At 53.8% G+C, this 141,674-nt stretch overlaps 2 protein-coding genes across 4 annotated transcripts; both read right to left on the reverse strand.

Moving 5' to 3' along the window:
• Window positions 1–1,201: 1,201 nt before the first annotated feature.
• Window positions 1,202–22,384, reverse strand: PCMTD2 (protein-L-isoaspartate (D-aspartate) O-methyltransferase domain containing 2). Of its 3 annotated transcripts, none has more exons than XM_058562219.1 (6): window positions 22,276–22,384; window positions 16,888–17,216; window positions 12,975–13,077; window positions 12,061–12,232; window positions 6,802–6,925; window positions 1,202–3,567 (listed from the first exon to the last, which is right to left on the reverse strand). In XM_058562219.1, exons 2-6 carry the CDS (start codon window positions 17,192–17,194, stop codon window positions 3,188–3,190), a joined length of 1,086 nt encoding a protein of 361 aa, XP_058418202.1. In that variant the 5' UTR covers window positions 17,195–17,216; window positions 22,276–22,384; the 3' UTR covers window positions 1,202–3,187. The 3 variants fall into 3 exon arrangements, with proteins under 3 accessions (XP_058418202.1, XP_058418203.1, XP_058418204.1); XM_058562220.1 differs by lacking the exon at window positions 22,276–22,384 and adding an exon at window positions 21,421–21,642; XM_058562221.1 differs by lacking the exon at window positions 22,276–22,384 and adding an exon at window positions 19,275–21,410.
• A 17,678-nt stretch (window positions 22,385–40,062) lies between these two features.
• On the reverse strand, window positions 40,063–109,240 carry MYT1 (myelin transcription factor 1). Its single transcript, XM_058562222.1, has 23 exons — window positions 109,201–109,240; window positions 86,885–86,985; window positions 79,004–79,055; window positions 77,933–77,963; window positions 72,118–72,180; window positions 71,203–71,444; window positions 69,111–69,914; window positions 66,922–67,056; window positions 66,279–66,369; window positions 65,119–65,232; window positions 61,966–62,180; window positions 60,466–60,590; window positions 59,294–59,563; window positions 56,311–56,465; window positions 55,281–55,343; window positions 55,097–55,165; window positions 50,212–50,274; window positions 49,783–49,866; window positions 45,750–45,971; window positions 44,199–44,290; window positions 43,451–43,554; window positions 40,986–41,129; window positions 40,063–40,623 (listed from the first exon to the last, which is right to left on the reverse strand). The coding sequence occupies exons 1-23, from the start codon at window positions 109,223–109,225 to the stop codon at window positions 40,483–40,485; spliced, it is 3,405 nt and encodes a 1,134-aa protein (XP_058418205.1). The 5' UTR covers window positions 109,226–109,240; the 3' UTR covers window positions 40,063–40,482.
• Window positions 109,241–141,674: the final 32,434 nt, after the last annotated feature.

Here is a 141,674-nt window from a genome sequence, read left to right on the forward strand (position 1 = left end):
TAGTCAGAGAAAGCCACTCTTCTATTTGGGTACTCTAATCTCAGGTGCCTTCCATAACTGTACTAGAACGGTACAGAAATAAGCAATAATACAAATACAGAAAACACGTGCCTATTAATAAAGGTGAAAAGTTTATTTTTCAAGACTTTTATGAAAAAACATAGTCAAGAATTTCAATCCCACACAGGAAACAGAAGCAATGCTAAGAAGGCTAAGGGCCGGCCCCGTGGCTTAGCAGTTAAGTGCTCGTACACCACTACTGGCAGCCCCGGTTCAGATCCTGGGCGCGCACCGACGCACCCCTCGTCCAGCCATGCTGAGGCGGCGTCCCACATACAGCAACTAGAACAGTGTGCAACTACGACATACAACTATCTACTGGAGCTTTGGGGAGAAAAAGAGAAAAAAAAGGAGGAATGCGGTCAGCCCCGGGGCTTAGCAGTTGGGCTCCCGCTCCGCTGCTGGCGGTCCGGGTTCGGATCTCGGGTGCGCACCAACGCACTGCTTGTCCTGCCATGCTGAGGCCGTGTCCCACATACAGCAAATAGAAGGATGTGCAACTATGACAAACAACTATCTACTGGGGCTTTGGGGGAAAAAAAAAAAGGAGGAGGATTGGCAATAGATGTTAGGTCAGAGCCAGTCTTCCTCAGCAAAAAGAGGAGGATTAGCATGCAGGTTAGCTTAGGGCTGATCTTCCTCACAAAAACAAAAAAAAAAAGAGGAGGATTGGCAATAGATGCTAACTCAGGGCCGGTCTTCCTCAGCTAAAAGAGGATTGGCATGGATGTTAGCTCACGGCTGATGTTCCTCAAAAAAAAAAAAAAAAAAAAATCAATAAAAAAAAATATTTACCCATTTACATCAGCTCATTAAAATCTTTGTTTCAAATTTCTTGCTTTAATCCCCTGAAAGTTCCAGACTGGCAAAAGTATTTTTACATACACAGTTGACTTTTACACTACATACTTAATATTTATAAATTTGATATTTGTTTTGCACAGGTCTATGGCTTCACTACTTTCAAGACAAAGTCACATAAAAATACAGTCTACTCAAAACGTACGAGTCAACAGTGGTCTCGCATGTGGTTTACAACACAGAGCTTCAGACAACAGACTATACACATCTCCTCTGTCTGAAAACAGAAAGTAGTGTACCATACTGAACTCTGGTACAAGGTGCTCAAGCACAGGAAAACTCAGTTGCAATTCTCCTTTATTTTTAACAAACACCAAACTATTTCACATATATTATACCTATATATATTTTTAACCAAATTCTGGTTTAAAAATCACAAACTGAGAACAGGTAAATACAAAATGTTAGGAAAGGTTTAACATATATAGGGAACAACACGTCCTATGCATTATAACAAGTTTTTACAATCTAGCATAAAGGCAAATGTGGTTTAAAAAAACATGAAGTCCATATACAATATATATATAGGGAAAAAAAAATTTAGTCAAGCCACCTAATATAACAGATTTCACAGATATCATTTAATATTATATCCAAAAACGTCCATGTATTGCAGAGGTCTCTACATACCAATTAGAATAATGTCAAAAAGGATCTGCAAACTATGAAATGTTAGCAAGGACATAAATCATGCGTTTCTCTCTGAAAGAATGATGCTGAACTTTGAGTTAAAAGGCAGATAAACACAACTATGAAGTAACCTTCTTTACAATATCTTAAATTTACAAATCTAGGGCAATATACGTTTTCCCAGCTATGCATACACACAGCATCCTGTGATAAAAATGATTCAGTTACTAAAAAAAGCAGAAAAGGAAAAAAAAAAAAAAGCAGAACTCAGTTAAGCTGGTAAAACCACAGACAATGAACCCCACAACTCCCAAGAGGCTCATCATGAACTCTGGATGCGTAACCCTACATCTGCCCTCTGAGCTTGGGTTTATTGTTAATATCTTATACTATTCTTTCCTTTGGGTAAAAAAAAAAAAAAGTCTGAAAAGAAGCAACATTTTGGAATAAGAAATGCCATCTCACTGCCAGGATTGCCTTTTCTTCTAGACCCATAACCTGATAAAGACAGAGCTCTCAACACACAACGCCTGGAGAACATCACAGGTCACTGAGAGTTAAATTGTTTTAATGCAATGCAGCTACTAAAATACATATATTTGTTAAGAAAATTACAAAACTAACAAATTTTTTTCTCCAGAATTATAAAAGATAAAATCTATGATTCAGTACTCTAATGTGATTACAGAAAAATAGCCAACTGAAGTAAAAAAAAGCCGAGGCTGTCTATAACATACTCCCAATCTACTTCCTGAGGTCTTAATACTTTCCGCCTGCTCTGAGGACCAAGCATGTCAACACCTTAGACACCCATTACTGCACCCAAGGGTGGGTCAACAATCGCCCCTGTCGTTGTGGTAGAAATCACGTAGCACACAACCCTTGCTTCATTCTTCAGGATATTCTTTTAAGCGATTGGTTCTTTTTGACATTGGTTCTTTTAAAGGTTAACAGAAGGTGTCAGGAAAAGATTCCCCGGAATTCTTTCGTAATTCCAGAAAGACATCTTACTTTCATTCCTCCTCCCTCATCAAAATTTTTCTTTTTAAAATTGCAATTGACAACTCACATAAGATTTAATTAATTTCCTTAAAATAAGAGAGGGCTTCTCAATCACGTTTCCCCTCCTCTAGAAAACTAAAAGGTTTAGTGAAACTCAGGGCCAGTAATTAAGAGGTTGATATGGTAAAATTCAAACTTGGATGTCAGTGTATCACACCCAGAAAAGATTTCATACACCTACAGACTTGTGCTTTGTTTCACACTGCACAAGAAACACAGGTTCACTTCAATTTCAGTGTTCACCTTTAACGCAGACTGTACCCTGTGAGAAACAGCCACAAGCAGTCTCCTTGTGCAGACCTCAGTGTTTCCTGGGAGGTAAAGCAAACACCTTCTCTAGGAGATTCTCTCCCTTCTGAGAAAACTCTCTCCCACACACTTTACATTTGTCAGATTATGTATAAAGAAATCACGGCACTGAAAGAAATTCTAGAGGACGATCGAAAACAAACTAGAAAAAGAAATGTAGAGAGTAGAGGGCTTTCCTTGCCCATCACATCTGCTCCAGGCAACCCTCAAAGGCAGACATCGGGCTCAGCAGTTGGCTCTGCTGCCTTTCCCTGTTCCCACAGACTTATTTTTCTCTGTAATAAAGCAAGTAGTATTTCAGGGGATCTGGCAGAGGGAGGCTCAGGACCTTCTCTCGTAGGAAGTTCACCGGGGGGTCTGGCTTTGTTTCAGGCAGGGTTTTCTCCTCTTCGTCCTGCCGTTCCTCTTCCAAGTCTTCCAAGCTATTGTCATCAGAGGGGTTGGAAATCCGACTGGCAAAGACCTCTTTGTCCAAAAAGACAATCGTTTCCATTCGACGGCGGCGAACTCTCCTCCGTTTAAACCTGGGAGTGTTCTTCAGTCCATTTCCACTTTTGCTCACTGTTTCTTGATGAATGATCTTTTTAATGGTGCCCCGGATGGCGATGCGAGCCAGGTCCTGGAGGCTGCGAACTGCCAGTGGTGCTGCGATGCAAAGAATGAGACATGTCAAACTCGTCTGTGACAACAACACAAAACCTAAACATCTGAAAATCCTAACATCCTCACATTTTCATTCACTGGCATATTTACAAATATACTACAAGAATATGACGTATTCGAGGCAAATGTCAATTAGTGCTCTAACTTGCATTCACATGGTACTTTTCAAAAGATAATACACTAACCTGTAACTTAGATAAGGAAAGGAAGAAACAATGCTTGGCTAATCAATCAGTGGCAGAACAAAAACCTGGATTACTGCTTTCTGCTTCTTTGACAGCCAGTTTCATTACTCTATTTATTGTGTTCATTTATGTATTCTCTCTCATCCAGTAGTAATACAGTGAACATAGGGCTCCAACATTCTTTTATCCATTTTAATATTTTCATAGTACTTTACAAATTGAGTATTTGTTCCTTTTTTATTAATGCAGAGAAAAGCATTTTTAAGAAGAAAACTTCAAACCACACCAAGGAAAAATAAAATCTGGCAAATAAAGTTCAATTTAATGCAAACAATACACACATGGCAATATAACGGCTTTTCTCAAAGGGAAAGGAATTGAGGGTTGTGTGTTTAAAACATTAAACTGAAACTCAGCATCACTTTTTCCCTCTAGTACCTAACTTCTCCAGAAGCCAACCACCTACACTACAGGGAGGGCTCTCAAGTTGGCTGCAGCATTTATTACCCAATCACAGGACTGCACAAAATCTTGGCAGTGTCCATTGTTCATCAGAGCCCTGGAAAGCGCCCACACCCCAGGCTCTCAGCACTTTCTCCGCTTTATTAACACCAACCCTTCCCTCCTCGATGACGGGCTCCAGCACCTACCCTGCTACGGAAGACCACAGTCACGGCTTTCTGCTCGAATGCTGTCATCTTTCCTTCCCTCGCTCTACTGGCTGTTGCCCCTGTGACTGCTGAAACGACTCTTCAGAGGTCATCACACCTCCCGACTGCCAGCTCTAGCCTCTCCAGCTCTCCCTGAGGTGCCACTTGGGGGAACTAATTCGGTTGACTGTCCCCTGCCCAAGTCTCTGACTCTTCTCCCACCCAGCCTGATGGTGTTCCCTAAGGTTGTGATTTCTACCATTTCCCCCTCTCCATTTGCCTATTAATCCTTGGTTTGACATCCATTCCATGGATTCAAATAACAGAGACTGGCCAATGGCTCCCAGCATTATAATCTAGTCCTGTCCAGCATCCTGAGCCATCCACAGACCCACATCTACAACAGATGATGGACACCTCAGGCTCCCACGTCCTTCCTCAGAAAGGCCCTATGTGCCGGCCCCTGAATCCTTTCTACTGTAGAGGCCAGTGTCTTAATTTCAATCTTTATCTCTTGCCTAGAAAATCCCAAGAGCCTCCTAACTGGTTCCTGCCTGCAGTCTGTCACCTGTCCATCCACTTTGAGGCTGACCCCGTCTACCCCACACAGCACATGTCTACACCCACATGACCTCTGGCCCAAAAAGATAGTTACAAATAACTGGACTGTTCACTTCAGGAGCCCTAATAGCATCACATGATTGTTCATCACCCAACATTTGCTTTGAAGCCCTGGCCTCAACACCCACCTCTAAGGGTGTGTTCCACATTGTCACAATTCTTATCCGGCCCTGATCAAGCCTTCACACCAAGAGATTGATCTTCACCCAGACCCTCAAAAAGCCTCACAGATACCCCAACTGTGCCCTCACCTTCCAAAACTCTGCTATGTCTCTGGAAGGTGGTGCCCTCCCCAACCTCAGGAAGTGCTTGCTTACTTTTCAGGTGGCATTTTCAGGGAGCGTGCACTTGACAAACTCACCTCCGCCACCACCAGGGTGATCCAGAACACAGAGGCACCAAAACTTTTATTTTATTTTTGTATGTATGTATGTATGTATGTGTTTATTTTTGTGAGGAAGATCAGCCCTGAGCTAACATCTGCCAATCCTCCCCTTTTTTCTCGAGGAAGATTGGCCCTGGGCTAACATCCGTGCCCATTTTCTTCTACTTTATATGGGACGCCACCACAGCATGGCTTAACAAACGGTGCGTCGGTGCGCGCCCGCGATCCGAACCTGCAAATCCCGGGCTGCCGCAGTGGAGCTTGCACACTTCACCGCCGTGCCACGGGGCCGGCCCCCACAACTTTTATTTAAAGCATCTGATGGCTTCCCACAGCCTACGTGATACACTCAAGTCTGACCTACGTACCACTCTGGTTTCTGCCACACCCTTACTCCAACCACACCAGGGAACATGCCTGTGGAAAGTCTCCTTACCTCTGCTAATGGTTTTCCTCTCTTTCTTCTCTCCTGAGGGTAGGTCTTCTCACCCTTGAAGACCAAGCCCAGATGCCACATCCTCTGTCAGACTCTCCCTGATCCCTCTCAGCCCCTCCGTTACCACCTTTCAAGGACCACGTGTATTTCACGTGACTTGCACTTAGCAGAGACCACGGCAGAACATCACTATTCAATTAATGACTCCTCATAAGTTAGAAAACAATTCTGGAACGAATTCGCCAACATGTATTACCTTTGGGTGGTAGGATTACAGTTAGTTTTTTTCCTTCCTATTTTTTTTTTTTTTTTTGCGTTTTCCAAATTTTCTAAATAATCATGAAGCACAGTGCATGCTGAATGATTTTATTTTAAATAAAATCATTCGCAATTCTCATTACTGAGTGAATTTTTGTTTAAATTATAAAACAACATTTGGATGAATGCTGGCCCTGATGTCAGCTCCTTGCTCGGTCTCCATCCTGAAGGAGTGAGGCCAGGCTGAGCCAGGGAAGGCTGCACAGCAGGCCTCCCCCTCGCACACCAGCAGACCAGCTGGACGTGCGCCCACAAGGCCACCCCAGGGAGCAGAGGGTCCGTCCCATGACTCTGCAGGAGCCCTCTAGCTCGGCGAACATGCTTTCTCTGTAAGATCTCTCCATATGACAGAATTAACTCCCTTTTATGTGTACTTCTGTTTTCAACAGCATGACCAGCAATAGCTCTCTGCAGATTTAAAAGAAGGCTAAAATAACCTAAAATAGGCTAAAAATAGATTATAATTTTTAAAATGCCTAAAAATCACTTGTAGAATTTTAAAGTTTTAGTGGAGGGAAAAATGCTCTTTAATATTAAAAAGTTCCTTACAAATTTAGTTTCCCTTCAGAGTCTAATGAGACTAAAAAGATCTAAAAGATAAGCAAGGATCTTTGTACTTACGTAACTGGACAAGTCTTGATTTTCCTGACTCTGAGTGGCAGGGCTGAATCAGAGGAGCAAAAGAAACAGCCAGGATCTTTTTGGTTTCCCAAGCAGAAGGACCAGTACGCGTTATCTTAGTCAACTATCCCAAAGACAAAATGAGAATATTCAAAAGGTTTAGCTACTGATAGCTTATATTTAAATATAATCATTCCTATAAATAATCTAAAAAAGAACAGATACACTAACAATGAAATAACATGATAATATGAGCTCCTAACGTGCTGTGACATGAAGTACACATAACGTATTAACAATCTTGCAAATACATTTAGCCTGAATATATTTAAGCCTCTAGACCTAACTTCTGTTTACAGGAAATATACATGAGGAAGTTAAAGGATAACAAGAGGAAACAATCAGATAAGGAACAAGGGGACTCTGATGAGACAACTTTCTTGGGCTCTCCAAGAGAGTCCATGTTGGGGGAGAAGTCAGGAGAGCGGCTGTTCTAAAGTAAAAGCTATCAAAGACGTACACAACCACCCTCAATGCTTCAACCCAGACTGAATCCTGGGTGTTGTTTCTGGAGGACGGGAACTATAAAAAGATCTTCCTACAACAACTGGGGACTCATGACCATGCACGGAACAACAGCTACCACTCCAGAATCACTGTGACTTCCTCAAAGATGACCACGCCATCCTGAGCTCATCCTCACTCTTCGGAGATGTACACTGAAGGGTTTCCATGAGTTTCTCAGTGACGTCACCCCCCAACACACGTGGAGTTAGGTGGCTAGCACACTGCGGCGTAGGTCATCCAAACACTTCTCATGAATCACAGTATTAGGGGCACCAGAAGAACCTGATCAGATGACACGGCCCTCCTGTGTGTTCTGTGCCAGTCTCCCAACAGCCTCAACACATCACAGGACTATTTTTGGTCAGCTCTGACATGCTAAGATTATATGCTCTCTCGTCTAAAAATATCCAAGCCAGCAAATCCTCTAAAAACTAAGACTCTATGTCATGAATCTTAGAACTAAAACAACTAAGTAGCCATGTACTAGATAAACATCGACAAGTTACTCACATTCTTATATACCAGCACAAATTTTTTTTTCAAAAACATTTTTTAAAAGAATTTCTAGTTATAATGAGCATCAAATATTTAAATATAATCAATAAATGATGTGTGAAACCTTAAAGAAAACCATAAATCCCTATTTCATGTTCCAAATGAGCAATGAAATATTGAAAAGTAGTCTACAATCCTCAAATTAATCTAGATGTAACACAATTCCAATAAAAAGTCCAACACATTTTTGTGATACAACAAAGATTTCTAAAATCATTTGTATACGTAAAGCCATATTTAAACCAATACTCTGAGTGAGAAAGGAGCACAGATGGGGAGGTCTACCACAGCATACACTTCAACCTACTAAAAGCAGCAGTAATGAAACAGACAGGACTGTCAGCAAGGGCTCCTCGTCCACGCTGCTGAGAGCATGGCCTGTGAAAGGGCAGCTGGCAAAGTGAGAACACAGAATCTCTGACTAAGCACTCCTGCCTCTGAGACTCGCCTGGAGGAGATCACGGATATAGACCAAGGTTGAGACGAAGAATATCCACAAAAAGATATATGCATAGCTTCTTCACAGTAGCACTGTTTGTAATAGCAAAAGGCTGGAAGGAACCCAAATGCCCATCAAAAAATCACATCATTATATACTAATAAAATTTTTTAAACAAACAGAATAGGGACAAAAGACTTTCTAGTTATAATGAACATCAAATACTTAAACAAGAAAAGATGTATACAACTTAAAACCATCAACTCCTATTTCATTCATATCTGGGATGGGTGGAAGGAATGGAAAAAAGTGGGCACATCTCCACTGAAGGAAGGTTATGAAGAGATGTGTTTGCTTATATACTTTTATTTTTTTTTTTTAAGTAGTTGGCAACTTTTATTTATTAATTTATTTTCTTGTGAGGAAGATCAGCCCTGAGCTAACATCCATGCCAATCTTCCTCTTTTTGCTGAGGAAGACTGGCCCTGGGCTAACATCTGTGCCTCTCTTCCTCCACTTTATATGGGACGCCACCACAATGTGGCCTGACAAGCGGTGCCTCAGTGTGCGCCAGGGATCCGACCCCGGGCCGCTAGCAGCTGAGCGCGCACACTTAACCGCTACGCCACGGGGCCAGCCCCGCTTATATACTTTTTTTTTTTTTTTTTTTGTGAGGAGATCAGCCCTGAGCTAACATCCGCCAATCCTCCTCCTTTTTTGCTGAGGAAGACGGCCCTGGGCTAACATGGGTGCCCATCTTCCTCCACTTTATATGGGACGCCGCCACAGCATGGCTTACCAAGCAGTGCGTCGGTGCGCGCCCGGGATCCGAACCAGCGAACCCCGGGCCGCCGCAGCGGAGCGCGCGCACTTAACCGCTTGCGCCACCGGGCCGGCCCCCCGCTTATATACTTTTAAATAAAAAAATAAACTGAAAACAAACAAACAAAAAAAGGTTACCCACAGGCAAAGGAAACAGAGTAGAGGGGACACACATGTAAGAAAATTCTGTGATCCTTATTTAGACTTTGGAATCTTGTAAATATTTTACAAAGTTTATAAAACCTAAAACGGCAGTCCCTAAAAACTGAAAGAAAATTAAACATATGAGCTGTGCGTCAGGCTGGTGGCATAACCTCACAGGGAAGCATTATTTCCCAGTGACTTTAAAACTTAATAATTCGTACATCTCTAGTGGAATATAAGGGCAAAAAAGCCCTCCTCCCCAACAAAAAAATCTTGAACTTTCAGAAATCAGAAATCAGATTGTTAGTGATACTATGTATTGTGGATAAATAATAAGTTGGGTGGTTGGGGACCAGGAACTTTTGCATGAGAGAAAGGTGTTACTAATAAACTGAAGAGGTCAGAAAAATCCTCTGGTCCTGATTTTGAGTTGGAAGTATCAATATGAATTCATTGCGTATTTTATCTACAAAAAACCAAAACAAAACAAAACACACATGGGTGTGTGCGTGCACGTGTGTGTGTGAACTTCCCAGCTCTACAGGTCCAATGAAAAAACCCAGTATCAAAGATTATCCCAAAGGCCCCAACTATGGTCTCTAAACACCCAATTCTCATTGAATTGAAAATGAACAAGGATCCTCAAAAATGGTTAATTCCAAGCTTGTGGTAAAAAAACATATATACAAAATGAGTCTGGAACATCTTTTCATACCAGAAAGCAACAAAGTTATCAAAGACTACTGAGATTCTATCAGAGCCCAAGAGCCAAGCTGGAGAGGCACCCACAGGCCAAGACAGGACAATCTGAACTTCAATAAGGATCACACAAGGGTTAAAATATTAAGTAAGTTTCAATCCACGAATTCATACTGATACTAAAAAACAAACAAAACTTCACTGGTTACCACCTTTGGCAGATTGCTAGAGAACAAGATTATTGAGAAAACTGATAAACAAAGGTTAAGAATCAGAATTTACCCTGCCTCTCCTTATAAAGTATACCTCAGGGCAACCAAGTAACTAACGAGGGTGTTTCTCTTTATCTAAGTACTCCAGCTACTACAGGAAGAGAAATGACGGCATCAGAATGTATGATTCTGCAGCCCCCAATGAAAGAATGGATCAGGACCTAATCCATTCTGATACAATCACACTGCTTGTATCAGAAAACAAGAGACAGGAAATAGGATGCGCTGACATAGGGAAGCACACCGTCACACCTGCCACATAGAGAAGCACACTGCCACATCTAACACATAGGGAAGCAGACTGTAACACCTGGTAAGTACTCTTGCACGCTCTCTCCACCCCCAAAATAAATCAAACTGGAACCTACTCAAGTCTTTAGATCCAACTACCAAGTTATAGGGATACCAATTACAGAGAGAAGAGCATGTAAAGCATTACCCTAGAGACAAGTAATCTCCAAATCCAGGCTGCAGGAAAATCTGTAAGACAATCTGATTTCTTCAACAAATAAATTGCAAGGAAAAGGTAAAGAAGCAGGATAATTTATAGATTAAAAAACAGGAGATATATCAACCAAACACAATACATAAACCTTAAATGGAGTCTCATTCAAACAAACTATTAAAACAAATTTTGAGACAATAAGGAAAATTTGGACCCTAGTTGGACATGTGAAGATATTAAGAAATTACTATTAATTTTTCAGGTTGATAATGGTTTTGTGATTATGTATTAAAAAACAGAGCCCTTATCTTTTCCAGTTACATACTGAAATATTTATGGATAAAAATGTTTTTAATTAGAGATATTCACTGAAGTTTTTATATAATAACAAGTAACTGAAAAACTACACACAGCCTAATGTCCAGTTACAGAAGCTAGATAACAGACTACTACGTAAGCACTAAAAGTGATGATGTGGAACATTAAATAACTTAAAATTACATTCAGGAACTCTTTTAAGCAAAACATTATAAGGGCTAAACCACGTGTACAATAACCTTTTGGAGAAAGTAGTACAAACTAAGAGAAAGTACTCCAGAATCACACACTAACATCATTAGAGTAGGGACTGTGAGCAGTTTTTAATGTTCATATCTTCTGGATTTTCTAAAATAAATGATTACCTTTCTAACAAAACAAATTAAATGCTAACATTTAAAAATTGCAGAAAATTGCACAAAAATACACAATCTCCTAATTTTTATCATTTCTGTTTTTCCTAGTTGTTCATGACTGAGACATCCTTCTTGATGACCAACTCATGTCTGATTAATCTGCTCATTTATTACAATCTGTTTTTCCCAATGAAACACAATATCTAAAACATACAGAAACATGTGTGGCCAAATAAAGACTTGGACAAGATTCCTACTAAGCAAGGAATTCCTGTAAAATACTTGTCATCATGGAATTTGACAATTAGACTAATAATTAGAATACAATTCCTGTAATAATTTTGATATGTTATAATTCTAATAGAACCAGCATAAGAGAATAGCAGTGGAGAAGGGGGAGGAGGAGGAGAGGGAAGGGAGGTCGGTAAGGTGAAGCGCTCTCAGCGCATGCTCCCGGATGCCAGCCTGAGTCAGGACCTGGCCACCAGGCTGGCTTTATGACCTGTCCCTGCCTGTTTCCTCATTTGTGGACTGGAGGGAGGTGTTACGAGGGTTACAAGGGAAAATACATGTAAACTTCCTGGAATAGACCTTGGAAAATAGTTAAGAGTGCAAAAATATCAGTTAAGAAGGGAATCTGACCTTCTCTTCCAGCGGCATGACAAGGATCCCCCCTACTTTGAGAAGATTCTTCATGTACTCTTCATGCTCTTTCTGCACACCAGCCCCACAGTACACCCGATCATACTGAGAACAATCTGGAGAAATTTCCAGGCAATTGCCAGTAACAAAGGAAGGTTCACAGAAGTCAAACCTAAAAGTAAAAAATGTTTTCCATAACTAAATATATCACACTGTAACATGTCTATATAGTAAATCTATGCTAACCACAGGCTGTTTTTCACTGTAAAATCCCACAGCAATGTAATACAATTTACAGAGCCAGAAGCTGGAAGCCAGACTTCCAAAAAGAATTATACTACGAATAAATAGAACCCTAGAAACTCCAAACAAATTATTATAAAAGTGAATATCATAAGCATGATCCAAGCTTAAAATCATCCAAGCTCCCATCATCACTGTCTTCGCTGTTTTTGTAACTCATTATCTTACTCAAGATCTACTAAAAATGAGGTTTTTCTAGAAACGTTAATCCCTTAAATAAGAATGCCTTATTTAAAAACGGCAATAGCTACTTATATATACTGTTTAAAGACAAATGCAACCATTCTCTTTTAGAAATAATTAGGTGATAAAATGTGGTCTCTATTGGAAACAGGAAATTTGAGCAAAACGAACAGTCTATTTCCTTCTCTTATTATATTGGTGAAAAATTACCTTTACTTAGCTATAATAGTTAAAAAAACTTAAAGCCCCTAAAAACACAAGATATTTAAAAAATAATTAGAACAGAAACATATACACCACTGATTCTCCTGCCACAGTTCAACCATGCTTGCTGGTACATGAACACTAATAAGCTGATTTCCTTCCATCTCATCAAAAGCCTAAGTCATAATTCACACCCCGACCCAGTGGACGGTACTGGGCCTCACTTGTCGAAGCTGTCGCTGGTCCTGATGAAGAAGTCCAGCTTCTGCTTCGCGTACTCGATCACATCCGAGTGCAGCTCCACCCCGTGGTTCACACCAAAAGGACCTAAAAGGTTTAAGAAAACCTTTAGAACCAGGGCAACAACTCTTACTCTTTATTTCTATTTTATCAATTGTGATGCGTATGATTTAGCATGTATAATTACAAAATTCACGAGTTTTTGAAATCTTACCACATTACTGGGCCTAAATCACCCAAGCCAATCTTTAAGTATGCAGGGGAGCCTCTGTTAACCACAGCTTAAACACTCATCTCTATGACATTTCCGACTCCACAGCTTTCCAAAGCCTGGCCCTCCCTCTCAAACTTTTAATAGAATCATTTGAAAATATAAAAAAGCCAAGGTCTGAAACCAAGATTTCAAGGTCTTACTAATGAACTGAAGAAGAAACATGTATTTGCAAATGAAACTGGACACAGGCCTGTTTTCCATAAAAAGTCTACCCAAACACTCCGATGTGGGCATTTTAATAATCCTCACAAAATAGGTTATAATCATCATTAAAACTATAATCCCAGTCACAATGAAACATTTTTTATATCAAAGGAAATTTATCAGTAATTGGAAATAAACCTGTGAGAAAAGTTAGGAGCCCACTTGATGAAAGCGCTCCCTCTGTATAAAGCTGCTCTAGGTTAAGTGTGGGTGAGAATTACCAACACAAATGGCTTAGGTGAATCTCCATGTTGTGGGAATCGTCTATACAAAGATCAAAACAGGTGATTCTCATCTGTGCTGACGGAGAATAGAACAGTGCTCACTTTCTGGAGGGGGTGGGTCCTCTTTCTGAGGGCAGGGCAGGAAAGCCTGTGGGGCGCTGATTCTACTCCGCCTCTTATTCTGGGTGGCGCACAGGGAGGTGGACACGTGTAAAAATTAACCAACCTCCACTGAACACCAATGACCAACCACTTGTTCATTTACTATAGGTGAGTTAAACCCCACTTTTTTTATATATGCATGTGAAAATCAACAGGGCATGTAGGACTGTATTTAATAGACATACAAACTAAAGTCACAGTATAACACTCAACCCTACAGTCCAACAGAAATACTGGTAAATAAGCAACCATCTGTGGGGCCACATCTTTGCATTTTGCCACTGAGGTTTATCTGGTCCCTTCCTAACACAATAGCCAGCACCTCAGGCCAAGGCTCCCCTGTCCTCCACTTGGACAACTCACCTGATGCTCTCTTCTCTCAACATCTTTCATACACAGAGCTGCTGCTAAAACATTCTCTCATCAAACCACACCCTACTTAACAAGTCACACTATCACTATTTACAAATTATTCCAATTGGAATAAATAATAATAACTCAAATCCAAATTATTCCAATTTCAAGACCCTCTGCCAAGTCACTAACTTCAATTCCCACTGCTCTCTGGCACAGGAGCACTGTGCCAGAGACCAAGAAAACAGGCTCTTATTTTCCCACTCATCATATTTTCATTAGCCCCTCACTTTCTATCAAATACCTATTAAGCAGTTAATTCTAATACTAGATACAGAACATAGTTCCTATTCCCAAGAAGAGTAATACCAGACAGAGTACTAACAAATAGAGTAGTAAGACAGATCTCCCGACCACCCCAAAGATGTCTAAAGGGGGAGGGAGGACATAGGAGATCAGGACAACAGCACCAAGGACACGGTGCTGAAGGTGGATCCGAGAGGACACCAGGCAAGCAGCTCCCAGAGCACTCACAGAGCACTTCAACTGGGTGAGCTTATGAGTCACCATCTCTGAAGCAGGTGTTGTTATCTCCCCCTGCTGATGAGAACGACATAGGAGATCAGGACAACAGCACCAAGGACACGGTGCTGAAGGTGGATCCGAGAGGACACCAGGCAAGCAGCTCCCAGAGCACTCACAGAGCACTTCAACTGGGTGAGCTTATGAGTCACCACCTCTGAAGCAGGTGTTGTTATCTCCCCCTGCTGATGAGAACGACAGAAAGGAGAGCCTTCAGCGGAGGAGGAGAGCCCACACAACGAGCACAGGAATGTGGCCGAAAAGGGATCAAGTTCAGGGCCAGCAGAAAGACAGCCGGGGTCAGAGTAAGGACCTCTGTGTCCGATAAAGGACTTCACACCTCACATCTGCAGACACTGGGAGCCCAACAAGGTTTTCACCTCTGGAGTGATTTGCACGAAGCAGCATTAAGGGTGAATAAACTGGAGCGGGTGGCCCAGGAGATAACGGCATTGAGACAGAGTCCAGCGCGCCACAGCCTTCTCCCTGCAGATCCAAGACATCCATCCGCAGAAGCAAACTCTCAAGTCATCTCCTTCAAATACATCTAAGCAGCATGCAGTGTCCATTACAGCCGGAAACACAGCTCTCCTTCCTTCAGCTCTCTCCTCCCCCGACATCTAAGGAAATTCCCAGTAAACAGGGGCCTCAGAAAAGAGAAGCAACAACATCAGACTGTAAACTGTGTTTTTATAACTGCCAGGGAACGCCAAGCACAACAGGTCACTTCAGGCTTACTGTAAGTCATCTTTTCCAAAGCATCTCGGTTCTTTTTTATAGTATTTCCAATGTAGTCCGTTTGATAATCCATCCCCCTCTCCCCACAAATACCACTTTATCCTTAGCTCCTCCAAACTTTCAGCTCCTATGGGGGGAATTACAAATCACTAATTCCAGATTGACAAATAATCTGGGCTCTCTTTGAAAAGCAGTCTCAATCCAAGACAAGTCAAGTTCAAAAAGCATTTGGCTTAAAAAAAGAAAAAAACCTACACATTTAAAAATTTGAGGGTAGCAATTTATAGCCTGAAGTCAAATGATCAGAGTCTCAAAACTTCACCAAATTCCGAAGTATATGAACTTATAAAGAAACCAAAAATTTCATTCCATATCCACAAAAATCAACTGTTACTGCTAAGACTTTCCAAAGTGGCTGTTAACAACTATAAAGAAACGACGTCGAGATGTACATGCTAACAATTTGTACATGACTTGTAAACCGTTATCACTTGAAATCTCCAACATTCAGAATCATACTCTAACTTAATAACAATGTCAAGATACTTAAGCCAAAAACTTGGGGGGCATTCTTGATATTTAGCAAATCCTGTCAGTTCCGACATCAGAACGTACAGACATGCAGCGCCTGTGCTCTGCCACCACCAACTCAGCAGAGGGCAGACCCCCTGCTTCCTCTTCAGAGCAACCTTACTGCACAGCGCGGCCCCTCACTCCTCCGCAAACCCTTGCACCTCCCTCAGAGGAACAACACAGGCCTTTCCCCCACCACCACATTTTACGCAAAGCAGGAATTAAACAAATCCCCAGTTATCTGATACTGTTGTTTCAACATTAAAAATGGCTGATTCCCATGTACAGTCTCACAACTTATTTGTCTGGGAAAATAGGCTAAAGGGCTTCAAATAAGATAACTTGTGAAATCCCTCCCATCCCTAAAATTTAATAAACAACTTACAGGTATTACTCTTTTAGTATTAAAACAACAAAAACTGCTTGGAAGAACTTTAACTCCCAGAGGACTTAAAAGTTAATTATTCTCAGTTTAGAGACAGAGTGACAGGCAGGCTGAGTGACTGTATTAATCAAGAAATAGCCCAGAAAGCCCAGACTTACACAACTCTCTAAGTCCTCCATTGTCTAGAGGGAGGGTGTGCTGAACAGACAGTGGAGGTGCAGGTGGGAAGGGATGGGGAACAGGAGGGGTCCTTCCAGAAAACTCAGGGCTCTCCCTGTACCAGCCTACCCAGTAACTATGCGTACCACCACCACGTAACTGCTGGGAAGGCCAAGGGCAGGTGGTCCCTACAAAGGAAATACTGCCAGCAGACTCTTCTCCCAAACTCTCTCCAGATTCACCTAGAATGAGCCCCACCATGGAGCTGAGGTAGCCAGTGCCACTGCCCAGGTTCAAGAACGAGAGCCCGGGCTGCAGGTCCAGGGCTTCCATCACCTCGGAGTAGATGCATGGGGCCGAGAGGTGGATGTTGCCATGCTTCCACGCCAAGTCTTTATAAGCATTTTCTTTAAATTCTTCAAGATAATAATCTGCGCGATCGATAGCCCGGAAAGCCTGCTCTACCAATTCCGTGCGGATGTACTGTGCTTCCTTCAGGTTGTCTATCAGCTCATCGTTGTCTTCCCCGGCACTCACGGCACCTCCCATCTTCACGGTCACGCAGGCAACACTGCAATCAGAAATTTGTAAACAGAGCTATCCCTACGAAAGGTAAGAGCAGAACAATAGAAGTTCTACATCCAAACCAATTTCAAATTCTGAATTCTGAAAATACCACAGATGGAATGTATTTTGCCAACACCCACCCACCCCAACTCACCCCCAAGGATGCCAGATTCAGAAGGAAAAGAACTCTAGTTAAATCTGAAATTCAATTATATCCATCCAGAAGTAAATTTGTAATTTATAATATCGACTGAATTCAAAAGAACTTGAGATACCTAAAACATATTTCACAACTTAAAAACATCATTAAAGTATGAATTCAACACTACTAAAAGTCATCAATCTAGAAAGTCAAGTATTTAGGACTAAAATTATCTTGAATACAGATCTGCCTTAACAGGGACATATCCAATGGCAAAATCATTGAATGTAAACACGAAAAAAGAGAGATATGTCTAAAAAATCATTCTAATATCAACTTCTCTTTGAATATTTCAAGTGCTACAGATCTTTTTTTGCAAATAAAACTTTAAAAGCAAAAAAAATGAAATTCAGTAAACAAAAAATACTAAAAAATTGTTCGTTATTTGAAATTCAAATTTAACCGGTGTCCTGTATTTTATCTGGCAACTCGATGCCCCCACATACCTACAAATATCAAGTCAAGCAATCCATTCAATCTCTTGATTTGAATATTCGATATACAAATTTCAAGCAAAAACAGTATGAACAAAACTGTTCCCCAACAAAACATACTACTACAAACACCTTATTGTTACAAAGAGAAACTCTGTTTCAAGGCTAAGGCTTAGGAGTAGGAGGAGCTGCCACTGGAACTCACACACCCTTTCCAAGTGTACCCTAGCAACCCTTCCAGCTCTTTAAGATAAAAAGTACATTTCTTACCTTCTTCCTAACTGCCTTCAAGAAGAAAAAGTAAAAGCATGTGTGCCCCTCTAAGCCAACACCAAAATACAATGTGCCTTCATCTAATTCATAGAGAAAATGCTTTCATCTGTAGAGGTCTTACTCTTTCTAAAACTATAAAAATCTTTTCCAATTTTATACTTACCCCACGTAACTTTTTCAAAATAATGGTTTTATTTCACATAAAATGCTAATGTTTTCCAAAACATCTGATGTAAATTGTTAGGAAAAAAGAAAACACAAAGTCTCACCAACACTGACACATTTTTTCAATCTTAACAACTTCCACAATAACCTATTATAATTTTATTATTACAAAGTTTATACTTGCTTTCCCCCTCACAAACCTCTGGATTTCTAACAGCAGAAGGAAAATCATAAAGAAACACTGGGGGGGATTCCATACACACAACCATGTACACAACTGGCAATTGTGGTGGAAGAGGTTTTCGCAGGAATGAAAATCAACAACCACACGGATTAATCTTCAGATTCTTACAAGTACACAACACATGTGACAGTGTTGTAGGCAGGTAGTAAGTCAGACATGAGCAGGGGAAGGGATAAAAGTTGACAAACCATACAAGAAGCCTCCTCGGAGGGCCCCCCTTCAACACTCACAACATCCTGTTTTGCAGCCCGACAGGCACAGAGCTGGCTTCCACCTGCTGCGCCCTGACCTCATCCTCATTATGCTAAAGTCATAATCAACTTACACTGCGGTTTTGACCCCCCTTGCGGCTGACAGAATCCACGACAGTTCCGCCAAGACCATCTAATGGGAAAAACTCCCCCTCCGGACATGACGGAGGCGGCAACAAGCCAACTGGACAGACTCCCTTCAATCCCCTCCTCCACCCCTCCACAACCTGTATAACCTAAAAATTACTCAAGCCCCAGGGCAGTCGCTCACCTCGGGGCAGTCGCTCACCTCGAGCCAACCGGCTCCCTCTCTTGGAGTGTACTTCCGCTTTGCAAATAAATCCCTTCTTGCTTTGAACTCTACTTCATGTGTTAGCTCACAAATTGTTTTGCGATGCCTAACAAGATGCTGGAAAACACAGCCAGCCCGCCCGGTGACAAAAGGTGGGGCTTAACACAAACGCTCTTTTGTTTTACGGTTGGAACAATTCACCTTCATCATCAAGATCTTAGAGCTGAATAGGCTTTTCAAATCACTAGGATGGTCCAATTATTCGATTTTCACTCCCATTTTAAGTTGTTGTTTCAGAGTCCTTGTGAGATTATGGTCCATGGACAGTTAATTTAGCTGGGTGGGAAAAAGCACTAACGAGGTCAAGTTTAATCTTGGATAAGCCACGTAGTTCTGACGCTCAAGTCTACATCCCTGGTCTAGGACAGTCATCTTAAAATTTGGGTCACTGGTTAAAAGTGGAGTTGTGTTTGGCTGCCTCACCATCTATTTAGGAAAAAGCCGACAACCACGTATCTATACTCCACGGTGGATCTGAAACCCATCTCTTCCCCCAGAAGCCTGTATACAATCTTCTGTCCTTCCGTCTCAATACCATCATTCTATCTTCAGAAGGCAGACACAAACTTGATACTGGACACGTTTCATTTTCTACTGAGTACCTTTCACTTACTTTCCACTTTGCCTCACTTTGAAAGTTTATGACACATGCAAAGGCTAGCTTTTTGCAAAAATAGCTACAACTTTTTTACAGGCACCACCTGCCAGTCACAACTTCATTTTGGCTTCACAACGTTATGAGGCAAATTTGGACAGAGCAGTCATTTTGCTCATGATCACACACCAACGTGTGAGGAGAAGGCTGGAATTCAAACACAGGACTATCTGGCCAAAGGCCTATTTTCTTTACCCAACAGCAAATGCAGCTTTTAAAAATTCTCAAGGGAGCAACATTCTTTACCATATAACACATTGATCATCTTTGTCCCAAATGACAGACTAAATAACTATGGGGTAACCCTATCTGTTGCCACTGCTAGGATGCATGTGACCATCTGCAGGGTCTAACACATATTAACTTTGCCTGGTAATCTAACACTACCTCACACTGGAAATAACCACTGCTTAGTACTGACCACCGATGTGCTCAGTCAAGCCACCAAAAACACCAATAACAGGTTCAAAGTTACCCTCGCCAAACCAAACCTAGATCTATAATCCCATCAAATCCAATTTTTCAAAGCAATGGCAGATCATTGTTTGGACGCTGCACTTGATTGATTATACTTTGCAATCCTTAATATAATTCACTACTCACAGTAACTGATCACAGCCTAACAGGACAACCTCCTTCCAAAACTGACTGCCAGGGTGCAGTGAGGAAGATGGCTGGGCAGCAGCAGCCATGGAAAGGTCTCATGATTGACAGCTAATGAGGCTGTGACTATGGCCGGGTCAAGACAACATGAAGCTGTGATAATGGGGGTCACCATTCCAGTCTACGCTGGGTTTGTCAGATTATACATGGAGGGCCATGCTCCAACCTGAATGTCACTTCTCAAGAATATGGACAAAGTAATTCACGTGGAAGATGAGCTGGGGCGGACCCAAAACCACTCCTTCCGCAGAGTAATGGAAGAAACTGAGACTTCTTGTCTTGAAACCCAGAACTCTTACAAGGAATGCAAAGGGATATTTTCAAAATACTTGAAAGGCTGCCATGTATACACTGTTCACGGGCCTGATAATGCCAGACCAATGGAACACTTGTTGGGTGGAGACAGTTTATACTAAACACACACAAAAGCTTTCTGACAACTGGAGTTGCAAACAGACACGTTCTCAGAACATGGAGTCCCCCAACCCCAGGGATGTCCCCAGACAGGTACAACCAGGGCTTGGTCCAGGAGCTGAACCCCATCACCTCTGAGACTCCCTCTCTCCCCGAGTGTATGTCTCTATTTCCCCCAAGCACTGCCACAAGTTCTGAGCTGTTTATAGGAACCTGACTTCACTAGTTCTTGAATGACAGTCTATTCAACACGCAGTGCGGAGTTCTTTACTTCAGCCACTCCTTTGCCAAAAAGAACAAAGAAAACGCATACAGGCACACGAGTAAAGGGCGGAGGCAGCGAGTGAGACGACTCTTCTGAGGTTTGATGCTGGAGCAAACATCAACTTGAGAGCCACATCCCTTTGCAAAAACAAACAAAACACAGACACCAAGCCCGGGTAAGTTTTCCTTCCCCAACCACTCCTCCAGTCCAGTCCCAGCGCTCTGCACCAATTCTTAGTAGCCCCAAAACTTGGGGGGGGGGGGCAACTGTTTTTAAATAGACTTTGTCACCTTCCATAAAGGTCCAAGGTAGAATCTGTGTTAAATCTCGATGACTCCTGACTTGCCTTAGGACTAACTGCAAACCTTTCCCACTTAGTAAGTTAGAGACTAGGTGCGCATCGGAGAGTTAAGTAGATCCAAGGGTGCAGGCACCAGTGAGGGGGCAGACCTCGGGACCCCCATACCCAAGCGCCGGCGGGCAAACCGCTGGGCGCAGCCCGAGACTCCCCTCCGGGGAAGGGGACAGGGGAGGGGGGGAAGGGAGACAGACTTCCGCGATGGGGGAGATGCCGCGGGGGGGGGGGGCGACAAGGGGACTGGACGCGGTGGGTAGGGGAAAGCTGGGGTGAAGACGCGGAGGGAACACAGGAGTAGGAAGAGATGGAAGGATACGGGGGAGACCGGGGTGGGGGGAGGGGAGGAGGAGGGGGAGGGGGGACGGGAGGGGGAGGGGGGAAGGAGGGGGAGGGGGGACGGGAGGGGGAGGGGGGAAGGAGGGGGAGGGGGAAGGAGGGGGAGGGGACGCCAGTGGAGAAGCGGAGAGGACGGCCCAGGGGGAGAGGATGCCCCCGGGGGAAGGGAGAGGACGGCCCCGGGGGAGGGGACGCCAGCGGAGAGGAGGGGGGGAGGACGGCCCCAGGGGAGGGGACGCCCGCGGGGGAGAGAAGAGAACGGCCCCTGGGGGAGGGTTGAGAACGGCCCAGGGGAGGGGAAGGGAGGACACCCGGGAGGGAGGGGAGAGGACGGCCCCGGAGGAGGGGAGGGGAGGACACCGCGAGGGAGGGGACGGCCCCTGGGGAGGGGGCGCCCGCGGGGTATGGGGGCAGCTGGTGAGGAGCGCGGGGCGGAGGGCGGCGGCTCTACCTAGGGCTTGGCCGGCGCGGGGTCGAGCACTGCCCGGCCTGCAGCTCCTTGCCCCTCGCCCGTCGCCGCCGCTCCGCTCCGACCTCCGCCGCCGTAAACACCCGCCACCCCACTGCGCCTGCGTGCGCGAGGGCTCCCACTACGCGTGCGCCACGGTCCGGAGCTTAAAGCGGCAACGGTGCCGTGGCTGGGCCCCGCCCGCGCTCTCTGCCCAAGTCCTCCGGGCCGGACCGCTGATCGCACTCTGCGGGGAATGGGGGGGCGGGGGGGGCGGTCAAAGGGCAGCCACAGGTGAGAATTGTTACGTCCGGGCCTCACCGCGAACCAGTACTTGGCTGTGAGCCGGCTAAGCAGGGCCCCTTCTCTGGAAATGACATTCCAGGGAGGGGCTGACAGGGGAGGAGGGAGTGAAAACACGGGGTGACTGACGGACTGAACTGCGGTGGTGGCTTGGGGACCACGGAAGAGACATCCGAGCTAAGATCTCGGGATCTCCGGGGAGACAAGAAGGAGGCAGCCCTGTGCAGAGAGCAGAATGGGGGGAACCCCTGCCGGCCGAGGAGGCAGAGCCCGTCGCCACCTCCCACTGTTACTGCCCAAAAAGGGGGTTCGTCTGGCCGCCACAAGACATACCAATAGTCAAGACGCAAGGAGGTAGGAGAAAAAGGACTTTTTATTACAGCTTGCTAGCAAGAGGGAAGGTGGCCGTGTCACGTCTCGAAGAGCCATCTTCAGGAGGCAGAAGATCTTACAGCAGTTATATAGGCCATTGAGTTACAGGGGAGAGGGTTAGGAATGTTGACCCCAGGGTGTTATAGACTGGGAGTGGCCACACCAGATCTTTCAGTTTTCACTGATGATGGCTATCAGCACAGACTCTCTCTTCAGGAGTTATCACATTCCTAAGGAACTCAAAAGAACATAGTTATCCTCTTATGGCAGCTGGGAGGTACATGCACAAGCAGGGGTGGTAAAATCTACAGAGCAGTTAGATCTCCTGGAGGGTGCAGATCGAGCTGGGCTAGTTAGTCGGAGGTCATTCAAAGTTACAACAGGGTTTCTCTTCTACAGTATGGTTTCCCTCATGTCAACCTTGTCTTGAGCCGGTATCACCACCCCTGCGCCTGCACAGACCTTCTCCTCTCCGCGCGGTTGGAGGGACCTGGTCTAAGCTCCCCGCAAAGTGAGCCGAGAACCAGTGTTTCTTCTTGTCTGGCTGGTTTGCATAGGAGTCTCCATGATGGCAACTGGAGACATCCCAGCTGACACAAAGACTGGGAAACCTCTTGGTTCACGGGACACTGGGTGGAGCACACAGAAGGATCTTGCCTTGGTAGTGAAGATAATTAGCCCACACTGGTTACTGCTCAGACCCCACTAAACAAGTCAAAGAAGGACTTGAAACTGCTTCCTAGTAACTGTGTCCCAGAACAAAGCTCAGGAATATTTGTAAGAATACAAAATATAACACTCAATAAGGTAAAATTCACGATGTCTGGCTTCCAATCTAAAATTGTCAGGCATACAAAGAAGGAGGAAAATACAATTCATAATAAGGAGAAAAATCAATCAGTTGAGACTAACTAGCCCCTCCCACACCCATGAAGGTCCCGTTTCAGAAAACCCTGGCGACCAAGATAACTGAGCACTTGAGTGACCCTGCCTCCAGTCTCCATGTCGTAGTTCCTGCCCTTATGATTCAAGTTTGCCAGTAATGAGTGACCCCATGAAACCCAGACATCCCATCCTCAGACCCTAATAAGCGCAGGGCGCCCCCCGCCCAACAACCTCACTGTGTGGCCCTTGGATACGCCAGGGACCCTCCAGGACTTGTGAGTAGTAAGTCTTGTTCCTCAGAGTTCCCTCATGGTTTTTGCTAAAGTGCATCCTGCGATCATAATAAGAACCATGAGGGCCGGCCCAGCCACAACACTGGCCCCAGTAGTGGGGTGGGAGGGAATGTTTGTGGGGCTTACTGCAAGTAGTACAGGCCCTGGAAAGTGCCTCAGGCATTCCTAGCCTAGAGCATCACCATCACTAGGGGGGGGTACCGACACAACAAAGAGCAAATTAAATCCAAAATGAACAGAAGAAAAGAAATAATAAAAATTAGAGCAGAAATCAATGAAACTGAAAACAAGAAATCAATAAGGAAAATTAATGAAACCAACAGCTGGTTCTCTGAAAATAATGGTAAAATTGATAAACCTCCAGCCCTAATACCAAAACCAGACAAAGACATTACAAGAAAGGGAAAGTATAAACCAATATCACTCATAAACATAGATGCAAAAATCCTCAACAAAATATTAACAAATTGAATCCAACAATACATAAAAAGAATTACATACCACAGTCAAGTGGGATTTATTCCAGGTGTGCCAAGCTAGTTCGACATTCAAAAATCAATCAGTGAAATCCATCATCACATCAACAGGCTAAAGAAAAAAATCATATAATCTTATCAATAGATGGAAAAAAAGCATTTGACAACATCCAGCTCCTATTCATGATAAAAACTCTCAGCAAACTAGGAATAGAGGGGAACTTTCTCAACTTGATAAACATCTACAAAAAGCCCACAGCTAACATCATACTTAATGGTGAGAAGCTATATGCTTTCCCACAAGATCAGGAATAAGGCAAGGATGTTCTCTCTCACTACTCCCATTCAAGATTGTACTAGAAGATCTGGCTAATCCAATAAAATATGAAAAGGGAGGGGGGAAGGTATACATATTTGGAAGGAAGAAATAAAACTCTTTGTTCATACAGCAACTAGAGGGATGTGCAACTATGACGTACAACTATCTACTGGGGATTTGGGGGAAAAAAAAAGGAGGAGGATTGGCAATAGATCAGCTCAGAGCCAGTCTTCCTCAGCAAAAAGAGGAGGATTAGCATGGATGTTAGCTCAGGGCTGATCTTCCTCACAAAAAAAAAAAAATTAAAAAAAAAAAAACCTCTTTGTTCACAGATGACAAGATTGTCTATACAGCATATACCCAAGAATCTATAAAAAATAAGTAAATAAACTCCTGGAACTAATAGTCAAGTTTAACAAGGTTGCAGGATACAAAGTTAAAATTCAAAAATCAAAGCTTTCCTATATACCAGCGATGAACAATTGGAATTTGAAATTAAAAACACAACACTGCTTACATCAGTACCAAAAAAATGAAATACTTAGGTATAAATCTAACCAAAAAAGTATAAGATCTATGAGAAAACTACAAACCTCTGATGAAAGAAATCAAAGATCTAAATAAATTGACAGATATTCCCAACTTTATCTGTAGATTCAATGCAATTTCAATTAAATCCTAGCAAGTTATTTGTGGATATCAACAAACTGATTCTAAAGTTTATATGGAGGGGGAAAAGACCCAGAAAAGTCAACACAATGGTGAAGCAGAAGAACAAAGTTGGAGGACTGACACCACCTAATTTCAAGATTTACTATAAAGTTCCAGTAATCAAGACAGCGTGGTATTGGTGAAAGACAGACAAATAGATCAATGGAACAGAATAGAGAGCCCAGAAATAGACCCACATAAATATAAGCAACTGTTCTTTGACAAAGGAGCAAATCAATTCAATGGAGAAAGGGTAGTCTTTTCAACAAATGGTACTGGAACAACTGGAGATCCACATGTACAAAAATGAATCTAGACACAAACCTCTCCATTTTCACACAAAAGTTCTAGAAGATAACATCGAAGAAAATCTAGGTAACCTTGGACTTGGCAATGTTGTTTTACATACAACATCAAACACATGATTCATTAAGGAAAAAATTGGTAAGGTGGATTTCATTAAATTTACATTTTTCCCGTCTGTGAAAGACACTATCGAGAGAATGAAAAGACAAGCCACAGATTGAGAGAAAATATTCACAAAACACTTATCTGATAAAAGACTTGTATTCAAAATATACAAAGAACTCTTAAAACTCAACAATAAAAAAAACAAAACAACTCACAATGCCCTGGACAGGTGTCTCAGCAAGAAGATATACAAATGGCAAGTAAGCATACGAAAAGATGCTCCACATCTCATGTCGTCAGGGAAATGCAAAGAAAACACCAGTGAAATACCGTACACACCTATTAGAATGGCCAAAATCCAGAACACTGAGAACACCAAATGCTGGTGAGGATGTGGAGCAACAGGAACTCTCATTCACTGCCAGTAGGAATGCAAAATAGTACAGTCACTCTGGAAGACAGTTTGGTGGTTTCTTACAAAACTACATAGACTCTTACCATACGATCCAGCAGTTGCACTCCTTGGTATTTACCCAAATGACATGAAAACTACGTCCACACAAAAAACCTGCAGACAGATGTTTATAGCAGCTTTGTTTGTAATTGCCAAAATTTGGAAGCAACTAAGATATCCTTTAATAGGTGAAATGGGCATACAAACTGTGGTATATTCAGACGATGGACTGTAAATCTGATAAAAAGAATTGAGCTATCAAGCCATAAAAAGACACGAAGGAACCTTATATGTTTATTGCTAAAGGAAAGAAACCAGTCTGAAAAGGCTACATACTGTATGATTCCAACAATATGACATTTTGGGAAAGGCAAAACTGTAGAAAGAGTAGATCTAAGATTAGTGGCTGTCAGGGATGAGGGTAGGGGAGAGAGAGGGACAAATAAGTGGAACACAGAGGACTTTCAGGGCAGTGAAACTATTCCGTGTGATACATAATGGTGGATACATGACACATGCATTGTCAAAACCTACAGAATGTACATCAGGAATGAACCCTGGTATAAACTATGGACTTTTTAATTAATAATGTATCAATATTGGTACATCAATTGTAACAACGTACCACACTAATGCAAGATGTTAATAATAGGGGAAACTGTGTGCTGGGGAGAGAGGGGGAACTCTGCACTATCTCCTCAATTTTTCTGTAAACCTAAAACTGCTCTCAAAAATAAAGTCTATTAATTTTTTAAAAATTGAAATAAAGAGTTGTTTCAGACATACAAAAGCTGAAAGCAGCAGTATATCCATACAAGGGAGGTTTTCAGGCAGAAAGCAAATGATACCAAATAGAAATATAGATCTATATAAAAGAATGAAGAGCACTGGAAATGCTAACTATGTGGGTAAATATATAAGATAATTTTCTTAGTGTGCCTCAACCCTGGCTAAGAACACCACTTCTTACTTTATTTACTGCAGTATTGTCTGACTGTTTTTACTATTGGCAAGTATGCTTTTGCAATTACAATAATTAAAATATGTTTCATCCTCTAAGAGTTTTACACAAAGAATCCTGTTTTTAAGGAGGAGCTCCATTTCTAAACACCAGACTGTGGTCAGGGAGGTGAATCAGGGCTACTGATCAAAGGCCTGGCCTGGCGAGAGGAAGCAGAGTCAGGAAAACATGCCCTGATGATGATATGCCGGGGGCTGTCCCCCCATGGCAGGCCAGAAGCGCTGCCCAAGCCCTGCTCAGTCCCTTTTGCAGAAGAAGTGGAAGAACGAGTGGACAGGAGTCCCTATACAGCTGCTCCACACTCTCAGCCCCCTTCCCTGCCAGCCCTTTCTGACATCTCATCCAGTGGAAGGGGGAAAGTCTCATGTCCATTCTTGGTGTCCTGGACCTCTGAGTGAGATTCTTGCCCACAGATGCATCGAACACCACCTGGGGGATGGGGGACAAGGCAGGGGCAGCATCCCCATGAGTGGCTTTACAGCTAGACCTTCTCTCCTGCCTCTGGCCCACCTGTGAAATCAGCCAGGAGGGGTTCACATCCCAGCAGCCGGGGCCACGGCCATGATGAGATGTGAGATTTACCACAAGGTGTCGCCACTGCACAGCTGTTGTGTGGAGAGGATCCAAACTAGGTCCTCCGAAAAGAGAAAAACAAATTAGTCCTTCCTCATTTTAACCCATTTGTAGACAGAGTATGGAATTAACCACAGCTTTCAGACATGCATCAAGGCTTCTCTGCTGTTCGTGCTACACAGGTGACTGCAGTTTGATGTTGATCTGAAAATATTGGCGAATTCAAATATATTCATATACATAAAATTATTTGGAAGGGATTCTTAAAAATAATTTCTCATCTTAAAACAAACTACACTCATAAAAGTTAGCAATGCATGGGCACAGGGAAAGGGTCTGTGATAGTTAATTTTATGTGTCCACTTGGTAGGCTATGGTGCCCAAATGTTTGGTCAAACACCAGTTTAGACGTTGCTGTGAGGGTGTTTTGTAGATACGATGAACATTTAAATCAATAAACTTTGAGTAAAGCAAATTACCCTCCACAATGTGGGTGGGCCTCATCTAGGCAGTTGAGGCCCTAAGAGCAAAGACTGAGATTCCCCAGGAAAAAGGAATTCTCCTCCAGATGGCCTTTGGATGCAAGACTGCAACATCAACCCTTCCAGGTCTCCAGCCTGCCGGCCTTCCTGCAGATTTCAGACTTACCCCCATAATCGCATGAGCCAATTTCTTAAAAAATCAAAATCACCCTCTCTCTCTGTCTCTCTCTGTCTCTCTCTCTCTCTCTCCATACACATATATATGTGTATGGAGAGAAAGATACATATATATATGGAGGCTATAGATATATCCTATTGGTTCTGTTTCTCTGGAGAACCCTAATACAGGGTCCTTACAAAGAAGTGGTGTCAGACCAGGGTCCAAGGGTCTGTCCGCAGGACACTGGGGTGGAAGTACCCCGAGGAGCTGACATCCACGTTTCTTAGGATGTAGGTCCCAGGGTCTCTTCCCCCTTCACCAGCCCCTCAGCCACTCCTCATGACCTCTTGTGACTTGTGACAGGAAAAGCTTGAGGGAAGAACATGAGTGGGTAGCAGCCTAGGAGAAGTGGGGCCAGTCTGAGAAAATTCCAGAACTTCTGACTGCAGCTGTCGGTGGACCAGACCAGTGGCTAGTGGAGGTGGCAGCAGCAGATGTGGTAACTCTACAGGCACCAGGTGGGTGGCAGCCAGACTTGGTGCAGACAGGAGGGGACTGGTGGCACCTCTAAACTCACGGCTGGCTGGCAGCAGTGGTCAGACACCAGGTGGCTGGCAGCCCACCAGGGGCAGATTGCAGAGCTGGGAGTGTGGCTGATACAGACGGGGAGGTGCAGGGAAGGGGAGAGGGGTCAAGGATGTTCTCCATGTGTCAGGGGTGGTGCGTGACCTGGGCCTGCAGTGAGACCCTGCAGACGGCTTTACATGGCCAGCAGGGCGTCAGGCACAGGGAGAGGCCAGCTCAAAGTGGGATCCTCTGGGGTGGCCCAGCACTGGGATGTGGTGTGGAGGCCCCTGCCCTGTCCCAGCACCTGCCCAGACATCCCCAATGACTCCAGGCCAGGCCTGGGCTCCCCGCTCTCTCCCTCTCTCCCCTTGTCAGCAGCGTGTGCTGTGGACCCTTTATAAAGAAGGAAAATGAGACACAGAGGCTGGAAGTGACCTGCTCAAGGTTCCCAGGAGTGAGAAGGGCCCAGAGTCAAACCCAGAGCACTGCCACCTGTGCTACTGCAGAGCCCTCACAAGGGGGAGCTCGCCCAGCATCCCTCACTCCTGTCTGTATGCCATCACTCAGACCTGGCGGCCACCCCATCCGGAAACACTTGCTGAACCCTCCCCCAACCCTACAGATCCCCCTACCCTGCAGAGCATGTGTCCTGTGCTTGGCTGACTCTCCCCATGGGGTCTCCAAGGCTCTGTGCTTGGCTAGCGAGGGGGGAACCAGAGACTATCTGACAGGAACGGTCCATCTAGGCCTGCCCGAAGGTGCTGGGCATCTCCCTGAGGCCACACCAATTCTGACCCTCAACCTCAGCCAGAGCAGTGCAGGGGCTCCACGCAACATTCCATTTAAAGGATTTAAATGCTTGAACAATGTTTGAAGGTCACCAGTCCTGACCTAGGGCTCCAACACACAGGGAAGCAGCATCAGCCCCTCTCCCCACACCACTGGCCACCCAGGGGCACACGAGACTGTTGAAAGCTGCCCCCGGGGGCTGGCCCAGTGGCTTAGCGGTTGGGTGTGCACGCTCCGCTACTGGTGGCCCGGGTTTGGATCCCGGGTGCGCACCGACGCACCGCTTCTCCGGCCATGCTGAGGCCGCGTCCCACATACAGCAACTAGAAGGATGTGCAAGTATGACATGCAACTATCTACTGGGGCTTTGGGGAAAAAAAGGAGGAGGATTGGCAATACATGTTAGCTCAGAGCCGGTCTTCCTCAGCAAAAATAGGAGGATTAGCATGGATGTTAGCGCAGGGCTGATCTTCCTCACCAAAAAAAAAAAAAAGAAAAAGAAAGAAAGAAAGCTGCCCCCAGGCACTTCCAGCACAACTGGGGGTGTGGATGGCACATAGGGCAGAGCTCTGTGGGCAGGGGGTGGGCCTTGAGGCCTGGAGCAGACCACCACCATCATGACCCCCTGCCACTTACAGCTCCAAGGCAGCTTCCCAGGGACCCTGAGCTGGTGGGGGTGGGGGCGTCCGGATGTTTCAGAATGGTGTGGTCCCTACCGCAGTGAATGCACATGTCTCAGTTCTTCTTCACATGCCCGTGTTCTGCTATGCCCTCTGTGTTGCGGCTCAGAGAGTCAACTTACCCAGGGCCTAGTCAGTGCAAACTAGGGTCCTTGGCCCATGGCCACTCTGAGTGTTGTATTCACAGGACACTTGGGGACTGTGAGCTGGGAAGTCTCCCCAGTGTGCTCAAGAACGTGAGGAGGGCTATGGACCAGGATAAAAACCTGCCTCTGCACATACACACGTAATTTCACAAACAATTTCAAAGGGTTCTGGACCCCAAAAAGGCCCCACAGACTCAGCACTGCAAGAAGGAAATGTGCTTGGGGTCTGTCTCGTAGTGATCCCAGACCTGCTTCCAGGCCCTCTGTCAGCTGACCTTGGCGGGAATCACGCAGAACGTGCCCTCCCCACCAGGGTCAGCACATGAGATGGGGCTGGGCAGCAGTCGCATCCTCTGGAAATAGCACAAGTGTGGAGGGCCCTCCAGGGAGGGTACAAGTGTGGTGGTGGCTCCAGAATGATCAGGAACGTTCTGGAGGATGTGGTCCCTTTGCAAGGACCGTGTCTGACTCCTTTCTGCTTCTGACTGAAAATGTGTGCGTCAGAAGAAACTGCCTTTAGGAGTCTAGAAAGGGAATCTTGGAAAAGCCTGGCCACCCTATGGGAAACCTGGCAGGCTCCAGTGACAGTGAATCTGCACCACGCACCACCTGGAGAGGGGCCTGTGGGGGCCAGCTGGTTCACCAGGCTCTCAGGTCCCCCCCCCCCCCCCCCCCGCCCCAAGGCCACTCTGACAGATGATCTGGCCCGCCCAGTGCCTGCCACCACCTTCAGCTCACAGTGAAGTGAAGCCTATCTAGAAAGATCCGGAAAGAAAATAATGTATGGTATGTGGCTGGTCCCTCTTCCTGTCGGAGGGCGTGGAGCAGCATAGACCTGGAAGCCAAACCAAGGAGCAGCAGCCTCAGGCTCCCTGCATGGCGTGGGGCCTCCGGTTGGTTGGTCACGACACCCCCTTTGTCCTGGGCACACAGAAGCCAGCTCCTGCCTGGCTCCTCCCACATTGCTAAGTGGGGCGTCCAGGCACCTCAGGCCACACAGCAGACACTCTGGTCTGTAGTCGGCCTTCTCTTCTCATTCTGAAAAAAAGGGCACAATCTGTATTAGCTCAAGGTGAAAGGAGACAAATACTCTCTCTTTGTAGCCACTTCTTTACATCTTAAATTGATGTTATTTACAAACCAGAAGCCACTGATTGCTTTTCTCTTGAGGGCTCAGCTCCCTAGAAGGAGGGACCATGAGGTGGGTGCTGGGTCCAGTTCACCGTGGAGCCGCCTGTCAGGGAAGGTTAGGCTGAGTCTCTCGCTCAAGGCTCCAAGCAGGTCTGGAGACTTCACAACTCCTGTGGCTCCTGCCAGATGTGGCTCCCACCCGTGGGCTGCACCTGGCCAAGGTGACTTCATTGTCACCAGGGTCCACATATCACTTCGGGCCCACTTCCCAGGCACCTCTATCCCCACCCACACCAGGGTCTCAGCCTGGATGACCTCTGCCCCCACCTAACCACTGCTCTTGGCACAACCTGCCGCTGTTGCTGGGGGGGATGCACACCTGGGTGGCAGTAACGGCCTCGGTAACTGTCCACAGACTGGCCTGCCCCAGGTGAGGCCAGCAGACCATAGAGCTGGCTGCACAGGGTGAATGGACTCATTCTGAAAAGGTTCAAGGCTCCTGTCCCCCACCCACCGGTCAGCAGAGCCCCAAGTGAGCACCCTCTCTGTCACAGGAGCCAAGACCCCAAGCCAGGTCGAGTCCCCCTCCCCAGAAGGCCCCGGGCCTCAGCACTCTGCAGCCAGGTTCTTGGTGTGCTGGGTGGATGGAAGGGTACCAGGCAGCCCAGCCCAGCTGATGGGGGCAAGGAGGGGGCCCTGCAGGGACAGAGTGCACAGGGAAGGCAGAAGCCCCTGGTCAGGAGGGGCAGTGTGGCCCCTTGGCCCACCAGTGTCAGCCTTGGGGACCCCATGCTGATGAACCTCCCCAAGGACTTGTCTCTTATGGGGTCGGGTAGGGGAGCCCTTCCCAAGAGTGCTGTGCTGTGTGCTTTGCCCTGGACACTGCTGTGTTTATAAATGGAGCTTCCCACACCTGTGGTCACTCAGCACCTGCTCCCAGGAGGGGTTCACATTTGGAGCCATCTGCAGTCCCACCCACCTGACCCTAACCCTTTGGCAGAGACACCCACACAGGCCATTCCCACCTCCTACCTACACATCCACAGGCTCCTTTACCCAGAACTCACCGTTGCCTCCTCTCATGCCTCCTGCTACGGCACAGGCTCCAGGCAGTCCAGGAGAGAGCCAGTCACAGGGACCCCTCACATCAAGGACCCAAGCAGCACGTGCCACAGGTCTGGGGACATGCTGCTCAGCCCACAGGCAGGAGGGGGCAGGGGAGTGCTGGAGATTCTGCCTCGGCCTCAAGGAGACTCCAGGGTCTCCCACCTCCCCTGGGGAATGGTCAGAGCACCCCGGGAGACAATGGTGTCTGCTGGCCAACTCTCCCAAGCCTGAGGCAGGACCTGTCTCTCCGTGCTGTGCCCGGGGCGGGGTAGGGGGGGTTCCTCCTGGGGCCTCCTGCCCCTCCCGCTGCCCTGGGGACCACGGCAACTCCTTCTCCTCTGGCTCCTTGATGCCCACTGGGGTCCTGCGGAGCCGGCACCCCCCTTCCTCTTCTGGAGGAAGGCAGACCTCAGGGACCAGAGGCCTGGAGGCAAATCCTGGCTGCATAGCCCACCCTCTGTGTGACCCTGAGCAGCCTCCTGGGCCTCAGCCTCCTCGTCTGTATGATGGGACAATCCTGGTGCCTGCACCACAGTGACTGAGGGGTGCAGGGGCCTGTACAAGTCCAAAGGGCTCAGGGTCACTTAGGAATCACCTGTCATTACCAGTCTCCTGCACCTGTCAGGGCGGAGCCAGGTAGAGCTTTATGTGGGGTGACTCAGCTGTGACTGAGCCCCTCTAGGTTTGGCGCCTGATGGGGTCTCAAATTATTGACGTTTAGTTGGGGGTCTCAGGCAGTGGCCCTGGGGGGTATGGTGTGGGACTTGCAAGCGCTTCTGCTTGGTCTTCACGACACAGCCAGGGGGCCTTGGGTGGACTCCTCACCATCTTTCGTCATAAACAGTACCAGGTTTCTCCTCTGCCGTTTTGACGACCTCTGCAGAGAGAGCCATGACAGAATTAAAGACAAGGAAAACATGTTTGACACCGTGTGAAAAAACAGGTGGAAGTGTGTATGACTTGGCAGAAGGGCCCTATGAGCAGACATGAGTGGGTCCAATGAGGGGTGTTCGCTCGGAGGGTGCTGGGGAAGCGGCTGTGCTTTCCTCCTCAACATCCTGCCCCGGGGGCTCCCCCACCCCTCCCACCAGGCCGTTCATTCTGGAAGTGGGGGGTGCTCAGGGACAGCCTACAGGGCTGAGGCTGTACAAGCTCCTCCAACTCTGTGGGGCTCCAGCTACGACCCCCAAGACCTACACTGGCTCAAGAAGCTGCCAGGCCTGTGGCCAGCCCTCAGGTGCCAAACTAGCCCAAGAAGACACCTCAGTTAGTGTGAAGGGATCCCTTGAAGCTCAGGAGTCACCGTGTCCACACAGTCCCCTGTGGTGTCCCGGGCACGGCTGGTGCCATCATAGGTGCATCCCTGCACAGCTCCACATGTGAACCAAAGAGCCATCTGTTCTTGCTCAACGTCATACTCCCATTGTTGGTGGGCACCCACGGGCAGTCCCCTCTGGGGGCACCCACCACCAGGTTGGTGTGCCACGGTGGCATCCACATTCTCGTGGAATGACAGGCAGTTGTGGCCCCTCTTGTAGCTCGCATGTGGCCAGGAGCCCTTCAGCTGGGTAAGTCAGGATGGGGAGCTGATGAAGGCTGGTGCCTCGCTGGTGCCAGGGAGCATCAGGCTGGGAGCAGCCAGTGGGCTGTTGTGGTCACCTGGGTGCATGTCCTGTGGCCTGTGGGACATTCATGTGGAGACCCAGAAGGTGCTAGAACTGGGAGAGGCAGGCTTAGGGAACGGTGTGGGAATTCTCTGCACGTGGCAGACATGAGCTGTAGGAACAATGGGGAAGGGAAAGAGAGAGGCCAGGATGTGGGCTGGGGCAGCCTTGAGGAGCGCGCAAGGTGACAGTGTCCACAGGGGCAGGTGCAGTGTGGGGCAGAAACTAGGAAGGGGCTGGGGGAGACGACAGGTGGGCACAGGCAGGTGGGAAGAGGGCCCAATGGGGGAGGGGAGGAGGGAGCCATAGAAGGTGCTGGAAGAGGAGAGTCCTGCGCACTGTAGACACTGAGAGGAAAAGGAGAGGCAAGGACAGTGGGGAGCGGGGGAGGTGGGACTGGGGTGCAATGAGGGCAGTGGGTGGCTTTCCCAAGGGCCAGCTGCCCAGCGTTGGCGGGACACCCACAATCATGGATCACCTAGGCCTGTGGTAAGGCCCCCTGTGTGTTCTAACCTGATTGGCATTTGGCAAGGTGGGTACTGGGGCTCTATTGGAGAAGGCAACCTTCCACCTCCTTATTTCAAGGAAGAGCAAAGAGAAAGGCAGAGCCTGTAACACCCGGAGAGTTGCTGACCTGTAGTGCAAGGTCGAAATCAGCTGACAGGAAACCCTTCACACCTGTAGCTGTAACAGCTTGTGTGGAGCCAATAGCTTTAGGGAGCGTGGTGGTTAATGGGAGAAAGTAGCGCCAATCATGGAGGGCGTCAGCGCAGCCCTGAGCCAGCTTCCCATCTTCAGGGGTCAGGTGCTCATCTACTTGGGGCGTTACCTGTGCATCTAGGTAAGGAGGGCAGGTGTACACCCCTATCTACTTTGGCACCCTCTCAAAACCTGGCTAACATGAGAGCTTTTAAGGTGTAAATTGCAAGGGATGGGGAGATGGAAGAGGAGACAACAATGCAATTTAAAAGCCAGAAAACACAGATGTGCAATGAAGGACTCAGCTGACCCAAAACCTGAATTCTAGCCAGAGTGTGGGAAGCTCAGAACCAAGGCAGTCCACACCCCAGAACCTCCCGGAACTGGTAGACTCAGGTTCCGCTGGAAATGGGAGAGGGGCCTGAAACAAGGTAAGAAGTGTGTTTCAGAAGCTGGAAGACCCCCTGAGCCCTGCCCCGACTCTGAGAGCCAGGGAACGCTCCCCTCCCTCTGGATAAAGCCTTGAGTTTTATTCTCTGGAGAGTGTAAAAGAAGGTCTGCAGGCCAGGAGAGAAGGCCTAGCTGCAGCAGGGTTCCCGTGCCAAAAATAAGTCCTAAGAGACCCTATGTCTACAATGCCAGGAGCCTCCTCCCCTAAGCCCCCAGGGGTTGTTGGCCAAGGCAGACCCTCCAAGCAGGGGGTGGGAGCATCTTCCTGGGGGAAAATAGCTAATGTCCTCATCAAACTGCGGGACCATGCAGCCTTCTAACACCGTGGGAATGGCTGCATGCTGCACCTTCTCGAAGCTGGAGGGGCTGCTGCGCCCTCCTCTTCCCACAGCACCTACCCACGGTCACCAGCTAGTGAGCGCAGAGCCACATTCGAGCCCAGGTCTGCTGACCCCACAGTAGACAAACCCTCAGAAGCCCAGGATATCATGGTGGATGGAAGCCAAGTGCTCCTGTTGGAAAGATGCTGAGGACCCAGAACCCCGAGGCCGGGCTCCCTAGTACCTCCCGGAAACCTGGAGTCAGGGAGCAGTTTGGAAAACCCAAAGGTCTTATAGGATGAAAACAGCCTCTTTAGTGCTTGTGGTTCTTCAACATCAGGGGTCCTCCACACCAGTGTTCTGTGTCCATGCTGTTCCCTCTCCAGGAATTCCCTCCCCCTCCATTCCACCATCCACATCCCAAACATTGCCTCCCTGAAAGGTCTTCCGAGACTCCACAGCAGGTCACCCTCTGCAGGGGCCGCTCACACTCTAGGGGCATGCCCTTGGTGCCTTGGGCCTGAGCAGCTGCTGAGGACAAGGCCAAGTCCACCCTGGCTGAAGCCCATGCCCAGGGCCAAGCAGGGACTCTGTTTGGAACCGATCTATGACCCAGGGCTGCTCTCTCCTCCGTCGCCCACCAGTCCCCCGACCAGGAGCAGAGGTCTCTGCTGAGATACAGCTCATGGAGGGATCCCCTCACCCACACCCCCGTCCCCACCTTCCAAAGCCCCTCTGCCTCCCCACACCCCCCCGCCCCCCACCCCCGCCACCACAAACCCACCTGCAGCGTGACGCTGACCTCTGGAGCCCTCTTCCCACCCATGTGGTTTTCGTGGTTCTTCAGACCAACCAGGAGCTCCACAGAGCCCACAGGCAGATGAACATCATCAGTTCCCTGCAGAGCTCACTAACGAAGAAGCAGAACTGAAGACCAGCATCTGCGAGCACCTAACTATTCGCCTTCTCAAGCATCAGTGCTTCTCAACATTGCTGCTCCTTGGAGTTATCTGGAGGCCTTGAAAATAAGTCCTGAGGCCATGCCATGTGGCATTAGGGAGAGGCTCTAGTTTAATCGGTGTGGGTAGACCAGGCTCCCCTGAAGTGCGAAGTTTCAGTGTCAGGAAGGATGACAGGCCAGATGAACCCTCAGAAGGGAGAGAGGCAAAGACCACTGGCCAACGGTGGAGGCAAGACTAACATACCCGGCACTATGGGGACATCTCACATGGGGACGGACATGGCAAGTCACTCCATGGGCGTCTCCTTCCTTCACAGTCCTGGCCTCTGCTGGTCACCTGCCACAAGGCAGCTAGGGCAGGGGCCTCAGGCAGCACCCCCTCCACTCCCAGCCCCCAGCTCCCTAGCCAACTCTCATGCCCCCCGAATGATGTCATCTCAACTAGCAGAGGTGACACTTCAAAATCCATCTTGCCCACACCCCAGCATCTGTGTGCTGATGTGGATGGGTCCCCCATCCCCAGTGGGGCCTCAGCAAAGGGGACCCCTCTCAGCAAATGTTCTGCACAACCCGCTTGTGTGTGCTGCCACCTGTTCTAGGTCCCCACAGCTAGCAGCTGGAGCCCTCTAGACACACCAAAAGCCCCCAGGCATCCTAGACCTTGTCTGACTCAAATGAGAGTTGGAAATCAGGCCCAAAATTTTTAAGAATTTTCCTTTGTTCATGTGTCAGATGGGAGCTCCAGATTGGTCTCCAGGGCCAGATTCCCAGGGAGGTCAAAATGTGTTGACAGTTCAGGTTGAATGTGACTGGAAGCCTCAAGTCTCACCCTGGGAGAGCTAGAGCCCCACCTGACACAACAGTGTGAAATGGTGAGGTGCCACTGCAAGGCAAAAAAGCCAAGCACACAAGCTTAAGCAAAAAACAAAAAAACCCAAGAATTTGTTGTTGTCTCACATAACTGGGAAGTGCAAGGGTGGATTGCCTTCAGATCTAGCTGAATCCAGGAGCTCTGAAAAGGGCATCAGAGAGCTCTCTCTTCCTCCTCCCCCACCTCCACCTTTCTCTCTCCATTTCTCAGCTCTGCCTCCCTCCAGAACATCACCACTCTCTCCTACTGCAGATGGCTTCCTCCCGTGTCCAGGACAGATGGCCTGGGGCAGCCCCCATTCCATAACCCCCAGTCTAACGACCCCAGCAGGGAGACTTCTTCTCCCTGACCCTAAGAGAGAACTGATTTGCACGTGCCTGGTCATGCGGGAAGGGGCGGAGCACAATGACTTAGACTTCTAGAACCATACTTCAGGGGAAGGGTAATTCCACAAAGGAGGTGTGGGTTCCACGTGTGGGATCAGGGAGAGACCTGAGAAGGAAGAGTCCACCCACCCACCTGCTGCCCAGGAAGGTGAGTGAGGTCTGTAACCACAAAGGGGACTCATCAGAGCTCTCAGAACAGACACGGCTCCCACTCACAGTCAGAGTGGACTTTTATTAGGAAATCACCCTGCAAACACCCGGAAGTGCTGTGCTGTGGGTTCAACGCGTTTCCTGAGGAAGGAGGGTCACAGTATCAGAGCTGTCAGAGGAACAGGGAGCCTGTGAGCAGGCGACTGCTCGGTGCCGCCTGCACTCCCTCACAGCGACACGACGCAGCCATCAAGAACGGGCACGCAGACACGACACGAGGGACACGCCAGACCACAAACCTCTGTGCTGCACTTAAATAAACAACAAACACAGAGCTCCACTTGCTGTCGTCCGTGCCTAAAACAGAAGGAACCGAAAGGGATACAGAAAACCAAAAAGTCTCTCTTTCCATTGGACCAAGGCAAAAACACTCCCAAATTACCAAAATGCCTCAGTTACAAAATACTTTTTAAAAACTCCATTATTAAAAGAATAAATAAAATATATAAAAAATAACTCGGTCATGTCAAAATTATAACTAGAAGTTATAGCATGATTTTTTGTGTGTGGCCTATCTCATAGTCAAATACTTCATTTTGCTTTGATTTCATTTATTTCCCTCTCATGGTGTCCTGGTATGGGGTCTAGTTGAAATAGTATAAAATTAATAAATAAAAATGTTAAATAAATAACAAACGTTAACATAAGAGGTTGTGAATATAAATACTTACATCTTGACAAAATTAAATAATTTACAGAATAAACTAACTACTTTTTTATTTCTTCCAGGAAGTGCAATTTCTCTACTTTTAAATACTAACTTGGAATTGCAGTCACAATCGATCTGGACTCTATTTACATGCTAGGAACATTGTGTTTTTAACACATTAAATTAAAATTTACCTTTTTTTGCATCTTGAATGGATCTAAAAAGAAGTAAAACCTTGTTGGTCTCCAATTAGGAATGTATCCCCTGACCTCGCTAACGCTGCCCCCGCCTCGGTCAAGGTCAGCCATGACCCGAGTAATTAGGCAGTGACAGGTCATGGGCCTGGGTAGACACACACAGAGCCAGAGGCCCTGGCCCTGACCCAAACCTGGGTGTAAAGGCCACAGCCCCAGTAGCGAGGGTGACCCCAAGCTGCACGTGTCTATGCAGGTGTGGGGGGCCGGCCGCCCCAGACATGTGGGCTGTGATGTGTAACCGGCGCTGACTCTCGGGGCGTCCCAGGGAGACTCCTGGAGCTGACACTGGGCTGCAGGCCTCTTCCTAACTTAGCCTCCAGAACAGCGCGTTATTCCGTCCTTAACACAAAACTGAATTAAATGGAAACAGAAAACACACTTGCCACATTGGCCTCACGAGCAGACGCACGCCCCTGGGCGCGTGCTCCAGGCTGACACCCTCACACGCACCACCCACCTGTGCCCGCGGCTGCCCTCCCCGCCTGACAGACGAATACTGTGGTTGCAAACTCCAAAACTTCCCTGAGAACCTTGTCCATGAGCTTCCACTGGAGACTTCGAGCTGCTCCTCAGATTTCTTTCAGAAAACAAAAATAAATCACTTTGTAATACTTCATGCCCCGCCCTGCACTCGAGAGGGGTGGTCGAGGCCTCTGGCCTGGCAAGCGCATCGCATCACGGGAGACACTGATTTCCAGGCACCCTATTGGATAAACCACCTGATGCTGCCCCAGCTGCCCGCCAGAAGCCACTGGAGGCTGGGACTCTCCACTGGGAGGGCAGGAGAGGGAGGTAAACAACGGAGCCAAGCTGGGGTGCCCAGGCACCTGGGATCAGCAGGGCAGCTTCTCAAACAAGGAGGCCTAGACCTGGATGTCCCTCACGGCCTGCTTGATGCTCTCCAGGAGGTCCTTGTTCTCGGGGTTCTGGTAGCTCTCCTGGTTGGAGTACATGTCGGTGAGGGTGCTCACGTAGGCATCAAAATTCTGTTCACATATTGGCTCCTGGAGAACAGAACCAGTTTACAAGCCCCGTCTGTGCAGTGGGCCCCATGGTTTTCAGAAGCAAAGGAAATCAATGGGGGAGCATCCAGTGCATCTCCCCACACCCACAACCACCGAGGACAGCGCTGGCTGTTCCACCCTTGGGCTGAAACAACCATGAGCGTTCTGCTGCAGATTCATAAGCTATCCAGGAGAGCTAGAGCTGCAGTGGCCAGCAGCAGAACCCCAGGGTCGGGGCCCTCCCATCAGGACCGCAGAGGCAGAGGGATGCCCTGCCCTCCTTGCTCCCACCAGAGCACTGGGCGGCAGCCACCAGCTCAGCTGCAGGGCCTGCGGGGCCTGTAGGGCCGCATCCTGCTTACCATGTGCGGAAGGCGGATATTGGCGAGACTTTGGATGAGGGCCTGGCTCAGGCCTGACAGCTCCAGAAACAGGGCTTCGTTCTGCTCCTCAATGAGCTTGTTCTCTTCCTCGATGTTCTTCAGGCTCTTCTCCATGGAAGAGATCTGCACCAGACAGAGAAGGGAAATGCCTCCTGAAATGGGGGCCCATCGACCGTGTCCCTCGCGTCCTCCTGGGAGTGCACTGGGCACGTTCACTGGGCCACGTCTCACATCTGTCCAGGAAAGGGTGAAGAGGCAGGGACCCTGTCTCCCTGGGGGTCCCTGCCACAAGTGATGGGCTGGCAGTGCCCTGGTCCCTGGATGGAGGAGGGGACGCGGAGACTGAGCCAGGAGCTGTGTGGGGCCATGGCTTTCTGTGCCACATCTGTCCTACAGGGCTGGGGAGGAGCACAGCTCTGAAGCACCCTGGGCTCAGATCTTGGCCCACCACTGTTCCTCCATGCTTCCTATTCCTCGTCTGTAATGGGAAGACTGCACCCACCTTGTAGGGGGTCGGGCTGCCTTTGGGTTTTCCACCACCAGAAAGACCAACAAAGGGCCTTACTAAAGCTGTGGAAGGCAAGAAGAGCAGGCAACCGCATCCCCCTCTGCAACTCGTGGCTGAGTGGAGCCAGCCCACGACTTCTCCAGCGCACCTGGAGAATGCCCAGGGATTTCCAGCACAAACGCTTCTCCTCCTCCAGACTCAACAGGGCACCAGGAGGGAATCCTGGTCAAAAGCTCAGAAGGTTCTCCCAAGGGGGCTCTCAGGGTTCCACGCTGGAATCCCAACGAACGGTGACAACAGAACTGATGGCCCTGTGCGGCTCAGGCCACAAGGTGAGTCTCAGGGTCAGCGTAACCCTGTGCAGAGGTTCACGGCCAGGGTGGGGAAGGCGGGGCACCTGCCCGGAGCCTGGCCTGGAGAAGAAAGGCCTGGGAGGGCAGCCCCACGCCTGACTCACGTTAAAGGAGACTTGGGGCAGAGGCAAACTGACACACTGTGTGACACACCAAGCCGTCCCCTAGATGCAGGGTGGTGAGCAGCCTTTTAGGAGGCTGTGGACGGAATCGAGTGCTTTCCTCCAACCACGTGGCTCTGTGACCTCTGGCTGGGGAGCATCACAGTTTCGTCACCTGGTGACAAGCCTTTGGCTTTAAAAGGTTTGAGTAGGATCGGGGGCCGGCCTTCTCTTCTCCTGAGCCCTTCTGCAGAGCACACAATTGAAAACTCCCTCCAGGGGAAGGGGGCTCCGAGTCCTTTCAAAAGGATGCTCGTGAATAATCTGTTTTTAAAAAGGTGGGCATTGTCAAATAAAGAGAAATTAGAGGTGCCGCCCCAAGGGTACTGACACTGGCGGGTCCTTGGACTTTGAGAAGCAAAGGAGCAGGGAGGGACAGAGGGAGACAGCCACACAGCGATGTCTCAGTGCCCAGAGACAGCCCCGGCATTCCTTCTCTGCTTCTACTGCCTGTGAACCTAGAGAAGACGCTGCACGGCAGAGGGAAAATCCTTCCTGACGCCGCGTGCTGATGCCGTTTTCACACAGGCTTCTGAGTGACAGGAGGGTAGTGCAGAAGCTTGTTTGCCAGGAGGAAGGAGCAGCCCAAGCCACGTGGGGCTCCAACATGTCACACTGCAGCCTCCAGAAAGGGGCCTCACCATCTTCCCCCCCATCCTCTCTGCACTCATGTCCTGCAGGGCCTGGTCCCGCCTTGTCCCTCTGTCCCTCCAGCCGCAGGGCACACGGCTATGTGTGGCCTCTCCGTCTGCGCCGCCAGCTCTGCTCCAGCCCCTACTCAGCAGCCAAGGGCGAGGCATGGTCTTCTTTTCAAAATAAGACCTTTACTGCTTTTTTTTCTGATTACAAATGTTCATTTGGGGGAAATCAGAGAGCTGTGGTGCATACATTTAGAGTAATTTGTAATCTGTCACTCAGCAACAGCAGCTCTTTCTGGGTCAGACACTCGTACTAATTGCTTTCCTCATAGAAACACACTCATCTTACAACAGCAAGGAGTAGATTCCTATTATTATCTCCGTTCTACCAGTGAAGTGCAGATTGGTTAAGAAGTTCGCCAGGTCACTTAGCCGGTGTGTGGCAGGGCTGGGGTGGAACCTGGCTCCGGCCCAACTCTTAGAACCCACACTCTGGATTCAACTGACTCACACAGTCCTGCTGACAGGACTAGTAACACTAAAGGACCACTCGCCCTGACGGGACCCCCAGCCGCCAGCACTGCAGGACCCCTAACGCTGGTGGAACTACCAACGCTGACGGGCGGAGCATATTCGGAGCGTCCCTGAACACTGCGCCATGGGCTCAGCCCAACAGTGACTTCGATGAGGCTCGGCTCTTCCTACTGCACAGAAGGACTTTCTCGAGTTGGGAGGGCCGGGATATGACACCGGCGAGCCATTGGGTAGGGGCAGCACCACCGACCTGAGACTGCAGCTGCACCATGGCGGCCTCCATCTCCGAGTTGGACTCGTTCAGGTCGCGAATCTCCTGGTTCAGCTGCTTGATCTCCTCATCATTCTCCAGCACTGCCCCAGAGAGAAACTTCAGTCATGGCTCTTGGCCTCAAGCCCAGGCCAGCAAGTGGGGGTGGGGCAGAGGCCTGCTTTCTAGACGGACCTAGGGACCCCTTTCCAAGCGGAGGCACCCAGCCTGGTTCTGAGCTCCCTCAGTGGGCAGCACTGTGAAATGTGAACCACATTTCATGCTGGCAAAATCGGTCTTGGAGACTACTAGCTGTGTGTCTGTTTGCCTCCTGGCCCTGGCCAATAGGTCGGAGAGTGTACACCTCTTTGGCAGGTATTAATTGCTAAGATAAAAATGGAAGTTTTTCCAGATGATGCTGAATTTCCTCAGCTTCCCTCTTCGTTGAGTTTAAGTGAGTTCACAACTCCACAAACCCTGAGAACATGGCTTACTGTTCTGCCGGCAGGTTCTCTGATGCTAACACTCAACAAGGCCCAGGTCAGAGCAGGCATAGCCACTCAAGGGCCTGGAGCCCAGGGGTTCACAGCCAAGGTCAGGACACCCACTGGCTCAGCTCAAGGGGTCTGTCTCCACCATGGCTCACTCCAGGAGGGCCTTTGCCTGCCTCAGCCCCTTGTCACCAGTCCTGCTCACTCACCCAGGTGACCAAGATCCCACGCAGGGACTACAGGAGGGGCATCCTTACCATCACTCGTCTTGAACTTTGTGCTGAGAACCTCGTCCCCTGAGAGCTTTCCCTTCTTTCCAGCAAAGGTCGCTCTGGGACAGCCAGACAAGCTGGAAGCAAAGGTCACACATCAAGATCCAGTCTAAGGTCACACACCACAGGCCATGCCAAGGTCATACACCACAGGCACTCCGAGGTCACAACACAGGCCAGTCCGAGGTCACACGCCACAGGGCAGTCCGAGGTCACACACCACAGGCCAGTCCGAGGTCACACACCACAGGCCAGTCCGAGATCACACGCCACAGGCCAGTCCGAGGTCCCACACCACAGGCCAGTCCGAGGTCACACACCATAGGCCAGTCCGAGGTCACACGCCACAGGCCATCCAAGGTCACACACCACAGGCCATCCAAGGTTACACACCACAGACCATCCAAGGTCACACACCACAGGCCATCCAAGGTCACACACCACAGGCCATCCAAGGTCACACACCAGGGGCCAGTCTGAGGTCACACATCACAGTGAAAGCCAAATCCTTGCCGGCTGCCAGCCTGGTAGGATCCTGGTGTGCAACTTTTTAGCTCATCTCCTTTTGCCCCCTGCTCCCTGGCTCAGCCCCCCGGCTCCCTCACTCCTTGTCCAGCAGCCCAGGCTGTTCCTGGCTCAGGCCGCGGCCCTGAAGGTTTGTCCCCAGACGGTATGGGGAAGCTCCTCACCCTCCTCAGAGAGGCCTTCCTCACCACCCCCTGCTGCTATCTCCTCTGCCATACCAGGGATTTCACTCATTTGTGTGTCTGCAGCCTGTCTCCCCGGCCACCCCGCCCACGTCAACTCCAGGAGGGCCATTGTCTCTCTTGTTCTCACTCTATCTCTAGAGCCCGGTACTTGGCGGACTCTCTGTAGAGGCTTGTGGAATGAATGAGTTAATGAATCGTGTAGATAGAGAGACAAGGGCAAAAAAAAAGGAAGGTTTCTGACGGGATCAGGCGGTGAGCCTGTGCACCTCAGCCATCGCCCTGGCTGCCCAGCACAAAGAGGAGGACTGGCGAGGCAAGGCCCCCCAGCCCTGGGGCAGGTGCTGGGGGGCAGGGGAGAGCCGGTCAGCACTGCCCGGGCCCAATGCCCAGGCAGGGAGGGGTCTTGTGACCAGGTCCCTTGCAAAGTGGGCAGAGGCCTGGGCCCAAGGTTCAAAGAAAAGGCCCCGGAGGAGGGGCAGGGCTTGAGGCGTGGCAGACGAAGCTTTTCGTGAGAAGCCGGCAGCCTGTTACAAGGACGCACACACCAGACACGGGCTCTGCTCACTCACACCGGAGGGCCTCCATCGGGATGGGGAAGGAATTTTTCACAGTAGACACATGGGGCGACACATGTCACAGGTACCATCAGGTACCATCTGGTACCAACAGGCTTTCTATGGCTTCTCAGTCGGCTCCAAGCTGGGCCTCCAGAAGCTACAGGTGGCACCTGAGCCCTAGTCTGGCCCCCTGGGGGGCCTTGCCTACAGCCCCAAAGCTTCGGTCCCTACTGGAGGCACAGGGAGGCAGGGCGTGCAGAGAAGGTTACCTCCGATGGGTGAGGAAGCTCCCGTTGGCGTGGCCAGAGCCATCACAGCCCGGAGTGGGGCAGGTGGGCCCCTCGTTCTTCAGCGACTTCCAGGAAAATGACGAGCCGTTGAGGGAACCCTCTTTCTGTCTCCGGGCGGCCAGCGGGCAGCCAGACGCACTTCTGTGAGAGGCGTATTTTCCACTGATGTGACCGAGCCCCACGCAGCCAGGAACTGGGCACCTGGGCACAGAGGTCAGAGGTGAACACAGGGGTGCCAGAGGTGGGAGGAGAAGCCCCGAGACTCTCCCGAGCCAGATGCTGAGATCCGCTGGGGGCTCCTGGATAAATTTCCACTGGTGGAGCGAGTCCTGGAGCCTCAGAGAAGAACCTGGGCCTTCTTGACCCGAGGTGAAGGCAGCAGGCACCATGTTCCCTCTCCAGCCTCAGCTTCATGTCCCCTGCACAGCTGGAGGGTCAGTAGCTCCTTCTCTCCCTGTCCCTCAGCAGCCATGACCCCCCCGGTCCCCGGGGCTGGACCTCTGGGCCCACACCTAGACCTTGCTGCCAGTGTCACTTCTGCATCACCGCAGCAATGTGGAATTAAGGTATCGGCTGAGACCACCCAGAGGCCACTTGCTGGGTGGGACCTTGCACCAAACACGGGATCCGGGGCACCTGTGGGGTCACAGGGGGTTACAAGTGCACCCTAAGCCAGGCAGCTCAGGGATAGCAGAGGCCCCATCACCCCACAGCTTCCCAGAGGCTGATCATGGCACGATGCCCATGGATGTCCCAGCTTTGCCACATCTGAAACATGTGTTCTGGAAGAAAGAACACGAGGCCCCATAGCTCGTGTGGGAAAGACTGACTCAGACACTCCACAACCATTCCTGCCTGAGGCCGGCTTAGAACAGCATTCTCCTTTGTTCAGGGTGTGAAGGAGAGAGAACCCCTTACGGAAATAATGAACACCCAGGGACAGGTGAGATAACAAGAAAGGTTCAGAGTGATGTCCCCTCACACTGCCGTGGGAATCCATTCCACGGCATAGAAAACAGGACAACGCAGAGGGTTGGGACTTCCTTGGGGGGGACCTGGACCAGGAGCTCCCTGCAGCGCCTTCTGAGCACCGACGTCTCAGGATCCTGGGATCTAAGGTCTAGATCAGCTGGGAACAGACACCTGACCGAGGACAGGATCCTCCATCTGCAAGTTCTTAGTCTTCTCCCTCCAACAAAGGAGACTCCTCTAGCTTGCCATTTGTCACCTGCTTTCTATGTGCTGCAGACCCAGCAAACACACAGGACCCCAAGAGGGGACACATTGCCCCACTTTGCAGAGAGGTCCCTAGGGTTCAGAGAAGTCAGAGGCAGGAAGCCCTCAGGAGGGCAAAGGTCATTCCAGGGTCTCCTGCTGTGGTGGGGGCGTGGGGGGACGGGGCTGCACTGCACAATAGCAAGGCTGACCCAGACTCATTGCCCCCACACTCTGGCCTCATCTCAGAGGCAGCCATTGCGGACACTTTACCAGCCTCCTCAGCCGAGACCGTCCTCACTTGTTCCTCTCCATTGGCTCTCTTTCCTTTCTTACTCGTCCCCCCATGTGGGCCCCAGATGTGTGGGATGTGCACTGAGCCTGTCCAAGGTCATCTCAGCCACCAGCCCAGAGTGGAGACACTGCCGGGGCCCTTGCAGGGCCTGGGGGAGGTTCCATTCTGGGTCTGCCCCCAAAACTGGACACCTCCCAGCTGTGGGGCCCAAGAGACACCTGGGCCGGGCACCCCAAGGTGCCTGTGAGGCCTGACATCACAAGATCAAAAGGACAAACGGGAGGCAGGTCTTCACAGTTACAACACACAGTTGACTCTAAACTCTCTCTTGCCACTTTCTTTGCAAAGCCCTAACCCTCCTCATCAGGAGGGGCTGCTGGTGTTTCCCTGGAATTACATCGTAGTGAGTATTTCAAGCAGGTAACACTGCTTCTCTCCCTCCACACTCAGGCCCAGATCTGCAGAGCTGCCAGGTGACCTCGCGTTAGGGCCTGTGTGGGGCGCCATGTCGGGCAGCTTCTGTGCTCCCCAGGCAAGCTTGTGGTGGGGGGCAGGGGCAACATGCTGCTGGGACCCCAGTCAGAGGCACGTCTTTTTGTCAGATGCCAGCGTGGCTGGGGACAGCTAGGGGCCTCTCCTCGGGCAAGGGGCATTCAGCTCCCGACCCCAGTGCTGGAACCTCTGCAGACTTTTATTGCCAGTTATTTAGTTGTGGCCAAAGGGATTTACCACAAAGTGCTGACATGACTTAATCTCAAGCAGTGCAGACACACGACGTCATAAAAGGAAATACTACTTCCATCAGCCCTTCCAAAATCACAGCTAGTGCATGCTAACAAAATCCCATCACACAGCAGGACCTGACACACCTATTAAAGTTTCTGCTGCAGTCTGCACTTGTTTCAAGACGCTAGTCAATTATAAATATGGTGAAAGTTTATGGCTAGGGAGGAGGGATTATAAAATGGAGCCACTAAGTCGGCAGTCTCCCCTCCTTGCCATGGAGACATTAGGAACTTCACCCGTCCTGTAAATGCTGAACTGTTTCTAAAAGTCACATTCTCCACTTGGCTGCAGAAATCTTGTTCTTTAAAAAGCAGAGTTGACAGCACATTAGGAAGAGGAAAACCATTTTTCCCAGTTACCTTGAAAATTGCTGATCTTGTTTTTAATCATTTGCAAATGCAGCACAATTCACTTATAATATCCCTACCAGCAGGATCCTTACTAAATTCATAATAGCATTGCATTTATTTGATCACAGGCAAATTCCTGGATTCTCAGAAGGAAAAATACTCTTTATCTACCCTAGCATTTGTAGGTAGCATTCACGAGACCAACAACCACGTACTTTGCATTTTTGATTTAGCATTCTTTACAGTTTCATTGTAAAAATTAAATAAGCCATAGCCTTATTACACCAAACAGCTGGTGGGGCTGTCCCCTTTGAAGGGGGTGATGTTGGTCAAATAAGCTCCTCCTCCATGGCTGAGCAGATGTATGTGTGCAGCTGGGTGAGCTCCAAGGAGAGCGCCCGCATCTCAGGTCAGGTGGCTCCCTCTGCAGGGGTGACTGTCTGGCTGTTCCTGGCCCACAGGTAACACAGTCAGGCACACCTGCTTCCTGTGGACCTGCCAGGCTCGCCCTGACCAAGCCAGCCCCATGAGGCAGCCAGAGCCGTTCCCTTCCACTCCTCACCTGCCAAGGGGACCACTGCCAGCTTTGCCCGGTGTCAGCTCTGAAACTCCAGAGCACATTGGACAGTGGGTCACCCTGTTTACGCCTGTGGCACAGCCTTGCCCCCACCTGCAAGTGGGGAGTCAGGGAGCAAGTTCCCTTCCGGAAGGATAAGCTTGCAACAAGCCCCCACGGAGTGGAGCACACACAGGGTCAGAGTTCATGCAAAGCCCCCTGATGACATGTCAGGCCTCCTCAGTGAGAAGGTCAGTAGAGGGTTTCAGGGACTTCGATCACTTAAAGCCCAGAAGGTCTCTCCTTCTCACAGCAGTGTCGAGGTCCCAGTTCAGGGTGACCCTCCTGGGGTCCCTCACTCCACACCAGCTCTCTGCGAAGGTGTGTGAGCATGCAGGTGTGTGGGACGCAGACACACACGGTTTGAAGATTCATCGTCTTTCTAATCATCCTCTCTTCCTTGACCTTTCCCCCCAGACCAAAAAAGTGCAGACTGCAAGGCCCATGAGCACCCAGGACCCCCAGGGGCACAGGCAGCAGGGCGTTTTGCTTCTCCTAGGCCCATCAAACACCTCCAGACCTAAGAAGCCCAGACAGGGGCCAGTGTCTGTGCCCTCAATACAATGCAAGTGGCTCGTGCCTTCATAGGTGTCCACATGCATGGTATGAGAACTTCTGTAAAAATGGGTATTGTCATTGATCAGCCATATTAAAGAAAATGGAATCTAGAAGGAGCTTCTTAAAAATATGAAATACAGGAACATCCCAATTCTGTAAAGCAGCAAAGGGGCCAGCAGGACCCTGACTTACTTCATCAGCTCAGGGTCTTCCTTGTCGTCCTTCGTGGGCGTCACCTTGGCTCCACTTTTCTTGGCACGAGGGCAGCCTGACAAGCTAGTTTTGAAAGAGGAAAAACTGCTGCAGTAGTTCACACCCACCTGCCTCACCTCCTCCCAAGCTCTGTGATCAACAGCCCGGAAGATCCCAAGGAACCTTTTGCCAGCGAGCGCTCTACCAGGCAGTAGGGCCACGGACAGGAAGCGTCACTATGAGCCCCAAGCTCTGGCTGCAGGGGGAAGCCTGAGCAGGCTCCGGGAACGTCAACAATTCAGATTAAAGAGATGAAACAGGCTTTAGTTGCCAGCAGCATTAACGTCTTATTTGGAGTTTTACAACTTCATCTAAGGAAGAAACCCCCCACCACCGCCAGCCTGGCACCCCAAGGCATGGCAGGCTCACCTCCGGTGCGATGCGTAGTTCCCCGTTATGTGGCCAGAGCCGTCACAGCCAGGTGTGGGGCACCTGCGGAGAACAGAGGAGCTGGGACCAGAGCCAGTGAAGACACTTGGCCACAGAAAGATGCCCTCCCTGCTCAGCTCCTCTGTGGGCCCACCCACCTCCCCAGCGCTGAGGACTTACAATCGGCGGTGTGTCCGGCCAGCCTGCTGCCACCACCTCTGGGCTTCAGAACTTTGACACCCAGTCTCCCTAAGGGGGCCCAGGAAGGCCAAGAAGAGAGCACGTCACCACTGCAGGGATGATGGACTCCCACCTTGGCCTTCTGCAAGGTTCTAGACTGGACTAGAAGGTTCCAGAACACACGTGGGCCTTAACTTTAAACATGATCACTCAGAAAGGCAAACCTAACCCCTAAGACAAGTTCATCTTCCTTGATGCTTCTGGGAGGAAGAGGGCTTGTGCTCACAGAGGGGAAAGAGGGCTTGCTCTCATGAGGGGGAAGAGGGCTTGTGCTCATGGAGGGTTGCCACCGTTAAGAGCAAATGAACAGATGTCAACTGGGCACCCACGACATGCCATCCCCGGCACTGGTCACGTCGGAGCATGATTCTTACTTAGTGAGTGCAGAATTTGCACAGCAGGGGGCTTTGGAGGGGTGGCAGGCACTGGCCAGGGTAAGGAGGGGAGACACAGAACACAAAAGCCCCACTTTATGCACCCAGAATGTTTGGTGAGCACATCACATAGAAGGTAAAAATTTCACTTTACTATACGAGCGTGAGTTTTCTTAAGTTATTTTTCCCTGAATGTCCACCAAGGAAAAGGGAGTGCGTTCCTGCTGGTGTCCGCGTGGGGAGGTGCGCCTGATTCCACAAGTGGATCCTTGGGAAGCCTCCTCCTGAGCAGGCGTGTGGCTTCGCACCTTGTCCCTCGTGAGGGCACGGCTCCAACCCTGCGGGACCTGGCAGGGTTGCATCTGGAGAGCCTGCTATTCACAGAGCGCTCATCTGCCGTTTCTGGTTTCATCCACACAGAGAATCATGAGAGCCGAAGCCGTTCCTTAGTACAAAAGTGACCCCAAGAGGGTCGTGGGAACTAACGCCAGCTGGAACGGGACACAGGTCCTTGCCTCTCTATCAACAGAGGGCTCTGTGGTGCTCAGGTCCCTGCGCTGTGCACGAGGCCCTTCCTCAGTGTCCTCCTTCACCGTCACACGCTGCGTCTGGCGTTGGGGGCAGAACAGAGGAAGCCAACACAGCCAGAGAACCCCCCGCAGCCTCTGGGCCTCTGCTCAGACCCCCGCAGGCCGACACTGCCCATTCCCCATCAGAGAAACCCTGAGGCCGGCACAGCAACTGGAGGGCTCGATGCCCAGGGGTCTCCTCTCGCCCCTCCCTGCCCAGTTCCTTCTCCAGCCCCTCGACTTTCTCAAGGCGCCCTCCTCATCCCTGCCCCGGGGGCCACACATCAAACGCCTCCCTGGCCTGTCAGCAGGCCAGCTGGTCAAATCACCCTCCTGTCGGGTTTTGGGGTAATTCGAGCCCCATTGAAGTTATGATGGCTCCTGCCCCAGTCATCTGTGATCACATTTCAACCCACACACGCCTGAGACAAGGAGGTTTTTGCATTTTAATAGAAACCACTCACCACTACCATTTGGGTAGGCTTCACCCTTTCAAACAAACCCTAAACTGCTGCCACACTCCTACTCTGGTGCTTTGTATTTCTGCATTGTCCGAGGTCCAGGGTGCAAGCTGCTTGGGACGGCCCCTCGGGACTGTGCTGTGGGCACCGGGTCCTTCGGGCACCGCAGGGTGTCCCTCACACAGCTCTCTGTGTTGAGGCCAAGGCCCCCCTGGTGCCCCACTGCCTCTTCCTCAGCTCAGGGTGCCCTGCCGAACGCTCCTGTGGCCAAGCTAGGAGCCCTGTTCCTGCTCTGGGGGGGCCAAGTGCAGAGTGAGGACACGCTTCTCCCTCCCGGGTTTGCAGCCGCTTAGGCGGCCTTCCGGGGCTCTGCTCCTTCTCAGCTTCAGGAAAACGTGTGACAGAACTCAGAGGCTCAGCACTGCAGGCAGTGGCCAGGACACCACGGCCCATAGCAGCCCTAGCCGTCGAGTGCTCAAGTGCCACTCTGGACTGTGGGTAACACCCCACAAGGTGCAGCCCCGGATGCTGTCTGTGAGTGAGTCTGGGGAGGGGGGAGAAGGCGACTCAGCAACAACACGCACATGGGGGCAGTTCCCGCCAGGCCCCAGCACAGGTGGGACCGGCGCCCCCAGGGGTCCTATTGAGGCACACCTGCTCCAGGCAGGTGGGGCCGTCCCGCACTCCTTGCTGAGGCCCGATTCAATGGCTTTTCCTGAGAGTTGTGTCCAAGAGAGGATGGTGTCCATGTGCTAGAGAAGCAGGTGCCGGCAGCGTCAGCCACTCTTGTGGCCCCAGAGACCCACAGGGTCAGCTGCAGGAACCCTCCCACCATCTGCTTCTGAGCGCACTGTCTGAGCAGGTGGAAGAATGCCATGTCTAAGGGACTCACTACAGCTTGGTGGTGCACACCAGTTCTCGCCTCTGAGCCCCATCCCTGTCCCAGGTGGTGGGCTGTCCCTCGCCCTATCCAGAGGTCCCTCCGTCACGCCCTTGCAGGGTGTGTGGCTGCCCTCCGACTCCTCGTGCACCGAGGGGGATGAGCAGCCCAAAGCAGCATGTCCCCTGATCACACTGGGACATGGACGGGAAGAGTCCTTGGGACTCGACTAGAACAAAAAACACATCGTCTGGGACCATCACTGCACCCGGTGTTGACAGAGAGGGTGTCTCACTTGCTAGGCGGTGGCAGAGGTGTCTCTGCCCCCTTGGGAGTGAGTCACCTTTGCCCGTTGCTGCCACAAGGCTGGTCAGGAGCAGCCCACGCCAGATGTCCACCAGACAGGAGGGAGGGGAGCGTGGGCACAGGGGGAACAGGGTGGAGCTGGCCTACATCCATCCCAAGCCCACACCGTGGCCTGAAGGAGGCAAGGCGTGGGGTCCCACGGAAAGACCCTCGAGGGGAGAGAAGTGCTTCAGAGGGCGTGGGGGCACCTCGGCCACCTTCCTAGACCTCGCTGAGGCTGGTGAGTGACGCGTTTCATACACGGAACACTTTCTGTTGCTATTTCCACAGGAGTTTTGGGTAAAGCTCTTCACAGGCACTTAGTCTTAGAAGGGCGCCAACCCTCCCCAACGGCTGTTTCCAGACTCAGACGGGGCCCATGTTTTCCTTCCCTGAGTATCTGCTCTGCAGGAAGAAAGGGCTACCAAGCACACGTGGTCACATCTAGAGCGCTAATGCCCCTCAAACTGGAGAACCCTGAGAACCAATCATAGTTAGAAAAGCAAGGGGAACTGGAAAAGAGAACAGGAGGAACGAAGAGGAGAAAGATGGTGAGAGGAGAGAGGAGGGACGGAGGGACGGAGGTTGGGGAGGAAGCTCCCGGGCCTGCAGGACTGAGGGTTTCCTGTGGATTTCTGGGGCTGGACACCAGGAAGGAATGAGTGAACATGGAATCTGCCACGATGAGCTGAGCCTCAGAAAACGCTTACGTTAAAGCAGTTAACTCCAAGAAAGACTATTCCGGTGGTGAACCCGGCCCAGCCTCATCTACAGGAACCGAAGGCCCTATTGGTGACAACAGGCAATGACACGCTTCTCCTGACTGCTGGGACCTGACGGGCCTCGGGAGAGCTACAAGGGCAAGGCTGGCAGGACGGGGGCACTCCGGGAGATCTAGAGCTCTCTGCCTTGTTTCTAAATCCACTCAGGCCCCTGGAAGCTGTCACCAACAACAGCTCCTCGCCTTAGAGGCACCAGGGCCCCGGTTCCACTCTGGCCCCAGAACAGAACAAGCCAGGGAAATTTGGCCTGGATTCAAGGCTTCCTGCCACAGAGGCTTGAGGAAGAGAGGAACACCCCTGAAGAGGGGTGACCTGAGAGGACAAGAGTGGGACCTCCTTCCTCAGCCTCAGCTCAGCCTGGGATCCCAGGACGACAGCTGCACAGCTCAAGGTCACACCAGCTGCGATGTCACATCTCAAGTGAAAGCATGAAGACCAAAGGCGATGACAGTCCCCAACTCCAGCCCCAGAAACACTGACACCTGGGAAACCTCTGGGTGCATCTCATTTGAGCAGGACAGTCAAGCAGGCTAGCTGGTGCCCACAGGGCCTTCCCTGTCCATGTGTTACGGGCAATGAGGAGCAGAAGCAGAAAGAGGGGGTGCTCAGCAAAGAAGAGGGGTGAGCACAGAGGAGAGGCACGTCGTCGGGGGGCACCGGAGGCCAAGACAGAAGCAGCTGGAAGGGACTGTAGGAGAAGGAAGGGCAAAGAGTTTTCTCTTTCATCATCAGCATCCAGTTCATTTAGCAAGAGCTGCACAGCCTGCGGCCTGCTGAGCCGTGGCAAGGCTTCCAAGCCTTGTAAGGCCAGTTCTGGGCTTCTCTCAGATCTCAGGGGCAGTGAGGGCAGCAGGCCCAGGCAGCCTATCGGGGTCCTCAGGAGAGAGAGAGGAGGAGCTGGGCCGCCAGGAGCTGGAGTGGGTCCTCCTGGCCTTCAGCCCTTGGAGATGCCGGCCGGCAGGGCTGAGGGCAGCACAGGAGCCTACAGCAGCCCCTGCCCGAGAAGATAGGCACACAGCAGCATTCAGAGCAGGGAGACACAGGCAGCAGCAGTGGCGGCCCCAGACAAGCAGAATCGGCCCCTCCATGGCCCTGTTTCTCTGCCCCATCCCACAGGGCGGGGCCAGCCTGGGGCTGGAGCCCTGGAGGAGGCCGACTTTGGCTGTAGCCATAGAAGGAGAGAGCAGAGCAAGGGAGTTGCCCAAGAGATGGGAGGCCAGGAAGGCAGACATACTTGAGGTCAGCAGAATGGGCAGCCATGAGGTTTCTGAGGCTCTTGTCAGCAAGAGGGCAACCAGAGAGGCTGAAAGAGAAGAGATGGGACATCGGGGTAAGCCAAAGAGAGGGAGCAGAGGAGGAGAGGAGGAAGACCCACCACGCAGCACCCAGGCCAGGCTGGACCCGAGTGGGGGACGAACCTGCGGTGGGAGGCATAGTTCCCGGTGATGTGGCCACTGCCGTCACAGCCGGGGGTGGGACAGCTGGACAAAGGAAAAAGAACGTCAGAACAGAGAGCAAGGCACCCCAACCAGGCCTGCCCCCAAGCTGAGCCTCCTCAAGGAGGGCGGCTGGCACCTGCTCCGGACTTAGCCACGGGCCAAGGGGCAGCTCCTCCCCCTCAGTCCTCAGAGCACAGCCCTCGCCTCTTGGACTGCAAGTTTCTCCCACACACCTTAATCAAGGAGGAAAAAAGAACCAAATTAAGGTTCCACTTGAAGTTGGGACGCCTCTGAAGCACGTGTGTGTGCGTGCACATGTGTGTGCCCGTGAACATGGAGGCAGGGAGTTCCTAGGGAGAGCCAGCTACAGGGTAGGAGGAAACTAGTGGGGTTTAGGGCAAGGAGAAGAGGAACTCCAGGAACAAACTGAGCACAGAGTGAGAGTTGCCAGGTGTGGCCTCTCGCAGTCCCCCTCAATGAGGGTTGACCAAAGGCGGTGGGATGGCTCACATCTACCAGCAGCTTCCCTGCCTTCCCATGACATCTGGTTAAACTCTGCGAGGACCAGCTCAAAGGGGACAGCCAGGCTGCCAGGGCTGAGGTGCCTAGTCCCAAGGCAGAGCACACATCAGGCCTGGGCGCTGGAAGCCAGGACAGACAGCTGTGGCTCAGGAGAGGGCAGCTCCCTTCAGCCTTCTTCCTGCTCTGTGGACCAGAACACAGGCTCTTCCTTGTTCCTAATCACTTCAGAGCACTGTGTTCAAGCCCAGCGTGGTACAGAGATGATGGGAAACCTGTCACCCATTGCCTGGCTCAAGAGGGTTCTAGTGAAGGACACCCAACCTCCTCTCCAAGGCAGTCAGGCCAGGAGGACAGTCAGAGCCAGGCCAGGGCAAGAGGAAGGCCCCAGACTGAGCAGATCCGGTCACTACGGGCTCCAACCAGGACAAGCTCCTTTCCAGACGTCGAGATTCTCCGAGGAGGCCTGTCAGCCAAAGTGGCGACTTACGTGAGCAGCTCCTTCTTTATGTCCTTGGAGAGAAACTTCAGCTTAAAGTTGGTCAGCGTAACATCCCCGGGGTACTTCCGCTCCTCAAAATTCTCTTCCGACACTTCCTGGTCATCTGCTTCAGAAGAAGCAAAAGAATGGGCTGCTGGCTCTGACTGCAAAAAACCAGCAGGGAGATGTTTTAACCGCTGGCGGGGGCCGGGTGCCCGACCCGGGGGCTGAGGGAGAGGGACCCTTCAGAACCGTGTCCGCAGAGGCATTTTCTGGAGTCTCCTGTCTTCTGGATGAGAGAGGAAGACCTACTCCCCCCAGACATAGAAGACAGCACCCCTGAGGGGCTGGGTGCTCCCCCACCTCGGCCAGAGCTCCTGAGCTCCCTCAGGAACGAGGCTCATGATGCCCTCCACGGCCTCGGGCCTGTGGGTCACCTCCACCTAATACCACTGGCCACCTTCTGAACACAAGAGCACACAGTGCAGCTCCTCCAGAGCTGGGAGTGGCGCTCAGCAGACAGCGGGCACTAAATAAGGGTTTGTTGAGATGCTATGATGATGAGACGGCACAATGAGAATAATGACATACAAAGTGTGATAACAACAATCACAGTGACCTTGTGACCGTCTGGCCCTTCACCCCGTCCCAGCATGACGCCTTGACCACAGCGGGCACTTAATAAGTGCTTTGAACTCGAATACTGGGTCTGGAGGTGTTCAGTCACCAGCTGAGGGCAGGGTGCTGTGGACAAGGGGTGATCTAGGACTGTCCCTGCCACAGAGGGTGGGGAGCCACAGAGTCAGGAAGGTCAACGCCCTGCAGCTCAGCCTGCAGCTGCAGCAGTTACCCCGTGGGGTGGTTCGCAGTTCAGACCCCCGCACAGGGACTTGCCGTGTGTCCCAGGCAAGTTGATCAACCTCTTGGGGCCCAGGTGCCGCACCTTGAAGCTTGAGAAAATAGCAGCCCCTCACAGAACTTCTGGGGATCGAATGAGGAAGCACCCCTGAGGCACGCGCCCGGCAGACATGGCTCCCCACAACGGGCAGCGACTCTGGTCAGCACTGTGGGTATCGCCATTGCTGCTCCTGTTACTGCTGTTGAACAAGGCACGAGGAAGGTGACTCACTCGCCCGAGCAAGTCAGACGAAGCTCCTCAACTCAAGCTGAGTCTTCAGGATAAATGGGGGCTTCCCAGCAGCAAAAAGGAGAAGGCTGCTCCAGAGTGAGGCCCATGGACACTGGGGCCTGGGGTGTCCTGGGGACAGTGAGAAGGGGCTGCTGCTGAGGCGGGAGTGGGAGGTGAGGCTGAAGAGTGGGGGTGGCAGCCTTACCCAGGACGGGTCAAGGAGCCTCGGGCAGAGCTGGAAGGAGGGTCTGAGTAGGGCGTCCAGGCCGTGGGAGAGGGATCAGGACGGCCTGATTCAGAAGGCATTTCTGGGGGTGACCCAGAAGGACGTGGGGTGACCGTGCCTAGGAGAGGGGGCTGGAGGAGGGGAAGGGTCTGGGGTTAGGCCGAGGCTTCTGTCTGGAGAATGGACTCTTGATTTCGGGGCAGAGCTTGGGCAGGCTTCAGTGGGTCTCTGAGACCTGGGTCACCCCACAGAGGACGGTGACAGTCCTGGGAGGGGAGGAGGATGCTGATGGGGAATGTGAAGGGAGAAGGGGAGGGGCAAAGCGTCCTGGGGAGACCAGCCGGGGTTGGGGGGTCAAGGAAAGGGGCAGGGAAGGAGCCAAGGGAGGGACCAAGGGGAGGGAAGAGGAGGAGGCAGACAGTCCCGTGCTGGCTGCGAGGTCGCCAGGCAAGGAAGGGGATGTGGCTCAGTCCTGGGAGCAGGAATGGAATGAGGAGGAGAGCAGACGTGGAGACCCTACAGTGGGGCCCCACACAGGAGGGCCCCCCGACCTCAGACTGGGCTCCCCCTAAGCAGGGAGAAAAGCGCCTGTGCAGCCCTGTAGACATGTCTCAGGCCAGCCTCCCTCCACTAGGCTCCATCCAAGAGGTGCCCCTTGTCTGGGGCTCACTGAGCCCAGTGACTTCAGCCTGGGGCCCAGTCTGCTCTTCTGTAAAATGGGGGTGCATGCGAAGTGTATAGGGAGCCTGGCTCCCAGGAGGAACCTCCTCCTCCACAAGGACACGGCCCCACGCTCCTGGGGACCTGGCGCCACTGTCGCCCACACCTGCCCTCCTGGGGGCCCGGCCCCACTCCCACCCATACCTGCCCTCCTGGGGGCCCTGCCCCACTGTTGCCCACACCCGGCCTCCTGGGGGGCTGGCCCCACTCCCACCCACACCTGCCCTCCTGGGGGCCGGCTGGGAGAAAGAAGGGAGAGGGGAGGGACCTGCAGTATGTGGAGGCTGCCCGGAGCCTGTGCTGCCCTCAGAGCTGGCCTTGATCTTCCGGACACACACCTCTCTTTGGGGAAAAGCCCTCAGTCATCTCAAGTGGGTGGAATGATTGGAAAGGGAATGTTTCACCGTCCCCTGACCACAGCTCCAGCACAGACTCCCGGCTTGTTGCTCTTTACCAGGCGATGCTCCTCTTGAGACTCAGACCTCTGCCCACCACCGGGCTCCCGGGGCCTGGAATTTTCTCCTGCCTCTGTCCAAGGAGCCAGGAGGCCTGGAGTGTACTGGGGACGGTCACGAGGGGTAGCTGCTGGAGCTCAAGGTCTCCCTCTCTGGACAGCAGGTTGGTGGGATGCCCACAAAACCAAGGAATTCAGAGTTGTCCCCAAATGCCCCCGTGGGACCTGAAAGAAGCCTTTCTCCCCGTGCTTTCCGAGGGCCCACACTCTGCTGACCGCCGTGTCTGTGGAGCTGAGAAGCTGAAGCCACAGCATGGCAAAAGGGTGAAAACCCCTCCAGGAGGGCCGGCCGAGTCCTAGCTGCCCGGAGGGTGCAGAGCCCTGTGTGGGAAGGAACCAGACCCCCAGAGGCCCTGCCTGGAGAAGCAGGAGCACTGACCCACTGCTCAGCCCCGGCACCCACCTCCTCAGGCTCCTCCTCTCGCTGGCGGCTGGGCTTGGTGTAGTCCAGCGGCCGGTCCCACTCGTCCTGGCGGGAGGCCTGGCTGGACTGGGGCGAGGTCATGGAGCTGCTGGGGGCGCTGGCGCTGCTCTGGCGCTGGGAGGCATCGGGAGACTTCATGCCCGGGCTGCTGCTGCTGCTGCTGCTGCTGGGGAAGGCGCTCTCTCGCTTGCGGTGTTTGTGCATGCTCAAGTCCAGGGTTCCATTTTCGTCCACCTCAATGTCTACCGCCTGCCATTGCAAAGGTGAAATCTGTAGTGACTCCACCCCTTCCATGTGTGCCTTCTGGTGCAGGAATTCAGCGTTACAGAATGCCAGCTACTGTGGCTCCCGTGGAAGGACGCAGAGCCAAACAGGAACAGAAGGGCCTCCCAGGAGAAGCAGTCCTGCCCGTCTCCTCGGGCTCACCCAGGAGACTCCACTCTCCCTCGAGTCTCCCAACACCACAACACCAGACCCCAGAGAAGGCAGTGAGCATGGTCAGGTGAGAATAACCCAAGACTCAGAGAAACACGAGGGAACACACGTGTGCGCCACTCTCAGACTCAGGCAAACACGAGGGAACACACGTGTGCGCGACCCTCAGACTCAGGCAAACACAAGGGAACACACATGTGCACGACCCTCAGACTCAGGAAAACATGACGGAAATGCATGTGCGCCACCCTCAGGCTCAGGCAAACACAAGGGAACACACGTGTGCGCGACCCTCAGACTCAGGGAAACACGAGGGAACACACGTGTGCACGACCCTCAGGCTCAGGCAAGCATGAGGGAACAGGCATATGCATGACCCTCAGACTCATGGACACACGAGGGAACACACGTGTGCACCACCCTCAGACTCAGGGAAACACGAGGGAACCCGCGTGTGTGCCACCCTCAGGCTCAGGCAAATGCGAGGGAACACACATGTTTTCCCCCTTAGGCACAGCACACAGAGCTCTCAGGGGAACTCTTCCAACCTCTCTGGTCATCGGGGCCATGGCCAGGAGGGAGGAAAGATAAGAATGATAACTACCGAGCAGACACTGGGTGTTCCTGAGCACATTTCGTGCAGGGGCATGTGATTCTGACTGTAAATGCCACCCATCCGTCTTTGCCTCAGAAGGGGCTCCTTACAGGGGACTAACCTTGCTGGGCAGGTCCTGTGGCTTCGTGCTGAGGTTCTCAGGCATTTCCCAGCAGCGGGTGGAGAGGTTCAGGATGGCAGTGGCGGCCATGTGCGCAGCCTCAGCGTCGTGGGCGTAGTCAAAGCCTGTGGAAGAGGATGAAGTGCAGGGGCTGTGCCTGGGGGAAGAGGCCTTTGGGAAAGGTTTGGCTGCAAAAAGGGAACAAGACCAGGCTGATACACAACTTGAACATGAGGCGGCCACGCAGCACATCAGGGACTCTGGGACGGCTGGGATTGCACTGGGCACCGCTACGTGAAAGGTGGGCTTGGGCCTGGGTCATTCGACCCACTCACAGGGGCCCACACTCCCCACTCCTACTTGCCCTCTGGTCGGGCACTGAGGAGGCTATTTCTGGCTTGACCAAAATTTGGGCAGAAAAAGCAAAACCCTCCAGACATTCCAGCATCCCTGATATTTCAAACCAAAACAAGCTGTCTATTGGTAAATGCTTATTGAAAGACTAAAGAATTCTGTAAATAGGACGAATGTTTGGAATAGCACCCAAGTAGGAAAATTCTGTCACAGCATCTCAAAATCAGATGTCTGGTGTCCCCAGAATATTCACTGCTTTAATAAAGTCACATATTGTTCAAATAAACATGACAAGTGAAGGCACAAAATGTTGTCTTTTCTAGTAACTGTGCTGTAGCCATACCATTACTCTCAGGTGTGGTATCTCTGAGTAATCATGGCACCCCAGCACACTTCCGAATACACGGAAGCTCCTTGTGGGTGCTGTAGTGTCAGTGGTTGCCTGTGTGTGAAGCCTGAAGGCTCAGCCCTAACACATGGGAGAGGCGTTGGCGCTCCTGCGGTAATTGTGTCCATCGGTATTGTTATCACTAACACGTAGGTAACTCATCACTGCTGCATTTGGGGACTGAGAACATCCACCAGGAGGTGCCAGTTCCAATCTCATGTGCACATGGGGACTGCTTTTCCATTTCATATGCACTTCCAGGGCTAAAGGGCCTGCGACCCACAAATTAGTGCAATAAGTGACCAAAAAAGACAGGAAGGATTGTTCTCGAAAGTTTGTAGGAAGGAGGTTTGTTAGTGCAAGTACTCAGCAAATGTGTCGCTAATACCACAAACAACAGTCTCCAGCAAGGTGGTCCCCGCGCAGAAGGGCAGAGGGCTTCTCTGGTGTACCAGGTCAGAAAAGTTATTCTTAAGCCTTTGGACATGCACGCCATAAAGGACCTTGGTTCTGTCTCACAAATAGTGAGGAGATGCCCCAAGTTCGATGGTGAACATGGAGGCGGCACATGGGCGAGATGCAGACCCCAAGAAAGCCAGCACGGTGGACACTGGGGCAGCTAGGGTCCAGGCCTGCGTCCCGGCCCAGTCCAATCAGCCCCCCAGGGTACAGATTCCCTACATGCTCCTGGACGAGGGATCCCTCTTCCATCGCCCTCCAAACCCTCTACCTCCCAGGAATGGTTCTCCCCAACTTACATTTAAAGGCTTTAGGTGAGGTTTCGCTGGTCTGAATCTTTGGGGCAAGCATGCGTTTGCCAAAAACCTGAGCATCAAAACTTGCGTAATCGAAGGTGACCTTGGAGAACTTCTCCAGCTCCTTGGCCAGGTTGGCTCTGGGTGTGGTAGGGGCCACACTAGGCCGGTAGCTTCCATATGGAGGGACCTCGAGCTGCTTCACAAAGCACATGGGCCTGAGGTGCAGGATAGAGGTGCAGAACCATGAGGACAGGACCAGGGACCACGTGCCACCCATCCCCAGTGCCCTACCCCACGGCCTGGACAGGGACCCCTCAGAGCCCAGTGTGGACAGAGACCCTCCCCCAAGTCCCACCATAAAGGGTGCTGAGGGCCTGATCTGTGTGAGGAAGAGCTGCCTGCAAGGAGGAAGCAATAGGAACCTTGAAGAAATGACGGCATGTCCCTTGCAGACAGCATTAGCCAGAGGAGGGAGGGCCTGAGATCTTCCCTCTGAACTTAGGAGAGCAGGTGTCAAAGAGCTCAGTCACAATGAGAGAGAGCCCTCAGCAGGGAGCCTGACAGGAGCCTCCCTAGGATGGCGGCCAGCCACCACAGGCAGAATTCTAGCGGCAGAAAAACAGAACCCCCAGTGGGGAGGGAGTCGGGGCATCTGGAGGGGATGTGGCTGTGTTTCTGAGCATCAGCCTCAGGGCAGGCCAGCTCCGCTCTTCACCAGGGCAGGTCTTAGCCCTCCACTGTCTTCTGCTTCAAGTCATTGAGATGGCCCCTGGGGGACTGCTGGAAGGGTTAAGGACAGGGATGGAAAGGCCACTGTGAGCATTCAGTTCATTGTTATTGAAGCTCTTGGAAAAGTTCAGATTTCTAAATGCGTAAGGGATGGCGTGAAGACATTGGTCGAGACAGCGCAGGAGCGAGGGCAGGAAGACCAGCCGTACCAACCACACAGGGTGCAGAGGGGCTCCTGTACCAGTCCACTCAGAGAGAAGGAAAAGAGAGAAGGAGGCTGGGAGAACCACCCCCACCTCCCCAGCTCTCTTTGCTCCTGTCTCTGCACTAAGCAATGACTTCAGTCTGGAAAGTGTGGGTCGGCGAAATTAGGAAGAGGCCAATGGTGAGGGCCTCTAACATGCTGGGCGCTGTAAGAACTTAAGTGTGGCCTGAAACAGGAGCCTGGGGACAAAAAGACCCTGCACGGCTCAGAAGGGCCTTGGGAAACGGGACACCACCAGAATGTGGGCACGTTTTCCTTGCCCAAGAAAGGTGGGAGGGCCTGGCTGGACCCTGGCCCAGTGACATCTGAAGAAGCTGCTGGAGAGCACTCAGGGGAAGAACGAATCCTAAACGTCACATCGGTACCATGTTTGGACGGCTTCCTCAGCCAGGACTTCAGCCAGCAGCACAGACTTAGTGCCCACAATTCCAGCAAAGCTTTGCAAGGATTTTCCCTGCACCCCTGGGTCCAACACCCAGAAACGTGGCCTCATAGAATGGACAGAGCCTGCACGGAAGGCTCTTGCATCTTGGCCACAGTCACTCCCACTCTGGGCTCCTCACCAAGGGCCAGGGAGGAAAATCTCGCCACCTCCTTGCAGCCTCACGAGAAGAAGCTTGAAGTCGACAAGATAATGTTGTTGTCCCACTTTTACAGGCAAATGAACTGAGGTCCAAGTTCCTGGAGGTGCAGCCTCTGAGTTTGGAGCCTGTTTGGCCCCCACCCTGGCCTCACCGGGCCTCATCTGCCTGGTGGTTTGACATTTTGTCAGTGACTTAGATCCAGGCAGGAAAAGGACCGAATTAGTAACTGACAGGAAGCTGGCAGGAACGGGAATAAGACGGAGGAAGGAAGCAGCTTCAACCGTCATGAGGGCCAGCTGGTGGAAAGAAGCCAACTGGACATGCAGAGCTGAAGGCGCCCCATGGATGGGACTGCGAGTGTGTCCCAGTGCAGGAGGGTGAGGCCCCTTGCCCACCCAGAGACGCCTCGCATGGGACCCTCAGAGCAGGCCAAGGCGGGTGGCCAAGTCCCTCTGGCTGAGACTCCCAGGCCATGCCAGGGAAGGGATGGGAGGGGCCTGAAAGGGGGCAGGCGGTGGGAGGCCATCGCCCGTGTTCGTGACCACCAGGCACTGGGCTCATGCAGGGTACAGCAGCCCTGGTCTCCCACACTGTCCTTCGGGAGGCAGACGTGGAACGGGGGTCTGGAGGACTGGGGAGGAGGAAGATCTGTGGGCGTTCTAGCTCCTCAAAGAAACCGAGAGCAGGGTGTCCACTGAGGGAGGACAGCAGGTGGGGAAAGGAGAGGGCGGGGGTGTCCCCCAGCACGGCGGGTGTTGTGTGCCCCAGGGAAGCGGCCCCCCCGGGCGAAGAACTGTGGTCAGGAACAAGACTCTGAAGCCAGGCTGGCAGGGCGCCAATGCCAGCTCCCCCCCAGCCCCCACCCCCACCCCGGTGAGCATGGCCTTATTTGTAGCACCTACTTCAGAGGCCACGTGGATGGAGGGATGCTAAGTAGATGGATTCTGTGATGAGTCATGTCTACACAGGTAGATGCACACACATGCATGCACACGTGCACACACACTCACACACATGCACCCAAGCACGCGCACGCCTACTGCTGTCTCAGAACCTCAGGGGCCACCAGGAGGCAGCTCTGTGGAGGGCACCGCCCACACCCGCTCCTCTCCCTGGGTTTAGGGCCCATCCCCGGAGTGAGGGAGGCGGAGGCACGACAGCCAGGGAAGAGCAGCTCCCCGTGAGTCCTGGACAGCAGTGACCCTCAGCTGATGCTGTCTGCTGTCTCCAGACAGGACCAGCACCGCCACGAATGAACCCCTGAACAACCTCAAGTGGTGAGGCAAGACACTCGCAGGAGAGCAAGGCAGGGCAGCATGCAGATGTCTGTGCCACAGCCGAGGCACTGGCGGACGCAGGAGAGTTCTCTGTCTCAGACGAGACTCTGTCCTGTGTGCCCCCAAAGCCGCCCTCCGGCTCTGCCCCTGGGAGGCCCCGTGGGCAACTCCACGCCTCAGCACACGCGCACATGCACCAGCACGAACACGAGCACGGGCGCGTGCAGCCCCGGGGAGACTGCAGGGCCCCTGGGGCATTTCGGGAGGCAGCCCCTTCAGTGCGGCTCCTTTCACTCACCTGAGGATCCGATCTGAATGGGAGCCATTCTTGGAAGGATCTCCCGGCTGTGGCTGTTGCTTTTCATGAGCTTTGGCTAATTTTTCAGCAGCAGCAATAGGACACCCGGACAAACTAGAGAAAGGACAAGGGGGCGCTGGGCACTCTCCTGCGGGCCCTGCCCCTCAGACCCGGAAGGCCAGCAGGCGCCCGCGGGAGCCGGGGAGGCGGTCTCTCCAGGTCTGTCCCCGACCCTCCAAGTACAGGCCGCTCTGTCGGCTTCCATTGGAGGAAAATTCTAAGCCAATGACACATGAGGACGAAATTCATCTTAAAGGCTTTCAAAGCTCTGAGCAAAGGTGCCTCCTCTGGTGGGTCTGGGCGATAGGCCTGCCCCTCCCCTCCCTCTGCTCACTCACCACCAACCAGATCGCATTCTGGACCTGTCTCCAGCTCAGGTACCATCAGCCACCTCGGGGAAGCCCAGGGCCCCGTGGGCCATCACCTGGGTGCCGACCCTGGAGGACATGGACTACCAGGTCACACCAGGAGGGCTCAGGCCCTACCTAGGAAAGCACCCAGCCTGAGATGCTGCAGGCGCAGCCTCATCTGTCAGGCAAGGCTCCTTGGAGGTGGCGTGATCACAGCAGTGCTCAGCAGCCCAGCGTCTTCCCCTCGGAAGCTCCGGCAGCCCTATCAGCTGAGCGCGTGCCGCTGGAGCACGGGCACATCCACGCGGCCACGGCCACCCACCCGCTTCTGCGGGGTCTCAGCACACCACAGAGCAGCCCAGAGCTCGGGCCTGGACTGCTGAGGTTCTGCCACGAGCAAGAGCTGGTGTGAAGAGGTTCCCCAGCTATTGGCGGGACGAGGTCTCCACGGTTCTCACCATAGGCAATAGGCCTTTGCGCAGCACATGTCCACTCCTCCAGCTGCCCTCTGGTGTCTCAGGACCCCCACTCGCAGTGGCTCAGGTGGCAACACCACCAGGTGACCACACTTCCTGGTGCCACTCTGCTCCCCTCAAAGGTCTGCCCTGACCTTGCACCCGCCCCGAGCGGCAGCACACAGGGGGATGTGGCAGGCCTGAGCCCTGTCCCAGGCCGGGCACACACAGCAGGCCCGGCCCACCCCCACACGACCCCCCCATGGCCCTCAGCATGCCCCGCTCAGCCAAGTACCTTCTGTGCGTGTTGCGGTTGCTGTTCACGTGGCCCTGGCCCGTACAGCCGGGAGTGGGGCACTTCAACACGTTCTCGTGCATGGCCAAGACTGTCAGAGAACCAGGGAGGCAGAGACGGTGAGCATGGCCAAGGAGGATGCAGGAGCCCTGGTTGAAGGCTGCAGCTTTATAGGAGTGGGGGCCAGGGCAGCTCCAGCCCCAAGCCTCAGCCCGGTCAAGGCACCTCCCCTGCCACAGGGGCCCCTGCATCCTTGAGGAAGAAACCAACTCGGCTTTAAAACCTCTAGTTGTTCTGTGATTCACTCCTCTAAACTTAATGTTCACAATTACCGCCTCTAGCCCGGAAGTAGGGAAGGATCTCTCCACCTGAGCCATCAGAGCACAGGCGGGGGCCCCCCTAGCTGGCTGACTCAGTCTCCCCCCTCACGTGCCTGTGTCTGTGGCAGTCTTCTGGGGACCCTGACCCAGGCTGCCATCTCAAGGTGGATAACTGGGCGCGCTCCATGTCCCCAGCATCATAGGGCTCAAGTTTGGGCATCTGGACAGTGCCAATCCAAAGGGACAGGGCCCTGGCTGGCCACTCCTCCGTGGGGACACCATCCAAACTCCAGAGATGGCCTGAGCTACACAGAGGTACTCACTCTCCGGGGGGATCCTGTCCTTGTGGGGGCAGCCGGACAGGCTGCGGTGGTGAGGGTACAACCCAGTGACATGGCCAGTGCCATCACAGCCCGGTGTGGGACACTTGATCTCACGCTTCTCAGTTCTTGAGGGATCTAAACGCACAAGACGCAGCAGTTAGAGGGTAGCCAGGAAGTGGGCGGTGGGTGGTGAGCAGGGAGGGGGACAGAGCAGCTCATGATCCTTCACCCTGCCTCTCCAGAGAGGAGAGTGGCCAGGCTGCCCAAGAGCCCGAGAGGGACCAGGGGCTGGACAACGAGGAGACCCTAGAGAAACTGGTGCACCCCAGCTGTCTGCGTGCAAGAGCCCTGAGACTGCCCAAACTCCCCCAAAGAGCAGGACGTGCAGCGTTTTAAAGAGGACAACGAGATGGCGGCTGGCGCCTTCTTTCCTCTCTCCTGCCGACACCACATGAGGCCCACAGGCTTTGGTGTGGGGGCCACACCTCCACGAGCTCCCACACCTAGAGGTCCAGCCTCTGCATAAAGAGGTGAAGGTATGCGACAAGGCCCCTGCCAGGACACGTCCTTTTGATTTGACAAAACAAGGAGGACAAAGTTAAGTGACTTACCAAAGCCACATGACAAATAAATGCCTGGGCAGAAATTTAAACCCAAATCGCAGTTACTGACCTCGTCTAGTCTCTGCGGGCCCAGAGAAGTCACTGTTGCGTGTAGGGCCAGCAGGGAAAGCCTGTCGGGACATGGATAACCCCCGGAGCATAGCCGATGTCCCGGAGAAACTCCTGGAGAAACCGTCCCCTTTCAGGTGCACAGAAGTCACAAAGCCAGGCTCAGAACTCCCACTGGGATAGGGCAGGGCCCCCTGGGGGCTCTGAGGGGCAGGACCCCAGCTCTGCCTCTCTGAGTTCAAATGGGCAGAAAGGTGGACTGTCACCCAACGGGGCAGGCAGGGGCGTCTTGAGGGGCTTGCAAGTCCCTCCCCAACATCTGCTTCCTGAGCTTGCTCCCCTGGCTGCCTGGCCTCTGCCCCGGGCTTGCACTGTGTGTGCCTCAGTGTCAGTCCCTAAAACCAGTCCTACTGTCTCTCCCATAGCACGTGGCCTGCTTGGCACTTCTCGGTGCTCCTGCTCAGCCACCTGCCTCACCCTGAGACACTGTCCCCTAGGTCCATGCCCTCAACTGTATCCCTTAAGGCAGGACACCCTGCGTCTGGATCCCCCAATGTCTGTCCCACAGGTCAGAGTCCCAAATCTGGGCCTGGGGCTGTCATTCTGTATTCCCCACGAGTCCCCAACAGTGTCCCACCAATGTCTGCACTGGCCTGTGGGCCCGAGGCCTGCCACCCCCAGACTGATACACTAACACAGGCCCTGGCACCTGTCCTGAGCCTGTGTCAACATCTCCTGGGTTTCCTTGTGTCCGCATCTCCTCAAGGCCTGCGCTGGCCCAAATCTGAGTCCCCAAACAGCTGTCCCCTAAGTTGGTGCCGCCCTGAAAGGGTATCCCCTCGAAAGCTGTCCTCCAGGTTGAAATAATCTGTGTTCCCTCAGCTATGTCCCTTAGTATCTGCCCCTGATCTTATCTGATACAAGAGAGTATTCCCAGAAATTCTGTGCCTGGTGTCCCCACCTACCTACCAGCTGGGGGGCACCCAGAGACACAGCTCGCTCAAGTCTCTCCATGACCCGGGTGGGTCCCCCAGGGTCTGGCCCGTGTCTGTGTCTCTCCAGGACCCAGGTGGGTCCTCTCAGAGTCTGGCCCTTGTCTGTATCTCTCCATGACCCAGGTGGGTTCCCCAGGGTCTGGCCCGTATCTGTGTCTCTCCAGGACCCAGGTGGGACTCCCCAGACTCTGGCCCGCATCTGTGTCTCTCCAGCACCCAAGTGGGTCCCCCAGGGTCTGGCTCATTTCTGTGTCTCTCCATGACCCAGGTGCATCCCCCACACTGTTGCTGAGGCTCTGGGGCCAGCTACATACCCTCACACCTCCCCCTCCTCCCACCTCGTGCCTCAGCTATGTCTCTCTCGGGATTACCCTAGGTGTTCAGTGTGAGCCCATTTCCTCAGTGTCCACATTCTGTGTGGTGTGTGCATATGCCCCTTATCTGCATTCGTCCGCTGCCCCCTCCCCGCTGTAAGGGCCTCCGTCCCCAGGAGGGAGGAGAGTGAGTGTGGCCCCGATTCTACCTTTGCTGCAATAGTTCTTCCTTGTGGCATCCAAAGGCCTTGCCGCCTTCCCTGGCTCAGCGGGGCCCAGCTGGCCCTGCTCGGCAGACAGGCAGCCTGGTTCGCAGACGGCTCGCACTTGCTCGGCCTTCAGGGCAATGGCCTGCTCAAGGAGGCCCAGGTTCCCACGGGTCATCATGTCGTACATCTCCGACTCGTCTGTGACCGCAGACTTCTGGGAACGCGAGTCCTCATCCTTGCCATCGTCTGAGCGCACCTCCACTATGACCGAGTACTCGGGCTTGGGGGCCTTCTGGGTGGGGGCTTGGGGCACACCCTCCTGGCAGATCTCCTCAGGAGCAGTCTCCTCCCCCTCCTCCTCGTCCTCCTCCTCGTCCTCGTCCTCCTCCTCCTCCTCCTCTTCCTCCTCCTCCTCCTCTTCCTCCTCATGACCCAGGGCGACCTTCTGCTGGCAGGACTCCTCACAGGCCACACCCTCCAGGGACTGGGGGCACATCTCCTGGGAGCGTTCGCTGGTGACTTCAATGATTTCCTCCACGTCCTCTGGCTGAATAAAGACGTCTTTTTCCCCCTCATCGCTGGTAGCTCCTTCCTCAGCCTCCTCCTGAACCAGGTGCATGATGCTGGGGCCTGGCTTGGCCACCTGGCCCAAGTCCTCCCTGACCAGGGTCTCTTCAGCTATTTGGCCCAAGTTTAGGAGAGAAGTAGCAATGATTTCCTGATAGCTGCTGTAGCTGCCCTTGGAGGAGCTGGTAGAGCTGCTGACGGGGTTGGATCCGAAATGAGACTTGACAGGACTCCCTCCTGCACAAAGTCAGAAACGCCATGTGGGAGGAGCACATGGGGAAGAGGACAGGTCTCCAGGCCTCTGATCCCCTCCACCTGCCCCACAGCAGCCTGGGGAGCATGAAACAGGGGAAATGGGGACTGGGTTGGGTGGTCTGTGTCAGCCCTTCTGCCCACATCTGGAGAGCACAGTGAACTTATTTTATGCAGTGGATAGAGTACCCGCTACTGTATTTTTGAAGCTGAGAATTACTCTGATATTTTTGATTAACATCCTCCCCATTATGGGTACTTTCTCAAATGAGGTAAACCTGCATTTCATAAAATGGAGCTTAAAGAATACATCAGATTTTGAATAATTGTTTCATAATTGAAAAGCAGTAAACAAATTTATATATTTAAAGGACCCAAATTTAAATCCTTTTACCACCATGACTAAGATCTAGTGGGCACTCACCACACGCAGACCCTGTGGGATCATCGCCAAGGACACTCACTACAGGAGGGAGTGAGCCAGGGCTGACGCCCAATGCCCTCCTTTGTGAGAAAGCAGGCGAGTTAGTCCCTTCTGCCTGGAGTCCACGGGCTGTGCACCACTTCAGGCACAGCCAGAGCCCCAGGAGTGAGGTGGGTGTGAGGACCCTCCCTGGATTGGCTCCATAATAAAATAAAAATCCATCTCAGGTCTTGCAAGGTCAGAAGACACCAGGAGCTTGGGGGAGTTGGGGAGTTTGTACCTCGGGCCTCATTCCCACCCTCAGGACTCTACAGTCTGCCAGGGCTCTTGGGGGACACAAATGCTTCTCTCCAGGGCCTAGGGCCACCTTCACACCAGCATTTGCCAAGACCTGGGTGCGTGGACCCAGCCAGTCCTGGACAGCCCCACAGGGAAGAAGGAGCAAGCAAGGAGATCCCCTGAGTCCCCCTTCCTGGCTTCCCGGGCACCCCCACACAACCTCACCCCTGCCCCCAGGCAGCTCTCCCAAGGGCCAAGTGGGGCAGGGTCTGTCCAAGGCTCCTACACACAGACACGGCCCATGTCCATCTGCCCACTGTCTCTCACACGCACCAGACACACGTCCACAGTCACACACAGTGTTCACACAGACGCCCCCACGGGCCCCCACACTCTGCACCAGCTCCTCTCCAGGAAGCCCCAGCAAACATCAGGACAGGCCGGCCTTGTTCTCAGGAAGGGCTTTCTCGCGGCCCTTTCACTCACTCGGATGGCCCCCCCATCCCCAGGCTGCGTGACTCCAGGCCACACTAAGCACCCTTTATTCGAGGAGAAAGAGCAACAAAGCACCTTCAGCTGGCTCAGGGCGGTGAATGTCCTCCTGTTCTGATGCCTCGTCCTCCTCCAGAGTTCCTTCCGATTCATCCGACACAGAGGCCCCCTTCACCTCGGCGTCCTCGCTGCCGTCGCTGTCCACGCCATAGCCCTCATCCAGAGCCAGCTTCAGCGGGTGTGACTTCCGCTTGGACACCAGGTGCTCGGCCTCGGCACCCTCCAGCTTCCTCTTCTTGGCCAGAGGGCAGCTCTGCAAACTGGGGGAAGAAGCCGTGATGGGCCGCCCTGTCTGTCAACCCCCGGGTCCTCCCTTCCGCTATTCACCCTCTGCAGCCACTTTCCCTGGTGAAAGTTTCTCTTTGCAGCTCATCGCCATCCCTCAGCTGAAGCCCCAAACTCATGACTGGGAAGCTGATGTGTTTAAAACTTACACTAATTGTCCACATTAAAAAGCTCCTGATTGTGCTTTAAATTGCATTTCCTGCTTCTCTGGAAGACCTAACTTCAATGCGGCCGTACACATGGAGTGGCTCCCTCTGTGGTGGCCTGGCCCTCGTCAGACCAGCCGCTTCCTCCCACCAAGCAGTGCCCGGGGCCTTCCTTCTCCACTCCAGACCCTCACACCCTCATCCACGCTATGAACCTGGCAGTGCAGTGGTGGGCACCTGAGGTCGGGCTGACCCCCTGGGGGGATAGCAGTGACAACTGGGTGGCAGCTCACTCTGATCACCCCAGCGTGCACCAGGTCTGCTCTGAGCTCTCCCACACAGTTAACAGGGCCGAGTGGGAGGACACTGTGGCTCGGCAGCCTCAGGCAGAGATGGAAGGTTCTAGATCCATGAAAGGGCCCAAGTGGGAAAGGGGCTCCAACACCCCAGCAGCCCAACCTCTTTCCCAGGGGCCTCGGTGAGGGCCCGCAGGCCTCCTTACCTGCGGTGCCTGGAGTACTTGCCCCGGATGTGTCCCAAGCCCGTGCATCCTGGGGTAGGGCAGCTGGGGAGACAAGCAGGAGCCATCACTCTGGAGTCAGGCCCCACCCGGCCTGGGGAAAAGGTCCAGGTCTCGGCCCATCCCATTCCCTCACCCTGGAGAGCAGAAGATTGTCTCCAAACAGTGTGTCTCAGAATGGCGGCTTGCAGTTTGCTAAAAATTAATGAAATAACTCACTCTATTTAAATAAATGAATGGCTCATTACAATTTTATAAGTGTGTTTAATTAAAGATTTGTATGTATGAGATCAAGACTTCCAATGTCGGCATCTCCTGGACGGCTTCCTTTTTCCCAGAATAAGTCTTTCCCTCTGCAGGTAAACTGCCACCAGGCTTCCAGGTAGCTGGGAAACAGGACCCTCTGAGGTGCCTCAGAACCAGCGTCTGAGGCTGGCCCGAGAGCAAAGCACAAACCCTGGGGTCCCCATGGCCGGATCCGGTGCTTTGAGACCTGCAGCCTTTCCTCTGGCAAACGAGCCAGCACCGCCAAGTAAGAACAACTGTGCAAACACGCCAGACAGGCCGGAGCCACAGGTCTCCAGCTGGAGGCAGGTGCAACATGGCAGTGAACACCCCATTCCAGAACCTGCGAGCTGGTGTGGGTAAAGCCAAGAGAACTCGTGACCCAGGAGCTGCCTGTGAGACCTCGGTGGGGGCGACACAGGGTTTCTTGCAGCTCCCACCCCGGGGCTGGCATGGGGACAGAGGCAAGACCCCAGAAGCACCTCACCCCCCACCATCATCTGTCTCCCCTTAGAAACAAACCATGGAAAGCTCTGGAAACCTCTGACCATGGGCACGGACCACGCCACCCAACCTGCCTCCCCAGGAGTCGGCTCCCCAGGGCAGCAAGGGGCCTGTGTGGCGTGTGAGGCCAGGGTCCTGCAGGCTGTTGGGCACATCCACAGACCAAGGATTGCAAGGAGCTGCCCTCACTCCATTTTACGGAACAGCAAACTGACAGCCGGCAAGATGGAAGACCTGTCAGAGGTCCCCCAGAGGCAGGGGCCGGAGCTCCTCCTGGGAAGGCGTCACCCATGGTCCCCCGTCAACGATGGGAAGACCTTGTTTTTAACAGGATCAGTGTAATGGGGTCTGAGCTCCCCACCTCAGATCATGCTTCCCAGAGGCTGTGAAGGATGGATGGTGCAGGCCCACCGACCTAGAGGCTCCTGGGACCCAGAAAGGGGCACCCCCCTCGACCTCTGTCCAGACACCCCCAATGGTTTCTAATTTGATTGATCAAGGGCCTGACAGCAGATGACTGTGGGGCCCAACTGGTCACGCAGGCCATACTCACTGACCAGTCAGGGAGGAAGAGCAGGCTGCAGAGGCAGAGCTCCACGCCCCGAGCTCAGGGCCTCTGGTTGGGACACGCCCTGCAGCCCTCCGTGGTGGCTGGTCTCAGTCTCATGCTGATTTCCATTGTGTTTGAAAGAAGAAAGGAAAGGAGAGAGGGAGGAAGGGGGAAGGGAGGACGGGCCATGTTTACTGGGAGTTTCCTTCCCGGACAGAGAGGAGTTGCCGCTGCTCCCGGCCTGTTTGTTCTAAAATCTATGGCCCACCCTTGCTTTCTCTCTCAAGAGCTAGCTTTGAGACTTTTCACAAAAGCTCCTTGTTATTGGAGATCTGAAGCTAACGTCCCAATTAGTTGATTAATCACTGAGGTAATCAGGCAATTAGGTGACAGCTGCCGTGGAGGCCTATGGGGCACCGGCACTGCCCCTGAACACGTCACCTGCTCCAAGCCACACCTCCGCCCACCAGTTCAGAAGAGTCCTGGCCTCCAGCCCGGCGGTGGGGGGAGGGGAGTGCGGGGGGTGCCAGTGACGCCCCCAGCCCCAGCCTCAGAGGGCAGCAGAACAGGCAGTGAGCCTATGTGTGTGGAGCTGGTGAGGGTCACGCTGGGAGAGGAAGCTGGAAACCCTCAGACCCCTGCTCCCCACATGGCAGCCAAGGAAGCATCCGGAGGAGGAGACGTGACAGCGGCCAAGGCCCCAGAGGCTGCAGTGCCGGCAACCTGTGCCTCGTGGCTCACACAGCTTCCCCCACGAGCACCCCAGCACGGGGTTCACTGACGCCCTCCATGTACTCGGGGCCGGGGGAAGCGTGAGGAAGCAGCAGGCCCCTGGAGGCCCTCCTCAGTGCAAGGGAAGAGGCAGGCCCAGCCAAGCCTGCACCCTGGACCCCCGGCATGGCTCCCTGCGTGGAGCAGACACAGGGAGATGGGCAGCAGGCTCTCAGAGGGCCTGCTCACAGCCCACACTGAGCAGGGCCCTGGTGACCACTCTGAGGGGCGAGATATGAGCGACAGGTGTCACAGGAAGCCCAGACCGAGGCTGGGAGAAACTGAAGCCCCACGCTTCGGCTGCGGCCCTGGAAGGGACTGGCTTCCCTCCGGCTTCCTGGAGGCAGGTAGAGGACCCCCCACTCTCATTCGTCCCCTAGGTGGGAGCTGGCCAGTGGCTCATGGACAAGGCCCTCTGGTGAGGATGGACGGGCTGGGAGAGAACCAGGATGCAGGTGTGGCAGAGTGGTGTCTCTCCCAGAACTTGGAGTTGGCCCCAAAGACGTTCCCGCTCCGAAAGGGGTCTGGCCACTTCCATCTGCAGAGGAAGGGTGCCCCCTGCCACCTAACCAACACCCCTAGCAGGACCACCATGAGGCTGTGTGACAGCAGAGGGGCCCAGACTAAAACACAGTGGATGTGTCTGTCACTTCTTCACTGGCGCGAAGGGAAAACCCACCAGATCTGTTTGTTTTGTCTCCGGCCCTCAGTGCTAAATTTCAGGGCACGGTGAAACTCCAAATGGGCTCCAGAGGTGGGCGAAGGCAGTCGAGTGTCCTGCGTCTTCCAGGTCGATCCTCTGCTCAGCTCACCTTGGAACACGGCCCTCCGCCGCCCCGAGGATAAGTGGCTTCCTGCGAGCTCCGCTTGAGCTGGGGAACGGACAAGCTGCGGCGGCGGATGGGCCGTGGGGTTCTGGGACAATGGGATGTAAGCCCTTCTTCCGCAGAGTGAATCCTGCACCACAGAGCTGCGCTGTAGCTCGGCCCCCCTTCCAGTGATTCCGCAGGAGTTCATCCAACGTCATGGTTTTCCTCTCCAGACCACAGAAGAGTTCTCTCTGTGGGTCACTCTCCCTGTGCTGGCACCCACAGTGTGAGCCCCACCAGGACAGGGGTCTCGTCTGCTTGTCTGTCCTCGGCCTGTGGTGTCCTGGAAGGGGAAGAAGTCCTGGCTTGCAGTATCTGCCCGTTCCTGAGTGTAAGTGTGCCCCCGGCAGCCGACGTGCACAGTCACAGAGTGTGAGCCACAAGCACACCACACGTCGCATCCCCACATGTCGCCTGTGGACAACACGCGGTCGTGAACCAGGAATAAACAGCACCTTCCATGCAGAACACGTGCGATTGTTTGACACAGTCTGTTCCATCTTACTCTAAGCATCGATCCTCAAAAACTTGAAGAATTGGTGAAGGTGTTGTTGCTAGAACATTAAATGTCAATGCATTCGCCCTTAGTTTCTCCACTAAAAAAGTTTAAGAGTCTCACTAAGTAAATTACTAACTAAATAGGTTGAGACTACAGGAGAAATGAAGGTGGACAAAATCCAGATGCTCTCATAATCCCCCACTTACACTGGCCGGGGCCCCTCTGAGAATATTTCAGAACAAGTCTATTTTGAAAGTCATCTCTGCTTCCACTGTTTCAAAGTTGCAGGAGAACGCCTAGTCCTTTGGGTTTGCTTTCCAACTTCCTCCATAAATTCATCTGTTGCCAAAATTAATTGCTGTTACAAGAAACTGGAGCTTCCTTGAGTCCTGTGCCAGCCTCCTCCCTCTCATTGTCCCCAAGATGTCCCCAGGTGAATGCCACATGGCCCAGGGGAAGCCTTCTCTCCACCCTGTGCTCTCTGGCCCCTCTGAGTATTGCAAGGCATCCTTTCCAGTGGTCCAGCCGGTCAGAGCGTGCCTCCCCTGCAGGCAGCTGACCCAAGTGCTCAGGGAAAGCATGCTCTGTGGAGCCCACAGGGGCCTGGTTTGGCTGCCATTCCACACTCACCCGTCCCACCTGTGACTCAGGACTGGGCTTTGGGCAGTAGATCATATGATTCAGCTCTTCTGGTTAGATAAACTTTAACTCTCTGAGCCTCAGTTTCCCCATTTCACAACGGGATAATAATACCACCAGGCAGTACTTTCATGAGAATCTCTGAGATCAAGACTGTACTGTGCAGCCATTGCAGAGCTTGCCACATGCATGGGGCTCTGAGCATCCAGCCTGCCTCCCAGGTCCCTTCCCCTTCCGTCTCCAAGTTACAGTCTCAAAGATTGGAGGTACGCTGGGACACTTTGAGGTCCTCCTGTTTTCCTCATTGGCAAAAGCCATCCATTCAACAGCTATCTGGTGAAGAATAAGGCAGTTCCAGCCCCAGATTTGTTCGGGTTCAGTGAGAATCTTTACCCCTAAGAATTAAGAAGCAGCCAATGGCCTGGAACCATGCAATTACATGGAGAAAGCTGTGCTAGGCTGGTGGCAGAGGGAGCAGAGAAAGAATAGCATCGACCCTCAGTAACTAGAATGTTGTATTTGCCTCCATCCAGGAGTCTGGGAGCTCATGGAAACTTCCGTCGAGTCAAGATTGTCACCTCTGACTCCTCGGCGTGGGCGGAGCATCTTACCGATATACCTATCTGCTGTCTTGGGTGCTGCACCGCGGTGTACTCAGCACCAGAGCTGCTATGGGGAAGGAGGGTGGGCTCGGAGCCCCTTCACCTCTCCAAGGACGAACCTCGGGCAGGTTGTCTCAGCCTGTTCAAGTCCAGCCCCGTCTCACAGGGAATTCGTGAAAATTAAATGGGGCACCCAGTGCCCACCCGGCACATTGTGGACCCTTGACAAGCACCACCTCCCTTTCTCCTCCCGTGTTTTGAGCCAGAATGCATCTGCACTACCCCTCCTCAGCAAAGAGGGGAACGAGGAGCGGTTTTCTTTGCTGGTCACTGGACGCCACTCATCAGAGCTCTGAGCCAGCCGGAGGCTGTGTGGGGCAATGCTAGGACAGCCTCGACACATAGTCATCAGAGCGGCTTTCTCTCTGGCCTTCCCCCACACACAAAGGCTTTGCCCAAGCCCAGGACAGAAGCCAGCGGGCAAGGGCAAGTTGACCTCCCGGAAGGAGAGCCTGGCTCCTCCTGCCTGAACCAGCAAATCGCTGCAGCGGGCTATCCTCCCTCCTCCCCGGGGCGCTCAGCCCCTGTGAGACAGGACCTGGAATTTGGAAAGTCCCTGAGCTCAGCCGCTGCAAGACCGCCAACACACAAAACCACCGTCTGCATCTTGAGTCAGTGGACGACTCAGGACACGGAACAGCCTGTGCCCTCACCTCTGGCTGCACGGTGCCGCAGACCATCGGACCCAGAAGCATTGGTGAGAGCCCACTAATACAGCCCCGTATTGCTGGCTGGGGCCCAGGGTGACAGTCAAGTCCTGGTGGCAACCAGGTGTGAGCACGGCTGTGCCTCTCTCAAGAGGCCGGCTGCGTGGTGGGGCCAGGACAGAGGTAGAAGAAGGCAGAGGCAGGGCAAAGACAGCTAGACACACGGTAAGGAGAAAGCGGGCCTCATTAGGGCACGCAGGGGCTTGGGCGGGGTGCAGTTCGCCAGTTGGAAGTGCCCAGTGTGGGACATTTAGGATGCCCAGGGTCACAGGCAGGTGCAATGCTCGGCACTAGCAGGAAGACTTTCTTACCTGAGGTCGGCACCTGCAGGCTCTGGGGGAGCTGGGTGAAAGAAACAGAGAAACACGTGGGAGTTAGAATAGAAAAGTCACATTGCCCTAACAGCACAAATAGAGTGAAACTCGAGGCAATCCCAGTGAGAACTGAACTCCATCTTTTCCTGACCTCCTAGAGTGTCCTCCAGGGTCTAATGGAGTGAGCTGTCTCCTGCGATGCTCACACCAGACCCTTTCCACGAGGAGCTGGCGGTTTTGCAGAGTGGGACAGACGCCCGCTGGCGGCAGACTCCCTGGGCCCTCAGGGCCAGGCCAGTATCTCTTTCTCTAATTATAGGTGGAAGTTGGCTTCTGGCTGGAAACATGACCCCACAGATAAAGCTGGTTGGAGAGGAGAACAGATGGGCCCAGTGGCTGGTCCCTCAGTGATGGGGCCACTGGGGGCAAAAACATGCAGGGTTCCGACTGGGTCGCACGTCTGAGAAGCTCAGTGCTCCTTGCCCCACTGTGAGGGCCACCCACGCACAGGAACATGTGGCCCTTGCCCGGTGTGTGCCCTGAGGGTCAGGGAGGCGAGGCTGGCCAAGGGGCTGGGCTCCGTCCTTGCAGACCAAGCAGGGCGTTGGCCCCCTCTCCTCACCCCCTGCCAGTTCAACCCAACAACCTCCCGGTCCCTGCCAGCACCAAGATAGACGTCCTGGAAGGCAAAGAGCCTGGTGATGGAAGGCTGGCAGCCTTTCATTTCCAAATAGACCGATCCTCTAACTGAACTTTGCTTCCCTTACTCTGGAACTGTGTCTGCCTCTTTGTCTCCACCCCAGGCAGGTTTGTCTGGGCCAAAGGCCCCTCAGCAGCCCTGTCATGCACCCTGAGGTTGAAGAGGCCTGAGGCCACCAGACGCCTTAGAGCCCAGGTGCTCAGCACAGGGGAGGTTGGTCCCAGGGCCTGAGCACTGCAGGGGGTTCTGTTCCTAGTGGAAACTTGTGGGGAGAAGTGGCATTTATAGCTTTAGGACCCAGGACTCTTGGCCAGAGCCGAGCCTTGGACTGCCCAGGCCAGCCCCAGCCAGGGGAGGGCGGCACTCACCTCGGGCCTTGGATCGCGTCCGAGCTCGCTTATCCTCGCTTTCTAAGCTCATCTGCAAAAACAACTACTATGTTAATGGGAAAACAGCACAGAACCAACCTCAAGCGCTGTGCGAGGACGTCCAGACATTTGCTGGATCAAGCTTTGAAGATAAAGGTGAATCCCTGACACAGAATGACAAGGAATAGGCTCACAGGGTCTGAGATGCCTGGGACCAGGAGCAGCAAGGGGGAGGTACATCAGAGTGGAGACCACCAGCCCCAGGATGTGTCCCCATCTCCCGCTCCCGGCCCTCCTGCTGGCCCCAAGTTGGCACTGGAGGAGAAAACTGCAGGCGTGGTGCCCCATCTACCAGATCATCAGTAACGTTGGGGTTTCATAACACGGGGTCTCCTGGTGAGACTGAGGAGCGCCCCCCGCTGCTCATCGGGCTGGCAGGTGCTAAGGCTCTAGGACAGGTCGCCCACCACGTGCCCCAGATCCCGGCTTCCTGTGGGAGTTAGTACCCCCAACACACCAAGGTGGTCCTGTTAGAAACAGATGGCTGGGACCCCAGCGGGCCTCCACGAAGCATCCAGAGACAGATAGCTTCAATTTCTACCAGTGCTGTCCCAGGAAGAGCCCGAGGAGAGGCGGCCTGAGCTCAGGGACCAGACCGTCCCCAACGTGGGACTGGACACCCACCGTGTGTGTTCTAGACGCATGGGGGCCTCCAGGGCACCACTGCCCGGTAGATAGAGTGCAAGTCATGCACGTCATTTTAAACTGTCCAATAGCCACGTTATAAATGTAAAAAGAAACAAGTAAAGTTAATTTTAATACTAAACTTTACTTAGCCCGATCTATCCAAAACATTATCATTTCAGCAGTAATCAATATGAAAAATTATGAATGGGGTTTTGTTTTGTGCTCTTAGAAACCCCACATGTCTCCTGGACTCAGCACGTCTGACTTTGACCAGCCATGTGCCGAGTGCCTGTGGCTGCTGTGCTGGACGGCATGGCTCCCGAGGCAGGAGGCAGTCTCTGGAGAGAGCCAGGCTAAGGCAGGAATGCAGGCCAAGGGGTCATCTGAACCAGACCCGTAGGCCACCCTTCCGGGGATGTTGCTTCTCCCAGGAGAGGGTGAGTGGAGCCTCCTGAGGGGAATGAGGCCCCCTGTACAGTCCAGACCCCACAGGTCCTCTGGCCACCCCACCTGAGCCCTTCAGTGCCCCACCCCCACCTACATTCCCTGCCCTGACCAACCTTCACAGGGGATGCTGCCCGCACTGTCCTGCGAAGGAGTCAAGGGAGAGCCCCCAGGAGAGTGAAGCCTGTGGACAAGGGTCACAGACAGGCCCAGGGCAGGGGAGATGCCCCCAGGAGCTACAGGTCATCACACAGTATCCTCGACCTGTGTCACACCCGACAAATCCAAGCAGGCAGGTGACTAGGAGGTAGGAGGTCAGTGGGAACCACAATGTGCTCCAAGTCTTCAAGGGAGAGAGGCCAGGTCGGGGGGGGTGCACCCCACGTGCCCCAGGAAAGCCAGGGCTCACCACCTGTCCCCATGGTCAGGAAGGTAGGGAGCAATTCCACCTGATCCAGGCCACAGCTGAGGCTGTCAAAGGGAAAGCCGACAGTGGGCAAGTAGCTGGAGAAAGGAACAAAAGGCAGCAGAAGCAGGCTTCAGTACCCCAAAGCCAGAAGGAGACAAGTGTCTAAGTTACCGCCCAGGAAGAGAAAAAAAAGAATTCCCCCAACTGGAAAGATGAAATTTGCAAAGCAAATCTCCCTCGTGGGCAGCACTAACATATAGTGATTTATGGGATTTGTTAAGGAAGAAAAATCAAAACCTGGAGTAATTTACGCAACCTCTCTACTCCAGGCTGCAGAGCCACGTGCTACGAGCCGGGCGTTTATTACGGCCTTCCAATAGCACAGAAGACAATTACTATAATTTCTATTTTTAAAGCAGAGGTTCCCCATGGACCAATGGCTCACATTTAAAAGAGAGAGAGAGAGAGGAGCAGGTGTCAAAGGGACTTCATTACATTTATGAGCCTTCAAATGTCGTCTGCGCTGAGCCCGAGCCCAGTGCCTTCCGATGCAGCCGCACAATGGAGCTAATGTGTCTGATTGCTGGCGCCTGCTTTCAGCTGAGATGCAATCTACGGCCTCTTTTTTTTTTTTTTTTTTTTTTTGTCAGTTTTCCCAAGGAAATTGGCAAGCATTCTGCTAGGTTAAAGCGTGCCTTGGCAATTTGGATTTCCTGCAGATAAATTATTCAAAGAGCAGAGAATAGAGAGGGTTGCAGGGATGCGTAATGGGTGCTGCTTGCAAACTGCGAGCTCCCGTTGATGAAGCGAACAGCTGTGGCATTCATTTTGCCAAGCACCTTTCCATTTGCAATTTATCTGCATCAAATGGTCAATAAGTGAGAAGTTCTCTTCAGCACATGTAGCTTTGATTTTGAAAGGGGAAAAATTGACCTAGGGTAAGCTCTTTAACACGAGAATGAATTTGTAAGAGCCGGATGACTTGGGACATCAACAAGGAAGCAGGGAAACTGACTTCTGAGCTGTCTGAAACCAGCAGTGGTGGCTGCCTCAGAAGCATCTGGGCGAAGCTGTGATAAAACCAGCTCTGCTTGATCTGCATCGTTTTCCTTCTTGTGGGGCTCAAAGCTCTTCAGAGGTGGGTTCTCTGCTGTCCTCATGCCCTCGACATCGGTGCTCCACGTTGTGGATGGAGAACCGGTGCCCGTGGCAGCCCAGCACCACTGGGCTCATGAAGCCTGGCTTGCTGGCAGCTACCCAGGGCCTTCTATCCCCCTTTCTGTCCCCCACCACACAAAGAGAGGCCACTCACTGATGCAAAGACAGTGAGACACTTCCCAAGTTTCACTGACTTATTTTTAAAAACCTTTCAATTGTTCCAAGCACAAACCAGTCAAGCCCCTATTTTTGCACAGCCCACAGAAAACTAAATGGCCTCTCACCTTGAGGGTGAACAGGCCCCCTCGTCACAGCCCACTCAATCCCCACTCCCACTGTGAGCCAGCGAGCTCTCTCGAGAACATCATCTGCACTGTTTCTGTAATGCCAACTTCATTCTGCCCCAGGAGTGTGTCTCACAGCTTCCCTGTGCTCCTTAAACCGTCTCTTCGCTCTGATTAATATTTCAGTACTTCTGTCTTCAATAGGAAACTATGTGAAGGAAAAAAATTTGCAAAGGCAAATGCATCCTGTTTTGCCACATCTATTAACCAGACAGAAGTGTCTCTGCATCCTTCCATTTAACTTGCTTTATTACTGTCACGTAATGGTGATCTCACGCAAGAGGGTGTTACTACTTTGTTCTGTTCTCTATTTTTTAGTAAAGTCAAAGTTAATCACATAAGCTCTTTTTAAACAAAACAGTTCTCACAATGACATGCTGCGAAGACCAGCCCCTTTTCAGATCGGTCTGCACAGCACCCTTGCAAAATGGTTCCCTGAGGTGGACATTTACCAACGCGGGGACCAAAAGAGCAAAGGCAGTCAGCAGCCTGGAAGTCCGCAGATTCACCTGGACTGGGCTGTGGTCACGGGAGATGCACTCAGAACACAGACACACAGCCAGTGACCAAGCAGAGAGGCTGGGCCCTCTCTCTCAATGTCCAGAGGTTTCTCATGAGGTGTCCGAGACCCAACAGGCTTTGTGCCCATCTTGACCTCTACTCCCAGAGGCCAGATCTGCCCCCAACCCAAGTTCACAGATGTCTATGGTGGCCTCTGGAGGTGCTGCTCCCCCTCAGCTTTCTCTTCCTTGCTCACTCACTCATCCCCACTCTCCCTGTCTCTGTCTCTATCTCTGTCTCTTTCTGCCTCTCTGACTCTCTCTCTCTCTCTTTCTATGTCTCTCTTTATTTCTCTCTCTTTCTCCATCTCTCTCTCTCTCTCTGTGTCTCTCTCTGACTCTCTGTCTTTGTCTCTCTGTCTCTGTCTCTTTCACTCTCTTTTGTTCTTGGTTCTTCCTCGGCCTTCACGGCTAAAGAGCTTCCCTCCTCTCCACCCTAAGCCGTGTTCCCAACCTTCCGCACGGATGTCTAAGGGCTGGACAAAGAAGAGAATCCGTGCTAAAGCCTGGCCCTGAGCAGCCTCAGACCTCACCCTGCCTCCCCTGCCCCTGCAGGGTGTCCTGGCCCGAGTAGCACGAGCCTCAGCGCCATCCCCCTCCAGGGAAGTGTGTAGGGGAGGCTCAAGAGGGAGGATGCTGCTCGGACTCGTGAGCCTGGGTGAGGGTGGGGAGGCTTGGCAGATCAGACTTGAGTACGTTTAGGGAGAATGGCCTCAGGGTGGGAGGTGCTCCAGACCCGGGGAGCAAGGACCATCCTTGGGTGGCCAGCACCTCTCAACAGTCAGGCCTGTGCCCTCCCTCTTCCCACCCCTCTCTCTCACCCTCCACCCTGTGCCTGCTCATTTCCCTCATGGTCCACATCTCGATCTCATTCATGTTTCTGAGGTCATTGTCTCTCCTGCAGAGAGCCAGCTGCCATGGCCTCATTCAATGCTCGTATTATGTAAGAATATACACATATTACGTAAGAATGGACGGACAGACAAATGGGAACAGACAGGAACATCTCTGAGATCCAGGAGCTGGAGAAGGGGCTCAGCAGAGCCCGGAGCCTCAAGCTGTGCGGGGGTTCCAGGCCCCTGAGACCACGGGGCACATTCACCCCCGGCCCTGGGCTGGAGGAGGAGACAGGTTAGTGTTTCATTTTATTTAGAATGCATTCCAACAGTTAGCAAAGCTGGAGAATTAGAATGGACTTAGGACAATGTTTTAAATCCACAAGATTAGACGGATTACAGTGTCCCTATGGGAGGGTCGAGATACTTTTCCTCCTGGAAGACCTTGACGAAGTGGGGGGAGCATCTGCTGACTCCCAGGAGACCACAGGCAGCCCTGCCTAGAAGGAAGGGCAAAGGGACATAACAGGAGGTGGCAGAAAACCGGCCGTTGCCTGCCCCATTGGCTCCGACAGCACCTGCCCAGACTCCCCTTTCTCCAGGGGAGGGAAGGGGTGGAGGATGGGCGATGGTCTGGGCTTGTTTTAGTCTCTTACTTGTGCACAGCGGAGGGCAAAGCAACTCGCATACCACTGCTGTGAGGCCCTTGTAGCAGAGCCATGGCAGATCCATGTTCCCACCACGGGGAGAAGTTCCACTTAAGAACTTAAGAGCAGCATTCACGTATGTTCCTTGCTCCCTCTCCTCACCACACATTCCAGTGGACTTCTTCAGAGCCCCCCATCCCCGGTCCCATTTCCTGCACAACTTTCCGGCTTCCCTTTCTTTTGAGCATGTACCTGCATGCCGGATCAGGGATCAGCCCGAAGAGCAGACTTCTGCTTCAAAGATGTAAAAGTTCTGGTACCTCAGGACCCCTCAGCACACATCCTGCTTTCCATTCTCTGATCTCCGAGGCTAAACCACATGCCCACACCCCTGCACCCCCTGACACCCTGCACTGCATCACAGCGAGAAGGGTCCTTGCAGTGACAGCTCTGTCCCCCCTTAGGGGATGTCCCACTGTGTGTCTGAAATTCTCCTGACATTCCACCCATTATTCAACCCACTGGCAGCTGAATAGACCAACCTTCTCTCTGGGTTGTAGAGAGGACACCCCATGGAGCATTATTTAACACATGTCTTGGGAGGGGTTCTCCTGACAGCTCTAAGCACGCAATTGTGGCTCACTCCAACCCCCAAATTAAAAATTATAGCTACAAAATAGACACCCCGATATAGCAACCATGTCTGGGTCCATCTGTTTAAAACTCCAACATAAATGGAATTTCTACCTACCTACCCAGGGGTAGAAATCTAGCTACACCAACTGAGGCAGGTCAGCAAGGCCACGCCTAGTGGCACCTCCCTCCCTGGTCAGGAGCATCCACTCGGGGTAGCAGGAAGAAGGCTAAACGTCCAGGCAACCAACCTTCTCCGGATTGCATAGCTCTGCTCATCCATTGAATATTATGTTACTCGGGGCCCAAATGTTTCATTCTTCAAGGTCAAGAAGAGGTTTAAGGAGCTACCATCAATGACGACCTCTTTTCTCCTTAAGTTAAAAAAAAAAAAAAGCACAATGCCCAGCAATGCCTCCAAAAATACAACCACCAACCTTTTCTAACAGCCCCTCCCTAACCCACCTCTGAGCTGTCTACATGCCTAGTGCTGAACTCAGAGGCTGAACCAGAGGCAGGCAATGACCACCTCTACACAGGCCTCCTCTGCTCCCACTGCTGCCCAGGCTCTGAGCTCCTCGCCTCACCCACCCCCTGTCTAGGGCCAGTCCCCTCATCGCTGGCTGATTCTCTGCTCTCCCGTGACCACCGCTCCCCCTGCACTGTGGCCTTCTCAGGCTCCTCAGTCAGAAAGTGCCACCTGCTAGCCCCACAGTCCTAGAAATTGACCCTTTCACAGGCACATCCCCTCTCCTTCTCGGCCCACTCTTCATCTTAGCGTCTCTGCTCAGAACAGTAACTCAGGCCCTACCTGCCCAAACTAGAGGAAAATGACTCTAATGGAGCAGTTGTGAAACAGCCGATGCTGCGGGACAACCTGAGTGTGGGCCATCATGCTTGTTCATGGCGGGTCTCGCACTCTCTGAGCTTGTCGTGCCTGAACCACAGGGAGACAGCAACACTTCTACCGTCCCTCATATGCTCCAACAATTGTGGATACGCATCACCCAGAGCCCCTGACCTCAAATCAAGTAACTTTTTCAGTCACATGATCTCTTTGTATGCTCAGGGCTGGGATGGGGTGAGGAGAGTGAGGTATTTGCCCAGGTACAAATTTAAGGGGGAAGCAAAACCTCAGTGATCAAGATAAATAATAGTTTAATGCAATATTTTAAAACATCAAAATTAACGCAAAAAATCCATGAGGAACAAAGTACCGAAAATTTAAAGAAAGACAGGATCGGAATCACTGACTTTTCCTTTTGCCTCACGCTGCAACGGGGCTCGGCAAAGTACTGATCGTCCCACAGGAACAAAAGCACAATGAGTGCTTAACGAGGCTCTGTAACAGACCCCCTAAAATGTACGTTCTAGTCACCAGACTCAATAGAAGAATGTTGGGCTGCAAGAGTAAAGTATAAGCACCCTCAAATGAGGCTGCCGCCTAAGACTTCGTAGCCCTTCCGTCCACACCCTGGGACTTCACTCCTTGGTGGCTGTGCCCCAGGTCATGGCTTGGATCCTTGAGGGAGAGAGTCTACATGTCAAGAGAATGAGAGATCAGAATCTGGGATCTGGGAAGGGATGCCCATCAAGCCTGCTGTCACCTCCACTTCCATCTCTGAGGGTCACCAGACCCCAGGGCACGCCATGGGAAGTTCTAGAATGAGAGCCTTGGCGTGGCTGTAAGGGCCTGTGATATCCTGGGTTTGGGAGCACTCCTGGGGTCACCTCCATCAGCAAGTTCTAGGCAGAGATGAGCAGGGCAAGCCCCATCTGCCGCCACTCCGGCAGACGGAAATCAACAAAGTCAGCAGACCTCATGGACTCCTGCAGCAACGTCTATCAGGGACGCTCAGCCTGCCAAGCTAACAGCAGGGAGGATAGAGGGCAGTTACTGAGGATGTTAGGGAGCCCGGGTGTGATTGGACCTCAGAGGAGGGACCTGGGCGGAGGTGAGATTTCTACAGTGTTCTGTCACTGTTCTCCCCTTGATCTTACAGTGGCCGGGTCACTGATGTTCCTGCCCCCAATATCCTTTGCCTGAGCTGGACTGGTGGTGACCGGAGCAAAGTCACCTCTGTGCTCTCAAAGTCGCTCCCCGGGGGTGAGAACCTCTGCCCAGAGCTGGGCCAGGGCGAGGCTGCCCTCTGAGCGCCTCACCTTGCCGTGTCTGCCCAGGAGGAGTCTCGAGGTCCTGCAGCTGTTGGCCTTGCCTCCGTGTGTCCACCTCTGGCTCAGCAGCTCGCCCCGAAACTCATTTTCTGAGGATCAGAAAAAGCAAAGTTCATGAACGCCCTCTGTTCTAGCTCAGGGGAGAAATCGAGGAACTCGGGCCGCTCTTTCACACGGCGTTTATACAGTCCCCCTTCCCCCAGAAAGATGCGTTAAGTTCACAGCCCCGTGGCTGCTCCGGGGACGAGAGACAAGAGCTCTCTGAGGAAAGCCACTCTGATTGGGACACTCCTCAGAGGCTTCCAGTACCCTGCGCTCCTGCACCATCGTTCCCGCTCTGGCGGATGTTTTATGGGTGTGGTGCTCCACCAGCTCAGCCACTCCAGCCAGGGGGCTGGTCCAGTCAGACAAGGTCTAATGCTTTGCCTCCCTTTGCTCCGGTTCCTGGCATCCTTCCTCTCCCCGTGTCTCTGCCTCTCTCCAGGGCGATGCCTCCAGTTAATATTTAATTCCTTCCATAAATTCACACTTCGAAGCAGAGGCCCAAGGCATCAGCTGGACATGACAAAGAAATGCATCGTGTACCTATTCCCTGCACAGCACTCCCTGTTTCTATGACAACCAGCTTTCTCCAATTGCAGCGTTTCAAAGGAAGGTCATTAAGTAACCAACAATAAAAACAGGAAATGCATTTCCCTGCCCTCTGCTCTCTGCTTCTCCCTGGAAGTGAGTCTGGACTCTGCTGAAAGCAGGTCGGGCACACTGCTGTGGTACCCGTTATCTTTCTTCACCTCACGATTCTGAGGTGCGTCCCTAAATGCTGTTTTTCTAGAATTCCACCACTCCTGCCTCAGGCAGCTCTGGCCACAGCATCCTCTTGTCTGGAAATGCCTCAATCCCATTAAGGGCCTCCTGTGACCTCCAGGAGCACAAACACAGAGGGAAGCAGATTGGTTGTCAAGGAGACGGCCTAATGCAAGGTCTTCAAAGGAATGGATAAAACCAGCAGGATTTGGCACCTACTGTGTGCCTCCCCCTCACTGAGCTATGGGTCACCTGCAGGGGACCCCTGTGAGGTCTGGCCTCTACTAGAGAGGTGTGAGTGTGCCGCCCCTCCCACCCCTGTCCCCAATGGTCATTAGCATGCTCTAAGTGGGACCAGGCCCACCCACTGGGTATTCAAATTACCAAACCTATGACAGGAAAGTGGGAGTAGCATTTGGGAGTCACCCAGAGCCCTGAACCCACAAGGAGGATGCTTCAAAGTGCATGACGGGGGAAGAGGAAGCAGATAGCCTTGCCTCGTGGGGATGGAAGAGAGGAAATTCAGGAGGTGAATCCACAAGAACCATGCTGGCCACGTGGTGTGTTTCACACTCGAAGACGGGGTGAGAGTTCTTCTTGCATCTACAATGGTGAGGGTGGAAGCCGTGAGACCTGGGCCACAAAGCACATGGGGTTCACTTTCCCCACGTACCTCCCAGGCGAGAAGACGCTGCGGAGACCTGCGCGCTGGGCTGATCTGCAAGGCTCAACAGAATTTCTTGTCATGGTCACCCATGTAAACGTGTGCGGTAACTGGGGCACGTCTGCTGACAGCTGGAGGGAAGGACACGAGGTCCCAGGTCTGTGCTGTGAGCAGGGCTGTTCCCTCCCTCTCGGCCCCCGCCCAGCGTGACTCCCCTGCGCTCCTTCTGCCCCAGGTCTCTCTGGCTTCCCCGAGAGGCCCAGCAGAGGAGAACTGCGCAAGTCTCTGCAGAGGGACCTCTGCTTTTGTTTGATGGGAGGTAACTGGCTCCCAGGTGCTTCTCCACGCTCACCTGCCCTGGGGCGTCTGGAAGTGAAGTCTCGAAGGTCAGCTCTGACCCTCAAAGCCCCACACCTGCTCAGGCAAAGCACTGAGGCCTTAAGAACATCTGCTCCAGCGTCGCTCCCTCTAAACAGCCGCTACCGCCTCCTCTGCGCAAGAGAGCAGAGCCACGCCCTGGCAATGACTTTGGCGCCTGCAGAGTGAAGCTAAAGAAGGCACACCCCCAAGACCAGGGTCTCATTCACAGGACCTGGCTCTACCGTGAGACAATCCCTTCCTTTTCTTGGGAATTTTTTGGTAGCAAACTATAGCCACTACTGGAAGCCCAGTAAAGCTCACCAGTGCTTCTCCTTCGCTGGGAAACAACTGAGGGACCCTCTTGGTCTCCAGCTGAGACCTGCATGTGGCCAGGCCCCACTGCAGACAAGACCCCTCCTGTCTGGACGCACGAAGCAGTCAGCACCCTGGCTTGCACAGAGGAAGCACGTGAAGCCCCCACGTGCCACAACTAAGGCAGAGTCCCCAGGCCAAAGGAAGGCCCTGCACAGAAACATGAGGGGCGTCCCATGAAGATGCCCCTCCAGAAGTCACGCTGCCTGTGGACACTCAGCAGCGGCGGGGGTGGGGCGGGGCAGAGCAGCTCTGGCTCCTGCTCCCGCACCTGACCTGCGAGTCACCTTCTTCATCCACGAAGTGGGAGGAAAGAGCCATTCAGAGGTTTGGAACGTGTGTGAAAAGTGCCCTCTTGGCGGCTGGTGCACAGTGAACACGTGAAGATGTCGCTGCCTTTAGGACCAGGAATCCAAAGGGAGGAAGAGGTTTTCCTCAACACTCACCCTTTCTTTGGGTTCTTAGGTCTCTAATGGGTTCATCTGAGTCCCTGCTCATAGACGGACACAAATAGCAAAGAAGCCACTTGGGAGCAGGTGGCAAGGACGGCGGCACTGGCTGTGACCTCTCCTAGGGCCCCTGTACTGCGCACCCTGCCTGCTCCAATGCCCCAGCGCCTGTCCTCACAGAGGCCCCCAAACTCACGTTTACAGGACTCTGGATGGCAGACAAGCTCAGAAAAGCACCCAGGGCCTGTTGGCAGATGCACGCACGTCCTTGGAGTGAGGAGTCTCCTGGGAGATCAACTGGCGGCCTCCTCCCTGGGCCAGAGCCCTGACCCAGGCCACAGCCCGCCCGCCCCTCTGCGATTGATGCCACTTTCTCCAGCTCAGCGTCCCTGCAGACCCGCAACCAGCCCAGTCGGGCCTGGGACGCAACCAACATCTCTTGTGAAACCGCAGCACATAGGCCTGGAGCCAGAGTACTCACCCCTCCCGCAGTGCCCCCCCGCGGGTATCCCAGAGGGACCTCGCTGGCCCACCTGGGGCCCCCGGCCCGCAGATAGCACACGCTTCTCCCTCCTGACACAGGTGTCTGTGGCCACTTCCAACCCCACTTCCTGGAGGGCCCCATGCAGAAGGCTATGTCCTCCTGGAGGGTTCCTAGACCACCCTGAACCCAGCCCTGCCCCAGCACTGACAGCCCGACCTCTTCCTCGGTGCCAGACCTTCCCCACCACCTCAAAATAAGAACAAATGACAGGAAGGCTGAGGGGGAGAGTAACTGTGGGAAGTCAAATGTTTTCTGAGCCTCACTAGGTGTTGTGTCTCTGGTGGCCATTGGCTGCCTTTGAGCCGGGAGCTCCTACTATCTGCCCCCCAGCCAGCATGCAAACAGGGAAGGGGCTTCACACGGAGGGAGCCCACGTCTTGGCTCTCCCATGCTCCCACACCTAGCAGAGACGCTCACCACTCAGTGGGACACGTCAGCCCCCAGCCTCATGCCCCCTGTCCCCTACTCTGTCACCAGCATAGGGAGGGATCTTGCATCCCTGCCAAGCCAACCTTTCCATCTGGGCTTGATATCTCCTCCTTCCCAGCACCGATTAAAAGTTCCCAGAAATACCAACAATATCTCATATTCCTCTCGAATATTTCGCTCCCTCTCAACTGGACCCTTCCTGGGGCTTTTCAACTCTTCGACAAGCTGGAGGAGCTCAAGTTTAAAAAATACAATCCATCTGGACTCCACATCCCAGCCCCGCTACCTCTCCATCTCTACCCACTTCATACCTGCATTTCTTAAGGGACTCAAACTTGCTAACTCTGTTCTTCACTCTCCACTCCAACTGGCCTCCACCTGCAGCCCTCCACCAAAAAGCGGTCCTTGAAGGGTCACCAGCAACGTCCACCTCACATCCTCATCATGCACCACTACACATTTTCTCCCTCCGTGTGGTGGACACTCCCCACCTCCCTCTGCATGTGAGCCTCTCTTCCATAGCCCACGCAGTCTTCTTCTGCTCCCCGGGCCATCCCACCACCTCCTCTTCTGACTCCCATCCCTGATCATAACATCTGCTTCCTGCAGGACTCAGCTTTTCCTCTCCCCTCTCAGCTATCAGCTCCTTGAGCATGAACACTGGGGACTGTCCTGGGTCCCAAATCCTGCCACTGTTATTTTATGAATCTTGCCAGAATCTGACGATTTATGACCTCTCCAGCTGTTTTGTTTTGTTTTCAAAAATTGAAAAACTGATTGTAAAATTCATAAGGCAATTCAAGTAACACAGAATAGCCAAAACAATGAAGTTGAACCCCTCTCACACCATAAAAATTAACCCACACTGGATCACAGATCTAAATGTAAGAGCTAAAACTCTTAGAAAACATAGGAGTAAATCTTCCTGACTTTGAGTTAGGCAATGGTTTCTTAGATATGAAACCAAAAGCTCAAGCAATAAAAGAAAAAATGGATAAATTGGACTTAAAGTTTAAAACTTTTGTAAGTCAAATAACACCATCAATAAGTTGAAAAGACAACCCATAGACTGGGAGAAAATATTTGCAAATCATATATCTGATAAGGGACTTGTATTCAAAATACCTAAAGAACTCTTAAAACGCCATAATAAAACAAATAAACCCATTTTAAAATGGGCAAAGGGTTTGAATAGACATTTCTCCAAAGACAACATACAAATGGTCAATATACTCGTGAAAAGATGCTCAAAATCTAGTCATCAGGGAAACACAAATGAAAACCATAACGAGACACCACTTCACACCCACTGAGAGGGCTATAATTTTTTTTAAAAAACAGAAAATAACAAGTGTTGGAGAGAATATGCAGAAATGGAATCTTCACACATTGCTGATGGAAATGTGAAATAGCACAATTACTTTGGAAAACAATCTGGCATTCCTCAAAATATTAAACGTAGAGTCACCATATGACCCAAGGATTCCACTCCTAGGTATAGACCAAGAGAAATGAAAACAGATGTCCACACAAAGCCTTGTACACAACTATTTACGGCAGCTTTATTCATACTAGCCAAAAAGTGGAAACAACCCAAATGTCCATCAACTGCTGAGTGGATGATAGAAATACGACTAAATGGTATGGGCAATAAAAAGATTAAAGTGCTCGCACATGGTACAATGTGGGTGAACCTCAAAAACATCCTGCTCAGTGAAAGAAGTCAGACGAGAAAGACCACATATTGTACAGTTCCATAGTTATGGAATGTCCAGAAATGGTAAATCCATAGAGACAGAAAGTAGATTCGTGGTTGCTGGGGGCTGGGGGAGAGGTGCAAATGGGGACCGACTGTTAATGGACATGGGGTTTCTTTGTGAGCGATGAAAATGTCTTGAAATGAAATTGTGGTGACATATGCACAACTCTAGGAATACACTGAGACCCCTGAACTGCATGCTTCTTTTTTTTTTTTTTTTTGGTCAGCTTTTTTTTTTTTTTTTTTTTTTTTTTTGGTGAGGGAGATCAGCCCTGAGCTAACATCCGTGCTAATCCTCCTCTTTTTGCTGAGGAAGACCGGCTCTGAGCTAACATCTATTGCCAATCCTCCTCCTTTTTTTTTTTTTTTCCTTCCCCAAAGCCCTAGTAGATAGTTGTATGTCATAGTTGCACATCCTTCTGGTTGCTGTATGTGGGATGCGGCCTCAGCATGGCCGGAGAAGCGGTGCGTCGGTGCGTGCCAGGGATCCGAACTCGGGCCGCCAGTAGGGGAGCGCGTGCACTTAACAGCTAAGCCATGGAGCCGGCCCGAACTGCACGCTTCTAACGGGGGGATCATATGACCTGTAAACTCTGTTTCAATACAGCTGTTCTCTGAAAGTCCACGGCACACACAAGGAGCTGAGCGGGACAGTCTCAAGGACACCACCTCGGCGCCCGGCCTCCCCGCTGGAGCTCTCACTCACCCAGGCTCAGGGCCAGACATGTGGTGACCAACTCTACAGAGGGCAGAGGCCTGCTCAGGGCGGACACCCCGTGCAGGGTCCTGCTCAGCCCCGGGGAGTGAACCTGGAGGGTGACAAGGGAGGCAGGTATTCCAGCCTCACACCAGGTCAGGGAGGGGACTGGAGCGCAGGGTCGGCGTCAGGGGCCGTCCAGCGGGAGGAGGGTCTGGTGTGCTCTGGAGCTTTAGAAGAGCCATCGAGTGGACGCTCACATCAAAAATAATCTTCTGACCCAGGAGCTGCCCGACAAGAGATGAACTGCCTCCTGCCATGATGTGTGGGTCACTGGCCCGGAAGCCTGTGGCCGGTCAGTGAGGCCACCTCTGGGGACTCTTGCATATGGAAGAAGGTCCACACGGGTTGCGTTTTGTTGTCCCAACCAGGGTTCTGTGAGCCTGTGTCCTGGTCCGGCCTGGACTCCCCATCACTCCTTATCCTGGGGGCCAGGGAGGGCTGGGCCCAGGGGTGCAGCAGGAGGATGGGTCATGGCAGTGATGTGGGCCATGGAGGGCAGAGTGAGGCACCTCAGACTTCACCCCCCAGCCCCCCCGCCACGGCAGCTGGGCCAACCCAGGCCAAAAGAAGACAACTGCTTCTGGCGTCACGACCCAGAACAGCACAGACCCAGCTCTCACCTCTGCTCATCGAGATGTGTCAGCAGCTGATTGCCGAGCCCAGGGTTGCAGCCAATCTCCCCCCTCCCATAACAAACCAACCGCACGGCTCAATGTCCTGCCTGTGCGTGTGCGTCCCTGGGCTGCCACGCCCCGGATGCTCCAGCCGCACCTGCCACAGGGTCTGGCGGGGGCAAGCCTCCCCAGCATTCATTAGTCCTTATGTGGAGTGGAATTTTGGCAAAGCAGGTTCCTCCTCCTCTCTATTCCTCTCCACTTCAAAGCCATAAACTGAATATACCCATTGAAAAGCTGGGCCCTAGAATTGAGTATAAATGTCTTTTGCCATTTAAAAGGAAAAATGTTTTTCCTATTTTTCACCACAACTTTCATCCATTCCCTCCTTGCTGCTACTCAGGTTTAAGGCAAAGCCCAGAAAGACAGGAACAAAAGGGTTAGAATAAAAGCGTGGAAACAATTTAAGGCCCACACAAAACTGACCACAGGTCACAGTAGACAGTTGGGGAGACCACAGCCCAGAAGTCCACCCTTTGGACCCAGACAGCTTCTGACTCTGAAGCCCTGAAGTCAGGACCACGCTCCCAGAGGTTGGAAGACAAGGCCCTCGGAGGGCACACAGGCCCACACCCTGTCACACAGCTCCCACGGGCTGCAGAAGGAGGTCTAGGAGCATCCCATCAAGTTCACAGTGAGGTCCTCACCCCGGAAGCCTGTTCCCGGGACCTTCCCTAGACCTGGGGGCCAGAGCCTCGGGGGAGCGCACCAGGAGCCTGCACTGGACGAACAAATACGACTCTTAGGAAGCTCCCTCGATCCACAGTGTGGACGACGGCCAGGAGCAGGAGCAGGGACAGGACCAGTGACAGCTGGACAGAGCAGACGTGGCCTGGTCCAGGCAGTGTTGGGAGGTGGAGATTGGTGTAGGAATTATTTGGGAAGGCTTAATACCGTCACATCTGCCTTCCCTAATTTGGAAATAAAATATAAAACCAAAATGAAAAATCCAATGGAAGAGTTGGGAGATAGAGTTGAAGAAATGTACTAGAAAAGTCAACAAAAAAAACAAAGAGATGGAGGACAAGAAGGAAAAACTGAGTCAGACCTAGCAGTGACTCTAGAGTTCCAGGTCGAGGAACCAAGAAAGTGAGAGGAAAAGTATGAATTAAATAATAAAAAATAATTTCCCGGAACTAAAGGAGCCAGTGCCTGGGGGTTGGCTCCAGGCCCGGGGCAGGGAAAGCCGGAGCCTGGAGTGAGCAAGGAAACACCCCAAGAGCAATGGAGATGCGTTGGGACTCGGAAGCCAGCTTTGTGGGCTTCCACTGGCCAGCAGGGACACACTGAGCATCAAAATAGTGATTATAACCCACTGGATAAACTACATCATGAGTCCATACAGATATCAATAAAAATGAATAAATTGGTAGTTTGATGACGAATGAGGTATTTCCATAGTTTCAAAGGACCTTCCCCCTAAATACTGATGAATTGCAAAGGGGAAAAGAGCGTCGCTACGGCAGTGAGAGATGCTGGGTAGCACTGTCTAACCAGTGGTCAGAGGATCCGTGTGAGGACGCAGGGAGAAAAGCCACAGACTTGGTCTTCACACAACCCCAGCCCAACCACAGGGACGGCTGACAAACCCAAATTGAGGGGCGTTCTACAAAAAACTGACCAGTGCTCTTCAAAAGGATGAAGGTCATGACCAACGAAGACAACCAAGAGGCCACGTGGTTCTGAGCCCGTCCTTGGAGGAGCTGGAGAAGTCTGAAGCCGCATGAGGGCTGGAGGACCACGCCGGTGAGGGGAGTCTGGAGGAGAGGGTCTTCTTTGTCGGAAACACACAGACAAGTGTTCTGGGTGATGGGCATAGACTTGACAAGTGTACGTACTCTCAAGTGGTTCAGGAAAAACAGCTTTGTCCTGTTTCTGTGAGTTTGAGATTGTTTCAAGAAATATTTTTAAAAATAACGGGGCATGGGGGTGTGATTTCAGTAACGGGTGGTCAGTGGAGGCCTCTGTGAGGAGAGCTTGAAGCCGGGACCCGGGGGTCCCCAGGCCCCTCCAGCTGCACCTCTCCACCCTCCACAGTACCAGGACTGTTCCTCGAAGTGAAGCACACAATAGCTAACACGTCCTGGGCCAAGGCTCCCTCCAGGGGCCTCCTGGAAAGTTCAGGGACAGCCAGGGCAGGACGGGCCCTTGGGAGAGTCTGACAGCCCTGAAAATCCAAAAGGAGGTGGTGCCTGTGCCGTGGACACTGTGGGTCCCAAGCAGGGGCTGCAAGGAAAGTGGTACACCCTCGAGACCCCCCAGGTCCCTCCTACAATTTTCCTGCAGCACCCCAGAGGTCCCAAACCTGGGCGGCTTTTCTCTCGGCCCCCGGGCCCCCTTCTTGGCTCCCTGCCCTGGAAGAGCCGAGCTGCAGTGGGGGTCTCTGTTCTTGGGTTTTGGGGGTCTCAAGGCAGCATGGGCGTTCCACTCAATGGACCAGCTTTTGGCAGGAAATGCAAACAGGGCTGAGAGGAAAGTGAGGGCAAGTTTTGCTCTTTTTCTTTCTGGTTTTTTTTTTTTAGCTGGAATTCAGAGAGAAGTAAAGTGAAGACCTGCTGAGTGGAGCCAAGACAGACCTGCTTTTGCTGAGTTTAGGTGAAAATGAGAGGAGAGAGGGGTGGGGTAGAGGGAGTTGGCAATTCTACAGCTTTGCACATTTCTCTCATTATTTTGCTTCTAAATCAGCCTCGCTGGTACTTTCTCTGTTCAATAAAAGCCAAATGCAGCCATGTCCCTTAATCTCTCCAACAGCAGCTCACTGCTGAGAAAATAATACAGATGTAACTTCCAGCATCAGACACTTTCTTTTCCATTTATATGCAAATAGTGACCTTTCACCCAGGCTGTCTCGAAGTGTTTCCTTAAAAATGCAAATAGCATGCTGCAGGCAGTTACTGTAGCTGAGTCTTTCTCGTATTATTATTATTATTTCTTTTAACCTGGCAGGTGCCGGAAACACAGCGGCACCAGCAAACCGCTCAGCACGCACTGCTTGCTCCACGCGGATGCACACGGGACTCCTGCGAGAACGTTTCACCCCAACTGGAGTTCAACACTGGGGGTCAACACTAGTGACCTCAATCTCGACCTCCATCCGGGCTGTGAGACCCCAGGACACTCCAAGATCTCAGAGGCACATGTGCTCCACTCTCAGAGGAGGAGCCAGGGGGAGGCAGCTCCCCAGAGCCCTGAGTCCTCCCAGACCCCCCCAGGCCAACAAGAAAGATAAGAAGAACAGGAGGCTAGGAGAAGCCAGGGGAGGAGCCTGAGGGAAATGGATGCGGCTACCATGTGTGCAGAAGGCATTGAGGTGTGAGTCTCCCTCCCACTCCCCCGACCCACCCCACTGACCAAGTCAGGCCACAGGCCAGGGAAGGAGCCATGGAAGGGGTCCACTCTATCACCTGTGCCGGCCCACAGCCGGCCCCCGCAATTCCCCCCGCAGGACCCTCTCCCCCATCATCTGTGTCCGTGTCTGCTGCCCACCAAGGCCCAGAGCCTGGGTCACCGCAGGTGCTCAGGAAAGGAGGGTGGTGGATGGCCAGGCTGACCCACGGGCCTGCCTCGCTGAGCCACAGTCAGAGACACTTTACAGACCAGGTACACCCTGAGTTGCTTGTCTCAATCCTGGGGTGCAGAAGGGAGTGCACAGAGGAAAACAAAGGAACAGGAAGGGATGGCACAGGCCTCCTCCAACAGGTCAGGAACCCACAGGCTAGTTTTCAGGCACCCTCCTTGTAAGCCTCTGGAGCCTTCAGAGGGCACATTGGCCTCCCTGGATTGGGAGGGGCCTTCTCTGGAATTCTGCGGGAGCAGAACTGCCCAGCCCAGGGAGAGGAGAAATGGACACTTCCTTCTTCCTTGAAACCACATTTTATTTAGGCTCTTGAAGGTAACCCGACTAGAACAGGCTCTCTTTTGCATAAAAAGACTAAAACTAAGCTGCTCAAATCTCCCTTTAGGGTCTGTCCGTGCTCTTGCTCATGTCCAGTTCAGAAAGAAGAGGGCTCTCCGGCCGCCGCAATGGCTTTGACAAGGCCCGGTTTCCCTTCTCCCACCCCCACCCCCTCCAGCTCCAGGAAATGGAAGCCTTCCTGTTCCTGTGGGACGGAGAAGAGCAGCCGCAGGCTCCTGACCTCAGGCAGCTGCTCCCCAGAAAGCTGAACTGTAGCTGCAGCTCCAGGATCAGAGTGCACTCCCACACCCCCACCCCGTGATGGCTGATCTTCTGGGGTGGGGAGAACCCACCTGTGGGCCTCCTACCACTGCCCAGCAACAACCCACTCTGCTGTCTTTTAGGCTTAGAAATATTGGGGGGTGCATATGTGTGGCCCCCAGTCTGGATGCACTGTGTTCAGCCAGCACTGCAGAGAAGAGCTGCTCACACAGAGCAGTGGCCGGCCTGAGTGACTCAGGCAGGAGGGGCGGGGCCGGGCGGGGTGGGCAGAGCCCCACCAGGTCCCAGATGTCACGCCCCCTGCGCTGACGCATGAGATCCCGACAGCGTCAGAGTGCTCTCTGGGAATGCGTCCTGCATCACAGAAGCGTCGACTCTGACTGTGCTATCAGAGCCCATTTGGGGTCCTCTAGATGACAGAGGTGCAGGCTGCAAGCCCAGCACGAGAGCTCAGACCCTGGGACAGGAAGGGAACCCCACACACAGCAGCAGGTTCTGAACTTAGAAGCAGGATGCGTGATTTGCAGCTGGACTAGCAAAGCCAGAGTCCTCACGACATGCTCCAGCAGCCTTTGAGGAGGCTACAGGGCTTCCTGAGATGCCTTTCTTCTCCCTTTGGGGTCATGCACTGAGGAAGGAGACCCCCAACTTCAGGACTTCGGGTTCTCTATGGGCTTCTCTGATGGCCTCAGTGACATTTCCAGGAAGCATCAGAACCACTAGACGAGAGAAGGCGGCAAGCTCACAGGTCTTCACAACTCTCTCCAATTGTGAAAATTACTGGTTTGTGTGTGTTGGGGGAGGAGACCCTCACAGCTAACCTGCTTTCGTGCAAAATGAGACCCCAAGAAGCCACCTACGGCTGGGGCGGGGGCGTGGACTCCATGGAAATAAATGAGATTACACAAAAATCTAAATAATCTAGCCAAAACAAATCAGACCGTTAAAGAGTAACAAGAGGCACCACTCTAGCCTGGATACCACAGCAGGGCTTTCTGTCCCGGTGACTGGTCTCGACCCACCAGAAGGCAGAGCTCACCCCCAAGAAGGAGCAGATGGTCAAGGGAAAATTCAAAACAGAAAACTCCTCAATTGAGTGTTTAAGTAGCTTTTCATCCCACCTCACTTTTCCCTCTTACATCAAAACCAAAATTTAGAACCATCCGTGGAGACGTCTGGCCCAGCACTGAAAACTCGGAGCCCTGCGTTTATAAGGGCACCTCGGGCCCGCACATGGGTCTATACCAGAACCAAACCCTGGGTGCCTCCCCGCCAGGCGGGCCCCAGACCTGATGGCCTGCAGCCTCTCCTCAAAGGCAAGCAGGGACACCCATGAGGCCGATGCAGTGTGATGAGAGAGCTGCAAGAGAGTTCAGACTGCGGTCTGAGGACAACCTCCCGGGCTGTCTGGGCTGCTGGGCATGGGGCTGGGCAATGGGCCTGGGCAGGGCTGGGGGGCCATGAAGGGAGGGTCCTCTGGAAGCCTTTCATATCCAGGCTGCACCTCTCCCTGGGAAGCTAATTGGCCTCCAGCCTCAGCGCCCTGTCTGTAAAACGGGGCAATAGCAGTGTCCACCCACAGGGCATATTAATGGGAATTAAATGGGCCATCACACCCCAGGCACAGGGGTTGAAATAACAGTGTCAAACGTGTCTGTTTGCCCCTCACGACCCCAGCCATATTTCTGGTCCCATTTTATAGATGATGGCCCAGTCTCAATGAAAACGGTGTCAAACGTGGTAAGCCCTCCCAACTTCAAATCCCTGTTTTTGCCTAAACAAAACTTTGGTAAGTGTAGACTGTGTGAGAAATTACACAGTTCCACGTGCAAACTGATGATTAACAAACCAATTAATTGTTCACTTTAGCAGTCTTGTGGGTGAGTAGGCCGCTTTTGAACCACGGATTCTGGGAGGCCCTAGAACAGTTACTGTCCCGGGAAACCCAGGGCTAGGAGGGCCCTTGTCCCCAAGCACCCTATTTATGTCACAGGCGAGGCTCTAAGTCTATGAGACGCCTCGTGGAGAACAGGCAGCACCTTCAGTTGGAACCACTTGGGCTGCCCACAGAGGATGACTGATAAAGCTGTTTTATTTTCAGAGTTCAATAAACCCTGTAGGTGTAAAGACTGAAGTCAACTCAGCCAGATGCACAGGGAAATGAGGACGGTGCCTTGGGGGCCCTTGAAGCGGTGGGTCTGGCTCACCGAGACCTGGGGCGTCACACCTGAGTTGTTTGCTGCTGTTGGTTTGAGGCCTGGGAGCCGCAGGGACCCTCTAGGACCTTCTAAAGCAGGCGCCAGGAGCACAACGCCTCCAAGTTCCCGTGCCAGCGGAGAGAACTTGGGACCCTCCTCCCTCCCAGGCAGGGGCAGGTCAGCCCGGATCCTGGAGGGCCTGTGGGCTGCAGGTGAAAGGAGCCCACTGGCCCTGGAACTCCAGGGACCCTCCTGCTCATGCTGCTCTTCTAATGTGTAGTTTTTAGGCCACAAAATAAGAAAAGAAGAGAGGACCCAGATGGCTTCTGCCTGAGCCCTCAAACTGATGTTGAGCACGATCAAGGTGTGAAGCCAGGCGTGAGGGTGAGGTGGGGGCCCGGCAGGCTCGTCTGTCAGCAGCTTGGCCCATATGGCGAGTCCGCTTCTCCTCCCCACATCTAGATCGCACATTCGCACTTGCACCTGCCCAGCCACCCTGACCAAAGCAGGACCGCCGCGCATGCCACTCCTTCAAGGACCTGGCCCATGCACACCCTCCGCGCAGGCGCCGTCCTGACACAGCCTGGCTGGGGCAGACTAAAATGTCCATGCCATCTGATTAAAATAACATTGCATTTTTAAGTGCAAATTTAAAAATGAAAAAGGGATGAAGAGATGGGTAAGAAAATCTCTTCTCACAAAAAAAGCTCACCTGGGCGGGCCCCGTGGCTTAGCGATTAAGTGCGCGTGCTCTGCTACTGGCGGCCTGGGTTCGGATCCCGGGTGCGCACCAATGCACCGCTTCTCCAGCCATGCTGAGGCCGCATCCCACATACAGCAACTAGAAGGATGTGCAGCTATGACATAGAACTATCTACTGGGGCTTTGGGGAAAAAAAGGAGGAGGATTGGCAATAGATGTTAGCTCAGAGCCGGTCTTCCTCAGCAAAAAGTGGAGGATTAGCATGGATGTTAGCTCAGGGCTGATCTTCTTCAAAAAAAAAAAGAAAAAGAAAAGCTCTTGTGCTCCTCCCCGCAGGAGCCAACTGAAGGGGGAAAGAGCTTGAACTGGTCCGGCTCAGCGCCAGTGACACTGAAGATAAAAAAGAAGCTGACTGCACCCTGTGCTTCCCACTTGCAAGTGTTTATTAATCCATTCTCTCTAAAGCAAGCTGGATGGAGCCTGAGAGCAAAAGCATTTTAAGTCACGCGAAAGACATCTCTCTCCCATTTTGTTTTGAGGTTTCTTTTAAGCAATATTTGGGGAAATTCAGCTGTCCATGAAAGACAGAAAGTATGCTGAGAACCTCAAGACATCCCCCCTACAGACCCCAGGAAGCACCCTGGGCTGGACAGCGGGCTGCCCCCAGTGAGGGGGTCCCAAGAGAGGACAGGCCCTGGGTCCTCAGAGAGCAGAAAGGCCACGGGGGGCAGCCCCAGTGGCAGCTGCTCTCATCCTTTCTGGGAAACACAGCATTTTTCAGGCTGACTAATCTAATGATGCAGGTTCCCGAAGACCATTTTCCTGTAAACTCACACCACAAAATTCCTGTCAAAATTATATTTGTAGATAACCAACTTTTGGTTTATTCATGAGTGAGTTCACAAGGAAAGAACAGAGGAGGATCTAGGAGCTGGGGGAGCTGCAGGGGACCCCCAGCCAGGCACCCCTTTCAGCTCTCCTGACAGCTTTCCTCAGGATAAAAGCCAAGAAAAGGGATCTGGGACGAGACTTCCAGGCCGGCACCGGTGCGGGTCTGGGTAAAGGGCAAGTCTGACTGGCCGCCCAGGGCCCTGCCTGACAAGGATCAGGTGACTACCGGCGCCCCCCCTGCCTGGCCGCCACCCCGCGGCCCTGCCAGCTGGGCCAGTGCCCTGCCTCCCCGTCCACTCTGGGCCAGAGCTGACCACGGTATTCTAGTCTCTCCTGGTCCCATCATCCCCACCCAGGACGGGGTGAGGGGCCCCGTGCCCACTCCCTCCTCACCACAGCAGATGTGCCTCTTGCTCCAAGTCCACCCAGAAGGAGCTCGGCCCCCACCAGCCTGCCCCCCGCCATCGGGGCAGCTGTGGGAGGCCCAGGGGTACCTCTTTGCCACGTTGTCAGTCTGCAGGCACCCTGCTGTCTCTGCCCTCTACTGGTCCAGGCAAGCCAGCATTCCAAACTGTGCAGCCATGCCCAGGCGTGGGCACCACCAGGAGGGGGGTCAGCTCAGCTCTGCTGCACGCACGCCCCCATCTCCTCAACCAGAGTTGGCGCGATCCCCTCTGCCCCCACCCACGTGCTCACCGAGTCACCCACGTCCTCATGGGCACATTCAGTGACCCCAGGCCAGAAGAGGACAGCGGGGCCCAGAGCAGAGAGGTCTGAGCTCTGGGTCGCACGAGGGAGAGCACCCCCATGGCCACAGCGGTCAGGGCGAGGAGGACAGGCCAGGCTCCAGCCAGAGCGGCACAGCTGTGGGTCCGCTGCCTGGGGCAGGTCTGGGTGCCCTCTGAGCACACTCGTGCCAGCACACCCTCTGCCGGCCTCTCCCTGATGCCTCTGGGCACTGACAGGGCTTCCCAGGAAAAGCTGCTGTGACCCTCACCCCAGGAGCCCCAAAGTTTTTGCCCACTGCATGGTGTCATCTCAGAGCAGATTCTTTTCTCTCAGGCACCAGGAGCGTTCAGGGCAATGGGTGACTGCTGCCTTTGCCAGAATCTTCCAAGAGGGCCAGAGCATTGGCTCCGAATATTGGGGGCTGCCTCCACACCTGTGGGCAACACCTGAGGGTCACACAGTTCCCCTGGGTTACTCTTTAGACAGAAGCAGCCCCCTGCCCTGGGTGAGCTCCCAGGCCCATGTTGTGATCCAAGGGAGTCAGAGTCCAGGCCATTCCAGGATGGAAGGGCCTCCACATCCAACTCTTCACCAATGCCGTTGTAAGATCCAGTGCCACCCAGGTGCCCAGGGGACGGGGGATCCTGTAGGGGCCTAAGTCTCCAGATCCACAGGACAGAAGCGTTCCTGAAGCTGCCTCCTCTTCATAAACAAACCTCTCTAAGCACTGACCTGGCCTCCTCTGCACGGTTCGGTCCTGCCCTGTTGGTGATACCCTCCCCGCTGGCACCACAAAACTCCAATCCCTGCTCTCTGACTCTTTTGTTTACCATTAATTAACGGGGCCATATGGAAGGGGGTGATAATCACAGCCACAGACCAATGCAAAGGGAGCCCTGGTGGCGAGGAGACTGGGCCTCTCCCCATCGCCCTCCTAGCCCTAGGCGAGGACAACCTACACTCCCCCAGGCCAGAGCAAGGGCAAGGCAGGCTCTGCCAGAGTCCTGAGGAGGCAGGGTCCAAGCACGCCCTATCACACCACGGCTGAGGGCTCACCCCCTCCAGGTATGCCCCAATACCCCTCCTGCCTTTTGTTCATTCAGCCACTAGCCTCAGAAATGTTCTCAAGTTTCTCTGATTTTTTTTAAGCCGCGAGGGCAAAATCCCTCTCCCATCTCTCTCTCCCAAAAGGATAATGATGATAATCGCTGTCATTACCGCCATTATTGTGACACAGTCTGATGGCCCAAGAGTGAGCCCGCACCCCGCTTCCAGACCCACTTCTCAGATGTTTTGTTTCAGAAATTAAATGCCCAACTTTACCAGCCAATGATGTCCCCTGATGCAAAGGTGGTGCTGAGACAAGAAAGCCCTAGTGACTCAGAAAAAGCAGGTGGGATGCTCACGGTGAAGGCCCACCACACCACACGCAAGAGCCGCTGTGGGTTTGTTTACTTTCCGGATTCACAAAGAAGAGAGAAAACCCAACAGACAGAACAAAGTCCACGGCCCCAGCACACGTTACCCCACAGGCAACAGTATCACACTGCTCAAAGCTCACGCCAACCTCTTGGCCAACCTAAATTTTAGTTTTAAATAGGCAAATGCGGTTACGCTAACACCATAAACAACAGCACTCATGAACCCCACCACATGCAAGAAAAGGAGCCGAGAGGAACGGCCACTGTTCAGTTCTGTGCGTCTATCCCACAGACACAAGCACCCTAGGTGTTGTTTCTTAAGTATGGCAATACATGACACGCAAAGACAGAATGCTCACATGACCATCTCTACTTGGTGTCTTGGGTGGGGGGGTCACACACGCGGTACCCCGACTCTGAGTTCTCGCTCCAGAGAGGTCTTCTGCTTAAGGCACCAGCGTTTTCCTCGGGCACGTAGCAGCTGGGTCCCACGGCTGCAGATGGATCTGCGTTCCTCTTCCAGAAATGCACATAAAGTTTCTCGTCTTGATACAAGGTCCCTCACAATGTCTTTTCTGTCAGACACACAAGGTGTCCACTAGACTCTCAGAGAGGCCGGGCGCATGAGCAAGCCAGGGAGGGACAGAGAGAGAGAAGGAAAACAGCCATGGGCAGACCCAGGAGGAGAAGAAAGCCTCGGACCAACAGAGCAGCTTTAGAAAACCATTCTCAGACCTGCTTTTCCTGCAAAGAAAGCCTTCATCTTAGAAATTAACTCCGCTCGCGCGCCCTCTCCCTGTCTCTGTCCAAGGGGAAAAGCCACGTACAGGATATCTGCCTTTGTCAGCGAAAGAACATAACATTGACTTACCTTTCCCCACAGCTATTGTCTGTCCTCTTTCAAAATGACATCACGGAAAGCAATCATGAAATTTACATGGGGGGGTGCAGGGTGGATGGGAAGGAGAGGGAAGGCAGCTGCCTCCCTGACAGCGGTCACATGTGGGGAAGCCTGTGTGCGGGTTTCAATTAAATATCTTCTCCCCTTAGTGTGCGAACTCCTAAGCCAGCTAAAGGCGACGTCTCATTTACTTAATGACCGCTCTCATTAGCAGCAGTGGCACGGGCTGGCGGAGAGGCTCCTTTGTAAATACGCTACCCATGAACCCTTGGGGCTCCAATATATCTGTTTACTCTCCGAGGTGAAATAAATTTACAGTATAGCATCAGAGAGATGGATCTGCTGACTTGGGGAGTGAGAGGTGCCCAGGCTGGCAGAGCCCCTGTCTCCTGCTCCAAGCCTCAGCCAGCAGAAGATGCCTGCATTTGCCCACACTGATTCATAATTAATATGCAGCATGACTGGGGTTTTTTAATGCAAAACACACAAAAGGGCAGAGAGCGTCACAACTGCCATGCTCACCCCCCTCTGCTTTCTCCACCAGTGGTTCAGTCCAATAATTCCTAATAGCAGCAACCGGAATGACAGATGCCCTGGGTTAGCACGGCTGCAGCAAAAGTACTTTACAATATTTATTGGTGGTTAGGAATATGACCTACCATCATAAAGAACGGACTGCAGAATTTATTACTCAGATGAACCAAGAGTGTTACATATTGGCTCATCTGCATATTCAAGGATCAGTGACTTAAACAGATATGCAGTTTTTTAAGTGCGTAAAAGGTACTAAGGGCCACGGACCAAAAAATAAAGTCGCGCACACAAAGAATGGATCAGGAAAAAGATACTTTTCTTTCATCACTTGTTTTCTTTTTGTTTTAAGTTTTAAAATAATAAAACTCTCTCAAAGAGAGCTTAGGTACTCCCTGAGACACGAGTACACTACATCTTAAAACCACTAAGTTTATCTCAGCCAAAGGGAAGCACACCACTCAAGTTCTCTGCTCTATCTTTTTGAGTCTTTTTCAAACTGCCTGCAAGGAGCTATCCAATGAAAATCAAGAGGAGGAAAATCCATATCACACACAACAGAAGTGTCCACCCACTCTTTAAGCAACCCAATTGTCTGCTTTCTCATCTGTCAGGTTGTGATTTTTTTCCACATTCAGGGATAAATGTAGAAATTTCCTCGGTAAAAGTACCCAAGAGTCAAGGTATTCTTGCTTACTATCCAAATTCCCTTTTCTTACTGATAAATCAGGCAAATAATTGTCCATTATCATAATCAGGTTGTTAGAAACTGTACTGTGAAACACGACACAAACTGAATTTCAGACACCTGCAAAGAATGGACTGTCACCGGCCAGCGTGAGAGCCAGTAAAATTCATGGCTCAGAAGTTCAACGCAGGGATTTCAACAGACAGTCGGTATCATTTCTTAGTGGGTTATGCAGGAACACAACGACCCCAACTTAATTAGCGCTAAAGGTCTGAGGTCACCAAAAGCACAAATGAGACAGAACTAAAACATTAAGCTTTCTCTAAGACAGCATGCTTTAAAAATCATCTAAAACTCTTCCATGAGCAATTATTTCTCACATGCAGTGCTGCTTCACATTACGCGTAAACCAACCAGCTTCATCCTGAAGCAAGTCTGCTCAGTTCTCAAGCACACATCATTATTCTCAACAAATAAAACACAGAAGGTACTCAGGGAAATCTTTTAGATTGAGCAAAAGGAAATAAACGTAAGCCTTCACTGGTCAAGCCGAGGATGAAATATTAATTAGCCAAATGAGAATAGTTTGAGGCTCCTACGTTGCCTGCCTAACATTGTTTTTATTCTTCCATAGCTCATATCTGTTAGCATAGACGGACATGTTCAGTTGAGAGCTCTCCTGAAAAGCCATTTTCTGCCTCCTCTGGACACACTGTGAGTGCTGGGATATTTTACATCCCAAACCTTTGGCATTCAGAAATTCTATTAAACTCTTATCGGCAGTCTGCAGGCTCAGGCAGTCCTGCTCGCCATTGTTCCTCGATGAAGATGGAATCAAAGCGGGGGCCGGTGCTGAATCAGCCGTATTTCCCAGCAACGTTCAGTGTTTCATGGAGGTATTTCATTCATACGTGTAACAGTCAAACTTAGGGAACAACAACAAACAGACGTAACAACAGGGAGAGGTCAAAATGTGCCACAAAAAGACCTGGTGCAGCATAATTATTTTTTCAGGTAACCGAAATTCTGTTTGAGCAAACCTAAGTCTTGCAGTATCTCACACCTCCTCCCTGGATGAGCACGGCTTCCTGAGGTGGGCAGCTCTGGTGGTCAGGAACGGGCCTCTGGACTCCACCTGAGGCTGCTCAGGGCTCGCATTCGGAACGTGCTCAGAAACTTCAAATCTGTTCCAAGAACCTAGAGAGAAGCCCTGGGAGCTCCCACTGAGCTGCTTCAGAAGATGAGTTTTGATGAATAAGGTTCAGAATCTTTAGCTGACTCCACCAAGAGAACCAAGGAGGAGTTACAGGACAGGAGCAAGTACAAGACTTTGCCAGCAAGTTGCTGAGGTTTGGCGGCTTCCTTCAGCCTGAGCAGAGGGGCGGCGGACGCGCCTGGGTTGATCAGCACTTTGGACAGCTCCCCCTCCCCCAGAGCCGGGCTTTGTTCTCCTCACACACTCTGAGCCAGGACCCGCATTCAGCAGCAGTGACTGAACTCCAGGCTGGGAGAGGCAGTTAGTTCCAGACACGCCTCCCTCCCCTGCTTGTAAGTGACAACAGCAAGGTATAACAGAGAACTTTCTCACATGGAGTGAGGACCTGTCAGGAGTTTTTTAAATCATAAAATATTTTCTTTTCTATAATTAAGCATGAAGCACGTTGTTCCTTTAAGCTTTATTTCATAAAAATCTGTGGGGAAGTCGCATGAGACTTTTTTTTTTTTTTTTTTTTTGGTGAGGAGATCAGCCCTGTGCTAACATCCCCAATCCTCCTCTTTTTTTGCTGAGGAAGACGGCCCTGGGCTAACATCTGTGCCCATCTTCCTCCACTTTGTATGGGACGCCGCCACAGCATGGCTTGCCAAGCAGTGCGTCGGCGCGCGCCCGGGATCCGAACCAGCGAACCCCGGGCCGCCGCAGCGGAGCGCGCGCACCTAACCGCTTGCGCCACCGGGCCGGCCCCTGCATGAGACTTTTAAGTTTAGGAAGATCCACAGGAAAGCAATCTCTGTCTAACTGGAGGGTCCTCGAACTCCACACAGGGAGAAAAGGGGAGATTTGCAAAACCAAACTTGTGGCTGCAGCACTTGCTGAGGAAGTGCTTTGTGGGAGCTGGGGGAAACAGGCTTAATGCTCACTTAGCTGGTAAGATCATTTCAAATAAAGTGCAATTACTTGTGCAAATCTGCACACAGACATTCCCAGTGTCAGTTCATTTGCTTCATAAAAACTCTTTCAAGTAACTTTGGTCTACACTTTCTGCCTCTGTGATTGGCGCCGCCCTCTCTGGTGACCAGCTGGGGGCGAGGGTTTCCTTGTTTCCTCTGAAAGGTCCCTGCAGATGGGCGCCCGCCTTAAAGCTGCAGACGACAATTAGGGCCGTTGTGTGCGAGCCGAGATGGTCAGCATTAATATTGTATACGAACAGCTGAGGGCGAGGGGGGTGCTGCCCCAGGCAGACTCTGGCAGATGGAGCAAACAAAACCGAGAGCCACTCTCACCAACACCCTGGGATGACTTTGTGTGCCTGTCTCACACTCGCTGAGTTGCGAGCTTCTCTCATACACACACATGCACACACGCACACACACACTCTGGGCCACATTGTGAGACTGTTTCATGCTGAGACGTCAAACACACCCAACCCTTTGACACTGTGTGAACACGCTTATATCCACAAACACACACATTTGGGAGATTTTTGTGGAGCTCACATACTAGCTCTTGCTCTAACACTGTGTTAATGTTTCACACACACACACACACACACACACACACACGGAGTAACTTTGCATGTGATAGGAACATAAGCATCAATGCTCCAGCCAAAGCTCCTTTACTACAGTAAGTCCCAGGTGGACATCTCGGTCACACACACAAAGACGTGAGGGGCACTCATGCCTTCTCTCCACCCCACCTTCCCCAGAGCCTCGTAGCCCCTGCACCTGGACACACACTCCTGCCTGCTGCCCTCCCACCTCCAACCTTCGGAGGCAAGCCCACAGACAGGGCAACCTTGCCAGGGTTCTGCAAGCCACATGATCAGCTAGAAGGGGAGGCATCGGGCCACTTTCCAGGGCTCTGGCCTTGCTCAGGAGGGAGCATGTGTCTGTCACCTCCTTTCTGGCTGCCCAGAAAAGAGCATTGAGAGCTGATGGGGACACATAGCTAATTAATCCCTTTGGCATCTTGGCAAAAACATGTGAACAGGCCCAGGGAGGGATGCGCAGGGCTGGGGGGAGGTACGCACCCAGGAAGGTCCCGCAGAGTGTCATCCTGGCTGGGCGGGCACACCTCCACTCCGAAGCCTGGACACACAGTCACTTCATGCTGGAAAAAGTTGCTGTACAAACTTCTGTGTCCCCAGGCCCTGGGGAGTCCCCCTCTCATCCAGCCAATCGGGGCCAGGGAGCAGATGATCACAAACTGATGCCCTGCCAATGAGGCTCTCTTCCCTACACAATGGGCCCCAGGCCACAGACAATGAGCCCCGCCTGCAGGTGGGGGGAGCAAAGACACCCCCCCACCCCCCCCCCACCCCCCCCACCCCCCCCACCCCCCCCCCCCCCCCCCCCCCCCCCGCGCACTAACGGACTAACAAGTGAGGGAGGGGAGGGGCCTTTCCCGGAGAGGCTTCCCCTCCTCTGCCCACCCCTTCCCCCCTCCCCCACGTTCCCCTTCCTCTTCCTCTTTCCTCCCCTCCCTCCTCACCTTCCCCCTCCCCCAATCCCCCTCCTCAACTTTCTCCCTCCTCCGCCCCTCCCCCATTCTCCTCCCCCCTCCCCCTTTCCCCTCCCACTTTTCTTCTCTCCCTGCTTCACCCCAGACCAAGTCAGGCCAGAAACCTGATGGGAGACTAGTGAGGATGGGGTGGGGTGGGATCAGGTCTGCGGAGCCTTGGCCTCTGCCCAACACAATCATTGGCTGAGGAGGGGCAGGCCCTGTGGCCCCTGAACTATAGACTCCCCACCACCCAGGCAGGAAGCCTTGGTGGGGGGCAGGTGAAGGGAGGACCAGGAACCAACTCCCTCAGGGGTGGAGGGTTAGGAGGGGAGGGCCTCGAGGGGGCAGGGGAGAAACTTGGGTGCGGTGGGGAGTCGGGGAGGTCTTTCTGGGATGATTCCTCCCGCCTCACCCCATGTCCATGACCCTTGGCTGCCCTTCAGGGCCCTTTGGAGCAACAGAGCTTAGCCATTGCAAGACCTGGCTGGACACTCTTAGCCTCCACCTGGCTTCCCGTGAAGCTGGAAGAAGCTCCCACTCAGCACTGAGGCAACTCAGGTGTGCCCTCCTGGGGAGGTCTCCATCCCCTCCTCAGCTCTGGGTGCTCACCTGCCTGTGTGCAAGTGTCTGAGCCCAACAGGTAGAGGCCTGGTTGCAGCCTGCAGCAGCTAAGGCCCACAACAGAATCCTATATTCACTGCTTCAACGGGGGGCCTGGGAGACAAGGCTGGGCGGGGCTCTCTCAGGCTGTGAAAGGGCCCAAAGATGGACCCCTGGGAGGTGGGAGGGGGCAGATGAGGCCGAAGGCCCCTTCTGGAACATTCCTCTAGGGCAGAAGGCCTCAAAGCTGGCCCCTGGGGTGGTGGGGTTAAGAAAAGGAACTGCCAGTCCCTGTCCTCACAGACTGACCTCTGAGTGTAGCTGGAGGGTGATGAGGAGCATCCACTCAGGCCAGCGGGGAGTGCCAGGCACCCCAGACACCGTGCAAGTCGGAGGGACGGGTGTGGAGGGTCAAGCTTCACTGTCCTGGAGCCAGGAGGAGGCAGATCCGGCCAGAGCCTGGGCCATCCCCAGTCCCCTCACAGCCCCATGACTGCCAGCAAACAGTTGAATGTCTCCACGTCTGCAGTGAGGCCCCCAGTGGGGGAAGCTGGGGTGGGAAATGGACAGGCGGGGGGTCCAAAGAAAAGTGTGCCCGGAATGGAACTCGGGCTGGAGGAAGGGCCGGGCTGCTGAGGGTCTGGTGGCGGGTTTGGGGCACAGTGAGGGCCATGTGGGACTCCAGGTTGCAGCCGGAGCCATTGGATGGGAACAGTGCACTTACAGAGAGGGGGAGACTCAGGGAGAGCAGGCTTGTGGGAACAGCTCTGTGTCCTCAGGACGTGGGTTCCAGTCTGAGGCTCAGGGCCAAGATCAGGCTGGAAATAAAAGGTGAGTCATCTGCTCAGAGGACAGCACGATGGAGGGAGGTGTGTGCTGACAGGCTAGTAAGGGTGTGGGGAGAGTGGGGACAGGGGCAGATGGGGAACAGGGGCAGATGGGGGAACAGGGGCAGATGGGGGAACAGGGGCAGATGGGGGAACGGGGGCAGATGGGGGAACAGGGGCAGATGGGGGAACAGGGGCAGATGAGGGAACAGGGGCAGATGGGGAACAGGGGCAGATGGGGGAACAGGGGCAGATGGGGGAACAGGGGCAGATGAGGGAACAGGGGCAGATGGGGGAACAGGGGCAGATGGGCAACGGGGGCAGATGGGGCAACGGGGGCAGATGGGGGAACGGGGGCAGATGAGGGAACAGGGGCAGATGGGGAACGGGGCAGTTGAGGGAACGGGGTAGATGAGGGAACGGGGGCAGATGAGGGAACAGGGGCAGATGGGGAACAGGGCAGATGGGGAACAGGGTAGATGAGGGAACAGGGGCAGATGGGGGAACGGGGGCAGATGAGGGAACAGGGGCAGATGGGGAACAGGGGCAGATGAGGGAACAGGGGCAGATGAGGGAACAGGGTCAGATGGGCAACAGGGCAGATGGGCAACAGGGGCAGATGGGGGAACAGGGGCAGATGAGAGAACAGTGGCAGATGGGGAACAGGGCAGTTGAGGGAACAGGGTAGATGAGGGAACAGGGGCTGATGGGCAACAGGGCAGATGGGGGAACAGGGGCAGATGAGGGAACAGGGGCAGGTGGGGGGCAGGGGAGAATGAGGGGCAGGGAAAGATGGGCAAACAGGGATAGATAGGGGGAAAAGGGGCAAATATGAGGGCAGAGCAGAAGCAAAGTGAGGGAATGTGGCCACAGACGCTGCTGGAGCAGGGTGGGAGACTCCCTTTGGGTCTGTCACTCCTTGTCTGCAGTGACTGATGTGCTTACGGATAAGTGACCTTGGGTGAGCTATCCAACTCTTCTGTGACTCAGTTTCCTCATCTACAAAATGAGGGCAACTGGGGCACCTTCCTTGTGTACCCCCAGACAGGGCCCACACGGGTGGCTGGTGCTGAGTCATGGCTGTCGGTTGCCATCACTCACACCCCCTGGCCTCCATACCTCGGAGACCCCCAGGAAGCCCAAAGTCTCCCTCCAGCACCAGAGACCCCAGGGGCCTGCAGTTAGCAGTTCCACCTCATTCTACCTGATCGGGGCTCCCTAACCTTGGGGAAAATGTCTTCTTTGAATCAAGATTGATTATTTAAAGTAACAATGGGGGAATCTAGAAATGCTCGTGTGTTTCCTTTAACAAAACCAAATGGCTTCACGATCCGTCCAGGACAAAGCACCTGGACAAGTTCAGAGTCCACGTGCTCTGAAGGCCTAAGGGGCTGCAGGGGATCTGCAAGGCTCTCCACTCCCACTGCAGTATGCTCAGGGACCAGCAGGAGCAGCACAAGAGGCCCAGGCCCATTCTAACAAGTCCTCCCGGTGACGTGCAGGCCCCTTAGAGTTTGAGGAGCATCTGCCTCTGGCCACAGCCGACCTGGGAGAGCTCCCTGTCTGCAGGCTGTGGCTCTTGCTGTCGAGGGCAGCGGTCAGCCCAGTCTCTCTCAGGGGCTCTATGTGGCCAGGGGACCTCCCTCCCCTTGACCAGAGCCAGGGCACCCCACCCCTCAGGACACCACGTGTCACAGCTATGTTCCCACTTGAGACTCAAACAGGCGCCGGCTCTCAGCCTGACCGCTCAAGAAACAGCTAGCACGGGGTCTGCCCTGCTGGGCCTGTCCTGGGGGCACTGCAGCATCATGGCCATGGCAGTTCAGGCTGGCACAGTTTCCGGTGGCTTTAGTTAGAGCCCCGCCCAGATTGCACCCAAGAAGGCCCTCGGAGCCGCCCCTCGGTCTCCCTCACCCACTCTGCCACTACCCGGGCCTCCCCAGGTCCTCCCAGAGCACGGTCTACAGCACTGAGGCTGGGACACCGCCCCTTCCCTCATCCTCCAAAGGCCAGAGGGGCCCCGAAGTGATAACTCAAGCCGTGAGCAGGCCTGCGTGCTGCTCAGAGGCAGAACAGGGACAGCACATGGGATGTGGCCATCCTGTGGGGATGGGACAGGGTGAGTGTCCGCCAGCCACGGCTCTGAGCAGATGGAAAAGCAGAGCAGAAGACAATCCAAGGACCCATGTCTCCCGGACCTCAGGCTCTGGGTGGAGGCGGGAGCCCAACATTCCTGGGCTCTCTGGGCAGCTCTCAGCAGATGAGGAATAACTCAGGTCAAGGGGCAGCACCAGGAAGGGTAATGCCTGCATCCGGGTCACCACGAAAATCTGGAAATATCACAGAGACAATTGCAATCCCAGCCCATGCAGCTGGTATCAGGGTGCTGCCTCCCCAGGGTGAAGGGCAAGGAGAGCGAGGGACTCAGGGAGTGAGTGGATCAGAGATTGAGGGGATCAAAGAATGAGGGGCCAGAGAGTGAGGGGCCAGAGAGTGAGGGCATCAGAGAGTGAGGGGCCCAGAGATGAGAGGATCAGAGAGGCAGGGGCCAGAGGGTGAGGGGATCAGAGATGAGGGGATCAGAGAGTGAGGGGCCCAGAGATGAGGGGATCAGAGAGTGAGGGGATCAGAGATGAAGGGATCAGAGAGTGAGGGCATCAGAGAGTGAAGGCATCAGAGTGAGGGCCCAGAGATGAGGGGATCAGAGAGTGAGGGCCCAGAGAGTGAGGGGATCAGAGAGTGAAGGGATCAGAGAGTGAGGACCCAGAGAGTGAGGGGATCAGAGAGTGAGGGGATCAGAGAGTGAGGGGCCACAGAGTGAGGGGATCAGAGAGTGAGGGGATCAGAGATGAGGGTGTCAGAGATTGAGGGGCCAGAGAGCGAGGGGATCAGAGGGTGAGGGGCCCAGAGAGTGAGGGGCCCAGATGGTGAGGGGCCCGGAGGGTGAGGGGCCCGAAGGGTGAGGGGCCCAGAGGGTGAGGGGCCCAGACGGTGAGGGGATCAGAGGGCCAGGGACCCAGAGAGTGAGGGGATCAGAGGGTCAAGGGCCCAGAGGGTGAGGAGATCAGAGGGTCAGGGGCCCAGAGGGTGAGGGGCCCAGATGGTGAGGGGCCTGGAAGGTGAGGGTCCCGGAAGGTGAGGGGCCCAGACGGTGAGGGAATCAGAGGGTCAGGGACACAGAGGGTGAGGGGATCAGAAGGTCAGGGGCCCAGAGAGTGAGGGTATCAGAGGGTGAGGGGCCCAGACGGTGAGGGGATCAGAGGGTGAGGGGCCCAGAGAGTGAAGGGCCCAGACAGTGAGACGCCCAGAGAGTGAGGGGATCAGAGAGTGAGGGGCCCAGAAGGTGAGAGGATCAGAGGGTGAGGGGCCCAGAAGGTGAGGGGCCCAGAAGGTGAGAGGATCAGAGGGTGAGGGGCCCAGAAGGTGAGGGGCCCAGATGGTGAGGGGATCAGAGGGTGAGGGGCCCAGAGGGTGAGGGGATCAGAGGGTTAGGGGCCCAGAAGGTAAGGGGCCCAGACGGTGAGGGGATCAGAGGGTGAGGGGATCAGAGAGTGAGGGGATCAGATGATGAGGGGCCCAGAGGGTGAGGGGATCAGAGGGTGAGCGGCCCAGATGGTGAGGGGATCAGAGAGTGAGGGGCCCAGAGAGTGAGAGGATCAGAGGGTGAGGGGATCAGAGAGTGAGTGTTTGCTCCTCTCGGGTATGTAGAGTCCACAAAGCTCTAAACTGTGTCAGTTAGCCTCCCCTCCACCCCTGACAGGACCTTCTTGGGGTACATGATGGAGGAAAAGGGGAGCAGGGCGGGGAAAGGTCCAGATGGAGGAGTGTGGGAGCCACTACCCTGCTGACTGCTCTAGGCCCATCCTGGATGGTGACAGGGACTGGAAGCCTCCTCAGGGCTGGCCCTGCCAGGACAGAGAAGGCAAGAGGAAGGGAGAGCAGCTGACCAGTAAGAGCAAGGAGGAAGCCAGAGAAAAGACCAGCACAAGAGAGACCGTGATGGGAGGGGCCGGAGACGGGGGTCAAGGGAACAGGACACGGAGACGGACACAAACAGGCAGGAAAGGAGTCGGTATGGTGACAAAGGAGAGATGGAGGCAGAGACCAGAGGGTCTCAGATAGAGTGAGGAAAGTAGAGAGGGAGACTGAGGGGCTTTGAAGGCGAGCAACAGGCCGCCAGGGCCCCCAGAACGTGCACGGGGACAGCAGCTGCCCCCAGGGAGACGTGAGCACCAGTAGAAGCTTCCCCTGATTCTGTGCTCTCCATGGCCTTGCACCCTGCAGGGGTCACACCTCATCTGCTTGTGCGTGTGCATGTGCCTGTTTGTGTGTGTGTGTGTGCACATGCTTGTGTGTGTTTTGTGTGCTTGCATGTGGGTGTGCACACACGCATGGGGGACAGAGGGCTCGGTACTTTGCCCTGCTCAAGGTTCTGTTTAAATGGCTTTAGAATTCTGCTCCCAGAACAGATGGCCTCAGAGATAATGCCACCCAGGAGCCTGGACGGAGAGTGAGTCCTCAGGCGGTTGCCATGGCAGGCCAGGCTGGTGGCATCTGCTTATTAGCGGCCACGAGAGCACAGCCCACAAATGTCAAGACAGGCTCATGCGGAGGGGAGCCCCCCAGCAGAGCCCCAGGAGGGAAACACCTTTGCCTGAACATCTGGCCCCCACAGCAGCAAGAACAGAGCTTGGTGGAGCTGGTGGGCACTGGCTGGCCACAGGCGTGGTCAGAGGACAACAAATAGTCTGGCCACGTCAGGAGAAACACTCGCTCCCAAGACTCAGTTCCCAGATGCCCAGGCTGGAGCCCAGGACATGCTGATCCTGGGTGGTTCCAACCACACCCAGCATTGGAGACCAAGAGCCAGCCCAGAGCCAAAGCACACTCTGGGTGTGACGGGAACAGCTCCCTGGGCAAGTAAAGGGTGAGGGGAGAGACCTTGCCAGACCCCAGTCTCACATACCATGCCCTGGGGTGAAGGCCTTCCCATCCCAGCTGGGGCCCCGGAGCCCAGAAGTGGCAAAAGGCAGATGGAGGCCTTGACACAGCTGGTAGCGGGGGTCAGATCCTGCTGCCAGCTCTCCTGTCATCCCCACAAGCACACTAATCCCACCGGGGAAGCCAGGCTGGTTGTCCCAACTGGTCACTTGACCCATGGTTCCAGTCCCTGGGGAAGATGAACAAGAGAGATCCCATCTACACCAGGCGTCATGCACCTCCACACATGGAGTCCCCCTGCAGGGCTAACAGTGTTGTTTCCGACTTGCAGACGTGGCTCAGAAGGGCCAAGGGCCCACAGCTCCCAGGACAGAGCTGGGACTGGAGCACAGGACCATCTTGAGCCAAAGCCTTCTGGGCCTTCTGCACCACAAAGAGAGGCCTCGGTGGTGCCTTCCTCAGGGAGGAAGGGCTGGGGAAAGGCTCAGGGTGCAGGTAGTGAAAGCCTCTGGGGGAGGAGGGGTCCCACTCTAACTTCAAAGGGAGAATGGGGGGGCCAGCGTGGGGGCGATGTTGAAGCCCCACCTGCCTCATCCTAGTCCCAGCCCTGGAGTGAGCAGGAGGCATCTGATGGGAACATGAGCAAAGCCAGAAGGGCGGGGGGCAGCAGGGACGGCTGAGGGGCCCCGGGCAGGTGCCTGAAAGACACGTCCACCAGGACAACTACAGGGAACACTGACCACAGGGCCTCCAGGGCTTTGGGCCTGGTCAGCCTAGGACTGCCCAACTCACCAGTGGGCCTGAACCAGGCCAGGCCTAACAGCTCTGCCAGGGCCCCAAGGTCACACCTTCCCCTGGACCCCAACCCAATTCAAGCTCTAGATATCACAGCCTTCACAGGTTAGAGCAGCTTGGAACCTTTCAACCCCTGTGTAGTCCTCCTACCCCACACTCACAAACACACGCACATACACACCAGAGCCCTGAACCTGCTGGTAAGGCTGCAATGAGCCCATCAACAGCCCTGACCTCTCCGTGCCCTAACCCTGCCACCCAGGAGTGCACGGATGGAGGGATAGATGGATGGATGGATGCACAGATGAGGGATGGGTGGGCGGATGGGTGCATCAGATTTGCTGAGCAGATCAGCACGTGAGGGAGGGGCCACCTCCGGGTGTGGACACAGGGGACATGGCTCATTGTGGGCAACCAGAATAACAATCCACAATGACCCTGGAGCCCAGAACCCTACATGCCCCTCTCCACCTGACTCCCACCACACACACACACCTAGAGCCCCGAACACATCCAGGCAAGGCAACCCCGTGCCCAGCCAGAGGCCTGGATGACAACATCAACTTCAACTCCACAGGCCGGGCACCCCTGAGTCTGGAAGGAAAGAGGGGCAGGCCAACAGAACGTGGCCACCCCCGGCCCTGGGAACACAGGTCGGGGTAGGAGATGTGGGAGAGGCTCCCAGAAGAGGGCCCAGAGCTGGCTGGGAGGTGGGCGCTAGGACCCAGCACCTTCCCCGACCTTCACCAAGGTGGGTAATCAGGACTTGAGGACATCAGGAGAGTGGGATGCCTCTGATCCATAAGGCTCCCACATTGTCAGACGGCAAAGAATACCAGAGCGGTATCGCAAAAATCTGGGTGCGTGTCCAACGTTTACACTTTAAAATTCAACGCTTTTTACAGTTGGACTGCTCACTATACAATTGCTGGATTAATAAAAACACTCCAGCCACACAGCGACATCAGGGTCTGTTGATGGACCTGCTGAGCCTCACCGTCCTGCCTGGCTGAGCACCGCCCCGTCTGGAGGGAGCCCAGAAAGTCTTCATGGGAGGCCTTTGTGAAAGTGCAGCCTGGGCCGAGGGCTCCTCCCGCCACTGCAGGGACCCCAGCAGCCCGTCTCCAGCAGGTACAGGGCCTCAGTTCCTCCTCACATGAGCTCTTGCAGCCTGTTCCCCATGCTTCCCACTCCCCCAATTATAGACAAGAAACTGAGGCCCAGACAGTGACTAAAGGTGACAAGGCTCCAGGGGGAGCTAATGGCCGAACAAGGGCTCCCCAGAGGCCCCAAAGACCAGAGTCCACCTCCTCCCACTGGTCCGGGAGCAAGGCAGCAGGTCTGAGGAGGCAGCAGGGGAACAAAACCCACTTTCCGAGTGGCCATTGTCCCACCACCTGTGCTCCCGTGCTGCTGGCCCTCCCAGCGCAGGCTGCTCGCCCCACTCCCACTGCTTCAGCTGCACCAGGCAGGGGCACCTGTATGCAAATCCCGTGGAGGGCCCAGGGGAAGGGTTGAGTGGACCAGACATGAGCAGGGTGCTGGAGAGGAGAGCAGGGGAGGAGAATGGCTCAGGGGAGCACTGGTGACCTTGGGGTGACATCCACATGCTCAGGGTGGCCACAGACCACCACCTGAGAAGGGACAAGTAGGATCATAGGAAGAGGGCCTGTGAGCCCCCACCCTGAGCATGGGAGCCCCGTGGCTGAGGAACAGGACGCTTATGGGCTTGCAGTGGACCTTGGCACATCAGTCACCGTGTGAACTTGAAGCTGCTGGCCCATCCATTCACACAGCTTCGAAGTTTCCTTGGGAACACCGCCATGGACCAGCCTGAGTTTGCATAAAACAATAATGACGATCAAGATGGTGGTAGCACCAGCTTACAGTCAGCACAGTGAGTTGTCACTGTGTTTCAGGCAAGACTGCTTCTACCTGTCTTATGGGCTCAGAAAGGTTAAAGGGCTTCTCTGAGGTCCATGGAATTGGGCCACAACGGAGCCATGGCACTAGTGCCCCGTCCTGTATCAGCCAAGATGGACTTGTTGGGAGCTCAAAAACCCTGCCGACATCCCACAGCGTCACACAGAGCACATGCAGCGCCAGAGCCTGGGACAGACACTCGCGCCCACACTGCACACACTCAGTGTGTGAGAAGTGGGGCCGGCAGATATGCAGAGTCCTGAGACCACACAAAGCCCTGGGGTCAGATTCAAGGCAGCTGAGATTCAGCTGGACATCAAAGTGCACAGAAGGACCCCACACAGCTGACTCTGAGGGGGACCCAGAAGCATGGGGCATAGCCCGCTGCTAGCTTCTCGGTCAAAGAAGCCTCCCAACACCGCAGGAGGCTCCAAGTTACCAAGGGCGCCTGCAAACTCCTGCCGCTCCCGTCCTGTCCCTTTGTGCTACTGAACCTTCCTCACCGATGTTTGCAGAAGGCTGATTTCTCCCAGAGCCACGGAGAAGGCAAATGGCCAACTGGCAGAGGAGACTTATCTGTAATTGGGGCTTTCAGGTCGCAATTGCCACCTCTGTCTCCAACTACCCCCGGAAGGACGACGGGTGGGACGCTCCTGGCAGCCAATCAGCATCCTGTGGACAGAGGGGCCGGGCAGGCGCAGCACCTCATGTGTCATCCTCTTGTCTCGGCTCCAAAGCCAATTCTGGACTCGTCCTTAGCCCAGGCCTTGTCACCTGGGGGACCAGAGGGCCTGCCGTGCCTGCCCTCCCCAGCAGCTACCCCAGCCTCTTCCCCTGTGTTCCTGAGCTCCGACTTCCCCACAAGGCCGGTTCTGAGCAACCCGAGCAACTCAGATGCCCCGAGCCTGAAGTCCCCAGCACTTACCACCCTGCACCGTGGAATAACCTGGATGTGTGTGTGTGGTCATCTCTGGCCCGCTGAAAGGCGCGCTCCACAGGAGTCCCAGAGGGCTCAGGCACCCCTAAGGCACTTGTGAAATACGTGTCGAATGAAGCAACAAACAATGGTTGAACGGCTCAACTGTCTCCTGAGTTCTCCCAGAGCAGACCGCCTCACGTCCTGCTCCAGTGGCTGCTCCCAGGCCCTCCAGTGGCTGCCCACAGAGACCCTTACCCCTCAGTCCTACCGTGGCCAAGGCGCTGATGTCCGGCTGTGGCCCTGCGGCTCTCTCTCTGCGTGCCCCAGCCGCAGTCCTTGCCTCGCAGTCCCCTGCTGAGGCTCTCCCCCTCCCCATAGCCGCCCGGGCCCTCTCCTCCTCTGAGAGGCCTTCCCGACACCCGTCCAACCACCCCAGATGCTGCTCTCTCATCCTCACACTCACCTGAGCCCTGGTGACCCTGGACACATGTATCGGCCAGACCGTTCCCCATGACACCCCCTCCCCCACAGAGCAGGGCCTGCCCATTCTCCACACTGCACCCCCTAGGGAAGGGTCTGCCCATTCCCTGGCACCCCCACACCAAGAACGTGCTCCCCTGCTTTCTGACTGAGTGAACATGAAGACCAGAGCGAGGGGCAGAGGCCGCCTGCTTCGGGAGAGTTGCTGTGAGTCCTCTGGGTCTCTGTGCCCCTCATGGAGCTAAGAGAAGGGGCGAGGAAGCCTCAACCAGAAAGAGGAACCTCTGTAGCCCCAGACCATGTGGCCCGGGCCCCTCACAAACTGTCCCCAGCTGCCCCGGAGGTCTGCAGACCCCCACGCTCGGTCACCACATCTCAGCAGGCAAGAACGTGGCAGAAAAGGCCGAAGCCATGTTCCTGTGGTCAGAAACGGGGGCACTGCTTGGGGTGTCCTCCCCTCGGTCCCCCTGATCAGCAAGTCCTGCCCACTCCAAGCTCTCAGGGTGCAGAGCCAGGAGGCCAGGCCAGGCCAGGGCGTGGACAGGGCCTCGCTCATCCGTGCAGCAGGACCCTTCAGCACTGACTGCCGGGCTGACCCCAGGGTGGCCTCCGGCTCACCACCCTGCACGGCGAGAGGACAGTGCTGTGGGGAGGCTCCCAGAGCCCATGCAAGAGTAGGGCCAGCCCCAGCCAGACCTCCCCGGTTAGCAGACTTTGTCCTCGACGCAGGTTCAGAGGCGAAAGTTCTCAGCGCCCTGGGAGCCTCCTGACCCGAACCATAATCCCGACCCCACCCTGCTCAGCCACTTGGCCTTTTGACCAGAGGGTCTCCCAAAAGTCTCCTGGACTGTGTGGGGTCTGTGGGGGGTTGGCCCACCACGGGCCTGGCTCCAGAGAGAATAGCACGAGAGGGAGCATTAGGGACCATGCTCCACATGAGGCTGAGCCCAGTCTTGCCACTCACTGGGGGAAGTGTCACCTGCCAGCCCATGAACCCCTGTAACACCCCTGTAACAAACAGAGCCCCTCCCCCTCTCAGGGCCAGGAGCCCATCCACCCCACTCCTGGGTCCCAGAGCATAGACAGAGGGTGGCAGGCCCCTGGTCTTGCAAGAATAATGACCATCCTTGACAGCAGCTCCCGGCAGCCAGTGCAATCCCTTGCCTTGCCAGTTCACTGAGTCCCTCCAGCAGCCTGTGAGCAAAACTCCAGTCTCCCCAGGCCACAGACCAGAAAGCTAAGGCCCAGAGAAGAGAGCCAAGAGCTGAACCCAGGGCTTCTGCCTCAAGAGAGCACACTCCTGTCCCTGCACTCCGCTGTCTCGCAGCGAGAACCCACAGACGGGGAGAAGTGACAGCAGGTGGCAGAAGCAGAGGGGCTGTTTGTGTGTGTTCTGTGTGTACGTCTGCACGTGCACTATGTGTGCGCACCTGTGGTTGCCTGTGTGTGCACGTCTTGTACAAGTGTACACACACATTTGTGTGCCTGTGTGTGTGCATGCCTGCCTGTTGTGTGGGTCTGTGTGTCCACATCTGTGTATGTGTGTCTGTGTGTGCATGTCTCTGCATGTGTGCATTGCACATCCATGTGTTTACACGTATGCACATCTACGTGCGCACACATGAGTGTGCATACATGTCTGTGAGTGCAATCACAAATGTGTGCACAACACCATTCCTGCCCCCATGAAGGGAGTGGAGCTGGAGAAAGCACAAGAGCTACAGATCTGGCCCCACACCTACAAGAGGGCCGCATGTGGACCAGCCTCCATCAGGTGCCGTCTAGTGAGTGTGCACCTGGATACAGGCCAAGGTCCAGCCCTCCCCACCCACCCCCATTGAGGTCTACTTCCCTCTCAACCCAGGCCCATCACATTGCCCTACATTCCCCCCCTCAGGCCTTCCTTGAGGGGGGCCATGCGTGTCCCCTAGACCATGGCTTCCTGGGCCTCCCGCTCCCACAGGCCTGTGCACACACTGGCCACAGTGGAGACACTCTCCAATTGCCCACCGCCGAGGGAACAGGCTGCATCTCAAGGCCTCAGCTCCTTTAGAGGCCTGCTGGACCCCTTGGCCAGTTGGTTAGAGCCCTCTGCTCTGCGTGTGGTCCCCTCACTGCACCCATCTTCATGTGCACATGCATGCCTCTATTCGTGTCTCTCCCACTGCACCCATCTGCGTGTGCACATGCGTGCCTCTATTCGTGTCTCTCCCACTGCAGACATCTGGTCTGCTTTGCTCAGGCTGCTCGCTGCCCAGCCCCCAGCATGGCCTGTGTGAATTCCTGCCAGTGCCTGCTGGCTGACTCCCTCAAACCTGAGCCTGCGGGGTGTCCACAGGCTCAGCCACAAGCTGCCTGCAGCTGTTTGCCTTCTGCAGATGATGATCCAAAGCCTTCATCTTCCGGCCTCTCTTTGGTAGTTTTTCAGTTATCCTGCATGCAGGTTTATTATGTTGGAAATTGCATCATTAGGAAGTGAAAACTCATAATGGGAACAGCAAGCACCAGGGAAGGAACATCCCGGCCATTAAGCAACCTTGAGGTCCCTCCATCTTCCTCTGGTCTCATCCTGTGTGTGTGCAGAAGCCCTCTGTGGAGCTGGGAGCAGGGGACAGGAGGCAGTCTCTCTCTACCGAACATCCTCAACTCCAGGTACCTGCACACAAGGTCAGAAGGGAGGTTTTGATGAAGTGAAATGTCTCCAACATGAAGAGTTACCTTGAATTTGAGATGATGCCCTTCCAGGTGGGGGGCATCTAACACACTTGCTGTTTTGAACAGACGGTGACATGAGTTCGCAGTTCACAGCAGCTGTGTGGGTGGTTCCACGGTTTCTAAGGGAATTTTACTGGGTTGTGAGATCCCCAAGTCTGGAGCTCACTGCCTTGTACCCCTCAGCATCGCTTCCTGGGGGGACTCCCTGGGCGCACACACCTGCTCAGTGGCAACACAAGGCATGGATACCTGCATGTGCTCAGGCCAAGCGCAATGGATTCCAGTGAAGGCTGCCGGGGGGCATGAGTATGGACAGCCAGAGCAGGACAGGGATGGCTGGACATAGGTGTCAATTTAACACCTATGGGAGTGGGGGCAGGCTGGTCCCCTTCATCTTCTGTCAAGATGCAAACACCTCCAGAGCCCATCTCAGACCATTTCAGCTGTCTGCAGGGAACTGTGTCTGCCTGCCTGGCCTGGCCCCCATGACATGCGAGGGCATGGGAAGTATCTCTGTGGAGTCAGGCATGCCCCTTCCTTGGCTGGAGAACAGGTGGGGCTTGCCCAGCACCTCCCTACACCCACCTGACAGCAGCACCACCCTGTCAGCCCCATCGCTTCAGGATAAAGACACAGGCCTCCACCTGCCCGCAGGACCCCCTTCAGGCCTCAGCCTGCCCCTTCCTCCCCTGAGCTCAGCCACATTCAGGTTTGCTCCCTCCCGCCTCCCAGGCTTTGTCCTCCCAGCTCCTTCCCTGGATCCTCCTGCTAAGCCCTCTCTGGGAAGCTTCCAGATTAGGTCAGAGTGTCCTTGGAATTCTCTGGGCCCCTAGTCCCCTCCTCCTGGCAGCCCTGATCACAGATGGAATTGCACAAGTAATTGTGTCATCATGTGTCCAGCATCCCACTCCTCAGGGAGAAGATGAGGGGCAGCATGGGTCTGTCCTACGCGGCGCCTAGCTCAAGGCCTGCTCAGAGTTTCAGATCAGTGTAGATGAAGGAAGAAAGGAAGGACATTGGTAGGACTGCTGACGCCCCCAACACACACACATCTGAGGGAGGCTGCGCTGGTGGGGGGTCTCCCAGAGGAGGCTCCTAGAACAGGCCTTCTTTGAGAGGCTGGGGGAGTGGGGAGGGGCAGGGCCGGAAGGCTTGGGGAGGGGTGGGTGGGTCCCAACACAAAGGGCTCTGTCTGCACAGTCGGGCCCTGCACCTGCCTTGCTCCCGCCTCCATCCACTGGCTTGGTGGAGGGGCCCAGGCCTCCAATGAGGGGGTCTGCAGCACAGAGGGGTCAGCTCCTCCAAGTGGCTCTAGAGCTGGCTCAGAAAGCCTTTGCCACATGCAGGGCCCCAGGGCTGGGCACCCACTCGCCCTGGTGTGCAGAGTGCAGAGGCTTCCTTCTAAGGCACAGATCCCCATCCCACAGCAGAGGGCAAAGGGTGCCCCAGAGTGGGGCAGAGGCTGGCACATTTCTCCAACCCCAGAAAACTGCTGCAGACTCCTTCCCTCTCCCCAGAGACCACAGAAGTGGGAGTAGCTGTCATGAGCAGGAATGTCACAGACAAACTCACCCAGTGCCCTCAACACCCTGAGGGCAGGGATTTAATCCTCCTCCTCCTCCCGGCAAGGGGGGTCAGGGAGATCCGTGAGAGGGAGGCAGGGGGGCAGGGAGGGAGGGAAGAGGAGAGAGAAGGGGGGGAGAGGGAGGGCAAGGAGAGAGGAGGAAGGGGAATGGGGGAGAGGACAACAGGGAGAGGGGAGGGAGGGGGGAGAAGAGGGAGGGGAGGGGGAGGGAGGGGAGGCGCAGAGAGGAGGTGCCAGCTAGGGTCAGGGCTCTGAATGTGCACCGGGCACCTTGGCTCAGTGGCTGAGCTCCTAACCAGCTCCTCACTTTGTCTCCTCCGCAAGCCTAGGCCCAGGGTCTCAAGGGATGTGGATTATCATTTCCTTGTCCCCCCACCCCCACCCATCCCACTCCATTCCTGTCTCAGGCCCTGTGTCTCTGGGTCTCTCCCCTGGGCTGCCAACCCTCCCCTCCGCAGGCCCTGGAGAAGTGTGTCCAGAGTGGATCTCCAGGAGAAGCAGGACCAGCCAGGCTGGGGGACAAGAGGGGACGGGGCAGGTGGGGGTGCGAGTGCGTCTCTGCACAGCCTAGCGCTAGTTCTCCCTAATTGCTTTAAAGTTGTACTAATTGAACTGATTGAAAACAGAGTCTGGGGGGATGAAGGAAGGAGAGGGTGCTGTCTGAGAAGTCAGCAGCCCATCCCCCAGCGCAGGCTGAAGCCCCTCAGCTGCTCAGAGGCTCAGCCAGGGCAGCTCTTTGTCTCCTGAACCCAGGCCTAGCCCGAGGACCCTGTCAGACTTGGAGTTGGGGCTGGTGCACACAGGGAGAAGGGACCAGACTCAAACCCAGGGCATATCCAGGCCCAGGACAGGACACAGGCAGGGCTGACTGTGGGCGGGACAGGGCCCCAGTCTCCCTTATACGGGCAGAATCCACAAGCGGGTCTGAGGCGCCCCACCAGGCCCCTGGGCTGCAGGCAGCCCAGCCTGCTGGTCCACTGATACACTCAACAAGCATCAGTCCCCACAGTACCAGGCCCAGAGCTGAGCACAGGGGTCCTGGGGCCCCCCAGACTCCCACAGCCCTCTGTGCACCTGCCACACTTCAGTGCAGTTATGACAGATGTGTTCCCCCACACAGCTAGGAGAGCTAATGCAGGCCTGGGCCACATCCTCCTCTAGACCCCAAAGGAGGGAACCAGGAAACACTAGGGAAGGGGAGTGGGCATGAATGACCCTTTACCAGCTCAGGATACCAACAGAGGCGTGGGCTTTTCTTTCTCCAGCTAATGTGCAAGCGTCCAAATCTTCTATAAGCACAAAGCCTAGGATAAGCCCACTCCTCCAACGTGCACCCTTGGTTGTCCAGAGCAGCTGGGGGCTCACTCAGTCCAAGAGGGCCAGCCCCGTCCCTGAATCAGGTGGAGAGAAGCTGCTCCAGCCACAGCCACAAGGTGTCACTGTGGAACAGGGGTCCACCACAGCCCTGTTGACTCTGGCCTCTGGTTCTGTGGTCTCTCTGCTGTCCCCATTCCCGCCGGCTCCTATAGGGACAGGGATCATGATTCTTTTTTTTTTTTTTTTTAATTTTTATTTATTTATTTTTTCCCCCCAAAGCCCCATAGATGGTTGTATGTCATAGCTGCACATCCTTCTAGTTGCTGTATGTGGGACGTGGCCTCAGCATGGCCGGAGAAGCGGTGCGTCTGTGCGAGCCCGGGATCCAAACCCGGGCCGCCAGCAGCGGAGCACACGCACTTAACCGCTAAGCCATGGGTCTGGCCCAGGGATCATGATTCTGATCAGCTTAAGCACAACACAGATCCAAAGCCTGGGGTCTCCCCACAGTATCCCACTGTGTACCACCCACGAATCTCCAGGCCCTTGTGTCTCTCTCTTTCTCCCTGAGTGAACCCCTGGCGTCCTTTCCTACCAGCCAATGTCAGTCTGGACACTCCCGACCCATCACAGTGGCTCTAACAATGTTTGCTCTAGAAAATGAAGGGATAGTGGGATGAGAATGCTCTCTCCCTTTCCTCCCGAGAGGCTCCAATGCAAATATGTCTTCCTCCCAAGCTTGGCCTCGCAACACGGCTAGAGCATGGAGTCCAGCATGGAGGGGAAGCCCTCAGAGGAATATTTTGGGAGGCTCTGCCCACAGAAAGTGCTCAGCCAATTTCTCTGTACTAAGGGGGTCTGGAGAGGACTCCATAAATGCCACCCAGAAGATGGCTCAGTCACTCTCGGAGAGTTCAGAAACCAAGGCCCAGGGGCAGGTACCACAGTGTCTGAGTGCCGGGTGAGAAGTCAGAGTGAGGGGTCTCACCCAGAGGATCTACCAGCTCAGGCTCCACTTTGCTTCAGCTCCACATGGGCTCACTCTGGGGGCAGCCTGCAGAGGGGACATGGGAAGGAGGGGACGAGAGCTCCTGAGGGGCCGGCCTGGGAGAAGGGTTCACGCCACACCCAGTATACAGAAGGTGGTTCACAGGAAGTTGAATAAAGAACTGAATGAAGGTGTGAGCAGATCTGAGACCTCCCTCAGCACTCTATGAGGCACCTCCTGGGGAGATGGGGCTGAACACCCACAAACAAGGAGCAGGACTTGAGCATTAGGAACATGGCTGCTTAAGGAAGCAGATTTCAGTTTTATGCAATTCTTGGTCTCACAGAGAGATGGGTGGGGAGACTTCCAGGCAAGCTGAGGGGCTGTGAGAAAGGCAGGGAGAGAGGCAAGGCGAGGCTTGCCCTGGGGGCTGTGAGAAAGGCAGGGAGAGAGGCAAGGTGAGGCTTGTCCTGGGGGCTGTGAGGTTCGGGAGCCAGAGAAGGAAAGGCAGTCAGGACAGGTCAGCAGGGCCGTCACGTGGGGCCTCAACGGTCGGGGGAGCCCTGACTCAGAGCAGGGACAGCAGGACAGAGCAGGGCTTGAGCAAGCTGCAGAGGAGGGGAGCCCCACCAGGAGGGGGGTGGGCACAGCCTTAGAGCTGGTGGTCCCGGAGGCCGGCTGTGGGGAGTCATTACAAACAGCAGGATTGGGGAAGTGGGAATATTGGGAGCACGGAGAGAGGTGGCTGGATAATGAGCTGATTGGCAAAGGGGTAAACAGCAATAGCTTGACGAAAACATGTTCATGGCGCAATTAGCAGCTGTGCCACAAATAAAAGTTTAGCTGTGTTTATTATAAACTTGTTGAGCCACAGGAAATAGCTCTCCATGATGGAGCCAGCCTTTAATACTCTGTTTACGTCATGAGCTGCCTTCTGTAGGGCACATAATTAAGTGTGCTCTCAGCGTCGAAGGGCTCACTCTGCAGATCTCCAGCCCTCTCCATCCCATATCTCTATGCCCAACCCTATCCTGACCCAGTACTTGACCCCCAAAGCCTGGATGGAGAGGACTGACCCCTCCCTGGGCCACACGTGGCCTCCACTGCCCAGATTCTGCTGCAGACATGTGTCCTCACCTGAGCTCCAGGTTCCCAGAAGTGCCATTCTGACTCATTGTCACCTGCTCAGCACCAGCCTCCTTGAGGCCAGAAACTGAGCCTGCCTGGCCCCCGGCCCCCCCTCAGCTCTCCCCAGATGCCTCTGCCCTGGACTCTTTCCCTTCTCTTCAGCTGTTCCCCTACAAAATCCTGCCGGAACACTCAAAGTCCTCCCTCCGCCCACCCCACCACCTCCTGCTCACTCCCCACACCAGAGGTGAACTTCCTTCAGCATGATACCTCTTCACTCCATCCCTCGTAAGCTTTTTTTTTTTTAATTTTTAAGCATGAAAATGTTCAAACAGACGGTAGTAAACACTCGGGCCTTCACCATCCTTACCTGAGGGAGCATCTCTGAAATTGGTTTGCATCATCTCCCTGCATGTTTTCATAGTTGTACCACCTACACACACATCCAAGAACAGCACATCACATTCTTTGCAGATTACATTAATGTGATCACACAGAAAAAACCCTTTGCAACTTGCTATGAGCGCTCCACATTATTTCTGAGGTGAATCAGAGTTGATCTGGCTGATTTTAGCCTGTGTGGTATTACACGGAATGAGTAAGCCACACCTCTGTGTTTTTCTGCCGAGGAACACCCAGGTCCACTTTTTTGTCATGACAGGTACATCTTCAATGACCCTATCTTCTTGCTGCTGGGTGCTGCCGATGACCCTGGGAGATTGGGACGACCCTGGGGGACACGGATGACCCTGGGGGTTTCGGATGATGCTGGGGGACTCGGACAACCCTGGGGGACTCAGATGATTCTGGGGGACGTGGACGACCCTGGGGGATTCAGATGACGCTGGGGGACGTGGATGACCCTGGGGGATTCAGATGACCCTGGGGGACTCGGACGACCCTGGGGGACTCAGATGACGCTGGGGGACGTGGATGACCCTGGGTGCTGCGGATGAGGCTCTCCAGGGCTCGTGCTGTTCACCACAGCATGAAGTTCACCCCTTCACGTCCACTCATCCATGCTTGGAGGACCCGAATTTCCAATTTCACCGTCCTCTTGTGCTTTCTGGTTACTAGTGAAGTTGGGTGTCTTTTCATAAGATTTGGTGCTGTAGAGACAGCCTCATGGAGAGGTGGGAGGCACCACATACTCAAGTTCCCAATGATTGGCCAAAGACCCAGAACATCAGGACAGTCATGAGCACAGAAGAGGCTTCTCCCAGGTCTCGCTCCCTGAAGACTCTGGGCCTAGAACATTCTCCATGCCAAACAGCCCTGTGTGGCGCCTTTCACGCCTTTCCTCACCTCAGTGAGGGTTGCATCAGGGTCTCCTGCTGCTCACAGGCAGCTCAGCACCTGCAGGGCCACTTCCTCATCTGGGGACAGATGGAGGCGGCGTGCAGGGCTCCCCAAAACCACTTCTCCACCCGCACTCTCTCTGGAAAGCTCGTCTCTGCATAGCCGTGTGGCCCTATTTTTCTATTCAGGTGTGATTCTTATCGATTTGTCAGCATTTCCCCCATGTTTGGGGAGTAACGCTTGCTAGTCGTGTGTCTTACACACGTCCACATCCAGCTGGGGCTCCGCTCTTTCCTTCGGTTATGACTCTTTGCACCTTCACCCTGAACCTGCGCATGCAGTTCCCCTGCCCACAACAGGGATCCCCGGGCCTCCCTCTGGGAAGCGGGCCCCCTGCAGCAGCCTCACAGCACTCTGCTGCTACACGCTTTAAGCATGTTTTGAGTGTTTTTTAGAACTCCTTTTCATCATAGAAGGAATGGGGTGACGTTGCCAACCTGGAAAACAGGAAAGCAAAGCACTCTTCCGCTGTCCTGAGTGTGTTTTCACACCGCTGTACAGACGCACGCTCCCCTGTGGCAGCTGCGCGGTGCTGAGTCTTCCGGCTCTTCTAGCCGACGTCTGTCTCAACTCCAGGCATGTCTGCCCGGCAGAGGACGGAGATGAGGAGGAGTTGGCCAGAGCCTCAGAGCAGCAGACTCCCCAGGACTCGGCTGTGAAGGGACAAAGGCTGGCAGGCCTTGGGTTTACTTCTTAGTGACACGCTGCTGCGTGTGTGGAAGTCCACAGGGCAGGACTCAGCTGAAGGGGAGAGAAGGACGGCTGCGGGGGGACAGCTTTCTCCACTGCCCCGGCCCCTCCCCACCTCCGGCAGGGCCTTGCCTTGTGCAGCCCCCTTGTCTGGGATGGTCTTCCCTGCCCCATCCCAACTAAACGAGCGAGCTACGGTGTTTCCCACGCCCCAGCAGCCCCGTCACTGCTCTTGCTTTCTTTTCCGGGAGTGTCTGTCCCCCCAGACCATGGGCCCTGTCAGTGCAGCAACTGCATCTGCTTAAGGAAAACACGTTTATCTCCAGTGCCGAGTGGCTACCTGGCCCACAGGAGCACTGCCTTCCCCTCTGTGTGGCATCTTCTGTGGGGCATGAGGGGGGGAAGGTCTTGGGGTCAGGACAGCTGCTGTCTCCACACCAGCCCACGCCTCCCCCAGACGAGGGTGGGAGGAAGGCCGCAGCACCCAGCCAGCCTGAGAAGGATGGCAGACAGTGAGCTGTCCCTCTAATTTCCTCCCAGGCAAAGCCTCCAGACTACAAAAACAACATTTTAATTTAAATTCCAATTCCACATTCATTCAAGGAGCAGCTCTGAGCAGGGATTTCATTAAAGGCTTTAATAGATTTTATAGGACTTGTCACATCCGGAAAGGTGATGGAGCAAATGCATTTTCTCTGCTTCCAGAATTTCAACAACAGCTCGGAAAACAAATTTACCATGAAAATGCAGAGCAGTCCAGCCTTGTACAGACAAGGAGAAATGACCCTCACTTCAGGTAAACAGAGAGATAGTGACCCTCCCTCCCTCCCCACACACCGGGGCTACAGCCACCAAGGAAATCAAAGGACGGGCAAGACCCAGGTGTAGAGAGAATTCTGCCTGGACCTGGGGACAAGGGGTCCCAGGTGGCCCAAGTCCCGGCTGCGCCCTGCAGGATGGGGCAGGACACACCGCCTGTGAGTGGTGGGCATGCTAGACAGGGCTCTTGGTTTGGGGTAGGGGAAGCAGCTTGAACTCTGACCTGGCTTCCTTCCCTCTTTCCTGCAGGAATCCAGCCCCTCAGACCCAGGCAGCAGCTCAGCCACATCAGCAACAAAGACCCAGGTAGGGTGACCAGCTCATCAAGGTTTGCCCAGACTGTCCTGCGTTAAAACTGGGAGTCCCAGAAACCCCCTCATCCAGGCAAACCACAGGGCCACAGGGCCAGACAAGCAGCAGGTCAGCCCCTCAAACCGCCCCACACGCAGGGCTTCTGTGTCACCCTCAGCCCCCCTGTGCACCTGCCTGGGCCCCCACGGATTCCGCAAATTCAAATGCCACCAGCAGAACCGATCTCTGCCCTTGGATCCCCTCCCCAGCCAGGGCACTTGCAGTCCTGCGGGGCAGGGTCTCCTCCGGGTCCTGGACACCTTCCGCCAGATTCCCCAAGGGCAAGGTCCTGCCAGCTCTCCTCGCCTCCCCACCTTCTCCTCTGACCTGGCACGCACCGTGGGGGCCACCCCCTGCGCACACCACATCCCATCTCATGTTGCCCAAGCTCTGCCCACTGTGTCTTCAGCAGCCCTGTCCTCACCTCCTCAGCCCCCCCTACCAGGATGCTGTCAGCAGCAGCTCCTCCAGGATGACAGCCAAGGCCCTCTCCCTAGGCGGTCTGCACTGGACCCAAATACCCACTCCCACTCCCTCTCACCAGTCCACACTGTCAAGGCCTTGCCAACAGGGACCCCACCCACCTGGGTTCTGAATTTCTAAGTCTGAATTTTTAACATCAAGTGTTTAGGGAACCATCAAAGCAGGGCACCAAAAACAATTGTTCTAAGAATTTGGCTTTTTCTTTTTTTCCAAAAGTGTCCAAATAGTCATCCTAGAGAAAATCATCAATGTTTTGGACTTTGTTACGCTGATTTATGGTTTCATGCTTTTATGTTGCATTTTACCTGGAGAAGCATCCTAATGTTGTGGTAAGGGCTTGACACACATGTGCCGAATGAATGAAAGAACAAATGAATGAATGAATGAGGGTGCAGCGTGACGTCCTCACTCAGGCTTTTAGGAGGACGATGTGAACCCCGCACGCACTCCCCACGCCCACAGACCCTGCTCCGTGCAGCTCCACATCCCAGGATCAGCCCCCTACCACCCCAAGACCAACACCCGGTGCTCCGCAGAGCTCACGGGAACAGCCCTGGGCCGGAAAGGCAGATCACAGCCTTGTCCAGACCAGCTCCTGGTCAGCTCATCCCACACAGGCCCTTCCCCGGGGCCTCCAGAGCCCTGTAGCCCCACTCTGCATCCCGAGGAGGTTCTCTCCAAGCCCCTGGGGAGCTCCTCAAAGAGCCCATTCCCAATAACTGGTTCATCATCCTGTGCTGATGCGTCCGGTGTCCAGCACGTCCCGCTCTCCCCTCCTTTGCCCTGCCCAGAGCCAGAAGTGACCTACAGGTGTACCTGCGGGCTGCCTGCCTCCTGACTACCGGTTGGGATTGGCCAACGGGGAGCCTCACGGGACACTGGGCAGAGGTGTTTCCCCCAGACCCTCCCTCCAGGATCCTCACCCTCAGGTCTCAGCTCCCATTGGGCAGTGTTCCCTGGGTCCTCTCAGGTCCAAGGGTGGACCCCAATTTATCCTTAGCAGTTTCTCTACACCCTGCCCACACCTCAATCCCTTTATTCAGCTCTCCTCAAATGTCCCAGTTTGAGGGTGACATCTGTCTCCTGGCTGGACCCTAACTGACACAGATCCCTAACTTGGATCTTCTACCAAAATAAATCCTAAATGGGTCAAAGACATAAACGTTTAAAAATAACCATAAAAGTGCTAGAAGAAAGCATGGGGGAAACATTATGAGCTCACAGAGCCCAAATCATAAAAGATTAATTACCTCACATTATAAAAAAATTTCTACACAGCAAACTACTTTAAATAAAGACAAAAGTCAGATAACAAATGTAAGTATTTAGGGATAAAGCCTTGCTATGTAAAGAGCCTGTACAAATTAATAAGACAAAGTCCAACAACTCAATAAAAAATGGGTCAAGGATAAAAACAGTTCACAGAATGAGGGGAAATATAACTTTTAAACAAATAAAAAGTTGTTGAACCCCACTCATGTAGGAGAAATGCAATTTCAAACTGCAGAGTCCTTTTTAAACCTCTTAGATTGGCAAAGATCCCAAGGTTTCCTAACACGGATATGCCAGGAGGGTGTGGGGGACAAATGCTGTGCGCACTGCTGTGGGCCGAGGATGGGTGAGCTCTGTAGAGGGCAACGTGACAACAGGTCTCTAGAGTTTAAACCAGTTTAGCCCAGCACTTCCAGGAGTCTGTCCTGGGGCGAGCTCACCCTGGAAGAGGCATGTGGCCAAGGACGCCTTTGGCACATCATCCTGAATGTCCATCAGTACGGACCAGACACCTGCACCACACGCGGCCTCTCCCAGCCACGGCACTCTGTGGACAGGCCAGGCGGCAGTGGAGAGCCACAGCGGTCTGCGGCCGGCCGAGCAGCAGGGGAGAGAGGCTGCCTTCTCACCCAGCCCCTCGCTTGTGCTTTCTTCCTTTTGAATCATCTCCAAGTATGACCTAGTCCCCCTTGTCAGAAAAGGAAAAATAAAATACAGTAAAATATTTAAATACACATTTTGAATGCCCAATCCTGTAGCCAATCCCAGAGACTCTGACCCTGGGGCCTGGGAGGGGACAACTCCAGGGATTCTGAAGTGTTGGGGGGCCATGCCCTTTGGATGTCGGTCCTGCCGAGAGTCTCGGGGGAGCGCTCTGCCAACTCGCAGAGTCTCAGCACCCCACAGATGGGGTGTCCGCTCCCTCCAGAATCCCCGGATGTGTCCCCGTGGGCAAAGGCTAGGAGACGCTGCCACCCTCTGGCAGATGAGAGAGGAGACACGGTCTGGGGACCCAAGTGGTGTCCCAAGGACCCTGTTAAGGCCTGGGGGTTGCTCCAAGGTCATGCTCTGTGCCGTTCCAGGCTTGGTGTGCGGGTCCATGTGGGCACACACTGGTGATCTGAATGAGTCAGTGTGTTTGTTGTGCTTCAACTAAAAACAGAGAAAAAAAACCCAGGTGCCTGGCTCCTCCTCAACCTGCCTGGGCAGTGGGATGGTCAGGGCCCTTTCCAACAGGGCTGTGGACCAAGACCAGGGGCCTCAGGGAGAAATGTGTCCTGACACCCCCCCAGACCCCGGGGCTTCACCGAGACAGACGGAGCTCACGCCTAGGGCCAAAGGATGGGCAGAGAGGAGGGTCTGACAGGGGTGGGCAGGCCCGGCCAAGGAGAACACAGCCCCCACCAAGGCACCTCCACCTGGGCTCGGGGTTGAGTTTCAGCCCCACCATCAGGCGCTGCCCAGCCTGCCCCAGCCCACAGCCCCAGCCTCCTGCCTTCTCTCCTGCCCAGAGCACAGGCCCAGCCAGAGGCCCGGGAGCAGCCGTGTGCGGATGTGTGATCAGACAGCCCACACCGTCCTCTCTGAGACCTGCTTCTACAGCACAGGGTCTACACTGTGGTCCATCTACACTGCAGCCCGTGCAGCCACACTGCAGAGGCTCCCCTCCACACTATACCCAATGCAGCCACCTTGCAGTGCACGCACAGCAGAGTGCATCCACACCCAGTGTGTCTACACTGTGGTGTGTCTACACTGTGGCACACTCACCCTCCAGTGCACCTATCACCTTGGGATCCAACTACACTGCAGCATGTCCACAAACACGTATGCATACACACATGCACACGTCTGGAGCCCGAGCCACTTCCACTGGCACTTGTGAACTAAGCGACAAAGTGTCAACCATCCAGGACAAACGCACTAAGTCTCCACCTTCAACACTCAACAGGGTCTTCCGCAGGACCCCCTGCCCCCTCCACCAGGAGCCTCTGCAGAACCAAGCATGGCTGTGCAGACTTGCACCCTGTTCTCAGCCCCGGGAGTTAGAACAAATACAAGTAAAATAAAATCTTTGACATGAGAGTTGTGAGCTTACCTTCAAAAATTTATCCTTTAACATTTTCTAGAACGAGTTGTCTTTGTTTTTTGTTTCTCAAAAGCCTCCCACTGCCTTTAGGAAGACGTGCAAGCTTCTCCCCAGGACCCCCTCCCGCCAGGCCTGCCCTCCCGCTGGGCTCCCTGCTTCCCCACAGGCCTGGCACACGCCCTCTCCTCAGCATGGAGCCCCCACCTCCATGCTCACTGTATGTGTTTCATGGGGCCATCCTAACAAAGTGCCACAGACTGGGTGAAACGAGTGCGGGCGGGGGGTGGCAGGGCGGCGCTTAAAACAACAGAAATGTATTCTCTCACAGCCCTGGAAAGCAGAACTCCAAAATCAACGTGTCAGTGGGGCCACACTCTCCAAAGGCTCTAAGTAAGGATCCTTCTTCGCCTCTTCCAGCTTCCGGGGGCCCTAGGTGTTCCTCGGCTTGTAGACACATCACCCCAGTCTCTGCGTCCGTCGTCACCTGGTGTTCTCCCTGTGTCCTCTATGTCTGTGTCCAAATTTCCCTCTTCTTATAAGGACTCGACTCCAGTATGACCTCATTTAACTAATCACACCTGCAAAGACCTGGCTTCCAAACAAGGTGGCATTCTCAGGTACTGGGGGTAGGACTTCAGCATACCTTTTTGGGGACACAATTCTACCAACAACACTCATCAGTAAAGAAACCAGTAAAATGTTACAACCCATTTCAAAGGAGAATCCAAACCACAGACATGTATGTAGGCAATCAAGAATCCTGAAATGAATTTGTAAGTAGATGTAAAACTGATCCAGACCCAAAGAGCAAGTGTCAACCGCTCTCCACGGGACAAACTTCCAGGAACAAGAAGTGTTTGCATTACTATCAATTTCCTGCAATTGTAGAGCTATAAAATAGTTCAGAGATAATAGAAGACAGAAAATCTGGAAGGGTGAGCCAACAGGGCACCCAAGAAACTTTTTTTGACATTTCAAAGTCTTTTGCAATTTTTCCTGACAAAATGTCAGACACACACAGAAGTAGAGAGAAGAACACACGTGGGCATCTCCAAACCCTAACAAAGGCCAGTGGGGCCACCCTCACTCTGCCTGCTCTGCACCCGCACGCGCAGGTCACGGGGAAGCAACTCCAAACACGGTCACGGCACTTCCTCCACAGATAGAGCAATGAGTAGTCTGTGAAGGCTTGCAGAGAGAAATGACAGAATTCCACTGGATTTTAGAAAAATCACCCTGGCTGCCAAGTTCACTGAGACCGAAGGAAGAGACTAGAAGAAGACAGGAGGGAGGGCTCCACACACACACATGCACACGTGCGCACACACACAACACACACTGTACACACTGCATGTGTGCACACATATACCCAGGCGTGCACACAGCATGTGCACACACACACAAGTGGGTGTCCACATTCTCACATCCACCACATAAGCTCTCCTCCACCGCAGGCTGACACCTTCACACCGACCACACAGATGTCAGGCCCCAGAGCCCCTCTGGACACTATTTCCTGGAGCCCTTCAGCCGCTGAGCCTTGCAGCCCCCTCAGGCTCCTGCCTTGTCTACTGTCTTTCTTGGTTCCAGGCAGCCTCTGCTGCCCAGACACCTCTCCACTCGCACAAGACCCTGGACCCTCCTCTGCCATTTCCAGATGTAGGATTTGACCACCAGGCCCCAAATGTTGCCCTCTGAGCTCGCCGCCCACCACCCCCAGCTGGCAAGGAAGCAGACGGAGGCATCAGGTCATCAGGTCGGGAATAGGCCGAGGCATCCCCTGGGGGCTCAGGTTAGTTTGAGGCACTTGAGACTCATTAAGCCCCTCCCCGCGGAACGCTCTGCGCCTCCTCTGTCACTGTGTCAGCTGGCAACTGAAACTCCAGCCCAAGTCTCCTCATCTTTCTATCCTAGGGGATGCTGCCAGTCACGATTCCTCTCCAAGCCACGCCCCCACATTCAGCCTGTCCCCAGGCCCTACCTGCCGGCGCCCTCCTCTCCTAACCAGGCTGGGCCACCTACTGCCAGCCTCGACTATTTGGTCCCCCTCCCATCCAGCAGCCAGAATGACTGTGTTGAAACACAAACGTGCCCATGTCACTCCTCTGTCTCAAACCCTCTGCAGCCCCACTGCCTGCAGACAGCGAGCCCTTATGGTCTCCCCCAGTGCAGCGTGCGGCCCACCAGCCTCACCCCCTCCCTAGCTCCACCAGCCCTGACACCTCAGTCCTCCCATCAGCCTCACTTGCTCTCTGCACGATCCTCCGCCCCTACCCCGGACCCCTACTCACCTCCAGAAGCACAGCAGCTCAGGGGCCACCTCTCTCGGAAGCCCACCCTGACCCCCATCAAGGTTGGCCCGTCCAGACAAGCCTCTAGCATGACAGAGAGCATCTCCGGAAGGGAACTCCTTAGGGGCGGGGACCCACTTGTTTCTGGATCCTCAGGGACTCCCCCACACACACGGGAAATCACAAATATGTTGAATGAACCACGTGCAGTCCTGTCACCAAGCCTGGGGTTCCACCACTGGGGCCTCCTTTGGGTGTGTCCAAGCTATTGTTTAGGAAAGGTGCTGAGGGACCTGGGCAGGGGTCACAGGACACCCCCCGGGGTCACCCCACTATACCAACTGTCCTGTCTCCTCTGCAGCAGTTCTCAGAACTGGCCACTGGGGGTCAGTGTTGGGCTGCATTGCGCAGAACCCAGCCCAGCCTCGGAGATGGAGAGGACCCTGCCCACCTACCCCAGCCCAGGGGGGAAAATGGCTGCCCCTCCTTGGTTGGAATGCAGATGTTCAGTGCTAAAATCCGGACAGTCCCAGGTAAACCAGGACGGTTTGTCACCCTCCTTCCCGCAAAGGGGAGGTTGGAGGTGACAGGGTCACCTGAGTGAGACCCATCTGGCAAGGTTGCCATGGTGACAGGAGAGCCCACATGTGCCCAGGGGGCTGGGCCTCGCTGCTGACTCACCCAGTGCTGGGCGTGGGGCATGCAGCCTCCTTCAGGACCTGGCAGATCCTGGACTTCAAGAAGAAGCCTGGGAAGGAAGGACACCTGGGTCCAGGCCCTAGATGCAGCTCTGAGGACACACTGCAGTGACCACACCGCAGGCCACAAGTCCAACGAGGAGACAGAGAAGGAGCCCTGATGAAGTGCTTGGAGGGGCTCTGGGCACAAGAAGGCAGCCCTGACCAAGGTGGGGGCCACCATTAAGCCGAGACCTGGAGCCCTCCCTGTGCGGCCGGGCCCTGGCTGACCTCCTGCATGTCCACCACCTCCTCCATCGCCTTCCCCAGGCTGCCCTGGGCTCTGCTCCACTCCAAGGTGGGAGCCATAACCTCTGTGCCCCCAGCCCCTGCTGACCCTGAGACCGCCCAGACCGTGTCGGCCCTGGCCAAGATGCCCTCACCTGGCCTGCACCCGGCCTCCTCCTTGAGCGTGGACATTCATCACTCACTCCCCCACCGCAGCTCTCAGGAGCCCTGGGTGCAGGCAACGTCCCCACGTGTAATCTGCCTGCCCACCAGCCTCATTCCTGCTGATGCCACAGCTTGGTGGCCAACTGAGGCCAAGATCCTGGTGAGCAAGGAGGGGGAGGAGCTGCCAATCTGGATCCAAACCTCTGTCCTCCCCCAAGTACCAAAAGACAGTGGCCCGAGAAGCTGAGCTCTCCCCACAGACACAGCAGGACCCAGCCTGTCAGGCCCAGCAGGTCAACAGAGGGCTCTCCTGCCTCACACTGCAGGCCCACATCGCGGAACTGGATGGGCTGAGGCCCAGGGCAAGGAAATCTGAGCCCTGACCAGGCCACACACCTCCCCTGTGCCAGCCTGCCCAGTCACAGCTGCAGCCCAGTCAGTCGCGCTGGTGGCTGCCTCACACGCCCAGCTCAGACACTCGGACCCCACATCTACATCTGCCTGGGGGCCGACGATGCCACGGCAACCCTGAGACTTTGAAAACCTGCTCCCACCAGGTCTTCCTCTCCTGCTAAAACTCCCTCCGCTGGCGGTTCCTGCGGATGGAGGAGGAGCTGTCTGCAGCCCCTCCCTCCCTAGCACCCTGGGCGGAGCACACTGCAGTGGGGACAGGGTGGTCCCAGACCCCAGCCCAGGGCTCCGTGGAGGGTCAGGCAGGGAGGAGAGATGTGTGTCCTGCAAGACACATGACCAAAAGGGCCAGAACAAATGGCTTCCTAGTCCTGAGTCATCACTCACATCTCCATCTAGCTCAGTCCCTCAGACAGAAGTGCCCACCCCAGACCCTGGAGCAGAGCCCATCCCTGCCCCAGCCAAAGGTTCCAGGCTGGGGCAGCTGCAGTCCTCAGCTGGGCCTGGGGGTCCCAGCCTCAGCCCCCTCTCCTGACCACTGCCAGGGTAGCAAGAGGGCCCCTCCCACGATGACAAGGCACCACCCCAACCCCCCAGGTCCCAGCCTAGTCTGGCCCCAACGCTGATCCCAGGGCAGGCGCCCCGTGAGCCAGCATCAGCGTCTGTTATGCGGACCACCAGAGGCTCACACACGTGGCAAAGGTGTGAGGCGGGTCCAGGGCAGCCCCACAAGCAGGAGGTCCAGGTGGCGCAGGGCCGCGGCTGGGGTCCCGGGTGGAGGGTGGCTCCCTCCAGTCCTGCAGGCACGCCTCCTTCAGCAGCACTGCCTGTGGGAGAAAACACCCAGCTGCAGAGGACAAAGATGGGAGGGAGAGGCCAGAACAGGCTCAGAGGTCAGGATGTCCCCTTCTTCCCAGCACTGCCCCCACTCTGTAAGGCCTCCCCCAGCCCAGGCCTGGCCCCTCCACGACCCCCACGTGCTGCTCTGTGCTCGTCCCCTCCTGGCATCAGGTCCTGCAGGGCCCTCAGGGCCAAGTCGCCGCACAGCCTGCCCAGGGTTCCACCGAGCAGGACCTGCTCACCGGCCAGAGAGACCACAGAGAAGGTGTGGGCAGGGGGCAGAACCCCTGGGGAAGGCACCCTGGAGCTCGGATCCCTGTGGGAGAGCCTCGGGGCTTGCAGATGAGACTCAGAAGCAGGAACGTGTGCCACTGCCACATGCGGACCTGAGGTGGGGCACGGAAGCGCATCGACGAGTCTCGTGTGCACACCAGCCTGAGGCTGAGCAAACAGCACACGTGAACGTGACACGCGTGGACAAGATGCTGCAGCCACAGGGCATGTAACACACGAGTCTTCACAAACACCTGTGCAACAGGGTTGCAGCACGTGGCCACGGGGCTCGTGCCTGCCCTGGCCAGCCCCCATCACTGCCGTGCCCTCCACGGAGACGGCCCTCACCAGTGCCCAGACTTCCCCTGCCAAGGGCCAGTCTCTCAATGACCACTCCGGTCAGCCCCACCCCACCATCCGTCAGGACACGACCGAGCACAACCTGGAATTAACCGGGAGACGTTCATGCACACGTGGGGGAGGGAGGCCCTGTGCTGAGATCTGTGTGCACGTGGGGGACGGCGTGTGACGTGTTCTAGGTTCCGGGCACAGGGTGGCCAGAGCTTCTGCAGCAGGCTCAGGTCAGGCTCCGTCCTCTGAGAGTGGGGTTGGTACCAGACAGGAAGGGAGGGGGAAGGGAGTGAGCAAGGCCAGAGGCCCCTTGCCTGCAGGGCCCATCTTTCTGGCCCTACCAGTTGCGGGATTGGCTTGTCCTGCTCTGCCCGGGGGCTTCCACGGTGAGGGGCTCCCGGGTGGGAGGGCCACCTCACCTGGCCCTCTCCAACCTTCACACTTCTGCCTCCTCTGCCCCTGGACAGGAGCCTGGTCCAAGGTAGACAGGTCTGGCCTCTGGAGCATCCCAGATCCAGCCATGGGGGAGGCCAGCTGTCCATACTCCCCGAGCCCAGAAGCCAGCCGAGCTGTGTGGGCCTGAGCCCACGTGGACGGACACGCAATGCCCACCTCCAGGGTCTGGTCAAGTGCCCAGAGCTTCTCATCTGAGGCCCGACTCTGTGAGAGTTGATTTGAGCGTGAATCAGCCTTGCCTGACCACTGACCTCTCGTAAGAATTCACTGACTGACCAGGAGGCCAGGCTCGTGGACAGTTCCTTCCTGGGTCCGTCTCTGGCCGGGCGCTCTGCCATCCAGGCCCAGGTGGAAGGTGTCAGGGCACGTATGCACACTCCCCCCATCCACACGCGTGTGTGTCCACACGCACAGACGGGCTGTGGCCCCCCCACTTGAGGCACGCAGGCACCTGCACCACCACCACCCCGCCCTGTCCGTGCCCCCGAGTGACCACAGAGGACCTGGCCAGGGACAGGAAAGACCTCTCCCCGCCTCTCACATCCACAAGCCCTTCCTGTGCCCCCAACTCGGGGCAGGGACGCCTCCTCAGTGAAGACCCCATCGCCCAGCAGGCCTGTTCCCAGTTGTTGGAGCCTGGGCAGGAAGGAGGGGTAGACGTCACTCCCGGGGCCGCCCACCCCCTGCCTCACCCCACTTTCCTCCCAGTGTCTGTGGGGGAAGGCAGTGAGCTCTCCAGTAATTGACTTAAACATCCTCCCAGTGGGGAAGGGCCTGGGCCACCCAGGGAGCCATCCTGCCTCCTTTCCAGGAAGCTGCTCTGTTTGAGCCTGGGGGGGACGGGGAGTGCACGTGGCTGTGGCAGGGGCAGGCGCCACACCCCAAGAAGGCCCTGAGAGCAACTAGACTCAGCCCCAGCTCAGGCCGCCCCTCAGACCCCGCCTCCCGTAGGGCCCGAAGGCCCGGAA

The sequence above is a fragment of the Diceros bicornis genome, chromosome 19 (genome assembly GCF_020826845.1).
Source record: "Diceros bicornis minor isolate mBicDic1 chromosome 19, mDicBic1.mat.cur, whole genome shotgun sequence".
NCBI classification, from domain to species: Eukaryota; Metazoa; Chordata; class Mammalia; order Perissodactyla; family Rhinocerotidae; genus Diceros; species Diceros bicornis.

What these genes read in the sequence shown, in the direction of transcription:
- MYT1 (XM_058562222.1), bottom strand. Translation starts at nt 109,225, where the DNA reads ATGACACTCTGCGGGACCTTCCTGG. An exon ending in AACCGCAACACGCACAGAAG is followed by an intron (nt 65,233 to 66,278) that starts GTACTTGGCTGA and finishes TCCTTTCTCTAG; the next exon opens with TTTGTCCGGGTGTCCTATTG. An exon ending in AAAGTTCAAGACGAGTGATG is followed by an intron (nt 43,555 to 44,198) that starts GTAAGGATGCCC and finishes TCTCTGGGGCAG; the next exon opens with TGCTGGAGAATGATGAGGAG.
- PCMTD2 (XM_058562219.1), bottom strand. Translation starts at nt 17,194, where the DNA reads ATGGGAGGTGCCGTGAGTGCCGGGGAAGACAACGATGAGCTGATAGAC. An exon ending in ACCAGCGACAGCTTCGACAA is followed by an intron (nt 12,233 to 12,974) that starts GTGAGGCCCAGT and finishes TTTTACTTTTAG; the next exon opens with GTTTGACTTCTGTGAACCTT. An exon ending in TCATGCCGCTGGAAGAGAAG is followed by an intron (nt 6,926 to 12,060) that starts GTCAGATTCCCT and finishes TCTTTGGGATAG; the next exon opens with TTGACTAAGATAACGCGTAC.